This window comes from Halichoerus grypus, chromosome 5, assembly GCF_964656455.1.
Source record: "Halichoerus grypus chromosome 5, mHalGry1.hap1.1, whole genome shotgun sequence".
Taxonomy (NCBI): Eukaryota; Metazoa; Chordata; class Mammalia; order Carnivora; family Phocidae; genus Halichoerus; species Halichoerus grypus.
Window position 1 is genome coordinate 123,291,856 of NC_135716.1, and position 144,179 is coordinate 123,436,034.

The 144,179-nt window shown below is 35.6% G+C and overlaps 1 protein-coding gene across 1 annotated transcript; it reads left to right on the forward strand.

The window, feature by feature from the left end:
- The first annotated feature begins 3,551 nt into the window (after window positions 1-3,551).
- On the forward strand, window positions 3,552-110,916 carry ADGRL4 (adhesion G protein-coupled receptor L4). The gene is made up of 16 exons (XM_036113414.2): window positions 3,552-3,873; window positions 5,248-5,397; window positions 60,364-60,516; window positions 67,141-67,290; window positions 68,191-68,261; window positions 69,071-69,250; window positions 69,360-69,543; window positions 70,614-70,730; window positions 75,277-75,479; window positions 77,690-77,863; window positions 79,292-79,495; window positions 81,529-81,749; window positions 81,873-81,939; window positions 107,515-107,606; window positions 108,945-109,113; window positions 109,499-110,916. The coding sequence occupies exons 1-16, from the start codon at window positions 3,852-3,854 to the stop codon at window positions 109,559-109,561; spliced, it is 2,220 nt and encodes a 739-aa protein (XP_035969307.1). The 5' UTR covers window positions 3,552-3,851; the 3' UTR covers window positions 109,562-110,916.
- The last annotated feature ends 33,263 nt before the right edge of the window (window positions 110,917-144,179 follow it).

The window sequence follows — 144,179 nt, forward strand, 5'->3', positions numbered from 1 at the left end:
TCATCAGTTTAACAGTAGACAAAAAGCCATAGTTCCCTACTGTTTGAGAACCATTAATTACTCTACAAATAACTAAGGGATTTCCTGGCCTTTCTTTAAATATAAATTCAAGATATTTAGATTATATTGCAATAATGTGAAATGTACCTGGAAACCTAAAAGACTTTTGAGGTAAACAATTTCTAGCTGATGCCCAAAAATAAAGATTTCCCTTTGTGATACATTTTATTGTGCATTGCTCTAGACATTTATGAATTTATTCATTCATTTAATGAGCACATACTTTTATTACATACTTATCATTCTCAAGTCACCTTGTGAGGTGTCATGGAGGGAAAATAAAAAGAAGCAAAACTATGTTTCTTACCTTCAAGTTCTAAGATACCAGCTTAAGAACCCTTATCAGAGAAGTCCACCTTATGGAAATTCAATCCTTACCCATTTGTGGAAGCTCCCTTACAGTGGGGGGCTGATGTCCCATTTTGGTAAAGCTTTTCTTGGTTTCAACACTGCATATGTTGCCATTGGATTTCTCTTCCCAACCTTATGCATAACTCAATTTTCCTTTTTTTTTCCTTTTTATAGTCCTTTTGCCAAGTATATGTTGTTAATGCTGGGATTGACTAAAAAGTAACATGTGGTGGAAAATTCTGGTAAATTGTAATCCTATTGAGAATCCTGTAGGAACAGAGATAACATGAAAGAATGAGGAACTACCTAAATTAACAAATTGGTGGCAAAATCTCCTTAAGGTGAGAAGAGTCCAATGACATTTAATGACAATATTTAGAGTATCGTCACAGAGCTGATCAAACACTTAGCATCCAATCATGCTGTTAACACTTAGGGGAAGGATTAGAGAATGTCAGAGACCTCATGAGGGAGGTCTAGAAGCAACACACATTCTTCCTTTCAGTCTCTGTGGGCATCATAAATACATCTTTGGAGAAGGTTTTTATTTCAATTATGCACTAATTTCCTGTATTTTGATGTGTTAAGTATTAAAAAGTATGGAATTCCTGACAGTTCTGACACATATATGAATGATCTTAGCAACTGTGATCTAATGTGGCATGCATTGTTATTTCCATGTTATAATGGGTGAGCTGTTCCCCAAAGAGGTTAAAAGAATCTATTGATGATCAAAGTTAGAGCTAAACCCAGGTCTTCATAGTGAATACTTTTCAATGCAAACTTTAACCTGACCAAGAACCTTTCAAGGAAATCCTGTTAAATTTGGCACCTTATGGACAAACCCAAGACAGAACTAATCATGAATTTGCAGAATGAGGGTTCACACTAATTAATGTATTAAAACCAATTGGGTAAGCAGCTTAAAATGACCTAACTTCCATGTGTTATACTTAGGCCAAAATCAAACTATGAGTAATTGCTATATTTTTAAAAGTTAGACATGTCTCAGTGGTATCCAAGTGAAGATGAATGATAAAATTTTAAACTTAAAGTCTATATTTCCTTAAGAATACGTCTTTAAAAGATGCTTTTCTCTCACAATTAAAATATTTGTTTGGATTGAAAATCATAAATGTTTCTTTTTCAGTAATGTAAAGACAATGAGTCCAAAATTACTCAATTGTCTTCCTTAAGAAAATAGACTATTTCCAATAAATTTTTAAGTAATTTTGATTTTTACAAAGAACAATCTTAAACTGTATCATTAAACATTTCATGCTCCCCCTTATGCTCTCCTATATTTTTTATAGAAATATATGAATAAAATTTTGCTTTTTATAAAAATATACAAGCAAAAGGGAAGTTTGGAAAATATTTTTTAAATTGAATTTTAACTCACTTTTGTTAATTTTAAAACAATATATAGAGAAGAATGATAAATACATACGTATATATATATATATTTTTTTAATTGTCTGTTCCTATTATCCTAAGCATAAAGAGAAAGCATGTGTGACTGATACATGATGTAAACTATTTTAAGGTAATGATTTTAAAAGTAGATACTGTGTTTCAATTTATAATTTGTCTCAGAAAATAATGTATTTTTACTATTTTTGCAGTGATGCCTTTTGAATGCGGAGTATGTTCAATGACTCCATATGATGAATATATGCCATGACTATGGGAAAACTAGTTTCATAAATGGAATCAGGTCATTGGAACACCTCAAGTTTTATAAGACTGAGCTCATTACTTTTTTCTCTTCAAAGCCACCCCTCATCCTATGTTTCCTATTTTTGTGAATGGTTCCAACCTTCCTCTTCTCATACAAGTTGAAAACCTTCACACTCTGTCTCAAACATGTCTCTCAACCTGAGCAAGTCAATCAGACATCAATTTGTCTTTAATCCTTTTTTGGACTCTGTCCCCCTTTTTTTTTTCATCCAAATACCCCTACCTTTGTTCAAACATTTGTAGTCTATTTCCTGAACTATTCAGGCTTCCCTGTCTTTGATGTCTCCTTAATATCCTTCATTCCGACTGCTGCCAGTTTTTTCACTGAATCACTGTCTAGTTCAAAAAAAAAAAAAAAAAGGTAATCTTTCAAAGAAAACCAATTAACAACAGAATAAAATCCCAAACTTACTTTTCATGGCACTTAGGGCATTTAAATCACCTTTACAGACTCCCTCCCTGAACAGCAATAGCTGGGTAACTGATGAGTCCTCATTTTTGCAACACCCTTCTGAGCAGGGAGCCCCAAAGAGCAATGACTGAGGAGCAAAATAGACTGAGATTGAATCAGTCCAGTCACTAGACTAGCTGTGTGACTCTGGGCAAGTCACACACTACCTCTGTTCATTTCCCTCATGGATTGAGGTACCACTCTCACGAGCTTAGAAAGCCTCTAGGAAAATGCAGTGGAGAGCCAGGGAACTATGTCTATACCAAAGTCTGATATCATTGTGACTTGTATCATTGTGACCAGATTTAGTTACTGCCCCAATGAGGGCTGTGGCCTGTTCATCTTTGTGAGCACACTCTCTATACAAAGTAGATTCTCAGTAGATGTTTGTCCAACTAAACAGAACGTAAATGAAGCATAAAAAAGGTGTGCCCCATTGTTTAAAGGGAAGATAACTTGTCTTGATGGCATAAGCATCAGTCATTCCTTTTCTTTAAATCAACTTAATTGAGGCTGAATCAACTTTATTTCTACACCATAAAATGCACCCATCTGATGAGTTCTGACAAATGCATGTACTTTTGAAACTTGGCTTTTTTGTTTGCTCGTTTTTCACTCAGTCATTTGAAGCGCAATCTGACCCTGTAGACAAGATAGATAGAGTGTACCCTTATTCTGCACTTCGAAACCCTAAGCCCCCCACAAGGTGAGGACTCCATACTGGCAAGGAATGTCCCATTTTTGGGAGCCAGGGCTCAGCCTACCTGTGGGCCCTGGGTTTTTTATGGAAACGTATTAGTAAATAAAAGAACGCTGTGTCCTGGAATTTAGGCTCCAGGAAGTACCCCTAAGACTTCTGCAATTGTGGATGCTCTCTCCGGCGGGACAGTCAGTCCATGGGCCTCTGCCTTGTTGTGGCTACGCAGCCCAAGGCTGGAGGGCAGCACCCCCGGACGCTGCTGCCTGGGGGCAAAGTGATCCTTCAAAGGGTCAGCCAGAGTGCTGGGGTGGCCCAGAGGCAGGGGACGAGGTCAGAGGGGCGTGGAGGAACCGGGCGGCGGACGTGACCGGCACACTCAGGACTTGACCCTCACGCTGACAACAAAAGAGGCCGGAAAGTGTCCGGAGGAAGCGGCGCGTCACGGGGGCCGGAGCCGGGACCCTGGCGCGGCGGCCCAGCTGCGTCCCGGCTACACGGCCCGCACCGCCAGCCGCACTCCCTCCACCGCCAGCTCCGCGGCCGCCGCCAATGAGACTCCTCCCGCTCCTAGGTGAGTGCGCGGCGGGCGCGGGCGCGGACGGGCCGCTCGCCTGCAGGGCATGGGATTGCTCCGAGGTGGAACTCGCCTGCCCAGGGCAGGAGGCCAGGTTTCTGAGAACTGACGCAGGACTTCTCAGGATGTTTTTCTCTTTGGCCTTTCAACTCTGGAATTCGGTATTCAGGGCCCAGGGACTAAGTCACCTTTTTATTCCTGAACACAAAGCCTCCGAAGTCCCCAAAGGCTCAGACTGTGCCCCTTTTTTTTTTTTTTGCCTGATCTCCCCTCAAGGAATTTGGGAAAGCCAAACCAGTAACACCTGTGGGAGGTTTCCTGGCATTTTAAGGGGACTGCCAGCCCAGACTTTGGGTTCGTTTAAAATACCATTTTGAGGATGTTGTGCAGAAAGATAAATCACATCTTTGAAGTGGAATTAATTCTGGTTTAGACAGTTTATACAGCCCTATGCGAGGCTGGGATTTAGAATCGAACGTTTAACACTCTCTGGTTACCAGATAAGGACAGTGTATCTCAGATGAGTGTTTTTACAAACAATTAACTTGCATGATTCCTGACAGTCCATCCCCAAGCAGGCTTGTCTTGAGAAGACCCGGGACAACACTATAAAAAAGGATTGGCCCAGGCTTTTCCTGATCTTTTCCTAACAGCCCACAGAATACCATTTCCAACTTTGTTTTCAGTAACTCTGGAACAAAGTCTAGTTCTCTTTTATGCTTCATTTTGTTGGTTGTGTTAGTATGGTGTTGGTTTCCGAAAGATCAATCTTTGACCAATATACTGAGTTTATCTTAAATTCCCCTAATGGGAGAAGATGTAGCATAAATTTTATGATGCGAAAGGCAGAATTTAAAAGGAACATTGGAATACAGAAAAAAAACAATAATTACATTTGTCCTCCTGGATGTTATGATATGTTGCTCTTCATCTTAGAATTATACCGATTTGAATTTGAAAAGACCCAAGCAATCAATTCATCTTGACTTCTTCACAGAATCTTTCCCAGAGGAGGCAAATTGCTTTACAATCACGCAGTTCCCTTTAAAAAGATCTCACCTCAGAGTGAAGAGGCCAGTGATCTAGGAATGGTGTTTTCTTTATAGAGCTGGGTTGTTTACTACATTATAGCTTTGTTGAGATTTACTTGATAAACACAGATTGAAGAAAGTGCTAATCTTTTTGCCTACTTGTTCTTGTGCTGTTATTTAGCTAAATACTCCCTTGGGAAATTCTCATAGACCATTTATCTAGATGGAAAGAAAGAAGGGTTTTTGTGTTTATTGCAGTCTAACTCAACAATGTGAAGGGGGAACTTTTTCTTTTTTTTTTTTTTTTTTTTGAAAAAGTATATTTCTCTGTTTTCCTTAGTGGGTTTTTCCACTTTGCTGAATTCTTCCTACACTCAAAATTGCACCAAGACACCTTGCCTTCCAAATGCAAAATGTGAAATACGGAATGGAGTTGAAGCCTGTTATTGTAACATGGGATTTTCAGGAAATGGTGTCACAATTTGTGAAGGTAAACAATCTTTATTGTTTTCCTCTTTTGGATTTTTTGAAAGAGTAAATTCTGATGTGATTGCTTCTCCCTTGTCCAGAAATTAACTGTTTTACATTCAACTATTTGATTTCATGCTATTGATTTAAAAAAAAAAAAAAAGCTTAAATAACTCAACAGTAAGTTTGAACTTCCCACTTAAAAATTTATACTTGATTATTGATTTTTGAGGAGTCCATGTATATCTTATTTTTGTGTAACTATTAAAGATGGTCCTTGAACTTAAGCTGGAAAATTAAGTTGCAGAGAGCAGAGTCAATACTTTTGGGAACAGAAGAACAGAGAGTTCATGAAGTCCAGGCTAACTGCTATGTGTTGCCTTCAGGTACCTGCTTTAGTATTTGACTTCCTAAATTTGAGGACAATATTAACAGATTCAAGGGTTTTGCTTGTATACCCTGCATGACACCCTGGAGAGAGAGAGAGAAAGGGAATTTTGAAAATATATTCTTTTCCGAAAAAGTAGATCTCATTTATAGAACTTAAGGCTACAATCCAGAGCAGTAACATTGGAAAACGTCCTGGCAGGGTTCAGTTCGGCCCACTGATTTGATAAACAGAACCCTATCTGATAATCGTATTTCAGTGATTTCTTATCTGCGGTTTCCACCACCACTCTTCCTCTTCCCTCAAACTTCACTCTGTCCTTATTCTTTCATTTTTAGTAGACTCTAGTCTTAACTGGGTCAATGGAAAAACATTCTGTGTAGCAGAGAGAGAGGAGGAAAAAAAAAAGAAAGAAAACAGCTCCAAGTCATATAAATTAGTTTTAAAATATAATTAAATGACAAATTCAAATTAGAACTGTGTGGTTTTATACTCCTAAATGTATTTAAGATAACATGGACTTTTTCTAATTAAACCAGGATATTGTACATTGTTAATATTGCATGTGTTTGCTTATAGCGTAAACAAGTTGTATCTCGTGATTCAATTTGATAGGCTCTTAAAAAAGATTAAATATGCAGTACATAGTAAGACCAAACCTCATCATAATTAGTTTAATGTTTAAAAAATGTAGAGCACAGCTACAGTTGCTAATGGTGCATTAGATCAGGCGCTTCTGCTTGTACATACAGCCGGGATTTGTAATATACTATTCTACAAGCATTACAAAATTCTTTCTATAAATAATCTTAGATTTTTATTGTGTATTTAATTGAATGGCATTATGGCAAGTTGATAGTCGAGTGACCTTCAAAGTATTGCATCAAACATATTAGTGTGCTTTTCCGCTGATCATTACAAATTGTACCATAATACTTCTAAAATGGTGTTGCCTTTTTGTTATTTAGATACTTTTCAACTGTCATGATTACCGTCATTAACATCAATAATTTTTCACAATTTGGACCTTCAGCAGCTAACCAGATTATAATCATCTTTTTAATGATTTTTTTTTTTTTTAAACACATCTTCCATTATCCAGTGCACTTGTTTTTTTCCCCTGCTGCCTAAGTCAATAGTCAGCTGAAGGGCAGAAAATACTTTCTGTTGAAAAAAAAAATACTCCAGGGCGCCGGGGTGGCTCAGATGGTTAAGCGTCTGCCTTCGGCTCAGGTCATGATCCCAGGGTCCTGGGATCGAGCCCCGCATCGAGCTCCCTGCTTGGCGGGGAGCCTGCTTCTCCCTCTCCCTTTACTGTTCCCCCTGCTTGTGCTCTCTCACTCTCTCTATCAAATAAATAAATAAAATCTTTAAAAAGAAAAAAAAAGAAAAAAAAATACTTCAAGATCTTTTGGCCTGTGATTTCTTCTCACACAGAACACAATTTGTAATGGCACTTTTTTTTTTTCAAGTTCTTTTTAACTTAAACCCCTTATTTAAAGAATGTTATAAATTCACTTGTTTTAATATTCACTATATGAGGTTTATAATGTCCTCTTAAAACTGTTCAGTCGTTTCCACCTTTTTCATCTTTTATTAATTCACTGATAGACTTTTGACATTTTTCTCCATAAGTATATTTAATATGCTTTTTAGAGTTAAAACATTGTGTTCTCAGCTGCTGACTAGTCTAGGTTATATATTGGGTTTGAAGAGTCTGGGCTCTCTTCATCTCTAATGAGATTTCCCACTTTTCCTACCTTTTTCTAAAATTGGTATTAGGTCAGTAATAACCGGACAGCAGTTTTGTTACAGAGGATGCCCACTTCTTAAGGAATAAAAGTTGGTTTATTTTTTATCTCATTCCCATCATCTTCCTCATCTCCGTCAAATTTGGCTCCCTCAGAAACCTGCCAGATAAATGCTATGGTAATAACCAGACCTCACTAAATGTACTCTGTTCCAAGAGCTAGTTTTGAACAAGTCATCTAGAATTTGGATAGCCTGGTCCCATAGAAACAAGTTTTAATAGTAGTGACTTTATTTCATTATTGTCATCATCATCATCATCACCCTCACATCAGGATAGCTAATACCTACCGTGCACTGAGTCTAAGATATTAATTAGCACAGCTCCTTCATCTATTATTATTCTAAGACATAGAGTCTTAGAAAGCCCAAGTAAATATCACAAGTGATGCAACAAATAAGTGATAGAGATAAGATTTGAGCCAAAGTCTGTTTCCAGAGTCTGTACTCAACTCAATATGTTTGACCATAAGACCTCTGCCTAGCGGATTCTGCTATGCCCCTGGATTAAAGTAATAAATAAGAAATTGGCCTTGCTTTCCAGGATATCTAGGGACAGCTACAGAACAATATTAACAACTTGATGCAGTGTTATAAAATGTATAAATACAGGTAAATTTGAGATGTGTAACCAACTGCAGGGAAACTTTCCAAGCGGAGGTGATATTTAGGCTGAGAATTGAAGAATATATAGGATTGATTAAGATTGACAAAGTGACAAAGTCAGGCAAAATGAACCAGCAATAACAAAGGCCCAGAAGTTGAACGTGTGTGGTGTGTTTGAAGGAGCCCCAAGTATTTCATGCTGGATATGTATCACAGGGCATATTAGCTGGGGGGTCATTGGGAATTGAGTTAGGATGTCAAGATATGGACTGTATTCTCTTAATAAAGAAGAGCCATTGGCAAGTATTACGTAGCTGAGTTACATGACAAATTGTGTGTCTTAGAAAGATGACCCCATTAGGTAGAATAAGAATAAATGAACAAGGGTCAACGTAACCTATAAAAACAATTGTACTTTGTATAATTCATTATAGATTATGTCACTTCTATCCAAGATATCTTAATTTTCTTAATAATCTTTTGAAATAAAAAGTATGGATGCTGTCTTTTATTTACAAACACCATTTTGACTGGTTATAACTAGCTCTGTTGAGCTCCGCCTTATAGCTTTTTGCATGTGAGAGAAGCAGGACTATGAAAGTTTAAGTGAGTTTCCCAGTCTCCCAAGGCTAAGGTGACAAAGCTAGGACTCAAACCCTCAGGATCTCAACCTTCTCTAGAATACCAAAAATGTCACTATATTACTAACCACCTGACATAATTAGTGTACTACAGGTTTTTAAACCAAATTGGTAAAACAGGATCATTTTAACAGGAATGTATTTATTATTTTCAACAACTTTATTGAGGTGTTAACAGGAATTTATTTACACACTTATCTTTATGCTGACCATGAGGGTATTTTAAGACAGAAGACAGAGAAGTGTTTGTGTAGAAATTTGGGGGTACATTTAAAGGCTTCTGAAATTGTTGATGAGATCTTCCTAAAATTTAGGTTATTTTAGTCTTTTAAACATATATTATTGTGGCTATACCTTATGCTTCTCAGCACAGTGTTGGTTACTCTCTGGGGCACAGTTATAAATCTAGAGAGTGAGACGTCCCAAGTGCCCTGGGTAATTAGGAAAGTTTTAAAAAAGGGAAGGGAGGTTGAAAGAATTGAAAGAATCTTTATGTACATATGAAACATAATATTGCTTGAGTTGAAATAAACTGAGCTGGGAGAGGTGAGAAGCGAGAACAAGGGGAAGGGTGCGGTACAGTGTGGCTGTGAGAGTGGGGGGAAGACACAGACTATCTCTCTCTACTCTCATACAAGCTCATTAAGTGGTGCTGTGTTTTGGGAAGTTTCATGGAGTCAGAATGGGCAGGAGAAAAACAGTTGCCCCAGGCGAGGCTAGGAAAGACCAGAAAAGCTGTAATTGACAGCTTGTATGCATGTATAAAAATCTTTCATGGTTTGGGACATGCCTAATATGAACAACATCATAAGCACTTTATAAGAAATAATGAAGTTTCAGTGCCTGCACTCAGGGAGACATACTCTGCACTTAAAAAACAGTTTTTCATCATTATCTAATAACCATATATATGCCTGTAAAATTCGACTGGAAGGATATCATAATAAACTAGAGAGCATTGTGACACTGGTAAATGCAGAGAGAACAATGTCACAATGGCTATCTAAGAGTTACAAAGAAGAAATAGTCTATGGGTTCAGAATATGGGAGAAACACTGATTAAAATAATCCACTAGCATGATTCTGCCCAGGCTACAAGATAAGCACTGAGGACATGCGATTTTTTTCCATAACAGTTTGTTTTTTAGTAAGAAAGAGGATGCTCATCAAAATGGGCACATCAAAAGTCATCAGAACAAATGCAAAGCATACAAAATGTGTGTGTGTGTGTGTGTGTGTGTACGTCGTGTATCATCAGTTAACACAGTTAGATATACTATCTAAACTATGTCCTACAAAAAATAACTGCAGTTTTAAATATTTAACAAAATGACAATGTGGTAATTTCCATAATAGAAATGGGATCAGCAAAACTTAAATGATACACATCATTTTTTCCTTCTCCTTTTAAAAATAGAATAATAGCTTAAGGGAAGTTTTTATAATGGTTTCTTCTTTTATTTTTCTCTTCCTATATGTTGAAGGAATTTGTCATCTTATGGAATGAATATTTTTGAGGAAATCCCACCTAATTATTATGGTAGAGTTTGTTCTCTCTACTGTGTAGCCCCTCTTGTCAACAGACGAAAGAGGTCATACCTCTAGTACAAGGAAAAGGATTTCTGGAATTGGCAAAGGTATTTTATTTATTTGGAGGAAGTTCATGGAAATCATGCATCCTGGAATGTAAGCCTTGGGTTAATTTAGACTGTCATTTCTTAGACTGGTTACATTTTCCATTCAGTATAAGAAATCCCAAGGAAATATGTACCCCACTTTAAACAAATCTGATACATGATTATCTAGAAGCACATCAGAGTTCATACTTTTTCAAGTTTGTATCAGTATTCATTTACCTAAGAAGATATTTGGAGTATGCAAAAATGCATTTGTTTTACAAAAAAAATTTGCTTCCTCAAGAATTTTTATTAGCATATCACATATGAAGGAAGATGAAACTGTAATGTTATTTACCTTTCTTCCATCTAGCACCTGCAGATGTTCAAATATTCTTTATTTTTTTTTTTTTTTTAAGATTTTACTTATTTATTTGACAGAGAGAGACACAGAGAGAGAGGGAACACAAGCAGGGGGAGTGGGAGAGGGAGAAGCAGGCTTCCCACTGAGCAGGGGGACCCAGGGCTCGGACTCGATCCCAGGACGCTGGGATCATGACCTGAGCCGAAGGCAGATGCTTAACGACTGAGTCACCCAGGCGCCCCTCAGATATTCTTTAAATATTACTTAAAAATCAGGAGCCACCTCCTTCTGAGGATTGCAATAAGAAGGAGAGAAAGAGGGAGTGGGAGGGAAATGAAAGAAGGCACAAATAAAAGAAAATGCTGGTCCCACTTGCTCCTTGTGTCATTTGAGTTTTGCTGATCAGCTGCATGGGTTTTTGTTGTTGTTGTTGTTGTTGTTGTTTTAAGATTTTATTTATTCACAGAGAAAGAGAGAAAGAAAACATGCCTGCAAGCAGGGGTTGGTGGAGTGGACAGAGGGAGAGAGAGAATCTCAAGACAACTCCCCCCGCTCAGTGCAGAGCCAGATGCACAGGGCTTGATCTCACAATTCTGAGATCAGGACAGCAGCGAAACCAAGAGTCTGATGCTCAATCTACTGAGCCACCCAGGCACTTCAATCCGCTGCACAGTTTTATAAATAAACACTTACCTGATCTGACTTGACAATGTCATTTTTGCAGACTGTTTCAGAAATCATTTTTTTAAATCCTTCTGTTTCATGTTTATTGTACATGATAATTATGAGAATTAATGAGATAACAAAGTAAGAAATAATTTGAGATCTTAAAGGAAGGCTTAATATGAACATATGATTTGGGGTTTCCCCAAGTAATCTGTAACGAATATCATGAAAAGTTTTCTTCATGTAAAAGTCTCACTTATTTTTAATCATTTTTAAATCAGCATTATCTAGGTGGATTCATTGCATATTTAGAATCAGAGAAGTAGTATCAGCATAGAGAATTGAAAATAAACACATTGCTTTTGAGTTCTAATTTCAACAATCAAAAAGAGTTGTTCAAAATTCTGTGTTAAATCAATTCTAAATAAGACTTACCATCGGATTTCACATTATTAGAGTGCTGATTTTTTTCTAAATGAAGACTACCATTTTTGGTTTTGACTTCAGGCTAAAACATCAGTTCATAAAGTGTATGTGTATATATATATGTATATATGTATGGTTTTGTATATATATATATATGTATATATACACATATATATATGCCATATAATGTGTGCTGATGATAAGCCATCAATAAAAAATGGGTATTGTTTTTCTAGAATTAGTTTTCATCTTGTATGCAAAGTGAACATGGCAGCTGTACCATCTTATACTTTCTGTTCAGCCATATCTTTAGGAGTTGCTAGGAAATTAAAATTAAATGGAAATTGTGCTCTAAATGTGGAATTTTCATACATTTTAATCCTCTGTTGCTTTTCAAGAAAAATACTGGTAGAAATAAAAGCAAAGGGATAATAAAGCTCCTTCAATACCACAAAATCAGTCACTGAGTCCCAATTTTTCTGCTGTGTTTATTCTACCTCTGATCTTTCGTCAATATTTTAAGATTGCAAACTTTATGTTGCAAAATCGAGGATATTTCCTTTGTTCTGGGATAGCCCCATTTTCACAGGACTTCATACTCCTGCTTATTTCAGAAGCAAATTATCTAGTCTCTTGCTTACCACTTTTCCATTATTTCTCTTCTTCCTTATTTAGTCTTCTTTCATGCTTAAATAAATAATTTTCATGTTTACAGTTTATTCACAAGGAAGAGTAATAATATTGATGTTGATTTTAGTGCTTTTTGTGAGCTACACACTCTAAGCACTTTACATGAATTTATAAATTTAATCCTCATAACAACTCTCTGAAATAAGGGTTAGCTAGTGTTATCCTCAATTTATAGATTAAATAATTTTCCAGTGAAAACACATTCAAACTATTGCTTTATATAATTCTCAAACTACTCTGTGAAGTAAGTCTGCAGATAAGGAAACTGAATCTCACAGAGACAAAAATGAATTATTTCGGTTGTAGCCCCCCACCTTGAATCTGCTTTTTTCCCACTACCTTATCAAAGCAATTGATTAAAAAGAAAAAAGTATGAGGTGTGTATGCTTAAAATACCTTAGGAGTAAGTGCAGGGAAGTTAAAACAATTTATAAGTTTCAATATCTTGATGAAACTCATAGATCATCTACAATTGCTGAACTCCTGTTCACCCACCTCCTTAAAGCCCAGCGTACTGACGATAAAACCAGTGACACAGGGGCAAGGGAGTTGGGCATGAGAACTCCATAAATTAAGAGTGAACTTCTCAAAGCCGAAGCCAGTGCTACAAAAGCACGTAGTCCAGTGTACACAGAGAAGGCTTTCCGTGAAATGGCTGCTTTTCCGTGTGGTGATATCCTATTCCCTTCCCAGAAAAGGAGTGGCAATCTAGGTGACTGGTTTAGACATTATTTCCCAAAGGTTGTGCTGACTGGGCTCTTTATTCCCCATTGGTGTTTAATCCCAAATAAAGCCAAGAAAAATATTCTCAAAGGAAACTGGCATCTGCCTGGAAGGAATGCGTGAGAGTAAAAATTGATGTTAGCTTTCTGCCTACTCCCCATCTGTGCCACCTGGAGGAACGCTTGGACATTGTTCTCTCCCCTCCCTCCCCCCCATACAGGGAATTCCGAGCTCTCTTGCACTAAAGAGATAGTAATGGCTGGCAGGCGGAACCTCGGCCAAGCTACCTGTGATAATCAACATTGTTCTTTAATTAAAAACATGAGGGTCATGCAAGGATAAGCAGTCATTGGAGAAAAGCCAATAATACAAACACAAAGATGAATAAATAGAACAATTGGCCTGGAAAATGATACTTTTAGGAAGAAAAAAAAAAAAAAGAAGTTGAAGGGAAAAGTCTAGCTTGTATCCTCAAAGTGATTCTGGAAAAGTTTGCATTCAAACAAACAAAACAACCAAAATAGGCTTCTGTGTACAAAAGAACTATCATACCACAAAATACTTTCTTCTTCGATGTATCTTAAAACCTCTTTGCTGCTCAATTCCTCGAACCTTTTTTCTCCTCTTGTTCTTCTCATTTTGTAGCAAGAGGCATCAAGACAATAAGCTGGTAAGGTTGTCAGTAATGCAAACCAATGCTTACAAATCACCCAAAGATTGAGACTAAAGTCTCCATGCCTGGGTTTCCTCTCCCACCAGGATGATCACACGTGGAACAGGGAAGTTAAAAATATGAAATTTATTAACACATCAGGACTCCTTCACCAAGATATTCTGAGCTGATCAGCTGAGCACTGTCAACCCTTTTTATAATGCAACTTCACCCTTTTGTCATCTTTTCCTTTATCTGTGCCAAGACCTCTCCCAAATTCTTTCCATGCTTTATCTCAAAAGTGAAACAAGGTAGCTAATGTGTTTTCCAATCCTAATTGCGTGATTTATCTATGGTTTTCACATTATAATGTCATTAATATGGAGCCCATAACAGTCTCCCCATGTTGTCTGTTTTCCCAAGTGATTTTCTGAAATCTCTGGCTAATACTTTTGATGGTTCCTGCCAGGCACACCTAATGTATTTTTCCAATAAAATATAGTTATCATTCGATCAATATTATTCCCAAATTGAGTTGATAATATACAGTAGAAGGGCTGAAAAATAATATCCAATGACTTGCAGAACTAAAAAGCTCAGATGAAAAATATGAGAACAAAACTAAGAAACAGGACTAGACACAGAGAACCTGATATCCATTTAATAGAAGTCTTACTGAAGAAAGGATCAGACAAGATTTAGCAGAGGAAATAATAAAAGATCTGACAGTTTCCCAGAGCTTAAGAAAGACATGAATCTTCAATTAAAAGAGCTCTCTAATTCCCTCCTATCTTCTACTAAAGATGTTTGTGCCTTCACTTCTCAGCTTATGCTCGAGGAATACCTATTGATTGATTCCCTGCTATAAAAGGGGAATATAGTTTACTTCATAACCTGTCACTTTTATTTATATATTCAGTTGTTTATTACCTTTACGCCCTTAAATAATAATGGGATATACTGACTGCCTTACTATCAGGCTGCTCTGTTCCTGGAGCCTAGGGTGAAAACCTATTCAAATCATAGGGACAGAGTGAGAGAAAGGACATTGGGTGGCTGTTGTTATCAGGAGAGTGAATGATGCCTAAAAACATAGATGCCCACCGCTGGAAACATTTTTGTCAATCCTTTGAGCCTCATTTCTACATTCATCTACTTTCATTTAACTTCTGCTTCATTTAATTCCTTTTCTGAGACTAAGGAAGGGAGGGGGAGTGTATTTTAGAAATCCTGTGATATTAATTATCATCTTAAAAATAATTTCCAAACCAAAGTCTTATTTTTCAAGTTCTCATTATTAGATCCATCCCTTATATCCTTATATTCCAGTAGCTAAGACCCAGCCCTATAAATTGGGGCCTTCCTAGTATGCCATGCCCTGGTAACTAGATTCTCTGATCTAAATTCTTATATTGCTGTGCCAGGGTCTCCAAACTTGTTATAAATATTCTAGTCCTGTTCAACTGGGATTCTCATGATAAGTCCCAAAGTGCATCTGAGCCTGTTTCTCTGTGAAATGAGCAGATTTCACTAGGAGCACTATTAATATCTCTTCTGGTTTTAAACCGGAAGACATGTGAGACATGTATTTGAATTGTAGTTAATTTTCAGTTCAGTCAATTTGGGGGTAAATAGCCTGGATTTGGGGCTTTATTTGAAACCTGAAAGTGAAACAGGGATAGATTTTGGTCTCTTGCCTCTAAACTCAACACACTTTTCATTGTTCCACTCTGCTTCTTTTTTAACTCTGATCTCTGGGACTGGCATGACCAATGCAAACAATGCTTTCGTCTACTCCTTCTGCTCCCTTCCCTCCTACTTATGGCCATGACACATCCTGAAACTCTCTCCTGCTGAGCCAGGATGGGACCTCAAAGTTCTTCTCTAGGCAGATGCTACAAATGAACAGAGGTTGGCGCACAGATGAAACTTATTTTCCATGTTTTCTCTGGTGGCTTCCACCCTTGGAAGGAATTCTGGACCAATCTTCCATGAGCCCCCCTTTATTGCAGTGCTGAAAAGTAAGCTATTAAATATAATGTAATCAGCAAGATCAGTACTGTATCAGAGTCATTTGAACCATTAAAAACGAACAAGAAGGCTATAAAATCTTGATTTGTATATTTGCTTTCCTATTGGAGAGGTTTAGTTACTGTTATATGCTATTGAGAGTAATCCCTTTGAATAAGATGGTGTACACATCCATTTTGTGGGGAAGAGGGTTGTGATTCATGTGCTTTTATGATCACCATTTAACTAACATCTGGAACAAAATGCTACAAATGGAACTTATCCTTGTGTTGCAGTTCCAAAAGAACATTGATGATTGTGTGTTTATGAATATGTGATGAGCCAGGGATGGTGAGAATGGAAGTGACCAGAGGGCCAGTCCTCTCAGCTGGAAACCTGGAGCCAAATGTCTCCCTTCTGAGGGTTACCTGTATTTACAGGCATCAATATGGCTTTGTGTCAGGCTCAGTTAATGGGACAGGATAATCAATGATGGGTGCGCTCAGGGGAGAAATTGGGCACTTTCCATGTTGGAAATATGAGCTGAGACTCATTGTGTAAGAGACACAGTACATGTTGCTCTCTTTGCGAGGTTTCTTCATTTCTATCTATTAAGAATAATTGCTTATTTTTTCATGTTCTGTTTATAATTTCATTTTATTTTTGCATTAATATATAACGTTGGAGTAAGTTTGGATGGGGCCTACCTGCTTTTCAGTAGTCCCTGGGGGAATCCCAATAATATTGGCTGTTTGGGGATAGTGACTAATTCTTATTCTTGATTGTATCCTTGGAAACTACCCAAATTCCTTGGATTCAATCTATAAAATATTATGGATTGTTTTTCAGTGGCTATTCTGACAGGTTGGTTCACTATTTTTGTTGTTCCTTGCCTGTGCTGAATATATTAAGATATCACAGATGATATTCCTACCGGCACAAATCAGCACTCAGATTTGGCTGAATTTTATACATTGTAAAAGGCCAATATAGCAAGATTACCCTGGGTATGATCCCATCACCAATTTTGCTATAAATATTTTCCTATAAATAATGAGACTCCATTATAGCCAGATGGAAAATTTGCACGGATGATCAGTGAGCATCATAAACTTCATACACTTTTTTCCATACTATCTTTGTTGAGTGATCATCTATCACTCAAAGACTGAATACTCATTAACTTATTTATTGCTCTTTTAAGCATTTTCATGAATTAAGAAGTAGCATGTGTTAAGGCAGAGTCAGTTGCAATATTGGCACTAATCCTTTGTGATGGTCCCCTAGTTTTAGGCCCCCTGGTCTTCATCTTTAGAGTCCCAGGAGTTATGTTGACTATGGTATTTCCTTTTGCGTCTTATGTATCAAAAATGCCTTTTTCAAAAAAAATCTTAGGAAGTGTAAAATTACTGGCACTTTAAAAATGTTATTTTTACTTTTAAGCATATTAGTACTTTGATAATTCTTTCTTTAATTGCAAAGAGACATTTTAGTCTATGTGTTATTAAAAACACCTGTCTCAAATTTATTGCTCCTTCTAATGAAGTGACCTTTTTAAATACAACTTTACATGATATTGTATTATTTTTAGCTAAATATTTAAGATGAGGTTTTACCTTTTCTGCATTAAGGTGTACAAAGTGAAGGACTATTGTTTCATTTTGTTTTTTATCAAGCTCTAAATTTGATTAAAATAGAATAAATGATCACATAAAATGGGAAGAAATAAAATGCTCTTACTTTCTATAACTTTAAATCATTTCATTAGAATTTTGATACTTCTAAAATATAAATATTACAAAAAAAATATTGTCTCCATCTACAAAAATGTTTTAATAAAAAAAAATTTACTTTAACCCTTCCCAATAGTTACTCACTTTCTTGCTCTAGGAAAGATTCTTTTTTTTTTTCTAGGAAAGATTCTTTTCATTCTATTTAGCAGTGCTGAAATCAACTAAAAAAATTACATGTTTAGGAGGCTGTGGGGAAAATGATTTGAACAACTCTAAATGTATTATCTCAGATAATTTTCTATTTCCGGTCTGCTTGAGATACAATTTCATATCCTGTGTTTTTCAACCATCAAACATCATCTTGGTCCCAAGGATCTGAATTTACAATAGATTTGTATAATTTGTTAGTCAGCTGTAGGAGAGAACACCACTGTGGAATGTATACAGCATTTATATAAATGTCTCAGACATTTGCAATGTTAAAAAACATAGAACACAGCATATTTATCTGGCATGAAAATTGTAATTTTCTGAATATTAAGATATTAAGGCAAGGCTATTGAACTATTTCAGTTCCTTTAACTAGTTTGGTCCGTTGTCATTGAATATAGATAAAAGGTACTAACACTTAAATTACTATAGTTTCATGTGTAGTTGTGAGGAAGGTGAGAATGAGAATATTAGGAGAAAAAAAAGATTCAGTTTAAGAAATTGGAATATAGAGAAAGAATTTCAACACCCAAATGTAACAGATGATGGTATTTTATATTCAAGTCAAAGAGTTTTCATTAAAAATGTGATTATCTTGAGTGTCATTGGTCAGACAAGCTCAATTCCTAGCTCAGGTCCCTTTATGTGGATTAACTGCGGAGTGCTGCTGTTTTCTATATTAACATGATTTTCCCCACAATTTTATGTTTAGATCATTTGTTTCTATTACCAAGAAGTCTGGTTAGTATACGGTTTTGGAGATTCTCTTTATAATTGTTTAAAAGTTCCCAAATAAATTGCTGGAAGATAGAATGTCAGAACTGTTCAAACCTAGTACTTACTTTAAGAAGGAAATTAACACTTTGGTCCTTTATTTGCCATGGAAAGAGATAATGACTTCTCTAGGAAGATTAGAATCTAAGCAAACATTGTAGGCTATATATAGCATACAAAGCCTTGTGCCATTTGTGAAAATGCTATCAGGGAGAAAACCCAATGACTGAGTTTCTGTACTGTATTTTTTAGGTACACAGATTTAATTTAGAGATTATGGTTTGAAAATAAAATTTACTGTATGAGTGTTTTTGGCTGATAAGAAATTGATTTTGTGACCTTGCTACACATTAATTGAAATATCTGGCCATGTGTCTTGACTGGATTTAAGAAACCACACATACGTGGAACCAAATTATTCCTTCACATTGAACTGGCAAATTAATCACTTTGTTACCCATATAAGGAAGAAACTACTTTTTTTCTAGTGTGGTGTCTGAATAATCCCCCTGTATTGCATAACAAGTGGGTTTTATGTAACTGACATTATATTTAGTTGGTTTACTATATTGAAGGTGGAGCGCTTTAAGTTATTTAAGAGTGATATTTATAAATTAAATACAGTAATTTAAATTTCCTAGTATTTTAAAGGCTATATTTACAAAATCAAAAATAAGAAAGCATGTGCACAGGAGCCCATTAAAACATAAATATAGGTTGTTATTGATATTATTCACAAATTTTAGAATGTAGTTTTTAAGAAGTTAAAATAGAATGGAGGTAGTTACATTGTCAGTGTCTTTTATGTGTCTTAAATAACAGCTTACTTAACAAGTATTGACTCAGGGTGTGCTCACACAGGAAAAAATGGATTGCAGACAAGAGTTAAAACAGATTGTGCAATATGGTAAATCTTCCCAAAAGAATACCCAAATACATTATCTCCATGAGATTCTTTAAACTGAACTAAGCAGATCACTTATCTACACAGAATTATCCAGCCAAGGGGACATCTCTACTTTATTTCTCTTTGGTGGATTTAACATAAGAACCAAAATTTGGGTCATGTTTATTCAGAACCTCCATGCTGTTGGCCCTCTGCTAAACAAGAATACATCCTAAGTCTTAAATAATTTACTATTCAAAATATAATTAAGTTGTGTTTAACATTCAGAACTTGAGGGAAGAAATGTGCTGATCTTTGTGCATTTTTGAGAATCAAAGTTAACGTATACAGACAACGAAATCAGTTTTGATGAGATTAAACAGAGGCGGAGGTGGTTGTCATGCTTGTTTGATAGTTTTGTATTTATGGCAATTTTTTGATATTTTGAAATAAAAGAATTGTATATCCTTTGTGTCAGAAAGGTTCTTATGCCTCATTTCCTGGTGCCATATGGAGGATAAGTTCTGAAGATAATACCTGGACCTGTATAAACACAAACCTATTGAGAATAAAAAAAGAAAAAACTACAACAAATCTCCGCTGTATATGCAATGCAGGAAGGCAAGCAGATGCTTGATTATCGTGTCATGTCTGTTCAACTAATGTTATGTTCATTGCTGCAGTTTCATAATGGAATACCATGTGGAGAAGAGTGGTTTTTTAAATGTGCTTTGGACTTTGAATTTCAGTTTATTAGTAGACAAATATGTCAGAAAATTTTCAGTAGGGGCATTAATTGTTGTTTTAGAGTCAATGATCTCTTTATACTTATCCTTTGAAAAAAATCAGATGTTGCTTTAAGAATAAGTATAGAGTTAATCTGACTTTAAGCAAGGCTTTAGATTATAGCCCATAGTACAATTTCATTATTATGATAAGAAAACTTAAGTCTTGCTAATTATTGGTGATACAGTTTTAACAAAAGATTACAGTGATTCATAAATTGTGATCCAAGGACTTATTACTACTAATGCCTTAATATTTGTAGATCGATTCCTCTATTAATGGAAAAGAAATTATCCTTATAACAACACTTGAAACTGAATGGAAGTATGACACATTTAGAGAGTAGAATTTAAAATAAAATTTTGACATATGGTAAGTATTCAAAACTAGGATATCAAGTACAGATAATAAATATAGAAAAGGAATGGCTATAATTTATTTTGAAGTTGGTTTCAGAAGATGAAACATTATAATGGAGACCTACTTACAAAACATGGGCCTCAATTTTTTAGATTCAGACACTACTGACGATTTCAACCAAGACTGCTCAAAAGTAGAATTATGGCTTATTATGGGCAGCAGGGCTGTGAAAGAAGGGGAGCCCTCTGAGGAAGCCATCATTGGCTTAAATCCTGGTTCTGTCATTTGCACCCTATCAGATTTGGACCAGTTTCTACATTTTCGCCATATAAGTAGTTTTATCAGCGTCAAAATACTTTTGAGGATTATAGAAGGTGATACAAATACAGCACTTAGTTATGACTTAGTTATAGAAAGACCTCCAAAAGTGATACCTGTGATTAATACAAAGCTGTCAGTCACTTTCTGCCAAATTGTTTTTGGTAGGTTCATTCTCTTTCTACTTCCCCAAACTATTCAGGAAACCAGATTAAGATCACCTAGGCGGCTAGGTTCTGTGCTGACATTACACATATAATAACAAAACGCTCTTCTGCTTTTCTCAGACTCCGTGAACAGCGACACAGACGTGCACTTCAGCACATACCTACAATAAGGGCATATTAGTCCCTACTTGTTAACAGTTTATTAATCCTTAACTTATATCTTAGGCTTGCTTTGTCTTTGTCTGAAGAAAAACATTAAAAAAAAAAAACAACACACACACACACCCCAATAAAGGAAATTATTTTTAAATGTTTAGCTTTGGAGGCATGGTAACTAATAACTGATATAAATATAGAAAGAAACATTTAAAAAGTATGAATTCTCAAAAAATAAAAAAATAAAAAAATAAAAAATAAATAAAAAAATAAAATAAATAAAATAAAAAAATAAAAAGTATGAATTCTCAGTAAAGTTTATTTTGTTTACCATGACTATTTATCATTATTGATTAATAAATATATTAATATCCATCACATTTTTTACTGCTTGAAAACAGTAGGGTTTACATAAAAATGTGAATGAAGCTATTATCAAATTCTATATCTCAAAATTTCTAACTAAAATTAGGTATTTCAAAGTATATGAAGACAGACACAGAAAAATAGATGAAAGATATTTCTATATATGTAGTTGCTTTTAAATATTATTATGCAATTTTTAAAAAGACTTGCAGGATACTTTGTTATAACCTTATTAGACTAGAGGTATATATATATATATATATATATATATATATATATATTATATATATGTGTGTACATATATAATAACATATATAATAAGATCACCAAATATGTAATAAGATCATTAAATATAATAATAAGATTTATTTTTCATTGAATAAGATCATTCTGAGAAAAATACCAGGGAAAGTAATATTGCAGAGCAGAAGGATTGAATATTTGGCACAACTTTGTTTCAAAGGTAGGAATTTGCTGTCTTACCTTTCAATATAATCTCCAAGTAGATTCTTAAATTCTGAGGGAAATCACAGATCCACAGAGGAACCTCACAGGACAGTACTTACCAGGATTTTCAGTGCCTGGGAGAAGTGATGTGTGTTCACTGACAGGAACTTGTTGAAAGGAATGATTGGAATTACTCTATCATGATTCTTCTCTTCCATGGTTGTCCAAGCATTCATCAGTGTAATATATCTCATCCTGAATAAGGATAGATTTGAATGGAAATATGTCAAGACATCTTTATTCAGTTCTATATTTCTGAATTACAGCTTAACTTATGTCAACCCAAGATGACCAAATATTTATTCATTGCATTTGAACCCTCTGTAAGGAGAAATACAAATTCAATTGATTAAGAATGAAAAGGCATCCTTTTGAAACTTAATCTCAACTAAATTTTTTTTTTAAAATGTCAAAACAGACTTCTTAGCACTTGACCAGTGGTGAAAATTCCCAATAGCTCTCCTAAGTCTAAATTTACTCCTCTCACTTTTTTTAAACCTGTCATTTCAAAATTATTATCAAGGAGCTGATGATCAATACAACTTTTAAAAAATGTCCTGAAATCGAATATTTAAATCCTTGATATAATAACATTTGTTTGTTTTCCATTTTATAATTTGTCAAGAAAGTACTAGGTTATATCTTAAATTTCTTCACTTTTAAATTTGTTATTTTTAATTCTAATCATTTTGCAACTTTCATTCTAATTTGTCAACATTCCTGAATTACAGACATCAAAAAAAAAATACAGTTGCCATTTATAAAGCTATTTTAAATATGATAAATAGTACCTAACAATAAATCTAAATCTAAAATTGCATTTGATAAGTATACTTTTAATAGAGCAGTAAGACTGAATCAATTGGATGTTCTTTTGTATAATTTACTATTCATTAATTCATGCATTCATTCACTCAAAATATACAGTTGAGCACCTCTGATTTATTAGACACCTTTTAGGGTTAACTATAAAGCAGTGAGCAAGCATATGTGACCCTCATGAATTCTAGAAGGATAAAGAAACATTAAAAACAAAATTATACAAATGATTACTTAATCCTTTGACCTGAGTGATCATGGAAACTCCATGAGGAGACAATGTCTAACTAAGCTGAGGGTTGAGCTGGGAATTAGCTTGATGCAGTGTGTGCTTGAGGCTGGGAATGAGAGCAGGAATGATCATTACATGCACTTATGAAAGCTGTAATAAATGATAAAAAGATGCAAATGCCAAGAGTAAAAATAAATTACAGGTTAGTAAAGTGCTGGAATTATAGAAGATGTATCTAAAAAGTTGGTCAGTGTCCATATGGAGTAGGGTCCTGATGTTATCCATAGAAAAAGTTGGATTCTATTTTTAGATACTTGCATTTCTGAAGATCACATTAATTTTGACAAAGGAAATGGATTGGAAGCCAGCAAAGTGTGGAATGCAGGCTCATAAGGTAGGACTATTGTATTGGTTGGGAGACAGAATATTGGCTTTGTCAAGATTAATAACAAAAAGATTGAAAGAAAGCAGGAGTCATATATACAATGTAGAGATATACAGGTCTTGATGAATTGGATGCTCTCAGTGAAAGAGAGGTGTGAAGGAAATCTCTTAGATTTGTAGTATGAACATTTGGGTAGATGTTGATGAATTTGATGATAAAAGGAAATATATATGGAGAAAAGTGATTAGTTCTGCTTTGGACACGGTGTGACTGACATGCTGTTCATCTACCTAAGTGCAGACAATAGTACATATTGGTCTGAAACTTAGAAAAGTCTTAAATAGAAAATTTTTGGAGTCCTTAGCAGAATGTTGGTTTTAATGGAGGCCATGGAAACAAATATGATTACCTATAGAGACCACATAAGAGAGATCATAGAATGAAATTAAAGAGGAAATAAGCATAAGTCCTAAGAGATTCAAATCTTTAATCAGTCAGGAAATAAAAATTGGCATAGAGTATTTAGAAATATGGCCTTAAAGGTAGAGAGAGCTTGTGTGTTACCCTTAATGCTAAGGGAATGGGTATTTCAGGAGAGAGGGAGTTCACAATTTCAAATGCTACTGAGAGGCCCAGTGAAAGTTGAAAAACACCCAGTAACTCTTTTAATATAGAGATCAGTGATGACATTAGCAAGAACCACTTTGGTGAAATTTTGGTGATTGAATCCAATCTAGAATGGGCTGAGCAGTGCCTGAGAAGTAAAGACATTCTTTTAGGTAGTTTGGCTATGAGGGTAAACAGAGAGGCCAATATGGAAATTGACCAAATGTAAAGGTTATTGGAAAGAATTGAGTAGAGAAAAAGTAGAATATGAAAGAAAAGACTAGAAGAAAGAGTAGCTTCAATTAAGACAAAAATGGATGGAATCTCAAGCTCAGGAAAGGGAGCCCCCCCCCCCAGGCTAAGTGCAGGGAATTGAGCAGGAGAAGATTCTGCCTTACTTGTAGGCACAGGCAAAGGTTTGGCCATGTAGAGCATCTTACGTTATTTTGAATTCTTCAGTGGTAAGGAGAAAAGAGTGAAAAAATTGGTGGTTTGTCTAGGAAAATAACAGGAGTCTTGCAATATTGAAAAGGATAGCAGCAGAGAAATTATCCATATAAAATAACCAAGCGTTATTTGCCATGCCTAGGGCAGCGTGCCAGATGATAGTTCCAGGGATGCCATGTTTCCTATGTTCTCCCGTAGATAATTATCATCATTTCTGTCTTAATCAGTCTAAGGTACTGTAACAAATACCGTAGAGTGGATGGATTACAAACAACAAACATTTCTGTCACACAGTTCTAAAGGATGGGAGGTCCAAGGTCAAGGCGCCTGCAAACTAAGTGTCTAATGGGAACACTTCTCTTTGTACCCTCCCAGGGCAGAGAGGGAATACTCTAGCCCCTTCATCCTCTTAAAAGGGCACTAATCCCATTCATTAGGGTTCCACCCTCACAACCTAATTACCTCTCAAAAGCCCCACCTTCACACTGGGGACTAGAGCTTTAACATATGCATTTTGTGGGGACACAAATATTCAATCCAGAGTAGTATCCCTAATCAACACTGCTTGAACATTGCCTTAGAATTGTCTCAGAACAGTGTATTATGCAGTAATTACCAAATAACTGGAACTGGCAGGGAATGAATCCCATTTAGATCGATGAGAGTGAATTTTATTTTATTTTATTTTGGATCCTGCATTTATGCTGTAAATTAGAATTTTGCAGACTGAACATCCAATATATGTACATTCTTTAATTATATTTACACTACTATACATCATGAAAGACCCCAAAATGGAGTTGTAAAAAGGAAAAGATATAAATAAATGAAGAAATGTTAATATTTTTCCTCTGTATCAATGGATCATTTTGTATACATTTTGGGGTGCATTTCCCCCATGGTAATTTGGAAACAGCTGGTACTGATGAGGTCCTCTTTGACAAGTATACCATGGCAGCCTGTCATATGTATACTGTGTGGCTGTCTCAAATCATGCATGCAAAATATAATTATTGTGCTTTCTATTTAGATATTGAGATGTGCAGCTACTTTTAACTAATGTTCTTGGTGGTGAAAAAAAAATTCATCTGAAATTGAAAATTTACTATTAAAAATAGCACTGACAACTCCTTCCAAATATAATTTTAAATGATACCATCATGCCATAATTTATCTAATTTTGTTTCATGACACATGTATTGAGATTAAAGTTCCTTCAAAGCATCTTATTGCTACAGAACACCTCCCTTATGGTCAAATTCATTTTTAGACTCTTTATCCAATCTCTTTGCCAAGATACATTTTTTCCACTCTCGATAATCTTTTGAGGTGTTAACTTAGATTGTTTGCAGTCATGTTGAATAGGACACCAGCTGCTTTTAGTTATGATGAGTCAACAACTTGGAAAATATTTGAATTTGAGTAGAAACATAGTTTGCATTTGGATCTCAATTTTATTTTATTAGTTACAAAATATTATTTTATCTCTCTTTTGAAAGTTTGAATGAGAGGAAAAAATAACGCGTACTGCTTTTTAAAAAATTAACATTTTTGTTGTAGATTTCATTGCCAAAAAACAAAGTCAATTAGTCATTATTCTGCTGTATAAAAACTTAAATGTCAATCATATTTTTCATATATTGCTTAAGTTTTGCCATTCATATATTCCACAATCTAAGAGGATGTTCTTATGTGTAATTTTTATCTTTTGTCTTCATTTAGATACGAAATGAGAGATTATGTAATAGCTATCAACAAATCTGAAATTACCATTGGAGGAAGTATATTGTGTTAGTTGTGCAAAACAACTAAAAAGTCAAAATTAAGATACTACTGTTAAATTTATCAAATAAGGAATAAACTGTACTATTTTATTAATATTTGTTTATAAATATTATTTTAGAGTAATATTTTTATTTTTATGTGTGATATATATTCATAATAAAAATTCCAAGCCATTTGAAAAGCACAAAGGACAGAGCAAAGCATCACTCAAATCTCCATACCCCAGCTTTTGTGTATTTAATGAACATTATTCTGTGGATATTTTATAGGCACCTGTAAAAGGATATTATAGATAAGGGAAATAGTTGATAAATTAGATAGATGGATACATAGATATGTAGAGATGATAGATTATTATAACAGTAAGATTATTATTTTACTGAAAGCTGCCCACTCTCATTTTACTGGAAGTTAACAGAAGAAAAAGAAATTGAAATGAAACTGAAAGAATTGCTGATTGCAGATTTCTATTTTTAGGCACAAGAGAAAAACTTTAAAGGAACTGTAAAGAAAAAAATGTATAAATAGAATCAGAGTGCTGAGATAATTTTTTAACCATTCATTTTAATTTCAGACAGTACTGATTTGCTCGTTGCTATAAAAGATGAACCGCCATCATAGTAACACTTCTCCCTTCCCTTCCCTTTTTACCTTTTTTTTTTTTTTTTTGCTTATTCTATTTTTACTTTGCCAAAGCTCATACTATGGATATTCTGTTCTACCACAATTCCAATGGAAGTTTAGTCTTGATTTTATGTTTAAAAGTTTTTAGTGCTTCCCTTGAGTAATTTTCACTATTGATTCTCTATTTCTGGGGATTTAAAAATATCTTTAATTAGCTGAGTTTTATCATTGAAGATGCTTTTTCAAGAAGGATTTCTGGCCACAGCGTTTCCAGTGTTCCTCTACATTTGAAAGTGTCTAACAGCTCCTTTTAGACTTGAAAATTCTGCATGAACATACTATTTTTAAGTTAAACTGTCTCTTCATTAGAACTCTGTACACCACTTTCTGTGTCTTCTGATCCTGACTGCTGGCATGCCAAAGATTCAGGCTCGCCTGTTACCTCGCATGGATGACATTCCTTTCCTGCCTCAATGGCTACATTCAAAATTTATTCAGATGGTCCTAGCAGACATTTTCCTTTTCTGTTTCTTTTCTTTTAGTAGTATCCTTAATTTTTAGCTTGCATAATTAACAAGCCAAAACATAAGAACTTATATATTTCAATACCAGTCACCCATCTCTTGTCTGAATTGTTTTTATAGTCCAGTATTTTAGTTGGGTATTATTTTTGTTCCTCGTAGTAGTCATTCTTATTTTGTAGTGAAAGTAGTAATACTAGAAACAATAGGAGCTATAACATGTGTACTTTGTGCCAGGAACTGTTTTAGGGTCTTGGCTTATACTAACTCATATAATCCTCATAACACCCGTCTTTCAGATGTGGAAACTGATATATTGCCAGGCATCGGCCAGCTAATGACTGGGATTTAAAACAGGGGCAGCCCAGCTCCAAAAAACATGGTCTAAGCCACTAGTGTACTGTCTCTTTGAGTGCACTGTTTATGTAGTAATGTTGTCTTAGATTTATCTGGTTATTTATCCATCTCTTTTTCACCATTCTTTCCTGTCTACCATTCCTGACTTCTGGGGTCAATATTCTTTGCCCCGAGGTTCACTGTTGGTGGTAAATTTTACAGCGTATATTTATCTGCAGATTTTTTTTTCTTGTTCTTTAATTTATGTAACATTCTGAGTTAGCAGATAATTTTCCCTAAGATCTTTGAAGGTATATGATATATTACTTTGTAGTTGTCACTGTTTAAAAAGTCTGTTGTCATCCATCTTTGTAGGTCACCTATCTTTTCTGTATAGCTGTATGTACTAGTTAGCTTGGGCTTCCAGAACAAAATACCATAGACTGGGTGGCTAAACACAGGAATTTATTTTCTCATAGTTTTGGAGGCTAGAAGTCTGAGGTCAGGGTGTCAGCATGGTTGAGTTCTGATGACAACTGTCTCCCTGGCTTGAAGACAGTCACCTTCTTGCTTTGTCCTTACATGGCAGAAAGAGAGAGAGAGGGACAACAAGCTCTATGATGTCTCTTCTTAGAGGGAACTGATCCCATCAGACCAGAAGCCCACCCTCATGACCTCATCTAACCCTAATAACTCCCAAGAGCCCCATCTTCAGATATCATCCCATTAGAGTTAGGACTTCAACATATGAATTTTGTGGGATGCAAACATTTAGTCCATGTGGGATGCAAACATTTAGTCCATAATACTGTATATAATCTGTTTATAAGATCGTCTCTATAATTTCACTGTGATGTGTCCAGGCTTAAATATTCTTTGCTTCATTTTTCTTCCTTAGAATTGTTATTTCCCAAATTGAAATATTCTTGTCTTCAATTCTGTAAAATTTTTATCTATTAGCTCTTAAAATGATGACTCTCCCTCATTAATGCTCTTTGGAATTCCAGTGAAATGTTCTCTTTTTGGCCTTCATGACTCAAACTTTGCTTTCATTTTCCATCTCTTTGTTTATGTATGATACATGTTAGGTAATTTCTTCAGACATATCTCATATATCAACACTTTCTTTACAAATGTTATCTACCCTGTTGTGTAACAGTCCACTAAGTTATTAACTTCAACTATTTTTTTTAATTCTAGAACTTCTATTTGGTTCTTTAAACTCCCTTGAGTACTTCTTAATAGAACCCTGTTCGTTGCTGTCACATATGTTAAATTCCATCTCATCTCTTTAATGTTTTAAACATAGCTATTTTAGGGGCGCCTGGGTGACTCAGTCGTTAAGCATCTGCCTTCAGCTCAGGTCATGATCCCCAGGGTCCTGGGATCAAGCCCCACATCAGGCTCCCTGCTCAGCAGGAAGCCTGCTTCTCCCTCTCCACCTCTCTCACTGTCTCTCTGTCAAGTAAATAAAAATAAAATCTTAGAAAAAAAAACATAGCTATTTTATATATTGCATCCAATAATTCCATTTGTAAAAGATCCTAAATTTGCTATTTACTGTTTTTGCGGGTCCTCACTAATGGTGGGGTTTTGTTTGTGTTTGTGTGTGTTTACTATTATTAGTTGTATAATTTATTTTAGACAGTCTTTATGGGGGGGGAATCCTGCACTGCCTGTGTCGAGGATCTTTCTGTGAAGGAGGAGTATTCATTTACTTCTCCCAGCTGCCACACCCTCTTCAATACCGCCTCAGAATCACTTTCTACTAATTTTTCAGCCGGGGGTTTCTGTAGCCACGGACAGGTAGTCATGAATTCTGAAATGATTTCTTCCCCCCACATATCGCATAAGCCAGAGCATACAGTTTTTTGTGTTAACCTCCTTTTCCTGGTGAAGACCTTTTTAAAGTCCATCCTATCATAGCTGAGTTTGTGACCCTGATGGTAAGCAATTATTTCAGTCCTGGCCCCATCTTGCACAGGCTTACTCCTGTCTCCTCTCCCAGAGAAGCCATTAAAGATCATCAGTCCCAAAAAGTTGTTTGAGACTCGGCTTTACACCCCAGTTTTTGTCTTTCTCTTTATTTTTGCCCCCAGGGGATTTCTCTTACCCTGTGGTATGCTCAGTGGTAGCTTTAACAGTATGTTTGTTTTCATTGTCATATTATATCTGACATTTCTAGGTATCTTCTTGGAGAACGATGTTGAAATTACCTAGTCTTACATAATTAGAATTAAAAATCAAAATTTATTGTCAGTCATCTTATGACTGTGAAGAAAGCTAGCACAAGGGAAAAGCATCAATCCTGTGGATGACAGAGCAGAAGGATGAAAGAACCTTGATGACATGGTTGTGCTACTAGATTAATCAACCCTGTAGTCAACTCAACTGCAGCACTTTTTCTTTTTTGAGATAATTAATTACCTTATGGTTTAAGTCACTTTGAAATAGGTTTTCTGTTACTCAAAGCTAAAGCACCTTCCATGATCTATAATCAGTTTGTTTGCTTTGATTTCTCAAATGTTCCCGCCTGTGCCTTGATTGTAAGACCAGGCTGGTGTGAGTCGTTGGCCAGCCTTTCACAGGAGAATGTTAAAGCAAGGGGTTGTCTGACGTTAACATATTTTGGACTGGTGTTGGCAAGTATGGGAAATATACGTGAGATTTCCAAATTAGAAAATCTCTTAAGATTATGCAATTATTCAGGAAAAAATTTCAAAAAAATAATATTTAGTTAAAATATATGAACACAAAAATTATGTAAAACTCAAAGAAGAAAATTATAGCGTGATATTTCTTAGATGATCCTCAAGTTTGAACTCAAGGGAAAGTGAAATAGAGAGGTAAGACAGATTGCAAAGAAGACTGAAAAAAAGGAGGTAAAAAGTGAAAGTTGGGGGCACCTGGGTGGCTCAGTTGGTTAAGCATCTGCCTTCGGCTCGGGTCGTGATCTCAGGGTCCTGGAATCGAGCCCCACATCAGGCTCCCTGCTCGGCGGGCAGCCTGCTTCTCCCTCTTCCACTCCCCCCGCTTGTGTTCCCTCTCTCGCTGTCTCTCTCTCTGTGTCAAATAAATTAAAAAAAAAAAAAAAGTGAAAGTTGAAAATTAATTAGAATATCTATGGAACATAAAGAAAAAATAGTAAAATGTTCTATAATCATATTAAGACATTTAGGAACATAAGAGAATGATTATTTACAAATTTAAATAATTTCAGTTTGTATTTAAGTTTGTTCTATGTTAGTTATTATTTAAACTTAATTCATACCACAAAAAATAGATATTTCCATGATTCTTAGAAGCCACTTTTATAAAACCAAGGAAAACCAGGATATCATATAGACTTATTTGTTTCTTTAAAACCATATTCCTAGTCATTTCAGAGCTTTTTGAGAATTACAATTATATAATATGATTCATGTGTTTAAAAAGAGTGAAAGATCATCAGTGCTACTAGAAATACTACTACTTACAACAGCTATCATTAACTGAGCACCTACTCAATGCAATAACTTTTAATTCACTCATATTTTCCTATCAATCGTATGAAGTAGGTGTTTTAATGTAACCATTTTTTGGTTAAAAAAGTAGTTACAATTTAACTTTCATATCTGAATCAGCAGTGGGATAAATTGACACAAAACAATTGGAAACCTCATGAAGGGAATGGGAATAATATAATCATGGCTCCATTACAACCAATTTGTAGTCACTTCATATTAATTAATCTATTTTACTTTCGACAGATGTTTTTTTATTCCATCCTCTTTGAAGTTTGCACGATAAGGCGACCGCTTTCGGAGGAAGGGCTTGTTGAGGGACAGGAGTGAAAATTAGAAGGCTGTTGTAGAGAGAGTCTGGTGCCTTCGGCAAGAATTGCGAGAGTTGTCGCAAAGATTAACACGGTTTTGGAAAATGACTATTCAACCTGAGACAAAAGAAGTACTCAGGGCTCCAGTAATAGACAGTACTGTTCAAGCTGCTGCTCACATGATGGAGATTAACCTGCTATTCTTAGGCTTGAACAGTGATGGTACAAGAAGAAATGGGTTTAAACTCTAGCAATAGAAATTTAGGTTACATTTAGGGAGAGATTTTTAGGGTGAAAGGTGTTAAGTACTGGAATGAGTACACAGAGAAGTTGTCATATCTACTTTTACAAATAGTATAGCTTTTTATTTCTCCGGGATGATTTAAACATGAGAGATGAACTCAGTGACCTTTCTGGTTCATTCCTAGCCTTGTAATTGTGTGAAGAAATAAAATATTTCTTCAGAACTGCTCATAAATTTCATTAGGCTGCAGTTAGTATTCTCAATGGTAAACCAGTTACCAAAGATTCCTTCTAAGTTTTCTGGCCTTACTATATAAATAAAGCTTTAACTCCTCAGTGGCTGTAAAATTTTCTGTTTTAAGAATATTAAGTAAAATTCTTTTAATTGTAAAAGTCAGCACTGTTTTTCAATGAAACACTCAAGTGGACCTGATTTATGGGTCTCTACTGAAAACAATGTTATATTGTAAGAAGCAGTGTTTGGTTTTGTTTTTTTTTTTTAGCTAAATATTTATTGTGTCTGTTCTTAGCAGGAAAAGTATTAAGTACTGGAAAGAAACAAAGATCTCCTTACTCTTCAGAAGAAATGCCAAATGAAAAAGTCCGTACAGTAAATAAAAAAGGTTGGAACTCAGGGTGAATAAGCGCAAAGAGAAGAAGTAGCCCATCAGGGCAGGGAATGCCTTCCAGTTGGTGCACTTGTGCTCCCCGGTGCATGCGCAGATGAGATAGTAGGAAGACTGCCGGAAAAGGATGAAATCTGAGCTGTGTCCTAATATTAGTCTTCTTTATTAAAGTGAGGTTAAGAAAGAATAATATGTCAGCAATATGTTTAATGGCTCTGAAAATGAGAGCATGAGTTGTTTGAAAATCTTCGAGCACCTCGTGGATCTGAAATATTGGCCACAAGGGTGGGGTAAGAAGGGAGATAACAGCTTGTGAAGGAACTTCAGTACCAAGCGTTGGGAGGTGGACTTAAATAGCAAACTATAGGATTTGAAGTGAATTTGGAAAACAAGGCTTTTTAAGTTGTAAAAGGAAATGACATGTTTTTGGGTCTGTATCTGTCATGACTGCGAACAATGTTTATTATTTTTGAGGGTCAGGTTAACCATTTACAAATTATCAGGAAAATTTGTTTTTACTTTCTTAGAAAGGCTAGCCCCATTGGAGAGATAATTATGCAAGGTCTAGAGAAGGCTGTGATGTTTTCTTGAATTGAGTGAGGCATATTTGGAGATGTGTTTTCATTAAATTTAACTCATAACTAATTCTAAATACCGCTGAGGCTTGTGGTAGATGGTAAGTATTAACAGTCCAAAAATATTCAAACGTAGAACATCACATTAGTTATCAATCTAATCTATATGCTATGCTATACTAAACTATACTATACTAATACTGTACTATTATATAGATGTTAGAAGGAAAAAAAGGGTAAAATCTTTGGCATTAGATGAACTTGTATTTTAGTCCTGACTACGAGTTTTACAGCTTGGTAAACATAGAAAAATCAACCTCTTTGACTCTAATTTTCTAACTGGTGAAATAGAACTAATAAAATCCAACCCACAGGAATTTTTGTAAGGATCAATTGAAACAACACATGTAAAGCAATTACAAATTTCAGCACTTGGAAAGTACTTGATAAATGTTAGTCTGGTCTTGTGCGTATTTGTAAAATACAGTAAGGTTTCTCAGGGAATCCTCTTCAAAGGCAAATATATATCATACATGCTGAAGAGTAAGGTTATGAGAAAAAAATGATAATAAAAATAGAAATATCAGGCAACAATGGCCTAAGGAATTACATGAGAGGGGAATTGAAACATTGATTATTCAGGCAATTTTCTACTTAGAAATTGTAGCTTTTCATCTTCCATGTTCTTATGGGCAAAGATACTGCCTCTCACTTTTAGAATATTAGTGTAGGCAGTACATTTTTAATGCAAAAATAGTTGTATGGATAAAAGGCTCAGTTATGCCAACAGATGGTCTATCTAGATCCTTTGTCGGGAGCAAGAAAATCCACCAAGAGTCCCCAAGTTCCAGAAATCTGGGAGCTGACAGTAGACACAGAGATTAGAGTCAGGAATGTAGATCATAATGGGTACTCTTAAACTGGAAGAAAATTGGAATGCTGATGATTTGACACATGAGTGAGGGTCCAAGAGCCAAGTAGAAGTCCTGTTATTTTGGATGCCAAAGAAGCTGAACCCCAGACCTTTTTCTACATAGCCAAGGTAAATGAAGAGATAGAGCAGAAAGTGGAAGGGTTATGGAAATATACATGATTGCAAAATTTGATGGGGAGAATACTATTAATTTGAGTATTAATTTTAAATTTTTAAATTATTTGTTGAATTCTTGTTTATTTAATGGATTTCTTTTCTGGCCTAGTGCCCTATATTTCTTTGCTAGCATTTTCTACCACAAAGAAATAATGGGTTAGTCTTTGTTAATTAATTCCAGGTAAAGTTCACACCTGTGTATACACTGTATTCATAGTCTATAGCTAGGTTCTAGGAGTGTCAGATGAAAAATAGCACTTATTCTCCAAACTACTCACCAATATACACACATACTAGTCCTACTATTATAACTACTGCTTCTACACACACATATTTGCACATGGATCTGTCTGAGTTCTGTGTTCTATTTCATTGATCCCTATATCCTTGCATCAGCACAACATTGGTCTTAATCTTTTTTTTCTTTTTTTTTAAGATTTTATTTATTTGACAGAGAGATACACAGCGAGAGGGGAACACAAGCAGGGGAAGTGGGAGAGGGAGAAGCAGGCTTCCCGTGGAACAGGGAGCCCGATGTGGGGCTCGATCCCAGGATCCTGGGATCAGGACCTGAGCCGAAGGCAGACACTTAACGACTGAGCCACCCAGGCGCCCCAGCACAACATTGGTCTTAAATACTGTAACTTTATATTGTCTTTACTGGTAGACTCATCCCACCTTATTTTCTTCTCTTGAAGAGTATCTTAGCAGTATTTAGCTATTTGCGTTTTTAATCAACTTTATTGTGGTGTAATTTACATACAACAATATTCATCCATTTTAAATGTATCTGATGAGTTTTGATAAATTTATAAAGCCATGTAACCAATGCCACAATCAATATATTGAACATTTCCATCACTCCAAGTAATCCATATAGTCAATCTTGTCCCTAGCCCCAAGCCAGATCTGAGGCAACCCCAGATCAAATTTCTGTCTTCATAGACTAGATTTGTCTTAAATACATGCAAACATTAAATAGATACTTTTTTGAATATGGCTTCTTTTTCTCAGCATAATAATTTTGAGATTCATCCATGTTGTGAAATGTATCAGTAGTTTATTCCTTTTATTCTGAGCAATATTCACAATTTACTAATTTTTTACTGTTGATGGATATTTGGGTTGTTTATTGTTTGGGGCTATTATGAACAAAACTGCTATGAACATTCATATATAAGTCTTAGTGTGGATAATTTCTCTTGAATAAATGCCTAGAAATAGAACTGCTAGTTCATTTGGTAAGTGTATGTTTAACTATATAAGAAACTGACAAAATGTTTTGCAAAATGGTTGAACCACTTTACTTTCCCAGAGATAGTGTAGAGAGATCTAGTTCCTCTACATCCTCATCATCATTTGGAATGGGCCATCATTTTATTTTATTTTTTTTTTAAAGATTTTTTTATTTATTTGACAGAGAGAGACACAGCGAGAGAGGGAACACAGGCAGGGAGAGTGGGAGCGGGAGAAGCAGGCTTCCCACAGAGCAGGGAGCCCGATGCAGGGCTCGATCCCAGGACCCTGGGATCATGACCTGAGCCGAAGGCAGATGCTTAACAACTGAGCTACCCAGGCGCCCCTGGGCCATCATTTTAATTTTAGTTTTTCTATTAGATGTTTAATGGTATCTCATTGTGGCTTTAATTTGCATTTCCCAAGTTACTGATGATGTTGAACATCTTTTCATGTGCTTCTTTGCATTCCCTATTTTGGTGTAGTGTCTGTTCAAATCTTTTTCCCAATATTATTGAGTTGTTTTCTTATTAGTGAATTTTTAGTGTTTTTTTAAATATATTATGGGTATGTCTTTCGTGAGATATATGCTTTGCAAAAATTTTCTCCTAGTCTATGACTTTATATTTTTAAATCTCGATAAAGTTTAGTTTATCAATTTGATCTCTTATGGATTCTGCTTTTTGTGCTATATCTAAAAACTGTTTTTATAACACAAATCAACAGATTCATCCTATGTTTGTTTTTACATTGTGGTCTATGATCCATTTGGTTAATATTTATACATGGTGTAAGGTATGGATTAAAGTGTTTTTGGTTTTTTAATATATGAATATCCAAGTATTTTATAACTATTGGCTAAAAAGACTATTCTTTCCAAATAGATGATTGTATCACTTGCCAATAAAGACAGTTTCTTCCTTTCCAACCTAAATGCCTTTTATTTATTTGTCCTGCCTTATTTCACTAGCTAAAATCTCTAGCACAATGACAGCAGATAACTTCATTTTGTTATTCATTCTAAAGAAAAGCTCTCAGTCTTTGCCATCAATATGATTTTAGACAATTTTTTTTTTTGGTAGACATTCTTAATGAGGTCAAGAAAGTTTCCTTCTATTTCCAGTTCACAGAAAGTTGTTTTATCAGAAATAGATGTTGCATTTCTGTCAAATTCTTTTTCTGCATTGTTAGAGATAATCAGATATGTTTTCTTTTTTAGTTGACAGTTATTATATTGATTGATTTATATTGGTTGATTTTCAGAAGTTAAAACATTCTCCCACTCCTGGGATAAACCCAAGTTGGCCATGATATACTATATTTTGTATGTATAGTTGCAATTAAATTTGCCACAGTTGTGTTTAGAATTTTTGCATCTATTCACAAGGGATATTGGTCTTAGTTTTCTTGTAATGTTTTTTTCTGATTTTGGTATCAGGGTAATGGTGGCCTAATAGAATGAAATGGAAAGGATTTTCTTCTCTTGGATTTTCTGGGAAAGTTTATGTAGAATTGGTTTGGAAGAATTCACCCTTGAAGCCATGTGGGCCTGGAGGTTTTGTTTGTTTGTTTTTTCATTTGTTTTTCTGGAAAGGGTTTTAATTAAAAATTTGACTTCTTCAGTAGATATAGGGCTCTTCAGATGATCTATTTCTTCTTCAGGGAATGTTGATAGTTTGTGTTTTCCAAGGAATTTTTCCATTTCATCTAAGTCAAGGATTGGCAAACTTTTCCATAAAGACCCAGAAGGTAAATATTTTAAGCTGTGCAGGGCAAAATCATGTTCTTATATACATATTTATATAATCATTTAGCATGTAACCATTTTAGATTATACAAACCATCTTTAGCTCTTGGGCCATGAAAACAAAACTAAATTAAATTAAAACAAAAACAGACATGCAGGATATTTTTCACATCAGACATTAAAGATTTTATCTCTGGATTTTTTTTAATATTCCATGTCTATGTAATTTTTGAACATGTGGGAGAAACTGCTGAAACTTAACCCTATTAAAAAATTTTACCTAATGTCTTGCTTTCCATCTAGCACGTGGGAACAGAAACTGCTGCTGTGTGAGCAAGGGGTATTGTGCTCTTAGTCCTTTCAGATGGTTCTTTCTTCACATGCAGCACTAGTCAGTACTTAGCTGAATCCTCAAGGTGAACCTTTGCAGTCATCTAGGACTTGGTCTCTCTGCAGCTTTTCTTCCTTCCTTCGTTCCTTCTTTCCTTCCATCCTTTCCTTCCTTCCTTCCTTCTTTCCTTCCTTCCTTCCTTCCCTCTCTCATTCTCTTGCTCTTTCTTTCTTTTTTCCTGTCCTGTGACCCCTAGATACCGTGGTCTTCTGGGGCTATTAGCTCCATCTGCTCAACTCAGAGAATTCATTAGGCTCCATCTGGGTCATAGGCAAGAAATTCTCTCAAAGCAGTAAGCTTCCCTCATTTTTTTTTATTCATCTCACAGGGAATACTGTCTTTTGCTATCTGTTGTCCAATGTCTTGAAAACCATTGCTTCAAGACATTTTGTTAAGCCTGCTTTACAATAATTCAACATTTCTCAATAGTGGTTAATCATCTTTGTAGAAACTTTGCACAGTTTTTTAGGTTATTTGTAGGCATCTGTGACTTTTTGGTATTTTAACTGATATTTTAATTTTATTGCTTATTTCTTATTATTAAAAAGCTTACTGATTTTATTGCTGTTTAAAGGTATGCAATTGATTTTTTTATTTTGACTTTGTATCTCATGAGCTTACTACATTTATTTGTATTTCTGATAATTTATCAAATCATCTACAACTTCATTTTTCTTTTCCTTTTAATACTTATCCCCTTTATTTCTTTTTATTGCCTCACTGTACCTCTGATACAATGACAAATAGAGATAGTAAAAGCAGACATTCTTATCTCATTTCTAACCTCAAAGAAAAAATTTTATTTTATCATTAAATATTGTGTTTATTGTATTATCTCTTCTATTTCTAACTTACAAAAATTTTCATCAAGGATAGATGTTAAGTTTTATAAAGTCTTTGTTCTTTAGCTATTAAGATGATGCCATTTTTTTCTTTATACTACAGTTGTGGTAAATTTAATTGATTTTCAGTTGTTAATCTTTATATTGCTCATATAAATAAAAGTTAGCAATCATGTATTACCCATTTTTGTATTTTATTAGATTAGACTTGCTGCAATTTGTTTAGATATTTTGCATCATTGTTTATGAATGAAGTTGAACTGTAATTCTTCTTTTTCATAATGTCCTTGTAAGGCTTTTAGATTTTTAGATTTTTCTGGCTTCTTATAATTAGACAGAATTCCATCTTTTCTGTTCTTTGAACAAATTTTTGAAATGGCGTTATTTCTCTGTATCATCCAGATGGTACACCATACAAGGCCTGGTGTTTTGTTTACGTGGAAATATTTAATTATAGATTCAATTTCTTTAATAGTTAATTTTATATTTCTTTTCCACGTTTATTTTTATTTACAATAAGAGAGGTACTGCAGACACTGGAGAAAGAATGGTCTTTTCAGCAAATGGTGATAAAATAATCATATATCCATGTAGAAAAATGAAAAGCATGCCCTCTATTTACAGCATATATAACAGTTTCAGTTGAATTATACATCTTTATAGGAAATTAAAATCAGAACAGCTTGTAGAAGATTAGGAGGAGGTTAAGAAATGATTTCTTATACAGGAAAGAATAGTAGTAACTATAAAAGTAAATATAAATGAAACTAGATTAAGATTTTTTTATCAAATGATGTCATTAATAAAAAGGCAAGCCGTACATAAAGGCAATACATGTAATCTATCAATGACTTTTATATAGAATAGATCAAAAAAATTTCCGCAAAATAATAATAAGGCAAAAAATCCAATAGAAAATGGGCAACAGACTTGAGTAAGCAGTTCATGAAAGAAGATATCCAACACCCTGAAAACATAAGAAAAAGTGCTCACACTTATTAATAATCACAGAGATTAAAAGTAAACAACAGTGAATCAATACTGCATACCTACCGGATAGGTAAAATTTTAAAAGATTGTCAATATCAAATGTTAATGAAATTTGGGGACAGTGGAATACAGCTACTATGAATATAGGTTGATATAACCACCTTGGAAACCAGCTTAGCATTATCTAGTATATTTGAAGATTAAGCATGCCCTATAACCCATCAATTCTACTACATAGACATCAAAAGACATAAAAAGAGTTGTAGCAGCAATATTTCTAATATTCAAAAACACAAACAATTCAATTGACCATCATCAGTAGAATGTATAAATCAACTGTCATATAATGGAATAATTATTAAGTGGAATCATATAATGGGATAATTATTAAATAGAATCAGAAAAATAAATAGGACAAAGCTGCAGTTAAAACCATATAAGGGAATTTCACAAATACAATTTGGAGTAAAAATAGATAAACAAAAATTCAGACCTTATAGAATATATATTGCATTATAAACTCCAGGCCCTGGCAAATGTGTATAGTGTTTAGGTAACCACACTTGTGCAATGAAATTATAAAGACAAGCAGCGATGTGATTTCATAAAAGTCAAGATAGTTGTTACCTCTAGCAGGGAATTTGAACAGTGATTAGGAATAGGTACAGGGGGTATCTTATGAGATGCTGCTAATGTTCTATTTTTCAACCTGAGTATTTATTACGTAGATATTTCCTATATGAAAAACCACTGACCTATGCATCTTTATTTTGTTCACTTTTCTATATGTGTGTATAATAAAAGACTTTTTGTACCAAAAAAAGTTTTAAAAGTTTATATTTCTACAAACATATTCTTTTTGCACTCAAACATCACGTTGCTCTGATTCATTATCTACATCTAGGCTTTTCTCACTATCCATCTGGGTGACATAAGGCATATCAGATTTTTTATTTGTAAAACAAGAACGTGATATTAGTGTAGGATTATCTTCTTTCTGCTCTGAAACTTGACAACTTTATTTGCTCATTATTTTCTTATTTTAACTATAGATTTTCACCATCATTGTTTCTGTGTTATAATTGTCACATCATTAATTTATCATGAGATATTTATTCTAAGCAATAATTAACATTTCCTCCAACAGAGTTACAACTCAGAAACCATTTCAGTTCTACTTCTCAAAGTTATAGCCAGAAACAAATGGTGGTCAAGACTGAAGATTGCTTAAAAATTACATAAATTCCCAATTTTAATTTTGTGCTAGAAAAAAGTTAATTAATTTATTTTTTCTCTCTGTGATTGTAATAGGATCTGAAAAACAAATGTTATCACCTGCCCACTGCAGTCTATTTGCTAGTTTTGTTAGTGTTTCTTCACCATATGAAATAGGTGCTAGGCAGAATAATGGCCCCCAAGGATACCAATGACCTAATTATCAGAACCTGTGAATATGTCGTGTTACATGGCAAAAAGAAACTAAGTTTGCAGATGGAATTAAGGCTGCTCATCATGTGACCTTAAAATAGGGCAGTTATCCTAGATTGTCTGGGTGGGCCCATAGTAATCTCTCAAGTGTTCTAAGATGTGGAAGAAGGAGGCAGAAGTATTAGCTTCAGAGTGAAGAGATACGACATTCAACTAGCCATTTCTGGCTTTGATAATGGAAGTGTTGCATGAGCCAAGGAATACTGGATGCCTTTAGAAGGCAGAAAAGCAAAAAAATGGATTCTCCCCTAGAGCTTTGTGGAGAAAACTCAGTCCCACTGACACATTTTAGCCCACAGTTAGCCACATTTTAGCCCACTGAACCCATTTCAGCCTCCAACCTCTAAAACTGTAAAATAATAAATTTGTGTTGTTTATAGCCACCAAGTTTATGGTAATTTGTTGTAGCAGCAAAAGGAAACTAATACAGTAATACTGTTTCCCTGGGTATAATATTGTATAAAAGTGAAAGCATCATGGATGTATTTCCATTCTTCTCATTATTATTATTATTATTATTATTATTATTATTATTTTTACGTCCTAAAATTTTGGAGTCATATTTTTAAAAGAGACACCATAAAAGAGACACCAAATGGCATAATTGAGTAACCAATAAATACCTGAAAAAGTAGAAAATAAATCATAATACTAAAATTCACCCATTTCCACAAGAAAACATAATACAAGGTTGTGATTTCCTCCCCAATTTTATAGGTAATTGTTAAATAATAACTTAAAATCAGAGTAGTTACTCCAAAAGTAGAAATCAAGTAGAAGACTTTTTTAGGAACAATGAACTGGCATATAATAAAGATACTTGTGTGTGTGTATGTATATTCGAGAGAATAATAGGACAGGTAGAATCACAGGGAGGGGAGGTCTGTGGTTTTGCATGCTAGATAAAAGAGTATATTTTTCTTCAAAGATTATTGTCAATACAGTCTCAACAGTTCAATAATGAAATCGACATTAAAACTCATGAATAACCAAAGATTTTGTCAGTTGCCCTAATCTTAATTTGTTTGTTAAATTAGTCAAAACTCTTCTTAGAGTTATTGAAAAGGAAAATTATAGAATATGAACATATGTGAAAAAATAGCATAAAACAAAAACCCTTTAGCAGTAATGGATATTTTGGCACAGTTTACGAGTGGAGAAGGGTAACAAAGAGGTCAATTCATCATAAAGATTTTCGGTGGCAAAATTCATTGAAAAATGTGTTTTATGTGTTTAAGTTAACATTGTATAAATAGACTTCCTTCTTACTTCTCTTGACACCGAACTGTTTTCATGTATGCTACGCCCCACATCACTTAGGAGAAACTGATATGTGTTACATTTTATTCAAATTGTATCTTTCAATATATTGTACTTGCTCAAAAAATATCCCTTATTTGAAACTTGAAGTATAACCATATGAATATCTTTTAAAATCATATATGTTTATGAGAAGGGTTTTTAAATCATATTTTTCATTATAAGCAGAACAGTCGCTCCGAATCCTTCATTTCCTTGTTAATGAAGGTAATCTCTCTATCTACAACTTATGTATAATGCTTATGCAAATATGAAAAGAAGTCACTGGATATTTACTCCATTACATGGAGCAAAACTAAACTCACTTTAAAAAGATATAAATCGGATGATAAAAGGAGTTCTTGGTTTAACTCTTAAAGTCTGAACCAAAACTAAGAACCTGTTTTTCAAAATGCTCGGAAACTAGCTCAAAGGAAAAAAAAGAAAAAAAGAAGAAGACTAAATCTGGAGTAAAGTGGAGAAAACTTGATATTTGAGAGAAAACGCAAATGCTAACAACCTAAGGGTGCCACCTGTCTGGCTTCCTTTAAAACCACAGAAATATGTGCTTTGCGACTGAATTCAGTGATGTTCAGAGCTGCGAGGCCCACACCTGGTGGGAGCGGGGTCCACTGGCAGGCTTATTTCTCAGCCAGACTTCCCACACTTTTGGTGCCGAACGGGCAAGACAGCAACAACAGATGGAGTATCACTGCGGTACAAAAAACATTTGAGGGGAAACATGTGCAGATGTATTCTGGCCATAAAACTATGTGAAAGGTCTTATAATTTGAGAAATTAATTAGAAAACAGAACTGCTGTGTAGAATTTGAGAAAGTTTTGACAGTAGCAAGTACATTTGTAAAACCAAATAGCCAACGCCTTTCTCCTCCTCTGTCAAATAATACATTTTATTTCCAACGTGTTCCCTTTCTAATTTAACAAATTCCTATCAGTGTACTGGTGAAGAATGGATACAGTCCCTAGTGAGAAAGCTTGGCTATGGGAATGAAACTTTTTTTAATGTAAATTCCTCATGTTTTGGATTTTATTCTTTTTAACATATTTGTAATTTCCATTTGTTCTAAATATGCTAGGCTAGAAAATTTATAGGTCAACAAGATTTATAGTGAAATCGATTAATTCTATTTGTAGAATTAGGTGGTAATTAATAAGTTTTTATTTACTGTCTTAATGAAGACTTGACCATAAATATTAGATCTAAAAATTCATACTGATAGAGAATTCAGACTTTTTCATCATGACGAGGCAGTATGGTGATAAAAACGGGCTTTACATAGCAGAGGTAGGATCCTACAACGTAAGCAGTGGGTTAAAAATAATTGTTCACTTTCCTACATATTTATTCAAAAGTCAGCATGCTTTATCATTCATATTTGTATAACACCTCCAGTGTGCCGAGTACTACCTGGATATATTTAACATGTTTTTTTTTTTCCTTTGTGTCTTTATTTTTTAAAACAATATTAGGTTCACAGCGAATTGAGAGGAAGGTACAGAAATGTCCCTACACCCCCTAAGCCCACACTTGCACAGCCACCCCGCTATCAACAACACTCCCACCAGAGTGGTACATTGGTTACAATTGCTGAACCTAAGTGGACACATTATCACCCAGAGTCCACAGTTTACATTAGGGTTCACTCTTGGTGTACATTCTACAGGTTAGGAAAAAATGTGTAATGAAAAACATCCACCATTACAGTATCATACAGACCATTTATACTGCCCTAGAAATCCTCTTTGTTCTGCCTATTCATCCCTCTCTCTCCTCTTTAATGGATTTTTAATCTCCACAATAACCGTACAGTGGACATCCTGAATTCCATTTTGCTGATGGGGGAATTAAAATTTGGAGGTGTCATGTAAGATTCAGACTTTGTTCTATATGACTATTCAGTCTGTGTTTTTCCCAGTTTCATGATGGCTCTTTTCAACCAAGATTCCAAATAACAGCTCTTTTTTTTTTTTTTTTCTGTGCTGTCATCACTGTCAGACTGAAATAAACTTTCCTTTCTCATTGGACAATAGTTGTTTTGGCGGCTCCATGTTCATTGGAGATAATATAAGACTTTCCTAATATTTTACAGTGTCAGCTCAGCTGTCAGATTTAAAACCCAGCTCTGACACTTGGATGCTGTGTCCTGCTGTATGCTGCCTTGTGTCTCTCTGCCTTCAGGGTTTTCATCTCTCAAATGGGGGCAATATTATTTCAAAGATTTGTTTTAATATTTAAGTGACACAGTAATGCAACTGCCTAGCACATAATAAATGCTCAATCAGTGTTAGCAATTACTTTCTTATTTTAAGAGGGAGATGTAAATGGGTCCAGTAGTTTTAATACTTATAATCTCTTGTTCTTTCCGTCTATTGGTCTTTGGAGTGAGTTATTTAAAAGAAGATTCTAGTTACACTTCTCTTGGTAGATTATTTTATTGTTTGCTACAAAACTGTTGGGATGTGAGACCAGGAAATGCTCCATTTTTTCCCTTAAATTAACACACTATTGTTTGGGTATCTCTAGGAGTACTATAAAAACTGAAATGTTGGTGTGTTGCTCTATATTATTTCTATTTGTATGTTCGCCTGCAGGGTTTGCCTGCTATAAACAAGCAAGTACAAGGAGTAAGGGCTTCAAAGGAGTATTCCTTTTCTAGTGCAGCTAAAAGTGAATCATCAGTTAATTTTTCACTTAAATTTTATTCTCAGAACAAAGTATTATACAGATTATGGTTTTTTTGAGTCATATTTAAGAGTGATGATTATAAAGATTTTAAAAAATACAACAATTTTAGCTTTTACGTTAAAAAAAGGAATCTCCCAAAATATATACTTAGATTTTATCAGAACTCTGGACTAAGTAATCATAAGCCTCAATTATATTTTTATATTATGACTTAGGCAAATTCCTATTTTTAAAGATTAAAATAGGAATAAAATAGCTTCACAGTTTCACTTATTTAAGTCCATTTGCATTCACTCTCTCATTTATTGCTGAAAACGCTTCTACAGAAATTTAGAAAATACAGTATTAATATCACCACATCGTAGGTGAGAAAACAGAGACACAAAATAGAACTGTGTGACTTGTCTGAAATAATACAACTGGCTGTAAATAAATCCAGGGCTGGGGCTTATCTTCCCGATTTAAAGTCTTTGTAAAATTTCTTAACACACCATTAAGCAGAATTCTACTCTGATTACATGTCCTTCTGCTCCCAAAATATCTAGTATGAGTCGTTTAGCCAGAACCAAGATGTTCCCACTTTCAGTAAGTCTGCACAACAAAGTCATTAGGCATAACTAACTGCTGTCACAGCCATCTGTAAATGGGCTTTGAAAGAAACAACTTTGATACTGTAACAGAAAACATCACATAGGCAGAAAACAGTATTTTATTTGATGAGTTTAACAATATCTCAACTAATAAATTGCCTGTCATCCCTGCCCAGTGTAGAGATAAGGGGGATGAGAACATGTAGATGCCCTTTTTGGCTTGCCAATTTGCAATTACCCGATGACAGAACACAGTTTTACTATGATTGATGAAACATTTTAGGAAAAAAAAGGGACTTAAATGGAAGAATTTTATTAGGTTTTAAAATGACAGTGCTAACAATAGTACTGGGGAAACATAAACATGAAAACATTTTAAGTAGATAGCAAGAACGCAACCTAATCCAAACTGCCTAGAATGTCCTTGCTGTTTTCACTTACTTTTGCATCATATATGGGGATATAAACAACTTAATTCTAAGGTTATTGTTGCAACCTTTTCTGCTTTGTACTTTGATCAGAAATAGTGTCTGAAATAAAAAGGAGATACCTCTAAGACTTCAGTGGCTTGTCATAAAGGGATGTTATTAAACATAAAAAAAAATCCAGTAACTGCATACTCTGAGCTAGAAAAAGCACTAGAGTGATAAGGGAATGTACATTATACAGTAATATCAGGATCACTCTGATCTTGAACATTCATTTTCAAGTTGGACAAAGTTTTTGAATCAGCCTCCCTTGCTCTTAAGTATTCGTATCTCAAGTTATATAATCAGTTTTACCATCCCATATTGGGTCAGATCACTGGTCCAGAAAATAAGGCATCAGGTCTTTTCCCAGAGTCTGTACTATTAGCTAAATCATCTTCACACTGCTCAGTGTACCTAACCAGTGGGTAAGGCTACAAAACTGATGGAGGAGAGCAATTTCTAACTGACCCTTAAGGCAATTATTTTAGGGTTGGAAGCGTGATATTTGATTACACCTCGTATCATTTTCAATTTAAAGAGCTATAAATTACTCACACCTTTTTTTGAATGGCAACAAGTTTTAAATCAATGAACTCTTCTGAGAATTGAAGAAATGTCCATATGTTTATTATATGCCCCATAAAACAGTGTTTCTTTACATGTTTTAATTATTTCTTGGGGCCATGATTTTATTATGTATAAACTTTATTTTTATTTTTTTATTAAGAAATCCTATAAAACAGTCAAGTGACTGATAATTTGAGACCAGCCAGACATAAATGATAAAATAATAGTTTTGGGACATGCTTTATGATAAAAGCAGACTTATCTTAAAATATAAACAAACGTCGTATTTAATCCTGCTAGTATGAAAACTAGGAATACAAGATTCATTTTTCACAGTCCCAAAGTAGATCTCAAATATCTAAATCCAATTAGAGGTTTCTGTCTCACTAAAGACACTTCAAAAGGCAGAGAAAGAGAATCTTGGCAGCCTTCTGGAAGTGAACATACCCCTAAATAGGCAGGGTCAGAGGAGTTTGGGAACAGGTAGGAAGAGCACACAGGTGCACAAAGGAGCAAAGTGGGGTCGGGGCAAAGGAAATATGAAGTATGAATTGTCTACGGAACGGCACAGTCTCTGTTGCAGTTTACTGAACAGCACAGTCTGTTGCACTTTGACTGCTAGTATGATTTATACCTCTTACAAACCGCATACCGAGTGATAAACATACCAAGCATACCAAACAAACCGCATACCAAGTTGATAAAAGTGGTATGACCTACTCAGATCTGGGTGCAAATGAGAAGACTCAGTATTATGATCTCCTCATTGGACAAGCATTTATTGTGCTTCTACTATGTAGCAGATACATACAAATGTCTGAAAATACAAATATCAATAATTTATGGTGTTTTTCCTTGATAACCTCGGTTTAAAATCGAGGACATATCTGTAGGGAGTTCATCAACTTATAATAATAAAATATGGGAAACTTGTTTTAATAGTAATAAAATATGAAAACAAGTTTTTATGTATACCATACTTTTGCATATCAAGTTTACTTAAGAAAAGGTAAGCTTTCATGGCCATTTTTTCTCAAGCAAATTGGCACTATATTTTGTATTAATCAAAATTTATTTGATTAGCTTTATATAGCCACAGATTTTTGAATATGTCCTCACCATTATTGTACTTTATCTTGTACATTTTGAGATATCTGACAGATTTGAAAGGATATGTCACCAAAATGATGGAAAAACCATTGAAATTAAATTTCTGTGTTTTTTCTTTTAATGAATAAAAACTATGTATGTTATATTTACACAGATATATATATACATATATATATTAGTTATAAAACAAAATACATAAATGACATTTCACTATAATTTTTGAAGAATGTATGATATGATTTATGGCAAATATCTAAAGAAAAAATGTCATCCTGACATTGTCAAGATAAAGTTTATGCTTGGATGGAGAAGACAGGGAGAGAAAGGAATCAAAGATGTCTTCAACACGGGTCTGCACAAGGACTCACGAAATAATGGTGTGGATAAAAAGAACTTGAGGGAGGCAAAATGGCTGTCATCTTTGAAGAGGAAGATAATAAATTAAAAGTTTCCATAGTTAATTTAGGGAATTGTTGAAAGAGATAAGTAGGAATATCTAGTAGCTATTGAATTAAAATGCAGAGAGAGATCAAGATGTAGGAAAAAAAAAAAAAAACCTAGGAATGTCCCCAGGGGTAATAGTTGAATACAGAGAGTGAATGTAATCTCTAAGGACAAAGGGCTGCTAACTGAGGCGTATTAAGGATGCATTAAATGTTGATTGCAGATAGCCTGAAATCCTGCCCATGCTTTGCTCTCTGGGCCCTGTACTATAATTAAAGGATTTGAAAAATGAGTGTTAGGCTTTTGCCCTACCAAAAATTAAAATATAACATAGATTTGAACATTTAAATTCTATTTTTAAATATTAATCAGTCTGATATCAAGATGCACCTATTGACTGATAGAGAAATAAGTTGTGTTTTTTGCCATTTCTTTCTCAGAAATTAACACAGTCATCGGGAAGAATATCACTCAGACACGGGACAAGCAAAATCCTAGTTTAATTAAAAAAAAATACAGACAAAATTAATAGTTTTTGAATTTCAACACCATCTCTCACACCCAAATGTAGTAAATATGGAGGTAAAAGTTGTAGTCACAAGTTATGGAAGGCAGCATGTCATCATTATACTATGTACAGTTGGGTGACAGAGGTAATCCCAAATAATATTAGAATGGAATGTGAAAGATGATTAGAGTCAATTTTATGATACAGTAAAGAGAGTACTATGTAGTCGTATGGATAAATGTTTAAACTTTTAGTAAGTGTAGATTGGATATAGGGTTTTTTTTTTTTCAAAACATTTTATCACATTGCTCAAGTGTCATAAAATTAATGGCATTTTAAAATCAAGGAAACAAGGTCTCATTAATTGTTAAATCAGGCTGCCAGTGATATAAGTATATACTTTGATAGTAAATGTGTCATCCCTATTTTCTTGGTTCATTGATTTATTTTCAAGTTTGCTTTAAACTTTAGGTACATTTATTATTAACAAAATATAGCTGAATTTCATCTGTAATCTAATCTAATAAAATGTGTCTTATAATGGGAAATATAGGTTTTTTGCATTTAGTGTAACAGTTGGTAAATTTGATAGATATTTTTATCCCAGCAAAATTATTTCATGTTAGGTATTTTATTTTACTTAGTTATAGTTTCATTTATTTCCTCTTAATTTTAACTTTGCAATTTACTAGTCACCCCTCTTTGTTTTTTTGAAAATTCAGTTGTGAATTTTCAGTCCATTTCCTATGTAGGGGCCAAGGGCAGAACGCCCCAAGATGGGGCCACTTTAGCGTGAAGATTCTTTTGAGTTAAAAAGCAATCAAAACCAAGTAGATTCAGGAAAAACTCTTTACCTCCCCCTTAAAGTCCTAAAAAGAATTTAGATAAAGGACATGCTCTAGGAAGAGAGCTGTCACCAAAGATAACTATGTTATACTACAAACTAGGTATAGTAGACAGGAAAGAATCTATCAAGGCCTGTTCGATCAAAGTCCTCTATGACCCACTGATTCTGAGTGGCCCAACAAACATTTATCAAGCATTTACCCTTGTTGTGATGAGCACTGTGTAGTATAGGAAAGTGATGAATCACTAAATTCTACATCTGAAACCAATTTTACCATATATGTTAACTAACTATAATTTAAATAAAAACTTGAAATCTAAAAGCAAACAAACAAAAAATTTACTCTTTTTCATCATCCTGTGAATTGCGTTCTTTCCCTGTGAAGTCCCAGACCCTAACCTCTTTCTCCTTAGTTCAGAATGACATAAATACCTCATTTTGCCTGACTGTCTTTGGCATTTCCATGTCTGGGTGGATTCCCTCATACATACACTATTAAATTTGATTTTCTCCTGTTCATCTGCCTCATGTCAATCTCATTCTTAATCCAGCTAGAAAGCCCTTGAATGGGATAGGAAATTCTTGCTCCCCAACATCTATTCCTGGTACTCAGAATCAAATCCATATTTTTATACTTTACTAAAATTAGGTAACAACACTTCCTTTCTGCAATGTGCTTTGCTTGCCCACTGTACCCTATTTTCACCTTGACAAAAGTGATATCAACTCTATGAACTCAACTATGTCCCTACTATTAGTTTTTCCTCTCAGTAAATATAAGAATCCCAATTATCTCTTATTTTGCACATTCCTAATCCTACAATCATCATTCATTTGAATTTATATATTGTAGGGTTGCTCATATCTACCATTATTACACCTCAATCTAATCTTCCTCTGTGTTGAGGCCTGTCTACTAAATTACATTATTATTTGATTAAAACACTATCTTGAATGTTTACCACACACAGAGTACATGGGTGGATGACCTACTCTCTGAATCCATGCATTTCTACAAATATTTTTCACTCTATTGAGTGAAAGATTTCTTTAGCTGGTTAGAGAACTATAGGATCAGTTATTTTATCCCAGTGACTCACACATGCTATCCCATTGCCCCTCAGTTATGTTAGTGAGAATCTGATACTATTCTAATCATTTTTCCTTTGTTAACTGGCAACTTTTTTTGGTAACTGAGAGCTGGTAAGATTTTTCTCTCTATCATTGATTTGATTTTCCCCTTGAATATGTATTGCTTTAATGATTAGAAACAAAAATCAATAAAACTAGTTTCTCAAAACCTATTTTATAACCATCATTGAAGTACCAGAAAGACTATAAGAGTGTTATTCATCTTTACTATTATAGTTAATAGATACAACAGAATGAAAAAAAAAATTAGAGTCATTGATTCATAATTTGAAATACATGTATGAGGATTTTTATCCTACCTTCTGCAGCCAAGGAGCAAGAGAAGTGGCTTCCAGTGTCTAGAGAAATAAGATGGCTTGTTTTCTTTTTTTGCCTACTCTACTTATACTTAGTTTTGCTTGTTTGCTCTAAAATGTGTTTTAATAGTTCTGACAAAGAGAGGACCAAAAAATGATCATAACATAAAATGGGAACATCTTCTTAAGTGTTACATTTCCTTCAGAAAATAAATAAATGCAAAAACAGCCAGAGACCATTCTATACATTGGGCGGGGGTAAGGGGGCCATATATATATATCCTTGGAAAAATCTGATCCATAATCAAAGGCACACTTTTCCTTTCAAAAAACTTGAAATGATATTTATTGTTTCAAACAGTTTAAAAAACACATTTTCACTGAAGAAATTCTTTAAAATAATGAATACCCAGTGGAAAAACTTGATTCTTGTGTAATCCAACTTTTCTTACCATGATAATTCTGACATTTTGCATTTAATATATCAGACTTTTCTGTACTAAATTGGACTTATTAAATCAGTGGTCATGGGAAACATGAGTTTATACTGTGTGTGGTATAATCAACAATGGAAAAATATCTTCAATACTGGATTTACTTATTTTTTATCTGTCTTCCTAATAATTCTGCAAATGTGAGTCTGTGTATGTGGAAGGGTGGGTTATGTGTGTATCATATTCTGGCCTGCACTTAAAGATTCAGGTGCTGAAGAAATTCCTAGAGCGGAAGAAAAATGTAACTCTGTCTTTCTTTTCCTTGTCTTAGATAGAGGATGTAATGACATCATTTCAGTGTGGAAACAATAACTCCAGTTCTTTTCTTGGCTGGCTGAACCCATTCTAATTCCATTGTAGTTCTTTTATCTTTCCCTTCTCCTGACCTCTTTTCCCCCTTATCTATATGTTTACCTTAATATTCCCAAGAAAAGTACAAACCGCAGAAAGTCCATAATTGAGGAGGCTAATAATGATGATTTTTCTAAGTTCATTAGAGTGTTGGGCATGAGAAGGGAATTGCCCATGCTACTGGAAACAAATGAGCCCAGCAGGCTGCCTTGGGGAGAAAAATAGAAGAAAAAAAAATAAAAATAAAGCTTTGGCATTGCTCCACCTTTGACATAGAGGGCCTGTTTCACAAGGAGTCACATAATAGTTATAGTCATTTTAGTGTTCAAATTTACGGAGCAATACTGGCAATCATGTCCAGAGGGAGAATGTGTGTAGAAGCGATGCTGCTGTTAAGGTTCTGTGGCTTTCAAGTTGTTATAATCCATTTGAGCCCCTCCAATAATATCTCAAGGGCTTGGAAAAGAGAGGATAATATTTTCTCTTTTTTAATTATTTTTCCCTGACTGAGGTCAATGGATTAACAAAAATGGAACACAAACTCAAATATTGTATTCAGCTTCTGGAATGCCAGTGTCTTATAAAACCGCAAAAAACTTATAAAATTCTACTTTATTCTACTGAAAGTCATATAATTATATGGTTTGTTGCCAAAAACGTGTCATTACTTGGGTAGTTGATATTACTCTTGAATTTAGAGAATTAGATGCCCATTAATTGAGCCTTGTTTAGAAGACCACTTTATGACCAAGTACACCTCACTCTACAATGCAGAGATATAAGGTAGAGCCAGCTAGTCTTAAGTACAGAAACTGTGTACAATAGATTTTCTCTCTAAAATGCATGATTTAGCCCATCTGAGGTTTCGTTTTGTCATAAGTAAACTAGAGATAATACCAATCATTGTGTTATTGTAACAATTAAATAAAATGAGCCATCTAGCAGAATGTCTGAGAAATGTTTTCTCTCTTCTTTCAGATTATTAGGTATAAATCACACTGATACAGTTTTTTATATAAGCCCACAATAACAAAATGAGTAGCTAACCACCAACCACAGGAACAAGTTGCCCAGAAGTATGTTGAGAGAGGATGTTTCTAGCATTTACATCTGTTTATTACTTACACTCCTGTGTGGTCTTCTGGTAAGCTGGACTGAACCATGTGGAACCCCAAAGATTTTTCTGGCCAACACTGGGAACGAAAATAAGCTAAGGGGCTTTCTTGGTACCTGTTCTCGACTCTCACATCCTAACCTCTGGACTGTATTACTCAGTTGGTTGGAAGAGCCAAACCTAAGTAAAAACATAGGAAGAACAACAACAGCAACAACAACGCAAGGAATGTGCAACAATCCACCACCACATTCATTAAAACTACTGAGATCAAAGTAGATGGAGTCAGGAGACAGGGTCCACCTAGAGATAAGTGTAAAGAAAGACAGCAAGCTTGCTCCTTGCACTAGAGCTGAGTAAATGCCAGGCTCTTGATTCTGATGAATCCTCTGGAAGAGGAGGGAGCCTTGAGTGTTACCTCGTGATTAAATAATTTACGGCTATATGATTGACTGTCCAATTGTTAATACTATCTTAATGTCCTAAAGGCACCTCAATCTTTCCTTGTCCAAAAGCAAACTCCCTCCTTAGCCCGAAAGGAAGCTCCTCTTCTGTTTCTCCCTGTCCTGGTAAGTGGATCAATTTATCAGCCAAATTCCTCCCAGTAGGAACCTGGGAGTCATCCCTGCCTTCTCCCTCTCCAACTAACTCATATCCAATTAGTCTGTAATCCCCACTGATATTTTAAAAATTATTTTATTATCAAAAATCCAAACACACAAGAGTAAAAAAAATAATAATAATATAAAGATCCACATGTAGCCATTATCCAGTTGATACAATTTTCAATTCATGCCTAATCTCGTTTAATCTTAACCACTTTCCTTTCTCTCCCCACATCCCTGATTTTTAACCCCTAAATATTTCTGAAATATAACCTACCCCACTTTCTCCTTGATTCTGCTTTGGTTGGTTCTTCTTGTCTTGTGTTCTGCCCGGTCTACCGGGATCTTAGCTAATTTTCCTTATCTTTCCAAACCTGTTTTGAAATTCAAATCTAATCAGATTTCTCCACTACATAAATCTGATGATGGTCGTTTTTTTACCCACTGAATATAGTCCCAAATTCTTAGCAAGTGTTTTTCTGAGTTTAGGCCATGCCTACCTGCACAGAGTCTTGCCCTTCACCCTCTACCCTCATACCCAGTGTTCAACAACATAGCTCTGTTGTAAAGTATGCTGCTGGTGCAGGCCTCCAGGCCTTCGGGTAAGCCCTTTCCTTTGAAAGGATTACTGGGGACCCCTTTAGTTTGTCTAAGTTCTTATACTTCAGTGACTGGCTCCAGCATCCCCTCCTCTTCTAAACCTTTCCTGTAAATAACCTTCACCCTTCTATCCTGAAAACTTGCCCAGGGAAACGTTCTCCTCTCTGAGTTACCACTGTACTGCTAAATACCCCTTGTGTTTGTTACACACACCGCAATAATTTGGGCCTTTGTCCATCTTCTCCAATAGCCATGGATCCTGTTGGGTTACAGGATGAGGATGCTTTTGTTCTTGCAGTGCTCAACTCCGTGTGTTCGACATGAACCATGAAAAATTTTTGCTGAAGGAATGTTAATATTTCTCTTAACAGTTTTTGATAAATTTTAAAAAATTTATCTCCAACTTAATGGTGTCATGATGAATTTTTCAAGTGATATTCTAATCTAAATGTTTATTTTATAATCCTACAAGAAGGATTAAATATAGAGTTACAGAGAGTGGGTAGCATAACTGGTCAATTGATTTGAACAATGGAAATTAGAGCACAAAAGAAGCAGGCTTCTATTTTCCTATATTATATCCATCCAAAGAAACTTTCTCCTTGAAAATTAATTATTATGAATTTGGACACTGGAAAGTTTAAGGCTATTTAAATACTTGAAATTTATATATTACTTCACGAAGATAATTTCTTGCCTATCTCCACTATCTTGGGGGAAGAGAGGAGGTTACTTTCAGATAAGTGCTATTTTATGAAACAAGATTTGACTCAGACCATTAGGGAATTAGTCCTTATTGTATATCCAGTCCAGAAGATTGGGAGAGAGATAACAAAATACTTTTATTTCGCAATTCTTGATAAGAAAGCTAAGAGGTCAAGTGCTCAAAACCACACAGTAGAGAAAGACACAAAAATCATTGTTAATCTCCTCTTTCTGCCTATTAATAATCTTACCCAAGACTTTAAAAAATGTGTTGGGAGTCCAGTAACTTATTGCCACGTTAATTTATTTTTAGAAACATAATCAGTTGATATAAAGTGTCTCATTTTCTTGGACTCTGACCAATACCTCAGACCTAGTGAGTTCTTTTTCTCTGTATTTTTGCATATCATTTTTCAGCTATAGACCACAAGGGATACAATCTTCCTCGTTCTCTATATTACCAATAACTGATCTGAGAGCACAATTTCTTTTAAAGTTAATATAAACTTCTTCTCCCAGTATGCTGTAAAAGGAGTCAAATTTTGAGATAAAAATTGAAACTTTTATTTTAATAAGAACTCAATTATATGCTCCCGTGTTAACTTGCTTTAGAATGTGAACTCTGACAGCAGGGCACATATCCTGACTTTTTGATTAATTTTTACTTATTTCCCAGTATAGACCATATTCACATTTGGGAACTAGGAGACTCCATAAATATTTGAGTAACTAAATGACTGAATCAAACCCCGTGTTATGAAATATTTTTCTTTTACTTGATTTAGATGATTGTGTTCAATTTGTGAGCTACTCTCAGTTAATTTTAATAGTTTTTTGTGTATACATACATAAACATATATGCTTGCTCTGAGTATATATGTATATATTGTCATTAGAGTTATAGAATATATCTTGTATACAGAATAAATTAATAATTAAATACACACATGTTAATAAAGTATTACCTCTTAATGAAGTATTAACTTTCAGCACAGTTTATATAAAGCCATTCAAAATTTATCTTACTTGGGGTGCCAGGGTGGCTCAGTCAGTTAAAAATCTGCCTTCAGCTCAGGTCATGATCTCAGGGTCTGTGGATCGAACCCCTGTGTCAGTCTCCCTGCTCAGGAGGGAGTCTTCCTCTCTTTCTCCCCCTCCCCCTGCTCATGCTTGCTCTCTCCTCTGTCTCAAATAAATAAAATCTTGAAAAATAATAAAATAAATTACTGAAATTTTAAAAATTGAACTATGGGAGGGACGCCTGGGTGGCTCAGTCGTTAAGCGTCTGCCTTCGGCTCAGGTCATGATCTCCAGGTCCTGGGATCGAGCCCCGCATCAGGCTCCCTGCTCAGCGGGGAGTCTGCTTCTCCCTCTCCCTCTGCCTCTCCCTACTGCTCCTACCCTCTCTCTCTCTCTCTCTCTGTATCTCTCTGTCTCAAATGAATAAATAAAAAAAAAAATTCTTTAAAAAAAAATAGAACTATGGGAAAACTAATTGTAAGATCTTACATTATAAAGTTTTTACAAATATCTTTATTATTATACCTGTGTAAAGATAAGTGTTTTAAACTGGCTCCCAGATTTCAGAAGCTCCCTTCCACATAGAGAAGAGATAACATTACACACTAAGGCCAGGTAGCTGTTAAGAATTTTAAGCAGGGTGTTAACAGGACCAGATTTCTAGCAATTTAAATAGCAATAGTAATATTTTTTAAATAAGGAGATTAACATTCTGTACATAGTGCTTACTACATGCTAGACACCACTCTAAGAATTGTCTGAACATCAATTTCTTTAGTCCTCTTGACAATTTTCTGAGGTAGTCATAACGTATTTTCCATTTTACAGTAATCTCTCTATCACAGTGACTAGCACATAATAAACACTCAATAAATGGTAGCTATTACCACTATGAACTCTTTTGTAATGTAGTATTTAAGAAAAATGAGATCACTTTGACATTCAGAAAGCTCCAGGCTTGAATCAGACTTTGCCACTTATTAGTTGTGTGCCTTTGGGCAAGGTAATCCAACTTTTTATATTTCAGTTTTATTTGTAAAATAGGAATCATGTCTGCATCATTAGGTTTATATGAGGATTAAAAACGAGTGTCAGATAATGTATATGAAGTGCTTAGTACAATGCCTGGTTCATCGGGAGCCTTCAGTGAATGGTAGTAATCATGTCAGACAACCACGTCTTAAAACGTGCTCCCACGGACGCCGCAAGTTAGGAAACTACCCTGTAGTCAGGTGGGAGGTGAAAAGACATCAACTACATTATTTCCTTCTCCTTCCATAACATTTTTTAATAGTTCCATAATATGTAAAATCATGTCCAAATAGAATTATATAAAAATGTAATGCATGAAAACCTCATCCTTTCAGACTCCATAAATCTCTTCTGCCCTCTTTCCCCACTCGAGCAAAAGGAATAAGGCCATCATTTACTCTTGCAGAGTCTTCTTTCACCACATATGCATTCCTGTGTTCTCTGCTTACCCCTCCCCTCTTGTCAAGATGCCCAGATTCTGAAGGGCAGAGGCAGGGCCATGGTTCTTCTTTTAGCCTCCATAAGAGGCACAATATCAAAATATCAAAACAAATTGAAAACATACAAAATAAATGATTGGCCAAGGGAAGAGTAAAAGCTATTAATGCAATGGATATGCCTAATTTAAATGATATTTATTGATTAAGGAAATTACAGTAACTTCAAAAATATAATGTTATCTTCCCTTTTGTGTTCCAGTCAATTAATTTATGTATGTTTGGTATTAACTAGATTTTCTTATATTTGGTAAATTTTTTTGGTATTCATATATGTCTGCTTTCATTATTCAAATGTCATTGTATTCATGAAAGAATAAATACGGCGGAAAGCTCTGACTATTCAAAATCTTTTCTTTCTTCTTCCTGGCCTACGGCCACCAGCCTCCCTTATAGTCAAGTGTGGCCATTTGAATGAATTCTGGTGAATAGAATGTGGACCAAAGTGATGGATGACTCTTTTATGCCCTATTCTACCCTAACTCCCTACCTGGATCAATACAGAGAGCCTGGAGGCCCTATGGGGTGGTGGAGCCGTTAGATGGAACAAGCCTGTGTCCCTGAACCATTGTGAAAGAATGACCAGAACACTAACCTTGCTCTCTGACTAGAGCAGTAAATAATCTTTTTATTGTACTGAGCCATTACATGTTTGGATACATTTATAGCACTTAGCCTATATAATTAATATAATAAGGCAAAGTGATAAAGCATATAAATATTAAAATAAAACTATGGAATAGGACTATATAGGTTGAATATCTTGAAAGGATAGGATTTGCAAATCTTACCTGACCTGTCCATAGTAGTCATTTTTGAAAAAAGAGAGGAATTCACCCCTAGTTTCTACCATATGTTAACATCTATGCATATATCCTTACTGTTTGAAAATGAGTAAGTGGAAATAAAATTTAAGTTAAAAATAGAATGCAAGGGTGCCTGGGTGGTTCAGTTGGTTAAGCTCAAATCATGATCTCAGGGTCCTGGGATCAAGCCCCGCTTGCAGGGAGGCTGCTTGTCCCTCTCCTTCTGCCCCTCCCCCCACGAATGCTCTCTCTGTCTCTCTCTCAAATTAAAAAAAAAAAAAATAGCATGCAAATAAAGTCTCCATTTTCCTTCGGAAATCACTACCTCAGTCTCTTTCCATCTCTCAAAAATAGACCCATAATTCATTTGATAAATTCTTATTATACATTTTGGCATTTTAAAATAATTCTCACAGAAGCAGCAGGATGCAACATTTAAGAGAACAGGCTTTGGAACCAAACTACCTGGCTCTGCAACTGAATAGCTGTGTGATGTTGGCAAGTTAATGTTTCTCTCTATTCCTTCTTTTCTTCAGCAGTTAGAGGGAGGGGATAACAATGGTACCTTCTCCTAGACCTTACATAAGGATTCAATGAATTCATATTTATAAAACATTTGGAAAAATCTCCAACTCTTAGTTATCACTGTATGTGTGCAATAGCCTGTGTACAAATTAAATGTCATACAGTTCATTCTTAAAGAAAAATTAAACTTGGTTTGATAAAAATGGGGGATAAAAATTAAAGATATTTTTCAAACTTGTTTTTACAGCGATTCCCCTATGGTTTCTCTCTGTGCTCCCCAATTTGGCTTCCCCCTACCTTCAGAAGTGTTTCAGTTACCTAATGCTTGCTTCTTTGCCCAACATTCTGTCTTCCTTTTCATGACCTGTCTTCTCTCTAACCAGTACTTACCTACCCTGGATTGGCCAGTTCGGGTCCATTTGTTTCCAAAGGCTGCCTTGAAAACTAGCACCAACTTGGAGGCTCAAAACAACACAAACGTAGCGTCCCCAGTTCTGGAAGCTAGAAGTCTGAAATCAAGGTGTTGGAAGGGTCATGTTCCCTCCAAAGGGTCTAGGGAAGAATCCTTTCTTGTCTCTTTCTAGCTCCTAGTGGTTGCCAGCTATTCTGTTCTTGGCATCCCTTGGCTTGCAGCTGCATCACTTCAAGCTCTTCCTCTGTTTCCACATAGCCTTCTCCTCTGTGTCTTCATATCCAAATTTCTCATATATTTAATTATAAGGATACCAGCCACTGGATTAGGGCCCACCTAATTCTGTGTAACCTCGTCTTAACTTGGTTACATCTGCAAAGGTCCTGTTTCTAAAGTCATACTCACAAGACACAGGATTAGGACTTGAACATATCTTTTTGTGAGACATAATTCAACCCACAAGATTTAATGTCACCTGAAGATATTCTCTTTCTCCTCCAGCCTATTATGATCACTTCTGAAAAGCACTTATTTTCTGTTTTATTTACTTGACAGGTAGTATAAATTTGCTTTCTGATTTTTACAAAGGCTTATGAACCTATATATTTTCTGATAAATTGTATTAAATTCTAGAAGGTAGGGACCATGGACTATGATATGTTTTTTTGTATGCTCTTCTATAGGACAATAAAATGCACATAGTATTTAATGAATAAATTCATTAATAAGTAAAGAGATGTCAACTTAGTAATGCAAAATTCTTCTAGGGAATAAGTAATAAAAATAAATGGTACATGATTAGAGCATGTCAATTTGTAATATCTGATGTTTTAACTTATGGTATGCTTTTGACTAATTATAGAGAGTATTGTAAATTTACAAAGGAGTATAATGTATTGACATTATTATTATTAAATTACATATAAAATTTGGAACATGTTCCGATATATTTTCAATAACTATGTTCAGTGTTTTCAGAAGAGATTCTATTTGCTTTGCAACTACAAAGGAAGTGTCACATTATAAATAAAAATAAGTGTGGAATGTGTACTGTTAACCTTTCCTAAATATTGACATCGCATTACATTAAACTATTTAACAGTCACAGTTCCCAAATACTGGTGGAAAATATTAGAAATTAATTTCAATTATATAAAAATAATGTTTTAAATTGATATTTCCACAGATGATAATGAGTGTGGAAATTTGACCCAGCCCTGTGGTGAAAATGCCAACTGCACTAACACAGAGGGAAGTTACTACTGTATGTGTGCCCCTGGTTTCAGATCCAGCAGTAACCAGGACAGGTTTATCACTAATGATGGAACCATCTGCATAGGTAAGTTTGACTACCTAACTTAAATTTGTACCTATCTCTTACCGCTTATTACCTCCAGAGGTTAGATATTATCTGGACCAAATTCTACCAGTCCCTGAGTGCACCCTAGTTGTGTAATACTTTTAGAAACTTCATCAATTCCTTTAGTTCTCTAATGCTATATAATCAGATACTATGGAATATTTATCTAAGGATGTAAGGAAAATATTTTGGGGGAGAAAATCAAGCAGTTTACGAGAAAAAAATCATGAAAGTATGAGATCTAGCATGGTGACAAACAACAGAGTAGATATTTACACTTAAATATGTTGACTCAAGAAAATTATCATTTCCATGGCAAGATATTGATGCTTTTATAAATATGCACTCTGAGATGGGCTCCACATTTTCTCAGAAAATATTCAGAAAGGCATTAGTTATAAAAGAATTGTTCTAGTGCTTTTAGTATTGTCTGCTGAAAGGTAGTTATACTTAAGACCTGCATGAAGTGTAACTATTAATGTTCAGAAAAACTAAGGTTTTAATTTCTAAATAGAGTCCTATTTAGAAAATCATTTCAGGCTTACTAAAATGTCCTCTGGAATGATAATAATTTCAACTAAATCCCTATGTGAAATTATTCTGAGTCTGAAGAGGGTATCTAGAAGTTTTTAAATGTCCTTCTATTATAATTTGGTCATGCATTTGATATACCAGATCCTACAATATTTGGATTACAGTCTGAGAAAAAAAGATTGTTTAGTAAATTCAAAAAGATGAACAATTTTCAGAGGCAAATTCTCTGGAGCCAAAGACTTAAACTTTGAAAACAAGTTATAAACCATCTTTGTCATGGTTTATACAAAACTGTCCAGTTTACCAACAACTAGTTTAATTTATTATGGCCGATAGTAATCTGCAAAATTAATACATGAACTGAGGCCCTGAGAGTGAAGTCATTGGCCAGGAGAAGAAATTAGACTAGAAACCAAGACTCTATGTGCAACATGGACAAGGGTAATATGCTGCTTCTACTTTACATAGTTAGATAAAAGAGAGATATTGAAGTTAATCTAGATCACGTCGAAGGCTTTGATTAGTTCCCTACTGAGATTCTCGTCAGTAAGCTAAGGAGAAATCTCACAATGTTATTATTAACACATGATAAGTTAGGAGACAATGTTCAAAGAAACTTTATCAGTGAAATGTCTATATCAAAGAAATTATCTTGTCTCACGTACCTGTGGTTTCACAATATTTACTCTGCTAAATAAACAGAAAACAATGTATTCTCATTTGATACCCAAGGGATGTGGAGGCTACTCCAGATTCACATGTTTAGGATAAAGGGAGGATTAGAATCACAGTCTTTTATCTGGAAAGGCATGGGAGGCAAAAATGGGTGGCCATCTAAATCTTATGCATTGATCTGAATCATGCAAATGCAGTGGATCATGTTTTTGCAAGGGCATAAAGGATTTAAAATACGAGAAAATAGGACAATTTCTGTTGAACGTTTTTTTTTTAGTATTTTATTTATTCATTTGAGAGAGAGCATGAGCTGGGGGAGGGGCAGAGGGAAGGGAGAAGCAGACTCCCCGCTGAGTAGGGAGCCCGATGTGGGGCTAGATTCCAGGACCCTGAGATCATGACCTGAGCCAAAGGCAGACCCTTAACTGACTGAGCCACCCAGACACCTTGTGTTGAAGGATAAATTTTATCTTTAGTGTTTTCAGCAAAAAGTTTTATAGTATATAACTTCACAGTATATTCAGGAAGTAATCTATGAAGCTCTGTCCAGAAAACTTGTAATATCTCACTATTTGTTCTCAAGCCCCTACTCTAGTTGTTGGTCTTCTTAGAATGTTATGTGTGTATGTTATGCATTTTACCTTTAGTTGTTAAGTTCTAATTATAGAGCTCTGTAAGCTTTACTAGAATTTTCCAGTTAGTGAAGAAATAGAACTTACAACATCTTAATCACTGGAATTTAATACAATTTTAACTATGCTCTCCATTCCCTCTTGTCTCTTGAAGACATCTGTCTTTTCATCTGAGCGTGTTTACTTTTAATATGCCTCAATTCACAAAAGGCTGTATTTCTCTGTCTGTGTTCCCTACAAGTAGAGAATTCCTGTATTAGAAAAAAATTGAATCACAGACACAGAGACAACACACACACAAAGAGATGATTGAATGCCAACGTTTTATGGAAGTATAACAGATTTATAATTTCAGACTCTTTCTCCCAATACTCATTTATTATTGAGATACTGTGGAATGGGCCTAAGTTTTGGCTAATTCCCTTTTTAGTATTTTAAGTAATCAGTAAACACAAGAACTATATTAAAACCCAGTACCCAACACTGAGTCCTTCAGCTTCTACCTGTTTTGTTTGATGGATTATTCACTGAAAAATTCATTCTCTGGAAAATGGTTATTTCTCACCAATTTTGTTGTCCTTAAGGATTAAGCTTTTTTGAGCAGCAGAACAGCTATATCTTTTTTTTCCCCTCTCTAGTCCTATAGTAATTTTCATTATGCACTATGATAATCTTCAGGGAATTTGAACAGAGAACTATAATTCTGTTTCCTTTTACGTTAGTATATCGCCTTGTACTGTATCACGTCTGATTTGAAAGTTCAGTTTATCCTTAAATTTAACATGTCTGGTAATTATACTCATTAAGAACCTCTATAAATAGATAATGAAAAACCCCAATTCAGGGCAAGAAATGACCCAAGCAAAATTCTCTACCTTTAGTCTATATTCAAATACTGTTGTCCACAGAGAAGGTAATTTTGTTGCAGAAGGCTTTGAGGGAAATTTAGCATCCTGAACATTTGCTTTCCCTTGGAATTACAGTAAAACAGAATTTCAGATCCCTAGCTCCCGAGAGACCTGGTTCCAGACTCATATTTCACAAATGGGAAAACCGAGGCAATCCAATAAGACAGTGAATTCTCCCAAGGCCAAATGAGTACAACCCAAGAACTCCTTCACATTTACCACGTGCTGAAGAGCAGTGTTTACTGCTTATAATTTTGTATGTCTTATTGCCTTGGGTACGCTGATAATTTCAGATTTTTTTTCTGGCTTTGGATAATATTAACATGCAGTTTTGTCTTTGCAAATTACTTTCAGTAAATTGAATGTGTTATCTTTTTTCACAGTCTGTGAGTTAAACATCAGACAAATCAGTTATTGATGAAAATGATAAGAATCAAAACAATCATAGGATCATGTTTTGAAAGAAGATTACGATAAACTGCTGCTGGGTTGGCTCATTGTAAACATGAGAAACAAGCATAACTTTACTAATGAAAAAGGAGCAAAGTGAATTTTTTGATGTGCAAAACAAGCAAATGATTGTTATGATGTGCTTACGTTTGGCAAAATCAAGTTATTAGTATTAAGCTGAGCGTTAGGTTGGTGGTAGAAAAAGTGGATCAGTTATTAAATATGGTATGTCAATTCTAGCCTGACTGAAATAATTACATAATAGCAATTTAACTTTTATTAAGATGAGGTGGGGGTTCTTTTCCTCTTTTACATATCTGGGGAATACTAAGACATGGCAGTCTAATGAGACACTCATTATCGATCTGTTTTCTCCAAACCTACATATTCACAGGGCTCCTGCTATTAAGAAAACACACAATATGAATAGAATCACTGGGCCTATTATATCTTGGGCACAACTTCAAAACACCTTTACATACATTTCCTCATTTGTTAGAAAAAAGAATTCTTTTAAGGTAAAAGGTATTTTTTTATAGTATTACCTAAAGTCACAAGGCTAATGAGTATTATAACTAGGATTTGAATTAAAATCTTCTACAGGGCCTTTACCTGTAGGAAGAAGGATACATAGTGTTTTTATTAGATTGCAGCTAATGAGGCCCTGCAAGAGATTGCCAGAGAAGTGGCTGTAGATCTTGCTGCAAAATAGCAGTCATGTTCATTTTGGCATGACATACTCTTTCAATATTTTATGATTCTCTCTATATTACTAGGTAGCAAGGGGCATAGAGTGATATGCTAACAAGTAGAGGCAGAACCAGTTACTAGGTTAGATTCAATAAACAGAGTGAGAGGGACATCAAATTCAGCAAACCTCACTTCCACATTTGAGTAAAAAGTTATAAAATCAAAAAGTATAAGCAAGAAAAGTCCAAACAATTTGGAAAACATGACTTTGATGGGATGATTAAGATTTGAAAAGCATTACTTTGGTAGGTTAATTAATATTCTATATAACATTTGGAGTCAGAATATTAAAATTTGCATAATCCTAATTTTGAATGCTGGTCTCCCAGGAGACTACCTCCTTATTTTTTTTTTACAGATTACCATTTTGTTGCTTGGTGAATTCAGAGGTTGAAATACCCTACTTGGTCCAAGGCTGACATTTTGGGATAATAACTAGCTAAGTGAGCGGTGGTAGGAAGGCTTGAACTAGAGCAGAAACCCAACAAGCACCACGGATGTGGAGGATGCACAGAGAAAAACTAAAACACAGTTGGTTCTGAGCAACAAGATTATATACCCCTGTGTCCAGAATACAAGAGAGAGGATGGACGTTGAGTTTGCCAAGATTTGTATGTTGCTGGGGCACCTGGGTGGCTCAGTCGTTAAGCGTCTGCCTTCGGCTCAGGTCATGATCCCAGGGTCCTGGGATGGAGCTCTGTGTCGGGCTCCCTGTTAAGCAGAGAGTCTGCTTCTCCCTCTTCCACTCTCCCTGCTTGTGTTCCCTCTCTCTCTGTCAAATAAATAAATAAAAATCTTTAAAAAAAATATTTGTATGTTGCTTAGAGATGGGTTTGGGACAACATTCCCAAGACAATTTACACTTTAAATAATTTTAAAATTGAGAGAAATCAACACCTCATTTCCTGTTAGCCATATAAGACATCTAAAAATAGGAAATGTGGGCATTCAGAAAACATAAGTTTCTTATTCATAAAATAAATTGTTCTGTTTATGATACCGCATAGGTCTGTTCACATCTTCATTGGGGTGTTATCCCCATTTGGGTATAGTACATGCTACTTCTTCAGCCCTGCTCCAGAAAAGACTAGTCTTTTGTTTTCTTATATATTTTTTCTCACCTCATGGATTTCATGAAAAATAATAACCCCAGTCTGCGCTTCCACATGGCTTCTTTTTTTTACCCTTACCTGGAATGCTCTCCTTGACGGTTCACTATATCTTAAGAATCAACCTGCTATTGCTTATGCCCTACTTTATTTTCTGTGTGTATGTGTGTGTGTGTGTGTGTGTGTGTGTGTGTGTGTGGAGTGGTGGTCTCTAAACACACACATACAGAAATGAGAGGAAGAGGATGAGGGTGCTAGGATAGTATTCCTGTTTCTTGAAAAGTAGTATACTTGGATCTCTGGGGAGTGCAGATTATGAATATATAGGTTTGGCAGAAGAACAAGGAGTTTTCTACCCCTTTCTTGGGCCTATGACTTGTCTTCTTAAATCTAATACCATTGCCTTTCTAGCTAATGGACATTTCTTTAAGAACTACCAAGAGGCTACTGTCAGTTTCAGTTTTTCAGTGGTTTGAGTTTTAATGTTATTCTGTGCCTTCATTGCATTTTTGAAGTGAAAAATTAGGATCAACTACTTTTAAGATAACTAGCTAGATGACCTTTTAAGTTGGACTTTGATTACTCCCCTTTTTTTATGGCAAACAGTATTGTGGCACTCTATTAGTTTTTTTAAAAAATCAAATTTTATACTTAAGATTACAGGTTTATTCATTAATCTAACATAGAGTATCTCTAAGATGTCAGAGCCAGGCTGGGAACACAAAAATCTTTGCATTAGCTTAAGGTAATGATCTGGACTCTTCCGTTCCTTGGAATCATTCCCTATTGGAACTCTGCCTACTGGCAGAGTATTTATACTCTATTTATAACTTTAAGACATATTTCACTGCAGTATGTAAAATTTTAAATTAAGAATATAAATTATATGAGCTTAAAACCTAACATTTTTACTGTGACTTTGATATATGACTCCTGAAAATATAAGACTTAATTCTGTACAATTTGTTACTTTATCTATGATGACTGTGTATTCAGAACCATAGTAAAATATAACCTGCACAAAAGTAATAAGTTGTGGTAAATTTTAAGGGAGTTGAATCACACATTTGCTAATTTTTAGAATAACTTACGTGCAAAAATCAAGCTTTGGAAAGAAAATGGGCTATTCTTTTTTATCCTCCAGATTAAACTGAGCTGTTACAATCGATTTAGTTTAATAGTAGAAAACAAAGAATTTTAGATGTATTTTAAAAATTGGGTCTTTATTCAATTAGGACTAAATGTTAAATTGTCAATGATGGAAATTATTTTAATGACTTTGTGGATGAATCATTCTACTTAGAAAATAATTCAAGAGTTTGATCCATGAATGACATTTTTTAATATGCTTTCAAAATGGATTGACCAAATCAGGGTTTAAAAAAAATATATGCAGCTAAGTTTGCTCTGTTGTTTCCCAAATGATGGAATTTTCCTTGCTTTCTTCTAAAATTTGATGAAATCATTAACCATATATAACTGTATCAGCAAGGTAGCAATTGTATAAGTACTAAATAAAAAATTTAATTTTTCAAATATTTTCAGATATAGATGAGTGCAGTGAATCAGCTGCCTGTGGAGATCATGCAGTGTGTGAAAACGTGGATGGTGGGTATAATTGCTCCTGCAAGGAAGGTTATCAGACATCCACAGGAAAATCACAGTTCACACCTAATGATGGCACTTACTGCCAAGGTAAGTCATATGATTATATTTTATGTATTATCGAAGAACTATATAAAATATAATGCTACACAGTAGTAAAGCATACAAAGAACTACATCTTCTAAGAAATGTGCCAGTATTTTTTTTAATTTTATTTATTTATTTGAGAGAGAGAGAAAGAGATCATGAGCAGGGGGAAGGGTAGAGGGAGAAGCAGACTCCCAGCTGAGCAGGGAGCCCGACGTAGGACTCGATCCCAGGACCCTGGGATCATGACCTAAGCTGAAGGCAGACGCTTAACCAACTGAGCCACCCAGGTGCCCAGAAATGTGCCAGTATTCCATTATTATCTATATAATGAAATAAGAAGAGGTATCGTTTTTATTTAATGGAAGAAGTAGACCATATGTTTTATGTATTAACATATGTAGTTAACATGCAGGGTAATTACAGTCTTCCATTTTCCATAAAATATTGTGTATCCTAATGAATAAAAACAAATAACAAATGAAAATAAATAAGGAAAAATAAATGAATAAAATGAAAATAAACATGTATTTCATTATGAATAATTTTTTTAAATAATTAAAAAGTCAAATGTTAACGAGTAAAACAAAAAATAAAACTCAAGTGTTAAGAATGTGTTTTTAAGATTTAAATAAGGGAGTAAAATTATTGGAATCAATATAATCATCTTAGGAAAAAATATTTCATTTATTTATGTTATTTATTTATTTGAGAGACAAGAGAGCATGAGCAGGGTGAGGGGCAGAAGGAGAAGCAGGGAGCCCGATGCGGGGGCTAGATCCCAGGACTCCTGGATCATGACCTGAGCAGAAAGGCAGATGCTTAACTGGCTGAGTCACTCAGGCACCCCAGGAAAAAATATTTTAAAAAACTTACTACAGAATCTATTTTCTTTTTCTACAGAAAATGTGAGTGCAAACTGCCATCTAGATAATGCCTGTATTGCTGCAAATATTGATAGAATGTTAACAAAAGTAAGTAAACTAGTTAGATTAAGAATTTATTATATTTTGACATTTTTGGTTTCCATTAAAATCCTTCCTACGTCACATTTTAAATAGAATAGCAACCAGTTGATCTTCATGTAGATTTGAAACTATTTACATATAGAGATTTAAGTAGTTTGAGTCACAGAAAGGATCAATTTGAAAATCCCCAAAGTATTGAGGAAGACTTTGAGATATTTAATGTATATTACTTTTTCACTGTTTAGTATACCGGAAATTTTGTTTTCAATATATAAAGAAAGTTGATGAATAAAATAATAAAAACACACTTTGACCCCAGGCCCGTTCCCACATTCTAAGAAGACATAATGAATGCAAGGACATTTTGTACTTCAAAGGAAATATTTCAAAGAGTAAATAAAGTAGGACATTCACAGAATTGTCATGTGATTGAAAGTGTGACTCTCAACATGATGAACAGTGAGCTAAAAGCAAATTTCCAATATATCACATTGTAAAGAATTTTCTCTGGTTGATTAAAATCTAATTCAAAATACATTATCATATATTATAACTTTTAAAAGCTAGTTTTTAAAAGTTATTAATTCAAACATTCTGTTTCTTTTCTAATTTCTGTACTTTTTATTTGCTAACCTTTTATAAATAATTTCAAGTTTCAGTGCTGCATGTTATGGTTTATGTGTAGTCTGATAACTTATTAACAATTAGCTCAAGAAAACCAAACTTAGAATAAATTTAACATACAGCCTTTATTCTTAAAAAGATCCAGTAGTACTCTAAATTGGTTTCTTTTTTCTGGACTCATTTTTGTACAGTTTAGACACATAAAGGAACCTGTGGCTTTGCTACAAGAAATCTATAGAGATTCTGTGAAAGATCTTTCACCAATGGATATAATTACATATATAGAAATATTATCTAAATCATCCCCATTACTGGGTGACATGAATATCACTAATTCAGCCAAGGACACCCTTTCTAATTCAACTCTTACTGTAAGTATGTTCAGCTTTAACTCAATATAACTGAGCTTTAAACTTTTCCTTACATCTGTGATTCATGGATTCCAACATTTTTAAAAGACACACTTTTTTTTTTCAACAGGAATTTGTAAAAACTGTGAATAATTTTGTTCAAAAGGACGTATTTATAGTTTGGGACAAGTTATCTATGAATCGTAGAAGAACTCATCTCACAAAACTGATGCATGCTGCTGAACAGGCTACCTTAAGGATATCTCAGAACTTCCAAAAGACCACTCAGTTCAATACTAATTCAAGTGATATAGGTAAGGAGCCAAGGTCAATTTCAAAACAATAGTGTTTGCCGAACAGGCCATTCTCAAAAGGGAAAGAAAGTATTTAAAATACCGTTAATTAAATTGTCACCTGTTTCATCAATGCAGAAATGAATGGCAATGTACATTACAAGAGTAATATGAATGAAGTATGAGTAAAAAGGATGAATACATAATATTGCCTCCTTCCTACAATCTTCATCTTGTCCTATTCCTGAGCTGTCTAGCATTTAAATGCTCAGAGTACATTACTCCCTTGTCATTTTGAGTTAGTCATCTTATGACTTGTTAGGATCTACCTTGGCCAAAGATAGTTCTAGACAGATTTTCTGATATGAAGCAATCAACTTAGCAAACTAGAATGTTTCCTGCTTCATGCAATCTCCTATTTAAAACATTCAGAATCTTGAATCAAATTAAAGATGCCTATAAAGTTGCTCTGAGGAAACAAGGAACTTTTTCTGATAATCATTGCATACATCTACATTATATTGTGTGGGTGACATCTTGCTATGCAGCAATAAGTATGCAAGAATCACTATCTCATATCATGATTCACCACTTATCAAATTTAAAGTAGCAAGCATTATGACTAATATATAGGATCCCTGCATTTCTGTGATATTCTTGAATAAAAAAGGTAAACTATCCCATGTAAGGAAATTATCACTCAAGAATTTAATTCAATCACTCTCCATATAGTAAATTTTATTATAGATACCACCTTCTAAGACATTGTGGTTGCTTGTCTTTGATTTAGTAATTATAATTTATGGCTCCCTTGTGTACATATGTATTTTGTCTTTTACTTAATCCAACAAAGATTAAACCATGAGTGTTATAGTGCAATCAAAAAAGTTAAAACTTGAATCAGATTTTTAAGATATAAATTATAATGTCTAAGCATGTTCAAAATATGCTCATTCTACTTGCCAAAAAATGTTGAAATACAATAATGATGGATAAAATACAATAATGATGGATAAAATTATCCCTCATTAAACAAATACATTGATTAAACTAACTTCAGAGAATTTATGATTTTCATGGTTTTATTTCAGCTCTCAAAACTTTCTTTTTTGATTCATATCACATCAAACATACTCATCCTTATATGAATGTGGATGGAGATTATATAAAGGTATTTCCAAAGAGAAACGCTGCATATGATTCACATGGTAAGACTTTGATAGTTTTATATTCAATATGTCAGTAATTTGCAGTAAATACTTATCATGCCTTTGATCATATCAGATGTACACAGAACGTGTGGTTTCCTATAGAAAATATTTGATGTTTATACACATAATTTCTGACTTTGTACTCAAGATTTTCGGTCTGATGTCAATACATGGTGAGAATTTTAGCTGACAATATCTATATCCTTCTTGTCTTGTGCCCAATCGCTGAAGCTGTTTGATATTGTTGAGATTCTAATGAAATATATAAAGGAGCTGTGATTTTATTCCTTCTTTTGCAGCAACTATAGGTGCTATAATTTGCATAGGATTCTTTTACTATTTCTTCTTCAGTAATCCTTCATATTCCTTATTTGGAGGCTGAATTTATAATTGTGTGAGGAAGACAAATGATGTTCCCAAAGACGGAAAGTTAGTGTTTTAGGTTTGGATTTCTTTTCCACTTGCCATTTCTTAGTCTTTGTACCGTAAACTTCTCAACTAAAGGCAGGATTTCTTGGGAAATGGAATGCCAGTACTAGCAGGCAACTTGATGATTACCTACCCTAATTTCCTCACTTTATGGATAATGGAACTAAGGCACAATGAAGTTAATGGATTTTTCTCCGTGCACATCAACAAATAATACAGAGCCAGTACTAGAAGGGAGGAAGTTAACAAAGAAATCAATCCTGACCAGCTTTTCCTTGTCACCTAATCAAGGGCAAGGAAGCAGCTATTTTAACCATGTATCTGCTGTCTTAATGCAATGCACTTAGGAAAAAAAAAATCTCTGCCAACAGAAGAATTGTTATCATTCTCAAATAGGTCAAAATAGACTACCTAAGTGAAACGTGAATTATAATAGATTCTCAAAGAATATGTGGGTGATCATAAATATAAGTGAAAAGTATATATAATAATACAGTATGGTCTCTAGTATAGACATCATTTCATAAATGGATATTGTGTCTTTATTTTTTTAATATTCCGCACATTCATTCTCAAGAACATCCTTTTAAAAAATTTTGTACAACACTAATGTGGGATTTTTTTCCTAACCCATTGATATTATCCTCTTCATTTTTTCTTGTTATTTTTATACAGTGGTAAGAAACAGATGGCCATAAAACAAAGAAAAAATAACTAAGCCATACTACCACTGAATCCAAGGCTTTTACCCTATTACATCATATTCTAATTAACCAAGCACACATATAATATTTAGGAGCAAATCCAAAGATTGTGTTAAACTGTTGAAATTTCAAAGACAATTTGAGTAGTGTTTAGAAGCTGAGAATAGAGCCCTTGAAAATACTTATTATAGTGACAGATGATGAAATTGTCATGGAATTAATTTCTCAAAGATACCCTGTCTGAATGTATGATAGCTTTGTTATATTTGAAGATCACGCATGCAAACTCTGACACTTGAAAGAGACCATAATGTCAGTTCTCAAGAAAACACAGAGAGAATATTTGATTTCCTTAAGGTTGTATCTTAAAAATAAGGGCAAGTCTAACAAACTGATAAAATCTGCTTTATGGCGTCTACATGTGATTATTTATTTGCCAATAAAAATTCATTAATAAAACACAGGCTTCAAGTTAAAATCTGCATAGTGTCATTATTAGGAAAATAAGGGAGGTTCATGGAAGAACAGGTGGATTTTTAATCTTTTTTTTTATAGACTGAATTTTACTTCCTGTCATTAGCAAATAAACCCCTCATTTACTGAATGAAGGTACATATCTGATAAGAGAGTTAAAAGCTAAATCAAGCCGAGAATTAATGAGAAATCATGGAAATTAGAAGAGGTTCAAATGATGAGAATGGACAAATACTGAAACAATACTCAGAACGGAGCTAAGAAGGGATTTTGGAGCATTCTATGCAGCAAGAATCACATTTTACCCAAACTCAAAATTTGATGTTAAATATTTTCCTTGAGAAAAGACAGGAGTGATTAATAGATTTAAAAGATCCATCTTATCTTTTCGGGGCTTCATTTGATTTTGGACCAGCTCCTACTGCAACTTCTGAGAAGTCACTGTGATATGAACTGGTTCATCCACTGGACTGAGTCAAGTTGACCTAAAAGGTTTTCAGATCCTGCTTCAGGCCCTGGTCTGTCCACGGCAAAGGCTGGGCTAGTTGTCATCACATGGAGTCTTCATAATGTCACTAGCCCAGCCATGTTAGACTAACTTCATTTCTTTCTTCGATATAAATTTTCTTAAGCTGGCAGTTGAGGAAAATGCTTTTATCTAATATACATAGATTTCAGCAATCTCTTAGCGATGTTTCTTGTGATACCTTTTTAGATAAGATAAGAAAACATGAATCATGATGTATTTTGGCAATTTCTAGTTCACATAACCATAGATAGCAATATCCAAAAATATTATTTATTACTGTGACGTTGTGTGTCATGTGGAAGGACTCAGATTTGTATACAGTTGTTTTAGTTTTTTTTTTTCTTTTTCATTAACCTTGTTTCAAACTTTATTCCCAGGCTTCTTCAGCTTAATTAGCTGCAAAGAACAAATTGTGTCTAAGCAAACACTGAAAAGAGTTGCAGTGTCCAAGGGGCTTGGGCTTAAAAATATTAGAGATCTAGATTTTATCAGAGACGTGAACAGAATTTTTTAAAAAGCTGTCCTAATATACAGTAGCAGCTCCCAGTAACTTCTTCAAGTTTTATCTTCTTCAGAAGTTGACTCAATTCAGTTTGCTTCATTCTTGGAAGCTTCATCAAAATTCTCCACAAGATCTGGAACTTCATCCTCCTCCTCCTCTCCAGTGGCAAGTGGTGCTTCTCCATCCACAGATCATGTGGGCAGAGCTTTAACGGGTCTTCTTTAAACTGGTCAGACTCTGCACCAAGTTCGTTTCACATACTGGGTAGCATTTCTGTCAGCAGCTTTGTCTCAGCCTGGCCTGTGATGGTGAAAGTGTTCGCCCCCAGGGATGCCTGCACTTGAGGCTTGTTAAAGTGGATCACTGTTCCTTAGTGTGGGAACATACGTCTTCAATACCACAGATACTGCTTACCCCTAACTTCCTTAAGGAGAACTGAGGTTTTTTATCATCTCCCGGCGCCATTCTCTGGACCACCCTCTTCTTTTGGCGAGCAGTTTCTCTCCCACCAATGCGCACTTGAGCAGTTTGACGAGTTTCTCCCGGTTCATGGTAGTTTCTTTCACCTTGTTGGAGCGGAAATGAGACCGCGCTGGGGACTGGGGTTGGCGCTCAGGGGTTCTGGGCCGACCTGCTGAGATTAGGTGCACACTCGCAGTGACGCAAGATGGCGCTAGAGGGCACAGTTCTTCGTATTTTATGATACAATCAACGTTTGTATTTATGGTTTTGATGACTTTATGCCTTTCACATTATTCTGGTGTCACAAATTTGAGGAAACAAATATAAAAGAGTTCTTTGTAAGTTGTCCTAGCAAATAAAGCAAATATATAATGTTTCTAGTTTAAAAATGTAACAATAATCACATTAATATAGAACCTTAAGTTTTACAGAAGACTCGTGTATTATTTAATTTGGTCTCCACCTTAGCCTAGTAAGTAGCTAGAGTATTACTATTATCATTTTCTAAATGAAGAAGCTGAAGTTCAAAACAGTTTATCCATGGCCACGCAAGTAGGAGCGATGACTGAAACCAGAACAAATTCTGAAAGCAAAGTCGTTTAAATTTTGTGTCCATAATTCTGTACAACAGATAGAGGAAGTGTATGACCTAAGTGGCAACAGCAATTTTAAAAAGACAATAGATCTAGATTTTAAGTTGTTCACATACTTAATATCAGTAATAATGAGCTGCTTCAAAAATCAAGACAATTTGAGATCCACTAATATAGGTGTAATGTCTAGGCTAAGGGAAAATAGTCACATGATAATCTGTACTGATCAGGTTGCATTTCTAGTACTGGTTGTATGCTGATTTACTGCATTTGGGGAGTGTCAAGGGGCAGAGATAAATAGCTGTCTGGCAAGGCAGTAAATTTCTTACCTGGAGACTGCATAACCGTATGTCATCAATATTAAATAGGAAACATTTCAGTGGGCATGAGGTGGAACTCAGTGGTGTCTGACAACTTGTTTAATTCTCAACTTCCTTAATACTCCAAGTCAGTGATAATTTTCTTCCAACATCTTTCTAATTGCTATCTTTGCATAGCGAAGTAGTAACTCCAAATTTTAATCTTTTAAGTGAATACATTGCATACCTTGGTTCTTAGTCAGGAGTTGGCTATATATTTATCTAGGACTATTTTTCTCCTAAATATAGCCTGTGCAAAGGGAATGCTACCGTCCATGATCAGTTTCAGAGTCATGGAGGTCAGGGAATATGTCTTAATATGATTTGATTATATAGACATGCACTTATTATGATCCACATTTTAGTGTCTAGGTATTCTTATGACTGGCCTTAGAGTAAAAAACTTTGTTAAATTTTTATGTTTATTTTGAGAGCCTAAATATATTTTTGTTTTATAAGAATTTCACTAAATACACTTATTTGATTGATAGGCAATGTTGCAGTCGCATTTTTATATTATAAGAGTATCGGTCCCTTGTTTTCATCATCTGACAACTTACTGGAACCTCAAAGTTCTGATAATTCTGAAGAGGAAGAAAGAGTCATTTCTTCAGTGATTTCAGTCTCAATTAGCTCGAACCCACCCACGTTGTATGAACTTGAAAAAATAACATTTACGTTAAGTCACATGAAGGTAAGCTGTTTTTCTGGTTACTATTGGTTATGAGTGTGAAACATTTAGAGAAGAGAACATTTTTTTATTGTCACTTTAATTGTATGTGAATTCTTGAGTTTAAAAATTAAGAGTAGTTTCAACTAATTTTTCTATAAAACATTTTTGTACTTTCAGTGCTCTGTAATCTTTCTAATAAATATCAAGGAATTTTACACATTTGATTCTCTGAAATTGTTTAATTTTATTTTTAATTACATTGTTCATTTTGGAACTCTCCATACCTTTTAGGAATGAGTTATAAAAATGTATCAGAGCCAAAGAGATAAATGTCATTTGTGTAATGACAGAGTTGTTTGATTACTAATTGCCATTTAAAATAATATTTGCAGGGATTTAAATTTTGATTAAAATAAAATCACAGAGAAGTTTACATTATTTCATAAAGAAATTAGCAGAAACCATTTTATTCCTTTATTGTTATTTCAGATCTTTTTCAAGCTCATATGTAATTAAAACTCCATCATAATAAACACTAGAAAGAACTAAGTATTCGTTTTTTTTATATACCTAAAAATGAATGAGGAAACTAAAGATCATAGATTATTTGCTGCTTTTTTACAGTTGATGGTTTCTTGGACTTTCGATAGAGTTTCAGTCCTAGTACGTGGTTAAAGTACCCCTGATGCTCCATTTGGAGACCCTTGAAGCTGGACAATTGTATTTGCATGTTTATGGGGGGAGGGAGGGGACTAAAAGAACATATATGCTTACACACAATACAAATGTGTCACTGTAAATAAAGATATCTAATGTAGAGAGAAACTAAATGTATAGAAGATAAAGAAAATAGTAGCTCAAACCTAAACATTGGTAGGCATTATGTTCAGAAGAGGGTGTGAAATGTTTTAAGAATGGAAACGAAACTTAGATATTTTTAGATGCTAACTGACCTTTTGACACTAGAATCAAAACATTGTTCTTTCACATGATCTGATGGGTTTTTCTGCAATTTTTACTTGTGGATTGTTTTGGCAGCTAAAGAGATGCCAAGGACAACCCACTTCACCAATCTCTGACACAATCACAAAACAAAACACAACACACATTTAAATAAAAATTCTTCACCAAAATTCATGGGAAAACTTGGTTATTCTTAATCTTCCTCTCTGTCCAAATCTTGTTCCCATTCAAATGAATGACCCCTATGAATTTTTATCATTTTCTTTTGATGACAGACCTACATAATTCATGGTTTCCCTCTTTCTGAGAATAAAATTTGGATTCCATTGTTTTCCTAAAAAAATAGAAGCTATCTCATATATAACACCCTCAGTTTCCTGATTCCCTGATAATTTATTTGCAATTTCACCAGTTAGTACATACTTCTCCATTACCTCAAAGGAATATTAAAAGTAACTGTCATAATATTATGTTATGATCACTTAATATAAATATGTGATAAAGAGAACTCTATTTATTAAACAACCATCCTGTAGTCTATGCAATCAGACCTTATCTCTGATCTTGTCTTCACCTGCTCTTTATCTCATTCACTGTACCCTAACTATAGTGGCTTCCAGTGTTTCTGGAAGATTCCTATCCAGTCTCAACTCAGAACTTTTCCATTTTCCACTTCATCCGGAACCTTCTGTTCCCAAGTCTTAGGGTTTACTCTCTCTGTCTAACTTCATTGAGGTATTTGCTTTAATATCATCTCCTAAGAAAGGCCTCCTCCAACCAATCTCAACTACTTTCTCTCTCCTTCCCCTGGTTTATTTTTCTTGTTTAATAATTTCTCATCTTATGAGAACCTAAAATCAGCGGTGCAAATGCTTTTTCTGTTTTGTTCAGTATTGTATTTTTAGTACTTGGGTCAATGACTAATACCCAGTATATTCTGGGTACCCCTGAATATTTATCAAACATTTATCAAATAAAGATCATATGATAATTATGTGTTGTGCACTATTCTAAATGATCTCATTTGATAATACATAATTCTCACAACTTTTGTGACACAGGAATTGATAAAATATAGCATTGTTGCAGTAACTTCAGTTCTTCCACAGAATGCCAGCACTCATTTATTAGCATTGATTTTGTGCTTTACTTTTTAGGCATGGTTGTAATTATATTGATACGTGAAATGGTATTTTAAATATGAGAAGTGTGATGCTATATATATAATTCTTTCTCTTTTTTCCATCAGTAAAATGTCTCTTTTTCAGACCACAGATAATTATAGGAGTCAGTGTGCATTTTGGAGCTACTCGTCTGACACGATGAATGGCAGCTGGTCTTTGGAGGGCTGCGAGCTGCTGTCCTCAAATGAGACCCACACCTCATGCCGCTGTAACCACCTGACACATTTTGCAATTCTGATGTCTTCTGGTTCTTCCATTGTAAGACAATTTTCCATCATTTCGTATTTATAAACCTGCCTGTTTTCTTTTTTTTTTTCTTGTTTACATACATCAGGCAAGAGAATTAATTTTTTATGTTTCTTTGGGTGCAAATATATTTAGTTAACTGATAAAACCCCAAAACTATCTTTTTTAGTCTTTGTTTTCTTACCTGCCTTGTATGACATATTTAGACTGGATTTTAGGTTATTTTTTTTGTCTAGGACCTACCTAGTCTATGATAGCTAGTAGGTTGTGCATTAAATATCTATCCATTGACTCTTAATTTTTAATGTTGCTTTATTTTTATTTTTTTTTTAAGATTTTATTTATTGGACAGAGAGAGATACAGCGAGAGAGGGAACACAAGCAGGGGGAGTGGGAGAGGGAGAAGCAGGCTTCCCGCCAAGCAGGGAGCCTGATGCGGGGCTCGATACCAGGACCCTGGGATCATGACCTGAGCTGAAGGCAGATGCTGCTTTTAAAAACCACTTACATTTTAATGTATCATGGTCTTTAAGGGCCTTTGCCTTTGTATTGAAAGTTTATTTTTACCAGTTACAAATTAGCTAAAAATATTTGAAACCAGGTCAGTAAGTACTAGCGCATTTATAACTATTACAATGTTTTAATAATGTAGAAATGTACAAGATTTTTAAACATGAAAGGTCTCTCTACAGCGAGTAGGTTTTGTTTTTCGTATCTGTAATATCTTTCTTTTACACTATACAGTTTCTTATTTTATATCACTGTATCATAATCTTCGTTAAATTAGAGGTTCATTTCCATGTCTACTGAGAATCCATCAAATATATAATGTGGCCAAATAAATCTGCCTAACTGTAATGTCAGTCATAAAGACTTTTTTCCTGAATGTTAAGTAAGCAAAGAAGCCTCTACTCTCTATATAAGATATAAATATTCATCTGGTTAGAATAAAACCAACTTTTCCCATTTCAAAGTCTCACAACTTTACTGTTTTGATATTCTATATATTCAGCATTTCTGATACCGTTGTCTAATGTGTTTTAGATGAATTGCTGCATAGAAATAAGACTTGTTATTACCACTGATAAATCTGTTTTAATTAACCATTTTCACATTACAATAATGAATTGCCTTTCTAATATCATGAAACTGATGACGATAACATTGTTAAACCATACACTAATATATACTATGCCCAGGAAAAAAAAGCACTAATTACAGAACTTTTAAAGTGCTACATGATTTATATCAGATTTCCCTGAATATTGAGCATTTTCAAAGGTACAAAATTTTTCTCATCTAAATGCACATTTGTATTTTTACATTTTATGAACATTTTGATTAATGTTTCACCAAAAAAGGAAGTTCATTATATGTTGTAGTTCCTTTGACAAGTTACTGAGTTATTCTCTTAACAGCTTTATTATTATTTTCCCTTAGGGTATTAAAGATTATAATATTCTTACAAGGATCACTCAACTAGGAATAATTATTTCACTGATTTGCCTTTCCATATGCATTTTTACCTTCTGGTTCTTCAGTGAAATTCAAAGCACCAGAACAACAATTCACAAAAATCTCTGCTGTAACCTATTCCTTGCTGAACTAGTTTTTCTTGTTGGGATCAATACAAATACTAATAAGGTACGTAGATCTCTCTTACTCTCTATTTTGTTTTCTAAATTTGTACTTTCCTAAATATATATGTCATAGAATCACGAATTATAATTAAGAGCTTAATGGGCAAACATACCATATACTTTGTTCCTAAGTCTTTTCTAAGTTTGCTAATGCTAACATATCTAAAACCTGCCTGTCAATTTCATTAAGCACAATGTCCCTTGTTATGACGAATCATTGGGACAAATGAAAACTTAGCAACATACTGAAGAAATAGCCTTTTTTTTGCTTTGTTTTTTACATGGGCATTAAACAAAGGCAGAAGGGACAAAGAGAGAATTAGAAATAAAAATTTTATCTTAACACAGGGACTGAATAGAAAAGCAGTGAGTTCACAGGTTGAAATATGACAAATTGGCTCCACCTAGTCACTGCACTTTCCTAACTACCTATTTCCCCCCGTTACTGATGGAGGGCCTTACAGAACAATTTCTATATTGTGTTAGTCTGGGTCCTCCTAGAAGCAGACATTAAAATGGAATTCAACGTGCAATAAGTTAATTAGGCAAAATGACTGAGAGATAATGGGAAGAGAGAGACTTGGAGAGCCGTCCGACCGAGATGCAGGTCTGACCCCAAGTAAAGGAGAGAAGGAAGAAAGGACAAGTAGTAGGTGGAAGCATTTTACACAGCACTGCCGTTCTCAGGAAAGCTCAGCGTGGTTGCAAGGAGTCCTTTGAGAAGACCTTGAGCCAGAGTCACGTGGCAGAGGACTCCTCTGTGTAGCAGCCTGTGGAAAAGAAGAACACAGCAGCTAGAGCTCTAGGTCAGCTGCCCTCCATGCAGGTAGAGACTGGAGAAGTGCATCCTCGGGGCCACAAGACATTAAATTGCCTCCATATTTCCATCCCTGTTAGAGATCTTTCAAATACTGACACTAATGCCTAATTATCAAGTTCTTCTTCTGAAGTAGATGCCACCAAACATCTATTTTAAATAGTATACTCTAGACTATAAACTTCATTTTTTTTTTTTATTTTGCAGGGCTAGTCCTGACACCTGCCAGTTTTGTATAGCACCCACTATCCTCCAATGCCTATTTCCTCCTTCAGTTTCATCTCCCCGTTACCCTTACCCCAAAGTATTCCTTAGGATGTTTATTTTCAATTCCGTTTCACCTCTCAAGTTCTTCCCATTTTCAAGCCATATGTCAGTCTTACTTCCTCACTAAAGTAGTTCCCAAATTTTGATCACTAGTGACCTCTCTGTTCCCAACCTTATATAGTACTCCCCAATATATTTTAGTATATAATCTCATTATGCTTGGATTGTACTCTTTTTTATTAAGTGCAATAGGTATGTAAGTTTGTATTATGTTCTCTTTCCAGCAATAGATATTGTTAGTTCTATTAGTACAGAAGTGTGTAACTGTACTTCTTCTTCTGTTCTTTCTTATAAGCCTAACTCCAATTCTATGTGTGAAGTAAGTACTAATAAATAATATTTAACTGAAATCCATCTCAAATTTACCTGACAATCTTATAACTTAAAGTGATTCCATAATGGATATTTTTGTAAAATATATCATCGTTTGTTTTGTAAACTTAATGTTTGCCACAATAATCAAGACACTTACTATATTTCATTTACCATAGTATTAGCAATAATTTTCATTCTTTGAGCATGAATAAAATTAAGGAGAGTAAAGGCGTCTCCAAAACAGAAATTAACTTAAATCATAACACATTCACTAAGATATCATGGTTTACATGTGACAAATCCACAACTTCTCACATGATATAAATGTATAAAAGCATAACTCTCTGGACAAGAACAGTAACTTAGTTCTATCATGAGATTTCTTCACAATTGAGGCTTCACATTGATGAAGCTCAGCTGGAAGTGGGACATCTTAAAAAACTGGCACTTGAGAGGGTATTTTAACGTGATCAGGCATTATATCAAGTGGCATAATTTGAGGAGAAAGTCGGGATTTTGTGTTATGCTAATGTGAAAGCAAACAGTGCTTATGGTTTCTTTCTTTCCTTGATTTCTAGCTCTTCTGTTCAATCATTGCCGGGCTGCTGCATTATTTCTTTTTAGCTGCCTTTGCATGGATGTGCATTGAAGGCATCCACCTCTATCTCATTGTTGTGGGCGTCATCTACAACAAGGGCTTTCTGCACAAGAATTTTTATATCTTTGGCTATCTCAGCCCGGCTGTGGTAGTTGGATTTTCAGCATCATTGGGATATAGATATTATGGCACCACCAAAGTGTAAGTTAAGATGATCTCATAAGTATTTGAAATGCAATTCTGAATATGCTTCATGTATCATTGAAAATGTTGCTTTGCGAAGTACATACAAACATATTTATAGATTTATTATTTACTTTTCAGATGTTGGCTTAGCACAGAAAACAACTTTATTTGGAGTTTTATAGGACCAGCATGTCTAATCATTCTTGTACGTATATTTAACATTGGTTGGAATTCCGAAAAGTGATGATTAAAATTCACAGCAATCAGGCATTACTCTGAGGGAAAACAATAATTCTGAGCACATTACAGTATGTCATTTATTAACATTTTATATATATTCATCACGATTGAGAAAAACATATATATATACATCTTAAATTCAGAGGTATTACAATTCATCTGCCCCTCCTTGAGGAGGAGGAGATATTTCTGCATAACATATAGGAAAAGCATTTCTCACTTATCAGTAATGTCTGAGCATACTTCAATACTGAGAGTTTGCCAAGCAGGTGATAATCTGGCATTTCGGGTGTTTACGTTATTTAATCTTTTATCAATGATCAGTGATCTTTGAAGATTAGACTGTCATCTTTATAATTTTATCATCCTCATGTACCCTGTCATCATGAAAGTGATTTTAAACTAAATTGCGACATCAGAGACAAGAACCCACTATTTCTCATGAGCAGACAAGTCATATATTGATAGTCCCATTTCAGTGAGGAAGAGGGCCTTTTAATTCTTATTGGAAGTGGTTTCAAACCTACAAATTTGGCAGGTGTTATATGTTCCTTTCTAAATAAAGACATTTTTAGATGTCTCAAGAGCATTTCTAAGTGCTGTAAGTTTTCAAAGCCATTCTGAATATAATAGTCCGTCAATGAACCTGGGAGGTCTGACAAGGCTCTAGAATGGAATGAATTGTCAGCAAAGGAGCTGTGACAATATTTTGGACAACTTTGTCCCAGATCTTTTGACCATAAGCTAGCTATCTTTTTTGAATTGTTTTTTCCCTCACTCTTTCCCCTTGTGTTTTTGTGGTTGTAAGGAAGCTGCTAAATGGAGAAAGACTTGAAAGGTAAAGCAGAGAATTTTCACCAAGGCTTAGTTTTTAATGGTATGGGTGAAATAAAGTGAATTCAGAGGCTATATTTCCTAATCATCACAGAAAATGGCTTGTAATTCTCCCAATGAATCCAGTAATATAAAAAGAAACCATTGGCTAGATTTCAGCTAAAACAATTTCAGAGTTAGTTTATTATACTTCCAAAATTTTCAACCCACATGAGAATATAGACTGAATGTTGTCCTTCCACATACTTTCATGGGTTGCCCTGATAGGAGTATTTTGTGTAAACACACTTTCTATATATTCTAATTTTCCTGGTTCCATCTCTACAGAATGGACCATCTCTGATATTGTTTGGTACAAGTGAAAGTTCTTTGAATCAGTAATTCTTATAATTAAGATGAAAAGTAGTGGGCCAGAAATTATAGTCAAAACAAGAAAAATAGGAGTATTTTTCTCTTAAGTAAGAAATGGAAAGTGTTCCCTGAAATTGTTTTTTACTTTTGCTTATGTAAGGGAAAAGATAACTTTGGATTATCTTATAGTGAAGTCTACAGACTTTAGATGGGCTTATCTAAAAATGAGTCCTGCTAACTTTCCTAGAAGCCTAAATGAATAACGTCACACTGTCCTCGTCTGGAATTAATGGACCTATTTATCTTCCATAGTTTCAGTATGATAATCATTCCGTTTAACCTGAGGGTCAGGCTACTTAAGAAATGGATGAGGCCCCTCAGTTTTACTCTAAAACTGAATAACGTTTATCTTCTTTAGTATCTTTAAAAGCAGCAGAAATTCCTTAATTACTGAATTGAAGTGAATCCATTTATTCTAGTTATTCCTGGTTTTCTGGGCTAATCGTGGCTAATTATTATTATTGTCGCTGTTATTACTGTTTTTTCTTGTTATTATTCAGCTATATGTTGTTGTCAATGTTATTATTCAGCTGTATGAGACAGTGTTAGGTGAGATACATCCTGTTGTCCCAGAATAGTATACATCTTTAGTTCAGAAATGAAGTAAAAGAAATATTGGGCACCAAACATTTGAAAAAGGGCCACTAACAGTTTGGGTCTGACACTTCCGCGGGTCTGATAAAGAGACAGTAGGACCAGCTGTAGCCCCGTAAGAGGAGTGGAGATGGAAGCCCCTGGCCAGGGATAGTGGTTTAGAACTAGGAGTCCTGGGCGCACCTGAGTGGCTCAGTCAGGTAAGCGTCTGACTTCAGCTCAGGTCATGATCTTGGGGTCCTGGGATTGAGCCCCACGTCGAGCTCTCTGCTCAGCAGGGAGCGTGCTTGTCCCTCTCCCTCTGTGCTCTCTCCCTCTGTGTTCTCTCTCGCTTTCTCTCACATAAATAAATAAATAATCTTAAAAAAAAAAAAGAGTCCTTGACCTTTGGAGGAGAGCAGTGTTCTTTCTGAAAAGCTTTTCTTTTAGCTGCCAGTGAAAAACAGGCAGGGGCTCCCCTATCTTTTGGAAGACAAGGTGTGGACAAGTACTCTGAAAGGTTTGTAGGTAATGGGAGCAGAAATATAGTAAGAGTAAAATTATCGTTCTGATCCCAGATCAAATGCCAGTGTGACTGGATTTTCACATCTCGTCGATATATAAGAGCAGAGCATAATGAGCCAATTTTTATGCTTGACATATGTCCCCTGACTTTGGGCCAAATCTGAATATAGAGACTAGACCTATTTTTGTTTGGAGTTTCCTGCAAACTGCATGCCTACTGGAGTATTTTTTGACAGCAGGGAAGGAAAGGATTATTAGATACCATGCCTAGGAATAAAGTGAGGAAGGAACACACAAAACTTCAGGAAAGTTAGAGAAGTGGACAAAAGTTGTAGGGTTGCCCAGAAGGTTGCCAGGTCAAAACAAAATCATACACAACTAAAAGAATGGGTTGAATAAAGGTGAGGTTAAATGGCGACATGACTGTCCTTCTCTGAAGAATAGAAGGGGCCAAGATGGAAAGGAAATTCTATAAACACCAAGAAAATCACATATACTATCTAAGTGGAGGCCATCACATAAGCCAAGATTACCAGCAATAGTAGGAACCAAACTAAACCAAAGTGATGTCATGAAGCTCCATCAGCGAGAGATAATCAGGCCAGTCTAGCCTCCAACAACAGAGGAGTTGAGCTTTATCAATGAAGGGACAGCATCTGAGAACCAACTATGCTGCCCCACGCTCATCTACATAGATCTACTGAATTGAAAGTCATTATCCCAGGGCGCCAGGGTGGTTTAGTCAGTTAAGCCTCTAACTCTTGATTTCAGCTCAGGTCTGGATCTCAGGGTTGTGAGATGGAGCACTGTGTTGGGCTCTGCACTGGGCATGAAGCCTGCTTAAGAGTCTCATTCTCCCTCTCCCCCTCTGCCTCTCTCTCTCTCTCTCAAAAAAAAAAAAAAATCATTATCCTATGTCTGGGTGTACTCTGGTAGGTAAGGATGCCAAGCCATGTAATTAAGTTTGCCAGGTTAACTGGGTGTTATGGGCATGATCGGAGAACAAAGGAAATATCAGAATTATCCCCTGCCCACTATAGTATCAATGAGGATAAAGCAAGACAAAACAAATAACAAAGAACAACATATAATAAAATATAAGTGATATTGATAAGATGTGGGAGAGATCAATATGAGCATGACAATCATTCAACAAGTCTTCATTGAGATAGATGAACTTGCTTGTAGATGGGGCAAGAAGTAAATTTGGCTTTACAGCAGATTCTTAATGTGAATTTAAGTGTCTACCAAGAAGCCCCAAAAACTTATCAAATTTCCCTTGAAGGTAAACAAAGGGCACAGACAAAATGGCCACCATTGTGCATAAGACAATGCCAGAAATAACAAAATTATCATCATCTGTCTGTTATTAAGAATAGTCAAGAATCTGAGGTGCCTGGGCAGCTCAGTCAGTTGAACATCTGACTCTTGACTTTGGTTCAGTTCATGATCTCAGGTCCTGGGATCCAGCCCCGCAGGTTCGGCTTATGCTCAGTGGGGAGTCTGCTTCTCTCCTTCCCTGTCTCCCTCTGCCCCTCCCCCCAGTCATCTGTGCATGCCCTCTCTCTCAAATAAATAAATAAATAAATAATCCAAAAAAAAAAAGAATAGTCAAGAATCATCATTTCATGGATTCATCACATCCTAGGCTAGATGCCACAAATTATTTACAAGTTTTTCTTCCATAAACTTATCCATTTCTTCTCCACTTTCAGGATCAAACTATTGCTATCCCTTCCTCATATTCTAGTATTAATAACAGGAATTTTTTTAATTTACAATTTATTAAACAGCTACTACTCACAAATCACCCACATTGTTATTATCTATTCCATTTTATAGTTAACAAAAAATAGGATTTGATTCAAAATGTTAAGAGATTGGCTCAAGGCTTTAGGTCTACTAGAACTTGAAACTAGAGCCACCTTTTCATTTTACCTTGCCTCTTTTGCAATTTCCTTATTGACCTATCTTTCTGCTGCCATTCTCTCCAATTCTGTTTTAACCTGTCCATAATAAACAGCCCCAAACTCAGCTCAAACAATGGCAACTATTAATAAAAAATAACATTAATGTTAAATCCTATTATGTTCCTGACACTAAAATAAACATTCTCTTTTCCATGTGTTGTTAGCACATTTAATCTAATTCTTTAAACAATTCAAAAATGGCTGCATGTGTTGTGTGTGTGCGCGTGTGCATAATTATTTTATTTTGAAGGTGGAAAAATTGAGGCGTAAAGTGATTGCACAGCTTGATTAACAGCTAGTAAGTATCTGAGCTGAAACTTATATTCATGAAGTTGCCATGGCCTGCTTTCTTAATTCCAGGGCTGATATTCCCCTTTGCCTATAGGCCAAATTCTATACACTGGAATGTCAAGGTCTCAGTGATTTAGCTGAACCCAGCCTATTTTTAGCTTTTTTTTCACACTGCTTAACCCCACAAAACAGCTTCTCCAAAAATTTCATCCTTCTTAGAATACTTGCTTTTCTTGAATATCTTCTTGGTCCTTTGCACTCAGTAATCCTACCACCCTGTGCACAGTTCTGCCTGAAATCTTATCATTAATTAATACAGGACTTGATGAAAACTTTTCCAGATTTGTAACTAATCTCTTTCTCCAATGTATTTCCATAGACTTTTTATTCAAATCCTCCATAGTGCTTTCAGTGCTCTGTTTTGTTGCACACGGTAATTTTCTGTGTGCATTACACTACGCATCCCCTACCTCCAAACACCCAAACAGAGTTTCTTCATTTACTGACCATATCTTGCTCAATAATCAGTGTCATTGTGGTGCACAACCTTACTGGCCTCGACTCAGTAAATTGCAGTTATTCTCTACAGAGCAGCATTCACATTGCATTCTCTATGAACCCTAGACTATAAAACTGACTCCTTTTGGTCACCCCAGAATATAGAAGTATTTAGTAAGTCTTTAATAATTATCTCTGTATTTTAATTAATCTGTTAATAAAAACCATAGTAATAAATGAGGCAGGAAGAAACACCGTGAGATCCTTAAGCAATGTGACTGCTCTGCGTCCTGGGTTTCTAATACATAAAATAAAGATACCAAGGCCAGCCCTACACACAACAAGGCTATGGTAAAAGCAAAACCAAATGTTTTAGAAAAAACATCCATTCTTTAAACTTAAAAGAGGAAAACGCACAATCATTTGGAGGACAATTTTTGGCTCTCTCATTTATGCTTTTTGTATTAAAAAATAAAGACGAATTTTATTTTTTTATTTTTTTTTTAAGATTTTATTTATTGACAGGGAGAGACACAGTGAGAGAGGGAACACAAGCAGGGGGAGTGGGAGGGGGAGAAGCAGGCTTCCCGAGGAGCAGGGAGCCGGATGCGGGGCTCGATCCCAGGACCCCAGGATTATGACCTGAGCCAAAGGCAGCCTCTTAATGACTGAGCCACCAAGGTGCCCCAAAAAATAAAGACGAACTTTAAAGCCATGGTTTGCACAGCAAAAAAATTGTATGCAAGGGAATGTATGTTTGGCCAATATAGTGTGTATATGTGTGTGTGTGCATACATACATATGTATATACATATACATATACATATATATATATATTTAAGCATAGATCCTAATTTTTAAAATATTGGTGAAGATATGACAGCGTTTGTTTAACCATAGCAAGATATGATTATAATATACGTACTTGTTACTTCCTGGAATTTGTTAAAAAGTCTCTAGTACACTCTGCCAGAGAAAGTTTAACCGAAATTAACACAAAGTGTAAAATATCTTAAGAAAAGCAATAAAAATTTAATAGAAGAAAAAGACGGGATAAAGACAAAATGTAAGTGAACGTTCAAATATAAATAGATGATTAGTGGTGATTTCGTTATGCCTAGCCTTCAGTGAGGGATTAGATTGGTTTCGTGACTTTCTCTGAACAAATCTGGGAAGACCCATACTCCAGGGCACATATCTCTATAGAACAATGGCCATACCTGTCATTCATCCATGGAATCTTTGCATTTCTTCCACAGAGTAGGGACTAGGTCCTGCAAATGATATTTGCTTGTTTTTATGAATGGAAACCCTGGAGCATGTCTGTGTTGGAGATTATGATGTAAAATGCCTTTAAGACAATATGTAAATGAGTAAGAACTGAATGAGATCAGCACTGGTGGCTTTTTCTACCCCTAGGTGTGTTGTTTCAAAGGAATACTCATGCTTTTAATCTACTCTGATAAGTGTTAGCGATTTAGGTATTTGAGCAGCAACATTCCCTGCATTGATCAAGTGAAAGTATTTCCTCAGGTGTTGACTCATTAATATTAAGGATCTCTTGGAATTCTGAAGTATGAACCAGTGACCCCGTGGATTCTATGAATCACTACATTTAGAATGTTAAGATTGTAACTATACATAAAAATCCCTAGCCATGCTTTTGAAAGATTGAGCTCTACAAAAAAGAGGCTTCTAAATCTTTGTAAAGCAAGCTGCAAACTGAAGATAATTTCCATAATTCATTTCTTTCTTCAATATTTTTAATCTTTAATCCTGAATCCTTTCAACTAAAACTGCACAAGTGATTAGATTCAAGTACACAAATATAAAAAAGAGTTGGTGAAAATAATTTAACTTTTAAGTAGAAATTGAAGTTTCCTATAGACATGTTCAGTATTGAAGAATAGAATTTGCTTGATTGAGGCAAATACTAATTACACTATGTCCAAATAAGGCATTTTCTTTTAAAAAAATGTGAGCTTTCATTTGAATTTAAATCACAACCCTTATAATTGAGTGTTTCTATATTACTACTCCTACCCCCTTCTTTTTAGGTTTGCCCAGAATTCCACTCAGTTCTTTGTAGTGGCCTCCTCTAATTGTTCTTCCTATGCCTGCAATCTCTTAATTCCCTTTCACCAGGAAATGCCTATTAAAACCTCCTCAAAAGTGAATTCCTCACATAACCTTACACAACGGACAGTGTCTATGTATATTTATTATTATGTGAGCTATTCTTATTGCATTTTTTAATTTCACAAATTGCCCAAGCTTGAAAGAAATGCAAATATTACAAGACTAGGCAAGGTAACAAGTGGATATTTTATTCCACACTCATATTTTTCATGACTAACTACTCTTTTTCTTAATATTCGCTCTTCATCCTTCCAGACTTTTGGTAGGTGCACACACATGCGCACACACACACACATACACATTTATATAAATTTAGGCAAAGAAATTGATTATAAATTCAAAAAACCTGAATCATTTATAACCTGAAATAAATATCACATTCACCCTTCTTTGTTATAATATACAACTCTACCATTTTTATCATTGCATATTATCCATATTATGCTCTAATTTATTTTACCACTTCCTATTGATGAACATCTAATTGGTTTCTAATACTTCCTTACTATAAATAATACTGCATGCCCAGAGAATTCCTGTTCCAATATAGTTACATATATCCATTATATAAAATTGTTAAGAAATGCTTCTTAAAAGTAGAAATGCAAGTAGAGACAGATTTTTAAATTTACAAACTGCCTCCAAAACATTTACTTCAATAGATACTTATACCAATAATATTTGAGAATGTCCCTTTTCTGACATTTTTGTCAACACTAGATATTATTGTCTACTATAGTGTCTAAATAGCTGAACTGGAATACATAAACCCAAGGGAAGGATTATGATAGACCAGGGTTCCACAATCATGGCACCATTGACACTTTGGACCAAATCTCTGTTGGAGGACCCATCCTGTGCATTATAGGGAGCCTAGCAGCATCTCTGGCTTCTACTCACCAGATGCCTATAATAACACCACTACCACCACTACCTAGACATGACAATCAAAGAAGTCTCCAGTACAACCACATATCCCATGCAAGATGATATCCCGGATTCTTTCTATTAGAAAATACTAGTCTAGACTTGGATATTAAGCAGCTTATATAGGAGTGCATTTTGCAGCTTTCTTTAAACAGCAAAAATATAAGAAAAAGAATTAAAATCATAGTTTGGGCAATGTCCTTCAGATAACCCTATTGAAGCTATATTAGAAACACTAACCATTGTAAATTTTACATGTTGTGGATAACAGCATCAACATTTTAATTACATCTTTTAATTTAATGGCACCATATTTGTTAGATGCATCTTTTAGTGACCTCTGTGATTCAAGACATTTTAAAATTCTAACCGTTTCTTCATATTATATATTAATAAGCATTTCAGTGCCTGTAACATTTTGTTACATTTTTGTATTATTCCAACCTTCTTGAAACAATAGGTAGCTAGAATTTTAAAAAGAACGAGTTAAAAAAAACTTAACATAAATAATACATTTGTAGTTTCCAATGTACTCTCATATATGGGAGTCATATTCTTAATTGGAAATCCCTTCACAGAAAATCTCCTTGGGATTTGTACTAAAAAAATTTCATAAAAATTGAATAATTTTATAGAAATTAGAGATCCAAAAAAATATATTGAAAAAATCCCTTAGGTCTCTCAAGTCCAATTAGAAAAAACTGGCCAAGGTGAAGTTCATCACTGGTATTTTTTTAATAAATATAGCTTTACAGTGAAGGATGTTACATCATGATATGGTGCAAGTGAGTTGGTAGTGCAAGATATCATTAGAATCATTATTCACTTCACATTTGTATAGTCTTTTAATCTTTACAAAACCCTTTTAACACCTCAGTTAATCCTCACAAAAAGCTTTGGTAGTACAACAAAATAAAAATAGTAATAGCAGTTACTAAGAGATAATGTTTTACTAGATTTTCAGTAGATCTAGTAACTATAAACTTATCTATTTATAAATATCTATGGGGGTTTTGCTATTTATCACTTTTTAAAGAAGTACACCAATTCCTTGAGAAGAACTTGTTACGCTAAAGCAAATTATGTGCATTCTTATGTAAGCAACAGATAAAACTTTAAGCTTCTACTTACTAAGAATTCATAAAAATCCTTAAACTTGGCTAAAAGCTCAGTACATGTTCTGATCGTTGTGATACCTCTGATCTTCCTCCAAGCGTAAAACACTTCCTGAAGCTGGTCTGCAAAAAAAGTGAGCCCTTTGAATCAGTCTTTATGAGCATGTGCAGAGATCTTATTCTACACATGAGAAAATATTTAATCTTCCCTCTAAGTATTTATTATATCCCTTGGTCTCCTTCAGTATTCTCTGCAAAATACAAATGACTTATTCTGAGAGAATGGACTATCTGTGTGGCTCTGTCTTGATTTCTGTTTCTCATAGGAAAATGTTGTCATATCTAGTTTCAGAGTTTCCCAAGAAAGGAACATTTAAAATTCCTTCTGATAAAACAAAACAAAACATGGCTCCCAATGATATCTGATCAAAAAGAGAGCTCAAGTTGTTCACTGTTAGGGCACAGCCTTTAGTCATTAGAGCTAATTTCACACTTATTTGGGTAACAGCCACCATTTTGCCTGTATTTTAAACAAGTGAAAACTTAGGCTTAGTGCAGCCTTAGTGAAGCAATTTACTCAGGATCACCCAGCTACTGAGTGGTGGAAGCAAGTTCATGCTTTCCAGAGTCACATTCTGCAGTTTTCACTACTACATATCCTTTCCTTTTGAACGGAGCAGATTTTGTTAGGCGCATGAAGAATGTGTCCGCATCTTCCAGATTCCACAAATGGTTTTAGGGTGAGTTGTGAAAGACCCTAGCAACTACAGACCTTCTAGAAATTATTCATAAAATTTCAATTCTTTTTTTTACTTAGTGAAGGTATCAAAATAAATTACTTTCCATCTTGTTGAAAATGAGGGAAATCTTGTCCACTATAAATATCTCTCCCCCCATTTTATTTTATCTCTAAATCTTGCCAAGAATATCCAACAGCTAACCAAAATGCCCTACCTAAAATCATGACTGTATCAGACTATAGATCAATATGCAGAATACAGAGAGTCTGGAGGCTTACTGTTCTATTAATTGATATTCATCAACAAGTAATTCCAATGCCCTGTTTGACATCTAATTGTTCAAATTCCTTCTTTTCATTTTCTCTCATCAAGAAAAAGCTGAAAGCTAAGTATAATGCTTCACCCATTTTTAATTGTCCTTAATTTCATATTTCTAATTAGAAGATTAATTTTTTTAGAAAAAAAAGTCTTTGGGGTTCTTTTAAAAATCTTTATGATTTTATTTTACTAATATTTATCAATATAAGTAGTATTAAGTCAAAATAAAAGTACAGATAATATGAAAAGAAAAAACCTGGGAAAAATAGGGACAACACTTTGAATATTTCAGAATAGGTCAAAACTTTATCAAGTATTAAAGACCAGATAAGGCTGTGCTAGTAACCGAGGGGATATAAATGGAGAGGAGACACAAAAAGTGTATCAAGAAGACATGTGTAAACAAACAACTCTAAGACAACACATTAGTGTGCTTGAGGTAATATTTTGGAAAAGTAAATCTGAACATTTCTTTACCCCTTAATTACATCTTTCTTGGCTTTATTGCTCTTGGGGTCAAATCTAAAACTTTTAACAAAGCCTTCCATAAGGTGACCATATTCATTTATCAATCACCAAAATCTGGACCTTTTTAGGAATGAAAGTAGGTAATAAAAATCACTCAAGTTGGTTTCGTTTTATTGATGGACCTATAAAACAGCTCTATTCAAAAATCTATTTTCAAAAGTAATTTTTTTTCTACACAACACCAGTGATTTGGAATAGAGCACCATGTGCCTGGACAATGTGGCCATTTTGAATCTTTCTGCCACTACCCCCTGATGATGAAGAAGGTAGCTGTCCCTAACCACTCACGTATTTGAGTGGAAGTTGATGCTTACACCGTATCTGGATAGGGTCTAGAAAGAGAGGGGGGATATTGCTGGTTGTCTTCCATATTTGAGCCCCTGTGAAGGTCAGAATGGTCACTGCGCATGTGACTCTCACACAGCGCCCCAAGAGACATGTCCCAGTGGAAGTAGAGCTTACCAAACTTCCCCAGGCTTATCTTAATAAGATGTAAATCAAAAATTCAGATAAATGCTAAATTGAACAGAACACTGGGCAACCGACATTAAAAATACTGTGGCCCGCAAATGGGGATAAAGTGGACACTTTACTTAGGAGGCAGTGCATGTTCTGGCCCCTGTCTGCTGATCAGCCTCATCTCCCACGACCCTCCCATGGGCTTTTGTGTTGTAATCACATTGCTTTACAGTTTCTGAGAGGTTCTATGTACCTTCCCATCTCAGCACCTCTGCACTAAAACACTCCCTATCACTGCCCTCTGCCATCCCTTCGTCTAGGTAATTCCTGTTTGTCTTTCAGTTATCAATTCAAGCAACACTTTCTGAGGAAAGTCCTCCCTGACTCACGGATCTATAATGTATTTTGTTGTTGTTAGATGCCTTCAGAGAAGTCCACTTTTTTAAAAAAAATACTTTCCCCAATTTATAATTACACATGTATTGATGTGAATAACTGATTAACAACTGATTCATATCTGTCTCCTCCAGGAGACTATAAGCTCTTTGAGAGAAAAGCTTTATGGATTTTCTCTCACTATATTATCCTTGAGGTTTACAGGTAGTAATTACTCAGGTAATTCTGCTGGGTAAATAAATAAATGATGCATGAAGCACAGTATTTAGTCAAAAATATTCATTCGTTTCCCCCAAAGAAATTTAAAGAAATCATCACCATCATGGAAATGGGATTATTTTGAGAATTCTTCTCAGAAGAGATAATACGTAAAGCATTCATTATAGCACATCACTTTTCCCTCATTTCTTTTCTCCTTAGAAATGATTGCTGTATGTGTCTGTCTACATCGATCTATCTATTTATGACATGCTTTCACTCAGAATTTTAACATTGGCATATTACGTTTAACTGAATAAAATGAGGTCCTGGCCAAATAATGTGAAAGGTTTTCAAAAGCAATCTGACTGGTAAAAAGTGTACACCGTGGGTTCTTTCTGTGCCCTGGATTTCTAACATGTGCACAAGGATAATGATGCCAACCCTATATACAGTGCTACTATCAAAAAAGAAATGAAATTATAAGAATAAAAGCATCCTTCAAAATTTAAAAAAAGGAAAATTTTTAATAATTGGAGGACAATCTTATGTCTCTTCTATCTTTACCTTCAAAATTGGCAATAACTTGGGGCACCTGGATGGCTCAGTCGTTAAGCATCTGCCTTCGGCTCAGGTCATGATCCCAGGGTCCTGGGATCCAGCCCCGCATTAGGCTCCCTGCTACGCAGGAAGCCTGCTTCTCCCTCTCCCACTCCCCCTGCTTCTGTTCCCTCTCTCGCTGTGCCTCTCTCTGTCAAATAAATAGATAAAATCTTTAAATAAATAAATAAATAAATAAATAAAAATAAAATTGGCAATAACTTTGTTTTTTTTTAGATTTTATCTATCTATTTGAGAGAGAGAGACCGTGTGCGCACACTCATGAGCAGAGGGAGGGGAAGAGGCAGAGGGAGAGGGAGAAGCAGACTCCCCACTGAGCAGGGAGCCCAATGCAGGGCTTGATCCCAGGACCCTGAGATCATGACCTGAGCCAAAGGCAGATGCTTAACTGACTGAGCCACTCAGGTGCGCACTGTGAATTGTGTAAGACTGATGAATCACAGACCTGTACCTCTGAAACAAATAATACATTATATGTTAAAAAAAAAAAAAAAAAAGATAATAGGAAGGGAAAAATGAAGGGGGGGAATTGGAGGGGGAGACGAACCAGGAGAGACTATGGACTCTGAGAAACAAACTGAGGGTTCTAGAGGGAGGGGGTGGGAGGAGGGGTTAACCTGGTGCTGGGTATTAAAGAGGGCACATATTGAATGGAGCACTGGGTGTTATATGCAAACAATGAATCATGGAACACTACATCAAAAACTAATGATGTAATGTATGGTGATTAACATAACATAATAAAAAAAAGAAATGTATAGATGAAAACAAAAATAAATAAATGAAAATAAATGGGAAGTAACAGTCAAATGACCTGTGTGTGTGTGTGTGTGTGTGTGTGTATTTTTTACTAACCTCTATCCTCTCTTTCTACAGTAAGTATACACAAGGAACACGTTTCCTTGCTTATATCTTAACAAAGGAGATTTTATCACTGGGTTTTCATTGTCACATTAAATGGAACAACTGTTGTAACTGTTCTTCATATGTAGTTTTTCTCATTCACCTTTGTTCCTTTTCTAATATCTCGCTATGACTTATAACCATCTACGGTTAAAACCAGCTACAAAAATAAGCCCATGGAATTCACTTACACCCATGGAATCACTTTATCCTTCATGCTTATACATTTCTAATTCTCTCCACCTTTTGCTTCTATTTTAGAGACAGTAAATTACTCTTCCAAAAACTGAAAAAAAAAATTCAGCTATTGAAATATTCCTAATGGAAACATGTTAAAAATATGAAGTGTGAATTTTTTAATGCCTAAGGTAATTATATATTGGGATGGGATTCCTAGCCATAATAAAATAGAGCAATTATTTAGCTATTACTTGAAGGGATGTGGGAAGATATTTTCCTAATGAGGCAGTATTCTGCCTACTTGTGATTAAGACATTTGTTGTGACCTACCTGTGTGCTCAAGACTGTGTTTAACAAATGCACATCATAAAATCCATGGGTCTGTAGTTTCTGTTAGATGCAAAATATTGCATATGCCCAAGGTACCCACCCATAAAATAAAGGAGGTGTAACTTCATCCTTTCCCTTTATGCAAAATTATTCCTGGAGGGTCATTACATTTTGATAATGTATAATATATCCCTCAGTTACTATTGCTATGTCTATCTATGGATAATAGATTTCTAATAAGATACTGTTTTGTCAAAATCTGCAAGATGTGAGACAAAAAAAATATATAATTTTTTTAAATGATTGATCAAATTAGTGGATGAATGCTCTTTTACATAGGCCTTAAAGAATGGTATAGGTATATTAGGTATAACATCCTTCATCCTTTTATTCATTCAACAAATGTTTATTGAGCATTTTCTATGTATCAGACATTGTTTTAGGCCTTGGGAATATGTCAGTGAATAAAATAGAAAAAAGTCCTTACCCTTATGGATCTTGAATTCTAGACCAAGAGTCATCAATGGCCATAGTCTGTTTTTATAAATAATTTTTTACTGGGAAACAGTCACATTCACTTGTTTGTGTATTGTATTTAATGGTATGGCAAAATTCAGTGGTTGTAATAGAGACCATATGGCCCTCAAAACCTAAGCTATTTACAACCTGTCCCTTTACAGAAAAATATTCCTGACCTCTGTTCTGCACTAGAGTGATTTAAGAAAAGATAACTATCCTCTCCCATAAAATATCCTAGAATATCATATTGGATTCATGAAGAATTTGTTTCTTATATTTAAGGTATCTGGTAACTTTATCTATGGATTGCCCTTTGAAATACTCCTACCTCTTCTATAAAATTCTTGAAGATATCCAGATTTTTGACCTGGAAATTTCAGTTCTAGCCTAGAGGAGTTTCAACAAAAAATGAGAAGTTGTTTATATGAACAATAAATGTTTGACTTATTGTTGAATGATATTACATTCATACATTGATTACATTATTATTACTGACTACCTTATTTTGCTGACATTATTTTAAAGGAAAGTCCTGAAAGTAGAAAGAGATCATCTGTTTTCTATTGAGATCATATTGCCCAAAATAAAGACTGAAAGACCTAAGTTCTGATATAAGGTGCTATTTATACGTCCAATGAGACTACATCACAAAATCATTTTTATCCAACTGTGAAGTGAATATGTTATATTCACCATTGGGCATGTCAAATATTGAGACAATTCGGAAGAACATATTTCCATATAAACATAATAGCCATTAGTGATAATAATTGATGCTTGTTGAGAACTTATATACTGAGCACTAATCTAAGTGCTTTATATTATTTAATACATACAACCAACCCTAGATATTAATATTTTATCCATATTTTACATAGAAAGAAAAATGCAAAGAGTTAAATAAATTGACCAGTCAGTATCGGAGCTAAAATTTGAATTCATGAAGTGTGGCTCTGAGTCCATTTATTCTATTTATTTTGAGGAAGCATCTGTTGTTTTTTTGAAACTGCCAAATTATATAAGGCAATGATCTCCAAATTTTTTTGACTAAAGAGCCCTCAGTAAAAAATATGTAACTTAATAAATGTTTACATCTTGAAAAATGGTATACACTTACTAGTTTACTAATATGTGAATTATATAATATATATACAAAGTATATTATTAAACAATCTGAAAATATAGATTCAAAATATTAAAGATAACAATACTTCAATTTAATAATTCTCACTAAAATATTATTAGTTTTTTAAATGAAACATTGCTTATACTTTACAGCAATCCAAAGGTCTGGATCTAAGTTCATCTTAACACTTGGTTTTAATGGCTATCAGAGCTGATACCTCACAAAGAGGCATTAAATCTGTACTTTAGTGAGACTATGTAATAGATCACACTGAATGCTCTAACATTCATTTCTTCAAATCTTCAGTAATGCTTTCTAATTGCATTTTGCAATAATATTACTAAGAGGGATGTGTATTTAAATTTATAAACGGAATGCATTTAAATTTGTGCCATATTATTTTCCAGATATTATTTCAGTTAACTTATTTCATCATGAAGAACAAAGCTGTTTTCCAATGGTACATGACTTTTTAAAACTCTAAGTAGAAAACATTAAAAGAGACTGCTAAAAATGTATTACTGACTTTAGAGAAATGATGTGTTGTCTTGATTATGAATGACTTTAAATATGATTGAAACTGTGGATCTAAATGCATACTTCAAATAGTCCTCTTAATAATTTGAATTTTTAAATAACATTTTATCAAATCTGATTAGATCTTCATGTATTTTTAACTTCGTTGACTTACATGTAAGGGCTTACAGCTTGGCTAGCTGATAACTTACTCTAGGGGTAGGGAAAATGTCAGTTCTGTCATTGTCTCATTTGTATATTCTTTATCAGGATTAATTTTAGCACGCAATGTAGTTAACATTTGAGGTCTTGATTTTTTACTTAGTTAGGGTTACTTTATTAAAACTACATAATGTGACCTGAAAATCCACTTAACAGGCACATATATAGTATGTTGCAGTAGGCCATAAGGTAACAAAAGGGGGCGAACCTCTCTACCTTTAGGAACAAATACTCATCCCACTGAATGGCTCGTATCTGACATGTGGCTTTATATGACATTGAAAAAGTGAGACCAGTATCATATTTTAAAGATTAAACCAGTATTTTAAAGAGTAAACCTTAATTTTTCCTTGGAAAAAAGATCAATGGGAATTCTAATGTGTCCCCCCTGTGCCCCAGTATATTATTTTAAGGCATTCTACTTGACCACTAACATGAACCCAGTGACCATACCTGAACTCAAAAGGATAAAGCTTTGTTGTTCACCAGCACAGGAAGACTAGCACATTCTTAGATGCTTTGACCACAGAGAACAGTGAAGACAGTTGTCTCTATTAGGGGATCACTGGCATCACACACTAAATCCTACTGGTGTTTACAAGGCCTTCACCACCGGTGTCTTGACTAAGTTCAATGAACACATTAATGCCAAACAGCTAACCGTATCACTACTCATTAAGGTTTTACTCTCCTACTTTTAACCATTTCTAAAACGAACTGTTAGCAGATAATATAATAAATGTCTCAGCAGTTAAGTTCATGGAATTTTAGATGTCAATCTAGCTTTTCTTTACTGGCCCTTCATTTATCGTTTGGTAGTTTTATAAAGTGCTTAAGAGCATATCCTCTAGAACCTGTCTACTAGGTATGAATCTTTGCTCTGATACTTCCTGTGTCACCTTGGGCACATTGTATAACCTCTCTATGCCTCTGTTGCCGTAAATGTGAAAAAAATGATGGTGATGATGATGATAAGAAGAAGAAGAATTACCCCATAAAGTTGGTGTGAGGATGAAATGAATTAAAAATAAAGAACACTTACAATAATGTCTGACACATAGAAAAATGCTCAATAAATGTTTTTGTCATTGACTCACATCTCAATGTTACACTAGTTTGTAACTACCTGCAAAATGCTACTTTATTCCAGAACAACCATTCATCCAATTGTATACCCCAGCAGTCAGTGCTTGGTGGGAGAGCATTGCTATCTTCTAAAGTATAAACCTCAAGGTATTAGTACCATGAATGCTGTTAATACCTCAGATGTTCTATGAAGGATACTGTCCTCTGATAATATTTAGAACCTGTTTAGGTTATTTATTTATGTTTTTATTTTTATTTATATTCATTATGTTTTCAGATTGTTTCAGATGTTTCAGTATGTTTCAGATTACTCTTAATATTTCTCCCCTAGAATTGTAGACTGCACTCCCATGTCTCTCTGTTCTCCTCTCTCCCGAGCCAAGTGTGGATAACCTGAGCTGAGGAGTATCTCTTAGGTCTGTAGATATTCCCCAGGCTTCTCAATCCTGAGCCTCAGGAATGTGAAATAAGATGAGGCTCGTGATGTTCGGAGAGAGATGCTTCCTAGCAGCATCATGTTGGGGGGGAAGTTACTCCACTACATGATTCTGACAAGAGGTCAACAAATATTGTGGCATCATAATTTCTGAGAGTTTTCACTAAATTTATACTAATGCAATTTCACATCTAAGCTTTGGAAATTTTATTTCTAGCCATTAGTTTATTAACAAAAGGTTTTTTTTAACAGGTGCTGGTCTAATCCATTGCCTCCCAGAACAGCTTCACGATGCACACCGAGGGGTTTTAAGGGGAAGGAGTCCTGCCTAGCCTGGGTGTATTCTTCACTGAGCTCAAACCTTTTATATGAGCTTTCATCCACTACATACTTCAAGGACATTTTATCAGTCTTTGCACATACACACATGTCCAGGTTCCACAACAATTGCAGCATCTGAAAATTTACCCCTCTTTCTTTGAGCTCTCTTTTCAAACTGTCATATGCGGAGAGGGTGATGTCCTTGGGGCTTTCTACTAAGAAGCTAGTGTCCTCAGATTACAAAAAGGATCAGATGTGAAAATAATTTTAAAGCTATGAAGTTATGGTTGCCATACAAAACACAGGATGCCCAAGGAATCTGAATTTCAGATAAATAGTAAATTAGTTTTAAGTGTGCCCCACATATTGTATGGGAGATACTTACACTAAAAAAATTTTTGTTGTATATCTGAACTCAAATTTAACTGGTATCCTGTATTTTTACTCATTAATGAAGCAACCCTACAAAAAGGACCTATAAAGGTGTGCATTATACAGAAGAAGATGTGACAGGTACTTGAAAGTACAAACTGTATTTACGACTTGCTGAAGAGGAAGTCCTATACTAGTTATAATTTGTGATCTCTTTAAGGAACACAGAAACAGAATCCACAAATAAGATTTTATATAATCAATTACTCACCAACTATCTAGAACATCAATAATAAATATGAGTTATTGATAAATTAGTATTTCTTTTAAACTGGATTTTAAGTTTTTATTTAAAATATAGGAAACACTAATTATAGGGTATTTCATATATATATGTATATACACACAATTTATATCTTATATTTACATGTCTTTTACTTTGCGTTAGTTTTCTGTTGCTGTCATAACAAATTACCACAAATTTGGTGGCTTATAACAACAAATCTATTATTTCACAGTTCTGGAGGTCAGAAGTCTGGCACAGTGTGGCTCAGCTGTTTCTTCTGCTTCGAGTCTCACTAGGCTAAAATTAAGGCATTGGCCATTCTGGAGGCGCTGGGGGAGAATTTGTTTCCATGCTTATAAGTTCGTTGACCAAATTTAGTGTCATGCGATTGATTTCCTTGCTGGCTGTTGGACAGGGGTCAGTCTCGATTTGTAGGGGCCTCCCGTATTTCCTGCCTGACCTGCCGACCCCCTTTGTCTTCAGTTCTCTCTGACCTCCCCTTCTGCTTCCTCTGATGTAGCACCTCGCTGCTGAATCTCTTCTGCCTTCCTCTTTCATTTCTAAGGGCTCACATCTCACATGAGGCCCAACAGGATAATCCAGGATAACTTCTTTATCTTCAAGTCCATAACCTTATTCTATCTGCACCATCCCTTTTGGTGTATTCACAGGTTCCACATGTTAGTTGGGCCTGTTTTCTCGGAAGGGGGGACATTTTTTTTGCTCAGTACATACCCCACTTTTTCTGATACTCTTTGGGATTAGCATTGTAAGTAAGGCATTTAAAGATGTGATTCCAACTGATAACAAAAGAAAATCAGAATGAAGACAAAACTTGATTCCAATGTCGCTAGTAGATATTTTTCTTTAAGAGATGATATCTTTTCATTTTAAAAGCTTCAACTGAAAACTACTGAGCCATCTCTGCAGTGATCTAGGGATTGAGAATGGGTCACTGTTTTGGGGGGCTGGGTTGTTTTTAATGCCCTCTTGGTAGGCTAGTAGAAATCCTCCCTTTGTCCATGGCAGAAGGGAATTAACTAGGCCAGTTAATCTAAAGGTAATAAAACTACTTGAAAGGACATAGTAGTTGTGATCATGACACATTCTTAAATGAACCAGACTCTGTTTGATATATGTGAAAAATTAAAGTTGGGTCTAAAAGTGCTGTAAGAGAAATTTTCTCATTCTTTTTGGTGAGATCTGACATCAGCATATAGATGGCTTCATCAATTATTGAGAAAAAGACTAAGAAAAGAAAAATGACTGATTGGGATGCTTCATTTTGAAGCCTGAATTTGAAGCCCTTGGGTCGAATGTACCTGTAGGTCTAAATCTTTCAGAATTAGCTCCTGCTCTCTCTCCAGCTTATCTATTTAAATTTCTTGTTTAAAAAAATAAGGCACTTAAAAATTTTTCATGCCCTCTGTCAAACATCAGCACCTGTGTGCCAGACTTTGAAGCAACTGCATCTATCAATGAAGGTAAGAAACAGATCTCTGTATAGATAAATATTTCTTAAGATGAAGCCAGGGGAATGATTTTAAATTTAAAATACTAGTTTCTCTCAAGGGTTAAGTTTTCATGACTTGAATGATTTTTTTTCTTCACAGCTGTTCTCATTCTCTATATACTCAAGTGCCGCAGTGAATTTCAGAGTTCTTAGGTTTGCCCCTAACATTCTTGTCTTGCTTATTCCTAGAAAAGTATTAAGGACTCCTAATCTACAAGCTAAAACTGTTTTTTTAAAAATTGAACCAAAAACGATAACGAATGACTTTGTTCATTTGCAAGTCATTAATTAGCCCCTGTGCTTTTGTGGCACTAATATCTAGAGATAAATAATAAGGGAACCACAGCTGATAAAGTTGGCACACATAGGTAAATACTAATGAGCAAAAGTGTGAGTCATTTTAAAGGCACCATTTCCTTAATTAAGGTTCATATTAATGAGTTGTCTTGTATTTGAAAGAATCGCTCAAGTATTCAAGTCAGTTATCATCGAGGTAGCCTTGTCAGTAAACACAATGCTAGTAGTACCCTTCCAATAATTTAGCCTAAAATGCACATATTTCTCTAGCCTCAACATCATGACTTCTGGGATATTTGCAAACATTTATCATCAGAAATACTTAATTCTATATAATCTTGTTTTGAGCTTTTGTTTTTAACTTATCTCAGACTATTTGTACTTAGTTCATAAAACATCCCCTCCAGAAAATACTTTTCCATACCATATAAAATGCAGAGTTTCAACTTAATTCCCACCGCTAAGTAAATAAAGTCATGTGCCTTTGGGTGATACCAATTATTTATAGTTTTTCACTCTATTTAAAAAAGGCTTTAAAGTAGCTTGTATATTTATAGATAAAGAGAGAATACAGGCAGTGTAAAAGCTGCAAATAAAAGTTTTTCCAGTTACCCCAAATTTGCTGAATATTATGATGTTGCATTTGGCTCTGAGTTTTGTTAAAGAAAAGAACTATTCTGACACTTGTTAAAATGGTAAGACAGACTTTTTTCAGGACTACTGTGATAGGTGTCAAAACTATTGCAATAGGGGAGAGAGATTCAGCTCAGCTCTGACTACAACAAAACCAGCTGGGAATTTATAGCCAAGGATCAGTTTGTGTGATGTGGGGAGGGGAGTGCATGGAAAATTACTAAGAGTGGATGGCAAGGGTGGGGAGAATCCTTGGTAAATTTACTTTAACAGGACTCTTGCTGAAAGGCAGGCCAGTGTGATCAGATATCAAGGGTGGCGGATGAGGAATTTAATTTGATATTGAAAGTGACCAGATAATCAAGAGTGGTAGGATTCTCTCTAAGCTGACTTAGCAGGATTCTTGCTAAAACTGAATTCTTCAAAGATGGACACTGAAGCCCGAGGTTGAACTATAGTTTGGTCAAGGAGAATTTTTTTTTTTCAGTGTTCCAATGACTCAGCCAAGGGAAGAACATGTTTGCATACAGAATTTGCATTGTCCAAAACAGTAAAGAATACCATCATCGTCTGTATTTCCATAGAATTGAACTCAGGTCTGATTTTATCATTTGGGTTTCAGTTTTTAATAAACAGTGGGAGGCAGTATGTAGATAAGGTGGCATTTAAACAGAGGTGGTGAGGGAATTTGCCTTGGGAATAGCTGAGAGCCCAACAAGTACAGCCCCCCTAAGGCATGCTGGTGGGCTGGAAAAAGGACAGAGAATCCAATGTGAACATAGTAGACATGATCAAAGGAGAGAGAAGTAGGACTGGAGAGAAGAGGTATAGTGAGAACCAAATCATTTCAAACCCAGAGGCCATTGTGAGATCTTTAGGTTTAACTCTGAGTACTATGGGAAGCCATCGGAGGGTTCTGAATAGGGACATGGTCTGACTTAAATTTTAAAGGGATCCATCTGACTGCTGTAATGAGAACAGATTGTAGGAGGGCAAGGATGGAAGCAGAGAGACCAATTAGGGGCTTTGGCGATAGCCCAGGTGAGGCACAATGTGGTCTCTCCCAGGATAGGCGCTGTGAAGACAGTAAGTGGTAGTCCTCTTCTGAGTATATTTTAAAGGTGGAGGTGAAGGGCTTGCTGATGAATAAGGCTGATCTGCTAGAAGGATGAGTTGGTTTTTTTTTTTTTGAGGTGAGGAAGGTTGAAGCAAAAATAGGTTTCTTTGGGGAGAAGAACAGTAGCTTGATTTTTGACATGTTCAACTCCTGATGCCTATTAGACATAGTGAAACAATCAGGGTGTAAGGATAATATTTTGAGCCATTGGGTCTGATCACCTAAGAAGTGAGTGTGCAGAGATAGGTCTGCACTGATATACTGAGTAATCACTTACTTTCTCTGGGTTGCTCTCCTTTGGCTTTACTGGTCATTCGAGGCTGGCTTAGAAATCACGTGTGAGGGTGTCATTACCGGTATTCTTTTACCCTTCTTTTAAACAATCACTGGGCACGTAGTGAATGGTGTTTGACTTGCCTATTGACTGGTCATCTCTTCCATTATACTGCAAGTTAAGGAAAAGCCTAAAGTATATAAGTGTTCTTGAGTGAAAGAATACATTAAAATCCTTTGCATTTAAGATAAAATCCAAGTAATATTCCCATCCCTGTCTACTTCACTCACCTCTTCTCATACTTCCCTTCCGTTTGTTGACTCCACCCCAGCTACCTTTGCTAATTCCTTCAAGATCTGCAATGTCCTCAACTCTCTCAAGCCTCATGGATTCTTTGATCTGCTAATGCATTATAATTTATTGGGTCTTGGTCTAAATACGAAATCCTAAGAGAAGTACCTCCTGAGCCTTTATCCTAATCTGTCTATCTTAATGATCCAAATTTGTGACTTGATAGCATTTATCAGTTTGTAGATTTCTAAGTACTTATGTCATTATTTACTATATATTTTCTTAATAAGTTTATGAGAACAGAAGACAATGCCTGTTGTGTTCATTAATCTGTACCCACTCCTCACCACCATGCCAGAGACTTGGACCCTTTATAAAATGTTTAGAATACATATAAGAAGCTTAAAAAACCAGCAGCACCTGGTTTTTACAAGTATGTAAACATTTCCCTATTGTACAGAAAAATGTACTTTCCAGAACTGTATCACCCGTAGGGAATGTTCCGTGGCCGCTCTTCGCTATTTTAGCTGATGATGTGGAACAGCATTCCAAACATATATGGACTTCTGAGAAGACACAGCAGTATGAGCAACTATTTTTCAAACCAGTTTTATTGAAAAGAGTTTAGGAAATTTTAATATTACAATCAGTCACGTGGAAAAATTATGCATCTAGAGAACAATTTTTTTTGGTTAAAGTTATCTCATAATTCTTTGTTGGGATAAAAAATTCAATATAAATACCTCATTAAAATTATTTGCAAATATTCAAACCAATAATAGTTTGACATATTTATACTAACCAACTTTTAATACTTTTTATTATTTAAAAAATATATACTATTTACAAAATTAAGTACAATTGCTGTTTCCAAATTCATTTAAAGAAGCTATAGCTATAAAAACCTAGAAGATACTATGTATCCCTCTTTCATAAGTAAAGACTCCTTACAAAATTAACTATTATTAAATTATCATTTCAGTTAGTTATTTGAACCTAAGATGGGGGGGACTATCAATTCAATCACTTTTAATATGCTTTCTCTCCCCCCCTGCAATTGCTGAAGTCTTTCCTGTGTATGGAAGAATTACTGTAGTTAGAATTAATTAATCATATAATTAGAAGTGATGGACACTTGGAAGCAGGAAGAAGGGAATAGACCCTTATTCCTTTAAGATTTTCTCTCAAGGACCTCTCCATGGAGAAGTGACAAAATGAAATTATCTGACCCGTTCTTTCATACTGCTTTTTGTAATAGCAATTAATAAATTTTGAGAAGCTATATGAAACTCCTTAGACTACAGAAGGAAAAAACCAACTTTTTTTGTAACTATAAGCTTTTGAAATACTAGTGTAAGAATTAGGTAAAAATTAAATTATTACACTTTGCTATTATAACAAAATGGCTTTGGAAAAAATCTGTTTGGATTAATAAAATAAATTCAATAAAGGCTCAATCTACAAATTATTTTTATAATACTTAATATTTTTAATTGTTAGTATTCTCATATTAAAGTAGATATACATTCAAAATATACCCTTGATTTAATCTTCTGGCACTACAAATATGACTTTAAGTTTTCCAAAAATATAGGAAAAGGGGAAACTTTTCATAATGCCGTCACTTTTTTTTTTTTTTTTTTAAAGATTTTATTTATTTATTTGACAGAGAGAGACACAGCGAGAGAGGGAACACAAGCAGGCGGAGTGGGAGAGGGAGAAGCAGGCTTCCCTCCGAGCAGAGAGCCTGATGCAGGGCTCGATCCCAGGACACTGGGATCATGACCTGAGTTGAAGGCAGACGCTTAACGACTGAGCCACCCAGGCACCCCATAATGCAGTCACTTTAAAAGGAGTGAAAATTGTATTACTCTACTTAGCCCATAATGGGAAATATAAATAATAGAATGATAAATGTTTATTAATAAAAAGTATATACCTTCAAACAAACATTTATTTCATTAATATTTTGAAAATTTCCAAGGTTAAATATAGGGAAAGGAAATCTGAGCATAAATATTAGGAGACAGAAAGTACATTCATAACATTTTCTAGCAATAGAAATTGAAGGTGTTTTGTTGGGTTTTCTAATTCCTCTGAATATCTTTTTTCCAGTTTAATTTTTTAAAGGTTGACAGAATTATCACTAACACTTCTCCTCAAAACAGCATATAATTTAATGAACAAAAATTTGATTTCTCAAATGTTCACAAAGTTTTTCAAACCAAAATTTAACTTAATATGTGTATGAATCCTATAGTTGGCAGCAGATGATACTCATCAATCTGTAGACGTGATCATACATCTGAAGAAGTTTCTTGAACAGGGTGTTTAATACGATCTGGCAAATTGTACTACCATTTGTACTAACAATTTTCAGTGCTATCGTAAAGATCAGCCACAGATTTGCTTCCTTAAATCTACCAGAGGGTTTGTACTTGGTAATATGCATAAAAATCCCACCATTTTCTAGTTTCTATCTTATTTGAAATCTTTAGTATTTATTTACTTCCTTCATATGTATCTAATTGACTATGAAAATTATCTCTGCTTTGAAATTCATTTATTTTCTCAGGTTAATCTCTTGGCTTTTGGATTTATCATATACAAAGTTTTTCGTCACACTGCAGGGTTGAAACCAGAAGTTAGTTGCTATGAGAACATAAGGTAAATGTCTCTTTAACTCTATTTCTTTAGTAGTTAAAAGCTTTAGTAACTTAAGGCACAAATAATTCTTGAAAGGACTATTTTTTAAATTATTTTTTGTACTTTCTTCTGCCATATTTAAGATACTTACTGTTAAATAGCATTTAATATGTTTAATAAGATTATAATCACCACATATTAAATGGTAAGTAAAACAATCTTTTCCAACATAATCCCCTTTGAAAGAAAAGATGATGGTTGTGTTTTAGGGCAAAAATAGACCTTCGTGATTTTCTTTGGAAAACATTCCTCGGAGCTTAGTAACTGTTTCTTTCTTGTGACTCCTAGTTTGCATGCTGCCATGATTTTTCTTTCAACCCTCTCTTTAAAACTGATTTATTGAGACCTTGAAAATGGTTTGTTCAGGAAAAACTGAAGTGTGCTATAGGGAACATTAGAAACGACTAACGTTTGTGTTGCTTGGAAACACCCCTGTAGTTTCAATACCTTGCACAAGATTTATAGTTCGGATTTAGCAAATGTTTGATCGATTACTTTCTTTTACCCCTCACCATTCATAGCTTCATGTAGTGTGCTGGTTTTAATAAAGTTGAAAATGACTCATTTTCTGAGGTATACTGCTAAAACATCTTCTGCAGTATGGAATGATTGGACAAAGAATGAGTGAGAAAATAATTAGTTGCCTCATTTTCAAAGCAATGTCCTCAGTGAGCAGGACCGAATATTGCTTGACCAAAGTCATAGGCAATAAATTGAAAATACGTTAAGAGTGGTTTTTTTTTTATTTTTAAGAAATCAGTATTCTGACATGAATTTATTTTGAGATAACTGTATTGCAACAGTGAAAAAAAAAATCTAGTTTTATCTCTTGTCCTTTCTTGACTATACCTGAAAGGAAAGCAGAAGCTTCCTTTGATGTCATGCACACCTACTGACCCAAGTCCACGCAGTATAGTTTACAAGGTTTCTTAGGGAAAATACCGCCTAACAGATATATGTCTTACCTTCAGAAATTATTGCAACATTTGATTTGAAATCAAAGCACATACACTACAGTACACTAGATAAAAATATTTTAAGATTAAGGAAATTCCTTGAAAAATACCATATTTTAATAATGTTGCCTTCATTTTGGAAGCACATCCCTGCCCCGGAGCAGTAACATACCCAGAAGGCTATCCTGTGAAGCTAGAGTAATTTGTCAGTTTCAAAATCCCTTGTGGTCTTTGTAGATTTCTTCATTGTACCACAAACTCTTTTCCCACATAATTGGAGGAGTTTAGGGGTGGGTTGAGGATATGTAGTTTTCTTAACTGAAACATTTCAAATATGTTCTAGGTCTTGTGCCAGGGGAGCCCTTGCTCTCCTATTCCTCCTTGGCACCACCTGGATCTTTGGGGTCCTCCATGTTGTGCACGCATCAGTGGTAACAGCTTACCTCTTCACCGTCAGCAATGCCTTCCAGGGGATGTTCATTTTCTTATTCCTGTGTGTCTTATCTAGAAAAGTAAGCAATTTTATTTTATTTTTGCCCATTTGTTTGTTTTTTAATTTTGGCCAACCCTACAGCATATTCATGTAGCCTCAGTTACCAAATTGATAAAAATTCTTATTCTCATAGATTTATGTTGAGTCTTTATAGCCTCAATACAGTACACTTTAGTATCAAAGTAATCAGAACACCTAGCTGTTCATATGGAAATAGACTTTCAAACAAACTTGTTCTTAGGAATGTAAACATAGCTTCTATTAATTTGAGCATATTCTGACAGATGATGAGAAAACAATACTTTTGAAAACCAAATATAATAATTTAATGTGATTTGAAAATAATTCGATGTGATTGTTGCAATTATGTTTACCATTTCTTTGTTTTTCTTTTTATTTTTTAGATCCAAGAAGAATATTATAGATTGTTCAAAAATGTCCCTTGTTGTTTTGGATGTTTAAGATAAAAATAGAGAACTATGGATAACAGTTGCTACACATAAAAAAGCCAAGCTATGGATAGCCAATGTATAAAAATGACTTGAACCAATTATCCAGTTATTAATTGCTAGATAATCAACTATTTTAAATCAGTTTTTCTGTTTACAGTGTAGAAACTGTAGATAAGATACCATAATTATGTACCATATAACTATAGTTTGCTTTCCTACACGACATAGTTAGTTATGTCAAAATAGTATTGCAGATATGTGAAAAGTAATTGGTTTCTCAGGAGTGATATCACTGCGCCCAAGGAAAGGTTTTCCTTCTAACACAAGAAATATATGAATGTCCTGAAGGAAACGACTGGATTGCTATTTTTGTGACATGTTGCCTTTGAAACTAGTCCCCTATCACCTTGGTAATGAGCTCTGTTACAGAAAGTGGAATATGAGAGAATGAAGGGGCAGAATGTAAAGCAGGAAAAAGGAAATGGCTATTATAACAATGAGTTATATTTTGAGTAAACTTGGTTTTTTTGTAAACTAAATGAGAAATTATAGATAAAATATGAATGAACATATTTTGCCATTGTGTGAATTGTTCTGAACTTAAACTTCTACTAAAACAACTTACTTATGTTTGTTATATCCATTTTCTTCCCTAATATTCTAAAAAAGATAAAAAACTTCACAAATAAAATGACAAACAATTATATTGTTTTTTAGGTTAACATCATAATGAGGTATATGCTGTTTCTATACTTATTTCATAGATTATAACTTCAAATGCTTAATTAGTAATACATAAATGTGCCAAATTATAATATTGTTCATGGCTGTAAATGTAAAAATAGTGTATATATAAAGCTCAGGTATTCTATTCTATAACCTTTCAGTTAGTGAAAAATATTGTTATCTCATTAGGCTAGTATATTTGAGTTATTTCTTTTAAATTTAGAAATGCTATAGTTCACATCACAATAGTCCCTTTTACTATTTTTAAAAGGGCATTGTAAATATGAAAGTATTCAGAAAGTGAATTGCTATTTTTTTCTGTTCAGAAAAGTACACATTTAAAAATGTTATTTATAACAAAGAAATCACTGAGAACTATAGAAACGTTCACAGTGGATCTATTTTCTGACAGTTTTCTACTATCTATTAAAACATATCTGCTTAAATGTATGGCTTCTGTCTATCCTCAAATCTTCTCATTAAAAGGTAGAAGCAGTGATTTTATTTCAAAAATATGTAATGGTCTGCACCTACCTATAGGGTATGCCAATACACTAAATGCTGTGATTTTAATTTCTCCAGCTATTAAAATGAAGTCTGCCAAAATTTGCTCTAACAAATAAAATGTTATCTAAATGAATGCAGCTATTGCTTTGGCGAGTCGTTTTCTCAAGAAAGATGAGCTACCTGCCAATATGCCTATACATTTTTAGAGAATCCATGATAAATTTTCATTATATCTTCTGATCTCTTATATGCTAAGCCTATGGCCCATTATTATCATTGTCATTATAGAACAGCATCGTAAGAATGTGATATTGAAAACAAATCTGCTCAATCGATATATACAAATGATGTATGGTATGCAGAATAATAGCCCTCCCAACACTTCCATGCCCTGATCTTCAGCATCTGTGACTGCTACCATTAGGTTAGGTTACATGGAGAGGAGAATTAAGGTTGCTAATCAGCTGACCTTGACATGGGGAGATTATCCTGGATTATCTGGGCAGGTCCAATGTCACCACAAGGGGCCTTATAGATGAAGGAGGGAGGGAGGGAGAAAAGGGAACATGTCAGGGTGATACAGCCTGAGACATCTGGACCAGCCATTGCTGGCTTTGAAGACAGAAGCAGTCCACAAGCCAAGGAATGCCGGAAGCATCTAGAAGCTGAGAAAGGCAAGGAAACGGATTCTTCCCTAGAGCCTCTAGAAGGAAGTCAGCCATGCTGATACCTTTATTTTAGCCTGGGAAGACCCATTTTGGACTTCTTAACTTCCAGAACTGTGAGATAATAAATGTATATTATCTTAAGCCACCAAGTTTGTTGATCATTTTTCATAGGTTTATTGATAATTTTTTTGTAATTATAGCTACCATAGGGAATATTATGGAATTATGTAATAGCATCTTTAGAGACAAGGAACTATTCATACATTAGGACAGACCTTAACTTTGGATCTTCTTTTTATCAACCGTCCTATAGATATCATTGGATAAAGCTTGTATTCTTTCGCATGCTGTTTGCAACCTCCTTGGGAGCTGCCTGGGTAATATTCTGAAACCAGGCCCCATATGTGGAGGACAGGGAGAGACCGAAGAAAGAGGCAGGCCACTCCAGATTGGGAGGTGGCAGTTTCAATAAGCAAGAAGACTTGTCTTAGGAGATTTGTCTTAGATGGCCACAAATGAGTAGATCTCCACACCCACCCACCAAATCTTAAAAGTTTATGTAGAGGCCCTACCTGGATTCAGTCACATGTACCATCCAGATAGTCTCAACACCACATTCCCATCTCAAGGCTGCAATGTTCAGGCAGCTTCTGGGAGCAGTGAAGACAAGCAGAACGCACATTCCAAGGACTGTGAAGGGGTAATGAGCCTCCAGTTGCCCACGTCTAGCTTGCAGGTCAATCAGATGTCAAGTCTTCTTGATGACCTCCTCCAACAATGAGATTTCAGACCTTCTCATATCAGCTTACCACCCCAGTTTTCACCTTTTCCCTATAAAAATGTCTTCCGTCACACCAAACTGTTTCTCTTTCCCAAAACTTACCATGGTTTACCAAATTTCCAATTCCTGGAATTTCCTCCTTGTTACCATCATTTCCCTGAAAAACATTTAGTTATCCCTAATGTGTCTTTCTCTATGAAGCCTTCCTGGACTCACACGAGGAATTAATCACTTCCATGTTTGTGTCACCACTTTATCTAGCACTTAACCTATTTTAACATTCATCACAATGAATTGCAATTATTTAGGCCATGCTCAGGACATTCATTATACCTAGTTTTGTTCTTCATTAATGGCAGTTACCTTTTCTCTTTTTTGCTTCCTGAATCAATGTTACAGCCTTCTGCTGCCTTATGATAACACGACTGATAGGAGGGTCTGGACCCTCTGAACAGTCTGGCTTTTGCTTTAGGTATTCCACACTGGAAACCCATTCAGTGAACTGGCTTTCTCAGGTAAAGCTCTCTGTGCTTGTCTCTAACTGTTAAGGAGTTCAGTGGAAGAGATGGCCCAGCAACCTCAATTTGATGAAGTACAGCAGACAGAGGAATTAGGCTACCAAGGTAGCCTGTGCTACAACTCAGTTTTTCCAGGAAAGACCTTTGGAGATTTGTAAGAAGCTTACAAAACCACAAATAAGTAGTGATTTATTTTCCATTTGGCTGTTATTCCTCATGTACCACTCACTTCCCTGTTTGATAGTGAGACAAATATTAGGATTTTAGACTCAATCTCCTCAATCCATAAAACAAATCACAAATTCTGTTATATTAATTTACAAACTCATCTTTTCTTGATAAATAAATGGGGCTGAAAGGAAATTATAGGATCTCAAGAGATCCAATCAAAGAATTCAATACTTTGAATTCTATTAATGATTTGAACATTGAGCAAATACTCCACATCTACATGCTAGGCATAACCAACAACGATATTTACTCATTTGATAACATCATTTCTTCAGTCCCTTTCAATTCAATGCCACTCCCCTAAAATTAGACAATAACTCTGCATTTCTTAATTTTCTACATATTCAATTTAACTTATCATACCTATCTTTGATGCCTTACACAGTAGGAGTCTTTTCTATATATCAACATTATTCTCTAATTTCTCCAACATGAAATCTTTGAAGAAAACACAAATTATGGATCCAGAAAGAGTACCCATTGTCCAGGTGTTTCCTTTACTTGGAATGTCTTCTCCCATGCAAATTCTACCCATGATTCAAAAACCTCCCTCTATGAAGCCTCTCTGATCAATCTGGTCCTTATTATTTCCCCAATCTACTACAGCTATAGCACAGAGAGAGTATACAAGATAACATAGCACTTAGTAGGAGTCATTGTGAAATTGTCATGAACTTAAAACTTCTAGGTTTTAGATTACAGATATGAGAGAAATAACTTAGAGAAGGCATTTAAGGGCGGGGGCGGGGGAGATTACTTCCTGAAAGTTGATACAGATTACATTGATCCATTATTACATTACATGATCTCATTTAATTCTCACAGTAACATATGCAATTCTATCCTCATTTTTCAATGTGAAAAGTACTCAATGTCACATAGCTAGAATATTGCAAAGTCAGTCTTCAAAGTGAAAGCCCCAGCTCCTTCTGCTCCCCTATGGGAACTCAGGAACTGGCTCACACTCTCAGATAAGAAGTTCCACCGTTCTGTGGCCATAAACTCATATAGTAGGAGGGCAGTATCCTGTTTATAATTATGTTCTCTTGGGGATGACATGTTTTTTTAACATGGGATGTTGACATGTCTTTTCTACATGCATATGCAATGTGAAATACATGCATATCACATGTTTTAAGGTACAATGTTTGTCTTCTTTTCTCTTGGCTTGGTTGCCATTTCCTTGCACATTTATTTCTGTTGTCCTGATTCACATCCTCAGCTAGGCAATTCATTTTAATTACCTGTTATATATTCTTCATATTCTTCCTGTTTATATCATCATGTTCAAATCATTAATAGAAGATTACATTATAAAAACCTCTCTCCTACCTGTTTTTTTTCTCACTTTGGAAAACTAATGGGTATAGATCACTCATTCTTTTTAGTGACTGAGTAATATTCCATATTGAGGATGGACCATAAATTGCATAGCTGATATGCAATTTGGATTAATGCAGTAATAGAGTAGAAGACTTTAGTATCTTTCAGAAGGAATGTTCTCTATGCCATATAGCTCGATTTTATTGTCAGAAATACCCAATGCTATCTTTTTTCCTATGTTCCTATGATAGACGTGGGCTCATGTTGATAAGACAAAATGCTATAACCCTTTCTTTGATGTAGAGGTTCCTTGTTATTTCTTGTAAGTATTCAGTGAAACCATACCATGGATTGGAGATCCACAAATCTCCTTGAGCATTTTAAGTGAAAAGGATTTGAATCATATACCCTAGACTGAAGGCTAGAGCAAGCATTAAGATCAGTAGGCAATCTGAAAGTACAGACATTTTACTTGGTCTTTCATTCAGACGTTACACATCACAGGTTTGGATGGTAGTTACGCTTAATATAAAATGAGAGGGTTGGTTTAGCTGCAATGGATCTCTACCGGTGCCCAAGTACCATGATTCTAATTCCGACCCCCCACTTGGGGGCACGGTAAATAATAAAATCTATAATGTATGTTACAGTTTTATTCCCTTAAAAATAAGGGATAAAATAATAGCTTTCTTTCCAAATTGTCCTTAAGAAATGTGGTTTCATTTCCTTTTGCACTACGATTTGCCATATATCAGAATCTAAGGGCCGGGCTGTTCAACCTGAAAATTATTATTTTCTTTCTTTTCCTTAATGTATCCGAAGTGGATCTAAAAGAACCTCCAGTATGCAGGGGGGCTAATTATCCTGGCAGTCAGTTAAGCTTTGGAAGTTTTAGGTGATAAGAACAGAGCCCTAAAAAGGACCCCCCGCTACTGCAGCATGCTGCAAAGAAAGAAAACGTGTGCTGCCATCCCTGCAAATATTGTTCAAATTACCCCCGAATCCTTCCGGTTTTCCGTGCATCCTGGCTCCTGGAGTGCGGCACTGTTCTCGTGAGGTCATTTACTCTGTCACTTCGACCCGCTCGGCAATCCTGCCAACTACAGCTTCCCCTCAACCTTATGCAGGAGGCTTTTCTGCCAGACCGCATGGGACCTGAGTGGGGAAAGTAATTATTCAAAACAACATGGTTGTGTGTTCCTCAAGTGCCTCCAGCTTCTCTGCAGAACCACCAAAATGCTCCCCAATCTCATCTTCCCACTCAGATCAATTTCCCAGACGCTCCTAAAGGAATGTGTCAGTAAACAGCCACCTCTCACATCTCAGGACTTAGCTCTCACAGAGGCAGGACGGTGCTTAGTTTCTCATCGAGGAAACAGAGATAACAGCCATGCCTGCCTTACGATGTTTCTGTGAGAATCACATCACTTAATATATGGACGATCATTCCTCTGGTGCTTAGCATACAGCAAGTGACATTGAAGGACTGGCTCTTCTTATTCTAACCTGGGGGAACAATATGTGCATTGTGCACCTACTGGCTGCCGGCAACAGTTCTAGGTAGGTGGTAACATTCACAGTAAAACCAAACTGATCAAAAAAGACCCAGATCTCTTGTACAGAACGAGGACGTCCATAGTATTGATTTATCAGCAAGTTATTTCTGAAACAGCAAGGAAACAATAAAAAAAAAAAATCAGTAATGATGAAGCCAAATTGAAGGTTTACCGTCTCTATTTTCTACCCCCTTCCAGTTTGCCTTCCCAGCTCCCACCCTGACCCATTCACAACCCCTAACCTCAAAGGTCACTGCCATGCACCATGAAGCTGGTAGGATGGCAGAGAGAATTTCAAGTGCTTCACATTGTTGATATGTTCTTTGGGGCAGGGGTGCAGCCCAGGCCCCACACTGCTCAGTACGTGGAAAATCTCTGCCCCAGTAGGGCTAATGTCCTACAATTTGATGAAAATAGCTTTCCTGTGCAAAGGTACATCAATATATTTTTATCTAAATATAAATAGTATTAGCATTTACATGAACTTGAAAAATAGAATCTCTTCTATAAACAGTGCACAGAAGCAAAGATAATTTGGTATTCTCAGCTTTCCATATATTCTTCTAAATGAGAGAGAAATTTTTATTGGCATTATTTAGGCCCTTCATGTTCCTTGTTCAGGACACTTTGCTCCTGCTGAATATAAAACCATAGAAACCATGCTCCTTAAAACACAGTCTTGATTTCTTTAGAGGTAAAAGCAAATGAGCTATTTTAATACTTGAGAAAAAAAATAATACAGGAATCTTCAGTAGGAAAGGAGAAATATTCTTTAATAAATGCCTGTTACTCTCAGGTAAAATGAATTTGGTTTTACCTATTACTTATACTATTTCAATGTTCACCATTGTTTCCTAAAAAGAATAAGATGTTTCTGTTATTCTATAAAGGTGATTTCTAGTTTCCATATTTAGTAAACTAGATACTGAAAATTTTTGAGATAAATGAATTAGGAATTCTATTAGTAATTTAGGAATTCAGACATTTTGTTCTATCTGTCACCCTCATCTGCATACCTCATCATTCTGATAAAGAATGCCTTAGAGGTCAGAAACATAGTTCTTTATTCTTCTATGTGCTAAAGTATAGGACATGTTTAGCATGATTTTTTTTTACCAAGTAGATTTGCATGCAGAGCTTGAATAAGCTGAATACATAGTCAAACATTTTTTCTACTTGTAGAGACAAATAGAATATGAAGCTCTCTTTTGCTCACCAAATCTCGATTTCCTTGAGACTAGGAGTATAATGTTGTTTCTTAGCATGCTTCTGCTTTCTTTATAAAATACAAAAAAACAAGCAAGTGGATTAATATATATAATTTCTGACTTGGACATGATGCGAATTTTACACACAAAGAATTGTGTACAAACTTCTTACAAATGAATTTCAGGCACTTTACAAAGATGGATAAAATAGAAACTAGATAGTATAAATGCAAAGCACATACTAGAGTCATGTCAAAGGAAAAACAAAGTTACAGTCATAAAATGGAGGTAAAAACTTTAAACAGGAGTGTTTTATTCATTCAAGTTCTGTCCTATTACCCGTTGCCATGCAACACCACCACTCCAAAACGTGCCTTTAAAAAACTGATTTATTCTTGTTTCTCACATTTCTGTTGGTTGATTGGGCTCAGTAAGGTAGCTCCCACCCAGGGTTTCTCATAAAACTACAGTCAAATGCTCACTGGGGGGCTGCAGCCATCTGACAAGGCTAGCCGCTAAAATATCAAAAGGGGCCTTAGGCCAAGCACTCATTCATGGTCTCTCCAAGTCATTTGGGTTTCACACGACGTGGGTTCTGGGGTCCTTGAGGGAGCATCCCAAAAGCAAGTGTTCCAACAGACCCTGGTAGAGACTGAAAGGCTTCTTACCACCCAACCTCTGAAGTCATACAGTTTACTTGTACCAAAGCAGTCAGTCACCAAGCCCACCCAGATTTAAGGGGTTGAAGAAATGGATCCGTGTCTTAATGGAGTGACAAGGTCACATTGCATAAGAGTATATGGAAATGGAAAATATTATTGAGGTCATTCTGGCAATCTGTCATAAGTTTTATGCTCTTGCCAATATCTATATATCATAATAATATCCTTACATTAGACAAAGCAAAGAATTTCATAGGACTGGTTCCTCAAGTGTCCTTGAGTATAAGCCAGTGAAAAATCACACCAAAGAACAATTCAGTAAAAGCAATAAAAGCCATAAAAGTTCCAGGTATATAACCCAGGTAACTATTTTTTGCTATTATATCTTAATCCAGGGGTAGATTTAAAAATCCATGTCTATATCAGTACTTCCCATACTATATCCTACTATTCTGATTAATGGTAATAGGGCCTTCTTGAAAAAATAAAATAATAAAGGCATTCCATAAGTAAAAATTTTTGAAAAACCCTGCATATTTTACCCATACCATTACCCAACTCCACCACTGACCCTGAATCAGCCTGTCGATTCTTTTAATATATAAAATGTTTTCAGAAGTACTGTTGTTAAAAAAAAAAAAAAAAAGCATACACACAAACCAAAATGCTGATGTTAGTCTAACATAGCTTCACCGTACATTTTAAACTGTTTCAGAAAACACCAATTAAGATCTGGGAGACCTCACGGAGCATAGACTACAGAGTATGGAAGTGATACACTACAGTTTTCACATCTTTCTACTGTCACTCATCCACAATTATTGACTCTGTCCCTTGAGCTGTTCAGAAATACTGAGTAGTACTCTACCTGAGAATAAACTTTAAGTACCTATTATATATAAAATAATATCCCTTTGCATTCAGTCAATCCAGGAATACAATTAGTGCTCTTCTGTAAAAACAACAACATAAGAGGACTCAGGAGCTTCATTAAGAGGCAAACCAAGGGAATATGTTACCACAGAACATAAACAAATGATTGGGTGACTGAGAGCCCAGAGTTCTACCCCATAAATTTATCATGGTGGGAATAGTTTAGTTAAAATCCTCACTGGTCAATATACAGCCAATATCAAACAAAATGAACTTTTACAGATAAAGTGATCCTAATATTAAATTCCAGGTTGTAGTATAAAATGTAAAGTCAGTGTAAAAATCTACGAATGTCTTTCTTTCACTTACTTGATAACTTTCAATATTTCTTGTAGGGCTGGTTTCGTGTTTGCAAATTCCTTTAGTTTTTGTTTGTCCTGGAAGCTTTTTATCTCTCCTTCAATTTTCAATGACAGCCTAGCTGGATATAGTATTCTTGGCTGCATATTTTTCTCATTTAGTGCTCTGAATATGTCCTGCCAGTCCTTTCTGGCCTGCCAGGTCTCTGTGGATAAGTCTGTTGCCAATCTAATGTTTCTACCATTGTAGGTTACATATCTCTTCTCCCGAGCTGCTTTCAGGATTTTCTCTTTGTCTCTGAGACTCGTAAGTTTTACTATTAGATGTCGGGGTGTTGACCTATTTTTATTGATTTTGAGAGGGGTTCTCTGTGCTTCCTGGATTTTGATGCCTGTTTCCTTCCCCAAATTAGGGAAGTTCTCTGCTATAATTTGCTCCATTATACCTTCTGCCCCTCTCTCTCTTTACCCCAAAGATACAAAAGTAGGGACCCGAAAGGCTACGTGCACCCCGATGTTTATAGCAGCAATGTCCACAATAGCCAAACTGTGGAAAGAGCCAAGATGTCCATCAACAGATGAATGGATAAAGAAGATGTGGTATATATACACAATGGAATATTATGCAGCCATCAAAAGGAATAAGATCTTGCCATTTGCAACGACGTGGATGGAACTGGAGGGTATTATGCTGAGCGAAATAAGTCAAACAGAGAAAGACATGTATCATATGACCTCACTGATATGAGGAATTCTTAATCTCAGGAAACAAACTGAGGGTTGCTGGAGTGGGGGCTGGGGTGGGAGGGATGGGGTGACTGGGTGATGGACACTGGGGAGGGTATGTGTTTTGGTAAGCGCTGTGAATTGTGCAAGACTGTTCAATCTCAGATCTGTACCTCTGAAACAAATAATGCAATATATGTTAAGAAAGAAAAAAAGAAGAAGAAGAATGTAGCAGGAGGGGAAGAATGAAGGGGGGGAAATCGGAGGGGGAGAAGAACCATGAGAGACAATGGACTCTGAAAAACAAACTGAGGGTTCTAGAGGGGAGGGGGGTGGGAGGAGGGGTTAGCCTGGTGATGGGTATTGAGGAGGGCACGTTCTGCATGGAGCACTGGGTGTTATGCACAAACAATGAATCATGGAACACTATATATAAAACTAATGATGTAATGTATGGGGATTAACATAACAATAAAAAAATTAAAAAAAAAAAAAACCAGTTCCAAGTTCAGAACATATTTGCAAATATTTAGTTCTTAAAAAAACTACAATGCTAAATTTGGGTGAACATATTTACCTTTTTATAAAATGGCATATAAATTATCTTGTATTACTCTTAATATTATTTTAAATCTAATCATCATAGGACTAGTAATAATGTAATGTTTTCTAAATTAATGTGAATGAACTAATGTTCGTTAATTCTATGCCCTAAGCAATAGATGCCATTTACAGAATAATATTTCTGACCAGATATAAGGGAAGGCAACTATTGAATACAAGAAATATTAGAAAGGAAAGTTTATAAATATAAGAAATCTATTTCAAGAGTTTGATATATTTAGCAAGACCAAACTTAAACTAGGTCCTATTTTCTCATTCCATGACAACCTGAGTCAGAAGGCTAAGACCTAAAACAGATTGTCCGCTAAGACTAGATTAGATTTCATCTAGCCTAGATCTAGTTGAGGAACTTTTTCAAGACAAAATGATTCAAAAATGAAATGTGTGCTACCCATGAGATTAAAGAACTTTCAGGTCCCTGCTTCACTGTGACAGTGTACAAAAGGGAAAAGGAAATAATGAAGTTGTGCTTAATGAAAAATGAATTTATGAATTAGTGAGGAAATGAAAGAAGCTTTAAATGAGAGCAGCTTGCAGGGATGCCTCCCCTGAAGCTACACAAAATTGAAAAGGCATCTACCGAATCTTAAAACCGCATTCAGTGTTATCTTCTAGTCTACCCTTTTAATGGATGATTTGTATGCAACACTTCCAAGTGAGATGAGAGTATTACAGACTACTGAATCAGACATAATCACCCTATAGACCCAGCAGGGGCAGCCTGAGATAATAGGGGGAGAGTGAAAAATCCTATGTTCAGAAAGTGTTTTTCTCTGAAACCACCCAAGCAACACAATCTGTGAACACCGCACACATCATCATGTGGCCCTTGCTGTAGCTTACGCCTCTCATTGTTCAAGGGAAAAGAGCCACCCCCAAAAATGAGCCTGCTTTCCCGGATTATGACCCCAGTTGGAAGAATACACCCATGAAGAAAAGACCATGTGTGGGGCTCTTCTCTTTCCTACAATGTTAGAGATAAACAAGAGCCTATAAAGACGAGCATGTAATAACATAGAAAGACTTCAACAACGAAAATGCCTAAATACAAAAATTTACCCTCTTAAACATCTTATTTTTTTATTTAATTTTATTTTATTATGTTATGTTAGTCACCATAGAATACATCATTAGTTTTTGGTGTAGTGATCCATGATTCATTGTTTTCGTATAACACCCAGTGTTAAAAAAACGTTTGTGTTACAAAATGCTTAAACAGATTATAACATAATCTACTTAGAAAAGGAAAAATTATAAGTTCTTTAAAAATCTCAAAGTGTGTGTTTTTTCAGCACTGGTAAATACCATCACTACCAGGCATATTTAAATTCTGTTTCATGATATTTAAAATTCATACTTTTTTTTTTTTTATGTGATCTGTAATGAAGAATTAACTTTGCCCAAAGAGAGGTCTGAGCTTTGCCTTCAACTTCTGAAAGGTGAGCTCCAGTTCTCTGGAATGTCCTGCCTGATAGGAGTGCCTTTGTTGGCTCCGAGACTGGCCACCAGATAGCCTAACAGTGCGATTCATCATGAGAGCTTTGAGCCACACCATATTGATTCTGAACCCCTGAGGAACTAGGGACCAACAGTATTAGCTCAATCTCTGGGATGGGCTGGGGACTAAAGGTCAGCTAATAGAGGAAGTATAAAGTCAAGCTCCAATAAAAACTCTGGACATGAAAACTTTGGTGAGCTTCCTTTGCTGACAATACTCTATGTGTATTGTCTCACACTGTGGCCAAGAGGAGGTAATGTTGCCTATGAGTCCACGGGGAGAGGACAACCAGGAGTCCCACATTTGGACCCCTCCTGGACCCTGCCCTGTGCATCTCTTGCCTTGGCTGACTTTTTTAAAGATTTTATTTATTAATTTATTTGAGAGAGAGAGAGAGCACACAGGAGCAGCAGGTAGGTTCAGGGGGAGAGGGAAAAGCAGATTCCCCGCTGAGCAGGGTGCCCAGTGCAGGACTCTATCCCAGGACTCTGGGATCATGACCCAAGCTGAAAGGCAGATGCTCAACCAACTGAGCCACCCAAGCGCCCCTCTTTGGCTGATTTTAATTTCTATTTTTTCACTGTAGTAAAAACTTGAATCATTAGTATAGTCCAGTTCTGAGTTAGTTGTTCTAGTGAATTATCAAACCTGTGAGTGGTCATGGGGACCCCATGAATTTGTAAATGTATTGTATATATTACACCTGTATTATATATATACACGCTGTGCCTCTTGGGACCCCTGACTGATCATTAAGACAGAGAGAGAGAATTTTTTATAAGAAATTGCCTCATGAAATTTCATAGTAGCTGGCAAGTCCAAAATCTGCAGGGCAGACGCAGTTTGGAAACTCAGGCAGAAGTTGATGTTGCAGTCTTGAGGCAGAATTTTTCTTCTCTGGGCAACCTCAGTGTTTACTCTTAAGGACTTGAACTGATTGGATTAGACCCATCCACATTATAGAGAGTGGTTTCCTTTCCTTAAAGTAAATTGATTGCAGATGTCAATGATATATACAAAATATTCTCACAGCAACATCCATACTAGTGTTTGAGTAAACAACACTAGCTGACACATAAGACTAGCAGTAAGAATAGCCAGCTGGTCTGAAGTAAGGGTAGTCCTAGGGACCCCTTGAACTTGTGGCTAGTATCTGAGAGTAGTGTTGTGGGGACTGTGTCCTCTGAATGTATATTTGGCTAAATTCCAAAAATAGACCCATACAAATATAGTCAACTGATTTTTGACAAAGGCACAAAGGTAACTGAATAGAGAAAAAGCAGTATTTTCAATAAACAGTGCTGGAACAATTGGTATCTGTGTTAAAAGAAAAAAAAAAAAAACTAGAAACAGACTTTACATCTTTCACAAAAAGATCACTGAAAGTGGATCATAAGCCTAAATATAAAAATTTTAAACTATGAGGTTTTTGGAAGAAAACAGGGAGAAAAATCTCTATAACCTTGAATTTGGTGATGAGCTGTTAGATATAACAAGAAAAGCACAACTATGAAAGAAAAAAATGATAAACTGGACTTTTTTTTTAAATTAAACACTCTGCTCTGCAAAGAACTGTTAAGAGAATGAAAAGACAAGCTATACACTGGGAGAAAATATTTGCAAATCACACATCTGATAAGTATTTGTATCCAAAATATACAAAGAACTCTAAAACTCAACAATAAAAGCCAAACACAATTTAAAAATGGGCAAAAGATCTGGATACTTCACCAAAGAAGTTATACATATGGCAAATGGGTCTAGGAAAAGATACTCAACATCACTTGGCATTAAATAAATGCAAATTAAAGCAACAATGAGATAGCACTACATGCTGATTCGAATGGCTAACATCCAAAAAGCTGACAATATCCATCTCTGGCAAGAATGCCGAGCAACAGGAACTCTCATTCATTGCTGGTAGGAACACAATGCCACCACTCTGGAAGACAGTTTGGCAGTTTCTTATAAGCTAAACATAGTTTACCATATGATCAGTGATTGTATGCCTAGATATTTACCCAATTCATTTGAAAATTAATGTCTCCATAAACCTGCACATAAATATTATAGAAGACTTGTTCATAGTTACTAAAAAACAAAAATGACCAAATGTTCTTCAATAGGTGAATGGATAAACAAACTGGGGGATATCCATACAATGGAATGCTATTTGGTGATTAAAAGTAATGTACGATGAAGCCATAAAAACATGGATGACCCTTGAATACATATTACTAAGTAAAAGAGGCCAGACTGAAAACTCTATATATTATATAATTCCATGTAAATGATGTTCTGGAAAAGTCAAAATTTTAAAGAAAATAAGCAGATCAGCGGTTTCCAGGGAGAAATAGCAGGTGGGTCTATGGGTAGGGGAAAAGGGGATTTTTTTAGTGCAGTGAAACTGTTACGTGTGATGCTGTAATGACAGTATGCAGTTGTCAAATTCCATAGAAATTTACAGCACTAAGAGTGAAACTTAATGTGTGCGTATTTTTAAAAAAATCATTTAGAAAGTTGGGGGATTCCATGATATAATGCAAAATATGACAAGAGACTATAACTCTATTACAAATTATGATACATCCTCAAATGGGGTGGGGGGAAAGTTTGCCAAGTAAAGGAACTTTGGAAGGGAGTAGTCTGTAAGATGGAGGGGGGAAAAAAAGAAATGTGCATAACACTATATTCTATAAAGTTTTCTGTAGAGTTATGGGTTAACAATTCTTTTTTTTAAGATTTTATTTATTTATTTGTCAGAGACAGAGAGAGAGAGCACAAGCAGGGGGAGCAGCAGGCTCGCTGCTGAGCAAGGAGCCCGATGCAGGGCTCGATCCCAGGACCCTGGGATCATGACCTGAGCCGAAGGCAGACGCTTAATGACTGAGCCACCCAGGCATCCCTGGGTTAACTATTTTGAAATCATTGTATATGTGTACCAGAATTGAACAATTAAGTAAAAATAAGATGGATGGTGTTAGCAAAGTTTCTCACTTTTGGAGTGAGAAGTCACAGTTAAGCAAGGGAAGAAGGCTAGAATGATATATATGGTAATGTGTTAGAAGAGTTGGAGACATCAGTATGAACTGACTAGCTTAATACAGGCACAGAGTTACATACAGAAGTGTGTGTGTGTGTGTGTGTGTTCACATGTATATGTGTGTATACATGGGTTGATAGACACACATCTATTTCATTGCTCCACCATCTAAGAGGGCCTAAAACAATGATAGCCCAGTAACAATGTGCATATCTAATAGTCAGATCTTGGTTTCAAATTCCATTCTCCAATAAAAGGAACCCAGACTCCTTGAAGAAATGGCTGTTCCAGGAATGGGGTAGGAAGTATACTAAATGAGCCTGGAGTATTTGTAGTGCCAGAAGGTAAGGAAGTTCTCAAAAAAAAATTTTTTTTAATGATGGGAATATGTCAAATGGAAAGAGCTCCCACTAGCCAAAGCTGAAACACAACTGATCTTTGATGAAGGAGTAAGGGCAACACATTGGAGAAAAGTCAGTCTTTCCAAAAAGGGTCCTGGAGGGGCACCTGGGTGGCTCAGTTGGTTAAGCATCTGACTTCAGCTCAGGTCATGACCTCAGGGTCCTAGGATCGAGACCTGCATTAGGCTCCTCACTCAGCAGGGACACTGCTTGTCCCTCTGCCCCTCCCCCTGTTCATACTCTTTCTCTCTCTCTCAAATAAAATAAAATCTTTATTTAAAAAATGGTCTTGGAACAACTGTACATCCAAATGTAAAAAAAAAAAAAAAAAAAGACTCTGAACACAGAGCTTACACTCTTCACAAAAATTAAACCAAAATGGAACATAGACCTAAATATAAAGTGCTAAACTATAAAACTCCTAGAAGATAAAATAGGAGAAAATCTAGGGGGCCCTGACTCTGGCAATGACTTTTTAGACTCAATACCAAAGGTATGATCCATGAAAGAAACAACTGATAAGTTGGACTTCATTAAAATTTAAATATTCTGTTCTGTGAAAGACAGTGTCAAGAGAATAAAAAGATAAGGCACAGCCTAGGAGAAATTATTTGCAAAAGACATATCTGACAAAGGACTGTTATCCAAAGTATTCAAAGAACTTGTACAACTCAACAATAAGGAAATGAACAACCTGATATAAAAATGGGCAAAAGGCCTAAACAGACACCTCACCATAAAGATTATACATATGGCAAACAAGCATATGGAAAAAGCTCAACAGCATATGTCATTAAGGAAATGCAAATTAAAATAAGATATCACTATTAGAATGGCCAAAATCCTGAACACTGACAACCACCAAATACTGGCAAGGATGTGCAGCAACAGCAACTCTCATTCATTGCTGTGAGAATGCAAAATACTAGAACCACTTCATAAGACAGTTTGGCAGTTTCTTGCAAACTAAACATACTCTTACCATACGATCCAGCAATCACACTCCCCAGCATTTGCTCAGAGGAGCTGAAAACTTCAATCCACCAAAAAGTTGCACACAGCTGTTTATAATAGCTATATTCTTAATTGCCAAACAACCAAGAAGTCCTTCAGTAGGTGAATGGATTAAGTGTGATACCATACAAACAATGATTATTTAGAACTAGAGAGAAGTGAGCTCTCAATCTGTGAAAACACACAAAGAAAATTTAAATCCATATTACTGAGGGAAAAAAGATAATCTGATGAGGCTACATACCATTTGATTCCAACTATAGGACAGTCTGGAAAAAGCAAAACTATGGAGGCAGTAAAGAGATCAGTGGTTGAGACAGGGATTAGCAGGAGGGTGAGATGAATAAATAGGCAGAGCACAGAGAACTTTTAGGTCAGTTGAACTATTCTATATGATATCATAACGGTGCATACATATTCTAATACAGTTGTCAAAACTCATAGAATTTACAACACCAAAAGTGAACACTAATGTAGAGTATGGACTTTGGGTGATAACCATAAGTCAATTTAGGTTCATTGATTGTAACACATATACCACTCTGGTGTGTGATGTTGATGGGGGAGGGGCTGTGCATGTGTAAGGACCGAGGGTGATGGGAGCTTTCTGAATATGCCACTCAGTTTTGTTATGAACCTGAAACTTCTCTAAAAAAATTAAGTTTATTAAATAAAATATTGAACTGTAGCCCAAAGTATAAGATAAAACCCATGAGTTCATATGGATATTTTAAAAAAAAGATTACATAAATGAATGGAGGAGAGTAAACAAATCTTCCATGCAACAGAATTCAAACAAGTTCATGTAATTATGACTCCTGAAGGAGTTAAATCTTAACTCCCCACATATTAATTGTGGACTGTGCATAGAGACTTCTTTCCAAAGATCACATTATGGAAAAGGGGAAAAAAAGAGTAATTTACAGTGGAGAAACCTGATAAATACAACCTCAGTCAGGTGATCTAGGTTAACACCTACAATGAAGTCATTTTGCTAGACTGTAATCTGGACACAATAAGAATGGTAATTTATCTGTGATCTTCTTCTCCAAAGCCCATAATCCCATCCCAGTCTAACAAAGAGAAAAATATAAACACATCCCAATTGAAGGACAATCTACAAAAATCCTGACCAGTACTCCTCAAAACTGTCAAAGTCATCAAAAACATGGAAAATCTGAGAAATTATCACAATCAACAGAGCCTAAAAAGACCGTGACTAAATGTAGAGTGGTACCGTCAAGGAACTCTGGAATAGAGAAAGGACAGTAGAGGAGAAGTAAGGAAATCTGAATAAATTTCCGACTTCACATCATAATAATGTATCAGTATTTATTCACTCAATGTAACGAATACACTGAGTTTGGGGTATTTAGGAACACTGTACTATCTGCACAATTTTTCTGTAAATCTAGAATTTTCATTCTAAAATAGAAAAGATGATTTTTTAAAATTCAAGGAATTTTTCCTTTAATTTCACCTTGAAATGTAATTCAAATCCCATGCCAGAAATTTAAAAAAATATATATTTGCAAGTGGAAAAGATATGTTTTACATTTTTTATTTATAAACTGTACCCACCACCCAATCTCTGTTTGCTTTCAGATACACAGCATTACTTGGTAATGATGAAATTCTGCTCCATCACTCAAATAACATATGGAAACAGGAGATAACCTGAATGTTTGACCTGAAATATAACTGACCACATTAACACCTACCTAACAGGAGAAGTAATTGCCATAGCTGACTAATCTCTTCAAGGTTTTGACCCTGACAACAGGAACCAAATTAAAATACTTGAGTAGAGCAAGGGTGGCCTGTGGCTCTGGGAGACCTGGAATCAAAAGATGATGGACATTCTCTAGGCTCAAAGGAAGGGTGAAGACCCAAGCTGGTAGAATGAATAATCCAAAGAAGACAGCAAGGTGGTAGAAGGACTTCTGAGGCAACAGGATTGCAAAAGGATAAAGGAAACTGTAGTTGCAGGCTTCGGGATTCCTGATACAAAGTAGAGACTTTATATATGATGTCTATGGTGTCACATGCCCTCATAATTAGAGGGCTCTCTCCGTGATGCTGAGCATGAGCCAACTAGGACAACAGTTTTATATTCCTTAGCTCTCAGAGTCTAAGCTTGAGACATGAACAGGATTCTCTTATTCAAACTGTGAGGTATAGCAATTTTGAGAATTGTAGGAATGAAGAAGATGCAGCTCATAATGAAGTACTAATATTAGAGAATGCCCCCTTGGGCAACCAACCCCTTGGAGAGAAAGCCCCACACCAAGAGGACCAATGGATAGAGCAAATTGGTCATACCACTGTCTCTGACTCTACTACTAACACCCAATGATATCTTTCTGACTTCCTCCAGTCTATCTAAATCTGTTTCTCTGACTGACCTTATTTGATTCCTCATCTCTTACCTTTGGATACCTATACTTTGTTACCTCTGCACCAATTTCTGACTCCTCATCCTATAAAATGGCTCAAGTCTAACCCAACATCCAGTGATGTCCCCCAGCCTTCAGTTTGGGCTAATTCACCCTTCTTGATAACACCACATAGAATCCAGGACACCAACCTAGTATATATACCTCTCAGAGGTTTTATCTCTATAATGTACTCCTTTGATATAACTGAAATATTCTAATTGATTCTTATAAGTCTTCCTAAAATAGTTTCATCTTAAGAATCTTATCTGTATACCACTTGATAGTGTGCAAAAACTTCACATCTATTAATTTATCAGATTCTTCCACAAAAATCAATGAAATAGTCCATTTATAGTTTCCCAATATTAAAACTAAGTTCTAAGAATGTTACTTGCTCTAGATCCCATAGCTAGTGGAGGGATTTCAAAGTCCTAAACTAAAAGTACACTACATCAAATACAACATATTCTGTTAGTTTGGTTTGGAACCATGAATGACAAGACTGGTGTGAAAACCTAAGATCAAAAATACGTCAATGAAAACATCTTTGTTTCCTCTGCTATTTTTAAAAATTATATACTAACCACTAACACTGAAAATTCCCTCAAAATAAGCTTCTTTTCCCAGCTGCCCCTCACCACCAACTGTAGCAATGCTCTGGAATTATTGTGGAGATTAGTCATCTATAGGAAGCAAGAACTTATGATTAACCTCGAATTACAACCAGCCAGACCATGATCTTATTTTCCTTCCACCATGTCTACATGTACTCAACGCTCTTCATATTTTTTGCAGACTCTCTTGTCACTGCATGTTGAGATTGTTACTGATGCTTCTTCTCCTACTCCTCACTCTATGGCTTTTTAACATGGTTACAACAGTCTCTCTTACCGTATTTGGTGTATAACTTTCAAATAGAATACATTTTAACACCCTCCTATTAATCCTTATGTAAATCTAAACTTCTTAGCAGAGCATTCAAGACCCTAATACATTATCTTGTTATGAAATTCATCTCTACTCCCATCCATACGTGTCAATCAAGTCAGCATCTCATTGTTCTCCCAAGTGGGTGTTGATCATTAATCACCCTATCCTGGGTTTTATTTCACATTTCTCTCCATTAATTAGTATCCTTCACTGAATTAAGATCACAAAATTAAGATCTCACTCTTTTAAAAGAATATATCTGATTGTCTCTACTACTATCTGTAAATTCCTCTTTGATAATATTATTTTCAGAATACATGTTTCTCATCTGGAGTAATTGTGTTTCAGATATCAGGAGGGAAATACATTCTCTGTCCTCTGCCAAAACCCATGCTGGCACTTAAAGCATGAAATATGCTCTTCTTCTTTATTCCTTCAGAATAATCCAACCAAACTTAGTGGTATAAAACAACTGCTTTTTAATTAGGCTCACTAATTTGGAGGGTCACAAATTCCACCAGGACACAGTGGTGTAGCTTATCTTCCCCAGACTCTTGTCTGGAGTCTCAGCTGAGAGGAACACAAATGACCAGGACCCGAAAATGTTGGGGCTGAAGGATATACTTCCAAGAGTTATTTCAGTCACATGGGTGGTGCTTGGGCTAGAATCACTCAAAGGTGTTGCTTAGCTAGGACTGTCGATCAGAACATGTACATGGGGCCAAACCATGTGGCTTGGGCTTCTCACAGTATGGATTCTGGGTTCTAAGAAGGAACATTCCAAGCACAAGCATGCCAAGAGACCATGGCAGAAGCCCTGCAGCATCTGTATTGCCCCATTCTATTGCTTATGGTCCAGACTTACGTGGCAGCTGGAAGGAGTTAGACCCCATCTCTTTACTGGGAAGCGGTAAGATCACACTGAAGAAAAGAGGTGGGATGGAAGATTTGTGGTAGTCATCTTTGTAAAATACAATCTTACAAAGTACTGCAAGGCAAAAATAAATCTTGTTAGGGTGGCATTCTATGTCAGAGTGCATCCTGCTTCCCTCATTGTTCTCAATCTGGACAACGTAATCTCCACTATTAGGTCATAATTGTAGACATACGTTGAATGGCCAACATCACTTTTTTTTTTTTTTTGAGAATTCTCCCTTCAACACATGTAATCTTATGGTGCCACTGCACGTGGTGCCCAGCACACCCTGGCCACTGGAGGTGACGGGGTCTTAGGAGAAAGGGACACAGCCAACACTGGACTAATCATAAAACCCAGTGCCTCGGCAATTAGTTCTTAGGAACTTTATGTCTTGCAGGACCAATCAGTCTTTTCTGAAGACAAAGGTTAGAGAAAGAATATCTATTTCCTCTAGTGTTATTAAGCTGGAAACAGATAATTGTGCCCTCTGGTAGCCTCCTTAGCTAACTGCATGGGAAAAGATCATCTGGAGTATAAAAAATTCAAACTGATACACAGCAAGAAGACGAGTTAAGGGATGAAGAGAAAAGCCTGATAACATCATTAGAGTCCTCGATTCTAACCTCGATTTCCAGCTTACGCAAGCCAGTAAGTTCCCTTTTGTGCTTGGTGATTGAAATTGAATTGAAAAAGTCCTGATCTGAGCAAGGTCCGCCTAGTTCTATCACCTATACATAAGAATGCCGAAAGAGAATCTTTAGTAAGAAATAACATTCAATCAGAAAGGTTTATATGAGAAGGAACATATAGAATGACACTCTTATACAGATATCCCAGGCACAATTAATAAATCAGCTTCGAGGACCACAACAGAAGTTATGATGTTACTTTGCTCACTTAGGAACTGGTTAAAAAAAAAAAAAAAAAAAAAATCCTTAGCAATGAACACCAAAAGAAAAGTTTGAGGTTTTTGAATCAACTGAATCTGGATTACTTTTTGCTTATGCATGTCATAGATCCACTGTCACTTTTCCGTAAGCCCAATAGTAATCTCACCCCATAGCATTTGGCACTAGAATCAGGTCCTCTACTTCATTCAAGGGACTTCCTTTCTGGTTTTGGGGTTTTAACAAGATCAAAATTTACCTTTTTGAGGTGCACTAGTGCAGAAGGAAAAAAAAATCCTCTTTCTTTAGTAAAAAGAATCACTCATTGATGGGGATTCATACTGAAAATAATTTTCATGTTGACCAATGAACATGATAGTTTCTGGGTAGTATTACTGATCATCACCCCTGTAGCAGGAATTTGGGCAATTTCCTCTTCAACAATTGCTTATCCTGTTGCACATTGTCTACACAATGGTTCTTTGGGTGCTATGTGTCTAGAACCGGATAGAGCACTATGTTGTACCAGCATAGTAATAAATGGTCCAAATACCCAAGAAGCCCAGTGCAAAGCCAACTTTGCACTGACACACAGAAGCCAACTAGAGAACAAAGTATTATGTAAAAGACACACACCAAATAAAGAACATGAATAATGAGGTATAGGTAATAAGATCGTACCTAGAATGTCCAAAACTAATGAGAAAAGGGAGGCTCAACATGAGACAAAATTCTTGGAGAAGCTCTGTGAAGGTGGTAGGACCAGATTCTTGCATAAAGGGTGAGTTGTGGCTGGAGGAGTAAGGTGTCGATAGCAGGAACTGACTGGTAGAATGCGCATCACGGGCTAGGGTGCAGAGGTGCGAACACGTACAGTGTGTGGAAGCCACTTAAAGAAAACTGGTCTAAGCAGGGCGGTGAGCACTCATTGGAGAGTAGTCAGCAATAAAACTGAAGATTTAGGGAGAGTCATGTTATCAGGGAAACTGAAATCCAGGGGGAGAAAGTTTAAACATTTTATGGCTGTAATAGAGAGTTAGGTTATCGAGCTGGAAAGTTACAGGTGCTCTCATCCAGAGGCTCCTGCTCGGGAAGCAAAGATGGACAGTGCCTCGCATTGAGCTGACAACTGACTGCATCAGGGTGGGTACCCAGGCCAGTAATAAATGAAGGATCCGCCAACATGAACGTTGATGGTTGTTATAAGGTAAGCCAATCACACCAACGGCATGAAGGACTGCTCAGGGGAGAGGAAGAGTTAAAAAGAGGGAACTTGTAGATAGAAGCAGGTCATGAAACCTCGGAAGTCATAAGGAAGACTAAGACAGTAGACAGTTTCTTCCAATAACTGGATATGTAAAGCAGTCAGAGAAAAACTCTGTTCTTTCATTGAAGAAGCCTAAGTAACACATTGACATTATGAAAGTGATACTTTAGGGCATATTTATCAGGCAATGCTGCTGAATCTTACAGCTAGGTAAAAGAAAAGCAAAGGGAACCACTAGGAATATATCGAAACAAGCTAAATTTGGGAGCATGAGGGCTACAGACTATGATAATGGAAATGAGCATGGGAGAAAGAGACAGGACCATGTAATCCTGAGACACAAAGCTTGAGAGGCCTGGGTTACTGAGCTGACCATCATCAGAGTTGATTCCCTAATTGAAGTCATAGATAATAGATATAAATTCTTTGTAAAGGAGATAAGTAATGTCTACGTCCAAAACCTCAACAAAAGAGAGAAAGTGAGAAAAAGAGAGAAAGTTTCCTTCTTTCTTTCTTTTAATATGAACAGTTTGGTTGAACCACCAGCCCCCCAGTCAGGCAATCAGGTTAACTTGGATGACTATGTCTATTTGACCCTGAAGAAAACTACAGTTGGCTTATCAGTGGTCAAAGAAGGACTTTCTCTTTTGGATTTTCTCAAAAGCCGAGCGTTTTTAAAAATAATTAAGTCACAATGGACAATAAAAAAATAATGAAGCTTATCACCGACAGTAATAATTTAGTTTCTAAATACAGGCAACCACAGCATTGGCTTACAAATCTGAAGCGTAGCTTGGGGGCCTGTATTGTTCTATTTTCAGTTCCGAATTTTCAGATCTGTACGCTTTGTGGCAGAATGACCTACCATGCAAATTCCCCTGTGACTCGGGGAAGCTATAAACCTGCTCATTGCAGCTGGTTTTGTGCTCAGCACTCTTACCAGACAGCACTGGAGGAAAGAAAGAATAGATGGCAATCATTCTCAAATTTTAGTGTGGGTAAGAGTCATTAGGAGCAGTGTTATAAAAACAGATTCCTAAGCTCTGTCCCTAGAGATTGTCATTCCGTAGGTCTGGGATGGGCCCAGGAATCTGCATTTTAAGAAGAGCTCCCAAGGTGATTCTGACACAGGCAGTCCATGGACAATACTTCGTGACACTCTGATTTGTGAAAATAATAAGCTTAGGGCTCCATCCGGCATGTCCCCATAGCAGGCGGCGCATTCCCCATTATGTCAGGGAGCACGTCGGATTAATGTGATTTGTTTATATTTTGTCTCGCTAGAGTGTGAGCTTCTTGAGGGCACGTCTTGGTCAATTAATTTTATCTCCCCAGTGCCTGGAACAGTGAGTTTAATGAAAGATAATCTGAAGTTGATGCCATAAGTACAAATAGAATGTTTCTCAATGACTAAAAGAGATAAAAGAGCATTACAATTTAATTAGAATTTACTGTTTGCCGGATTATTCCCTAGCTAATATTTACTGTCCTGAGCCATATCTGGGACCCTACTCTGACTTGTCGGGGAACTGTTCTTTCCCCTCCTATCTCAGTCAATGCTACTAAACTGAATCACCACTTTCTCATATTAACTCACCTGTCTATCCAGAAAGTATTTGGGGTTTTGTTTTTCTTTTCTGAGAAGTAGGCAACTGGCCAAATGTGAACTAACCTTGCTACTTAGGTTTTTGGTCATGGTCATGGGATTTATTCGGAAACAGACAAGAGCCCAAAGCAGAATGGCTCAGTCATTCCAAGGATTTTTTTTTTAAGTAGAGCCAGCATGTTATAGTTTTCCTTTTTTTAATAATCACTCATTTATTTATTCATTCAGCAAAACCATATCATTTCTCTTTAAGTACTGACAGTCAGCCTCAAGTCTCTTGGTGAACTGGCCTCTTCCCTTCCCTCCTCCCTCTGACTTTCTCCCCACTCCACTCAGCCACACTACTGACAACACTCCAATCAAACTCAGCCTCAGAGCCTTTGCACTGGCTATATCCACTGCCAGAAATGCTCTCCCCACCCCCACCTCCGTATCCACAGGGTTCACTCCCTCACCTTAGGTCTTCATGTAGAATTAGCAACAGGCTTCCTAAGCAGCATTCCCAATCTCCTTTTCCCTGCTCTACTTCTTTCCCATTTCATAGAATCTTTCACCTTCAAACAAACTTAAAAATTTACTTTTATAATTATTGTTTCCACTCCCCCAAATCCCTATCTAATGTGAATTGCGCAAAAGCAAGGATCCTTGATGCACTCCAAACATCTAGAATAGTGTTTGGCACGTAGTAAGCACACAAGAGTTCATTCAATTCATCCGACCAATATTTGAATGTTTCTATGTGTCAGGTGGCTAAGCAAACCAATCAATGCTCTGTTCTGGGTGGGGGGGATGGGTGAAATAGGTGATGGGGATTAAGGAGGGCACTTGTTGTGAAGAGCACCAGGTGTACGGAATTGCTGAATCACTATATTGTACATCTGAAACTAATATAACACTGTATATTAACTATACTGGAATTTTTTAAATAATTTTTATTTAAAAAAAGACTGTCCTTATTGAACTTACATGATAGTGGAGAATACCAACAAATATAATGGCCAAATATTGATAAAATGCTTAGAAGAAAATAGATCATGGAAAAAAGATAGAAAGGACCAAGAGTATTATTTCAGATAGGGTGGTCAGGTCTTTGAGGTGGTAATATTTGAGCAGAGTCCTGAAGGAAGTAAAAATGCAAATGTAAAGACACAGACTCTGAAGCCAAGTTTCCCAGGCTCAAATGTGGCTCTGCTACTGATTAACGGTGTGACATTGAGTAAAATACCTTTCTATGAATTAGTTTCCTTCATCTGTATAGTGGAGATAAAATAGTGTCTTTTTCAGAGGTTTGATGCTGGGTATTAAATGAATTTATTTATACATAAAGTGCATAGAACAGTATCTGAACATAATAAATACTCTATAATTGAGCATCACTATTTTTACCCTGGGGCGGAGAATTCCAGTAGAAGGCCAGCAATGGTAGCGTGCTTGGTAGTGTCACAGGACAGAAGGAAACAGTATGGCTGGTGGGAGGAGCCAGAAGAGCAGAAGGAAATAAGATCTGAGCAATATCTATGGGCCAAATCATGGCCTGTCCTCATGAAGGTGGCCTGGGAGAGCCTGAGAAGTCCAAAATATCCTGTTCCCCACTGAATGGGGGGAAACATTCTTCTGTAGGAGAGGACAAATTTCACATGCAGATAGACGTAGGGATGAGAGACCAGCAGAAAAAAGCTTTGATGACACTTGAATCACTGGGATCCACAGGAAGAGTTTCGTTTCTCTCCTTTCCAAGAGTTCCCGATCTTCTTCCCATCTGGGAACCACCTCAGAGCCCTTGCAAGAAGTCCACCTTTCCTATTCAGTGGGATGAGAGGGTGGTTTAAGCCTTTCTGGGTTGGCTATCTACAACCAAGAGGGTCTGGTACAGCGTACCTCCTAGCAGCCATATGAAATAGGTACTGCTATTATTGTACTTATTTTAAAAATGAGAAAAAAAAGGACAAAAAAATTTTCCAAGGTTATGTATCTACTAAATGGACTACCAGAATTGAGCTTACCATGGTCATTCTTTTGTATTTCTCTTAAATATTTATCTGCATTGGGGTTAGGACTATAGACTCTGTGCCAGATTGCCTGGGTTCTTAGATTTTTCACTTAAAATTCTGCTTTGTCACAAAATCATTTCCTCATTTACAAAACTCAGCTAATAATAGTGCACAATTTTTTACAATGTTTAAAAATATTAACAATGTAAAGCCCTTAGAACAGTCCTCAGCATCCTGTAAACTGTCAATCAAATATCGTTGTTGTGTTATTAGTACTGGGCTGCCTGGGCAGAGCTCCAATGTGTATGTCCTATTTTTCTTAGGTTTTTGTTGCTGTGATTGGCCTATGAATCAATGTCACCATTTCTTCCAGAGAGAGCAGCACGAAGCTCACAGCAGAGCTCTAACCATCCCACTTCTAGCTCTCCTCCTATAGAGCTGCCCACTTCCTATTTGCCATTGACTATGTCCTCTTCCCTTGAGTTCCGCCTGAAGACAACTTAAAATTTTCCTGGGGTCAGTATTTAGCCCTCTCATTTCACTTTACATTCCCCCTTGGAACAACCTCGCCCATCCCCCAACTAGCAAGTTGCTTTAGATAAATCTGAAGTCTACCATTACCGCTGTGTCAGTTTCCGATCGCTGCTATAATAAATTACCCCAAACTTAGCACTTAAAACCACAGAAAGTTCTTATCTTGCAGCTCTGGAATCAGAAGTTTAAACTAGGTTGACAGAGCAGTAGTCCTTCTGTAGGGCCTGGGGGAGGATTTGCTTCCCCGCCTTTTCCCACTACAAGAGGCTACTGGCTCTCCTTGGCTCACTACCCATTCGTCCACCTTGAAAGCTGACCAAGCATCTTCCAGTCTTTCTCTAAGACCTCTGCTTTTTTCCATCATCATATCACCTTCTGTCTTCCTCTTAGTTACTTGTGATTACTTTGAACACATTCAGAAAATCCAGGATAATCTTCCACCTCAAGATTTTTATCTTAATCACACCTGCCAAATCCTTTGATGTATAAAATAGCATATTCACAGATTCTGAGGATTAAGATATGGACATCTCGGGGCGGGGGGGGGGGGGGGGGGCATGATTCTTCTACCACACTAGCTTTGACATTTCTCTCAAGCATTGTATAAAACTGCCCAATGTTCTGCTTCCAGCTCTTCCTAAAAATATTTTTAAATATAATAATCTCTCAACACATACTCAAGAAACCTATCCCCTCTTCAACTAATGTTGTATAACCATTATCCAGTTATCCTGACCAGAAAACATGATGAAAGGGTAACATGATATATAAAAATGTTGTCATGAGGGGGAAAATTGTCTAGACATGATCATATCCTGGCTTGAGTATTTGGCTAAGAAATCATCAGCCAAACTCTCTTAACAACACCGTATCTCAGATCCTCACTGAAATCTAGAGATAATAATGGTATCTACTTACTACATTCCTTCTGAGAACTAAATACGATAATTCATGAGCAGCACACATCACATAGTAAGTGCTCCATAAATGTTAGCTAGTTCCCTCATCCCCTATACTAGTCAATGGGAGCTTTGCTACAGTAACAAATAAACCTAAAACTTCAGTGGTTTATAACAAGAGTGGGTTTTTTTGTTTTGTGTTTTGTCATTCATAGAACATGCCTTTCATGGGTCAACAGGCTCTCTGCTCCTTATAGCCACTCAAGGACCAGGCTGAAAGAGAACTCTCCTTCTCAGATATTGCAAGTCACAATGATAGAGGAAAAGAGAGAGCTCTGGAGGGTCACTGGTGATTAAATACACAGGCAAGGAATAATGCACTTCCCTCCCATGTATAACTTATTGTTTCTAATTAACCAGGTGACTCCACCCAGCCACAAAAAGACAGAAAAAGCATTCAATGTGTCTAAAAGGAGAAAGAATTGGGACTCTTTTGCTGATTGCATTAATGACAACTACATCCCCAAATTCAAACTATTTGAGGCCTTGTTAGATTACCTTTGACATACTTTCATGGCCAGGTTCTACTTTTCACTGCCCCTGTCATTTCTATAGCTCTGCCTTAAATGATATTTTCCTTGGACTATTGCAATACTCTTACTGGTTTCATTACTTCCACTGCACCCTTTAAACTGATGATGTGGTTTCAGTCATATCCCTTCCTCCTCCAAAAGCTTTTGATAATAAAGCAGTTTAGTATAATAGTTCCTAGCCCTGCTCTGGAGTCAGACAGATCTAGATTCAGGCAGATATGTGATTAGCCCGATAGGTGACTTTGGGAATATTACTTCAACTCTCTAAGCCTCAGCTTGGTTTTGAGGATTAAGTAAGATAATGTTTGTAAATTGCATATTTACTCACTATAAAACTTGGTATTACCATAGTTCAATAAATAGCCGTGCTCATTTCCTCCGCTGCCTAAAGAATAAAGTACAAAGTTCCTAACATGACATTCCAGGCTTTGTAACCTGAAATCAACTTAATTTCCAGGCTTGTTTTCTGTTTCAGTTTCCCCCATGAACTTCATACTGCAGCTCTTGCATTCTGCATTCCATGGACGGCATTAACTCTTACCGTTACTTCTCCTCACAGACTGACCCCATCTCCAGAAATGTACATTCTCTTTATCCTGTGGAAAGTTTCCCCATCGTCCAAAGCCTATCTCAAACACTGAAGTGCTCCATGAAGGCTTCAATGATAATCCAGTCAGAATGAATCCTTTTAGGGGCGCCTGGGTGGCTCAGTCCATTAAGTGCCTGACTCTTGATTTTGGCTCAGGTCATAATGTCAGGGCCATGAGATGGAGCCCCGCATTGGACTCTATGCTGAGCATGGAGCCTGCTTAAGATTCTCTCTCCCTCTGCTGCTCCCCCAGCTTGCACTCACTCTCCCTCACTCTCTCTCTCTCTCTCACAATAAATAAAATCTTTTTTAAAAAAATGAATCCTTTTCTTCCCTCTTTATCTGTGCATTTATTGTACTGCTTACCTCTTGTTCCTTGGATTGCAGACCTGCCCTTATTTTTGCCTTCCTACTCGATTCTAAGGCCCTAATTCATCACATAAGACCTGAAGTGCTACTATGTACCCAGAACCGGGCAAAGAACTGTGGACATATTAATTAATAAAACAGATGTGGGCCCAGCCCTCTTGGGCTGTGCCTTTCCCACCAGGGTACCCTGCACATGAGTGTTTGTTGAATTGAATTATTTACTTTACACAAGGCAGCCTTCTCTGCATGAGGAATCTTTACATCATTCCTGCTCTCTCCCCTGGATTCTCTCCAGGTTCCACATATCTGTTGAAATGTCTTTGGTCAATGCTAAACATGAGGTTCTTACCAAAGCTTTACAAATGCTAAGGACTGTGAGGATTAACTCATGTTTCCTACAGTTACGCTCCTGTTTATACGTCCCAGAATCAAGCTTTGCTTCATGAACAGCAGGACTATATTGTGGCTGTGTTTTGCTATACATTAAAATGTGTGTTGGGGAAGGACCAGATTCTCAGCCTGTACAACTATAAACATTTTCTCCAAATTGCCTATAATGTGATCCACCCCACAAAGAATATATACAAAAACAAAGCTTTGAAGCAAGGTATTTTTCCAACTTGCAATGGAATAAAATATAAACTACCTAGCAACACTCCAACACTTCTTTTTTAAATTAGCTAATGAGATGTGCCAAGAAAACGTATTCCCCAGTTCCAAGAAAGGCCTTCTCCGTGAAATCTTACCTGTTCACCTCGGTGTTCCTGGCAGAAAGTTTGACTTGATCCTTTCAATTCCCAAGAGAAGGAACAGCAAGGCATGGAGGAAGACCTCAGTCTCAGAAGGCTGACAATCCTGGGTTCGAGTGATGTCTTTGTCACTTAATAAGGAATACCTTAGCCAGGTACTGTAATCTCTCTAAGCCTTAATTGCCTCCCTGGTAAGATGGAGATAATAATATATATTTCATAAGGCTGTTGTGAAGATTAGCAAATGGCGGTATATTAGACGCTTAGCAGGCACATGACATTCAAAATTACTTGGTTCATGGCTATGATTAGGTCCTGTCGTTTCCTCTGTATCAACCTGCCTTCCCAGACCATGAGTCCCGTGGGAACAGCGGCAATTTTTGAGAATAGGGATTTTTTTCGGTCACTGCCCCCACTGCCTTGCACAGTACTCAAAAAACATTTGTTTAATAGATAATTCATAAGCTCTGCTTGTTTATGAGTCATGCAGGCCTGCCTTGACATCCTTTACCTACCTGCCAGCAAGCCCTTCTGATTTCACTGCCTGTAACTTCTCCTTGAATAGTGACCCGAAGCTGGGAAGCTAGTAAGGGCACTGTTATTTGAATTGGTGTTAGAGGATTAAGGATTTAAATATGGTAAATGAGATATGGATTGAGGATCCTGTGCTAAAGAAATATTGTTATATTCGACTTGGAGTAATGACTTCAAATCAAAATTTTTTAGCTGTGACCTCAGAACTCCCCTTAAACATTTATCTTTTGCTTTGAATTTTTCCCTGCATGTGAGCTTGTGCAAGTATTCCTTAGCAACATACCTGCGAAGGAGTAGGATTTTTTTTCCCAGTGAATATGTACACCCTTTTCGAGATCATGAATAGAGTAATAGTAAAAGTAACTGTAATATCAGACTAAATTCAGATTTAAAAGGCACAAGGTCTCCATTTTATAGTCCATAAAATTTAAAGGGACAAAACCCAGTTCGGGTACTTTTGTCTCATAATCAATAAAACGCCTCTTTCCCTTATTGGGCAGTGTCCGTGGCAGTCAACCATTGTCAACAACCAATTTGCTCTATCAGAGAAGCAAATCATTACTAACCACATGGTGCTGGTGTTGTACTTCTCCAGTCCATCTTGAGCATGAAATGGAAAAGAAAAAAAAAAAATTTTTTTCTTTTGCTTTAGAAATTCAAAACCAACAAGATATAAAGGAGAGTGAATTTTCAGGCTAACATAAAAGACTCTTCTTTTTCATCTTTTCCTCAAACCAGAGGGAATTACCTATCTATAGTATACACTGTGTCCAATCATGCATTTTAAAACCCGCTCATTTAACACAGAAGACCAGATAGATATGGGACATCTGTCACCTGGGCAAATACCGCAAGCAGAGGTGGAAATGGTCCACACAGCCAGCCCAGAAGAAGGAAAGGAAAGAAAAGGCTAGTTTACCTCAAAGCCCCAGTTAGTCAGAATCAAGAGGGTTGAGAAAATTGGAAAAGAATGGGGATCTTTTTCCCCAATCCCTCATATAATCGGCCACATTGGTGATACCCAATAAATATTGGCTAATCAACTTATCCAGTGACAGAAAACTGAAGTCTCCGGTGACTGGAAATACATTTTCAAGAACAGAAGGGCTTTTAAGTAGGGCCAGAAAGCCTTTGGGACCAGGGGAGGCAGAGAAGGCAGCTGGATGGAGACCACATAGACTCTTGAAGGGATCCTGCTTCTTAGTCAGCTAGGCAGGCCGAAGCTCAGAAAAGCAGAGCTGGGAAAGACAGTCAGCCGAGGAGAAGACTGGCTGGCTCCTTGCATTCCTGCATGGAAGGGCTTCCTTCTTGGCCCAAGAATCTTCTAGATCTGTAGGGCAGAAGATCTCCCAGCTGTCAAAAGCCCCGCTTCACTTTCCTGGGGAGGTGCCAAAGCGGAAGTGTCGGTCAGGAAGCGCCAGTTGCTATAGTACAGCTGATATTTACTCGCCGTTGCCCGGGCCTGGGCTATTCTGGAAAGAACCTACTTCTACAGGGTCCCTGGGAACCAGCTTCAAACTCAGGTGGTGTTCCAAAGATCCCAGGAACAACAGGTGCCCGGGAGACGGCCCGGCGCAACTGCGGGGGAGGCAGAAGGAGCTGCAGAGATAAGGGTTGGGAGGGAGAAGAAAGCTCTGCTCTTTTTAATGTGCTTGAACTGGCTTCGAAAGGAAGATATTTCTTCTTGGAAGCGAGACGCAGGAGCAACCTCTCTGCTACTATGGGAACAGCTGTGGTAGCTCTTTGGGGATGGCTACATTCCAGAACTCAGGGTTGGCAATCTGAGAAACCTCTCTAGTTTTTGGCTCTGAAGGGATCATCACACTAAAACTGAATGTTTAACTGGAATAAATAACACTTCAAGGTCTGTTGTTTCAGGTGCAACTTATCCCTACCAAGTTGCAAGATAGAACAACTACCGTACTTTTAGTTTCTTCATAACCAAAAGCAATACAAATGCAGATTTTAAAATCCTGACGGAGATTTTCATCTCAATGCGCTGGGACTTAGGGATTTACACATATAATTCCCATTAACACTAATAGGCGTTAGAGTATGTGTACCAATTCCCTCATGTCAAAATGGGAACATAACCATATGGATACTAATAAATACATTTTTAATTCTGATTTTATGCAGATTTGACATAATATTTTATACAACACTTAGCAAACTCTTTGGAGACAAAGATTGTCTCAATTCATTCTCCCCTACAGAGATAAACATATTCATATAAACTCCTACTATTTCTATAAGAATATCGATTTCTTTTGTACAAAAGAGAAGGTCTGACTAAACTATGGGTAGTAGTTTAAATGTATGCAGTGCTAAGATTTTTCAAGTGCAAAATGTTTGTTGTTTGCAAACATACCTTCTTTACATGCAACAACCTCATGACCCAGCAGAGATTTTTTTTTTTTTCCAGGTGACTAAAATTGTGGAGTTGTGACTCTATCTTTTTACAGTGTTTTAGTACCACCTGCTGGAGAAATCCTTAAAAGCAAGAGATTTAGAAATTGAATGAACCTATATTTTCCAACCTAACAAACAATTAGCTGAAAATACCACTAATAGTCACAAAGGAAAAAATAAAAGATTTTAAAAAATGAAGCATAACAAGAAAAAAAAAAGAAGACCTGGTCAAAGAAAAAGCAAGGTTTTTGTTTTTAAGTAAGAATAAAGAGAGAAAAAAATTGGAAGGGATCGACCATAGAAAGAATAAATAGATCTGAGACTGAAGCAAATGGGTTTTGTTTTGTTATACTTAGAATTTAGCTTATTTTTGATGGACACTTTTTTTTTTAAGTAGTCTCCACACCCAACATGGGGCTCTAACTAATGACCCTGAGATCAAGAGTCACATGCTCTACCTACTGAGCCAGCCAGGCACCCCACAGATAGAAACATTTTTTAGAAAATCTTGAGATTAAAAACAGAAACAAAAACACTTCAGTTTATTGTGTATATATGACAATATAATAAACAGAATGAATTACCTCAAAAATCATGGAAATATAAATAGACAAGTCATCCCTTTAGAGTTTACTAAAGAGAGCTCCAATATAAGTAATGGAGAGTTGTAAAATTTAAGTAGATTTAAATAATAGGATTGACTTTTTAGAAATGAAATGTCCTCACAGAAGCACAATCAAAACAGCACATATGGTGTTTAAGAAAGAAAATTAAATTTTAAAAATTTAATTACCTTGAACTCAGTATAGACTAAAATGCAAAGACACAATCCTCAGTAAAAGCCAGTGTTGATTTATCTGAATTTAACAACACAGCTTCTAACAAAGTGCATGGAGTCTCTAAAGACATGATTTCTAAAAGGTCGTGCCTTCTCGGTTAAGTGTTACAAACTATCCAATAAGCAGTTCAGCACTGGGATATGATAGCTTGTAAATCCTTCCAGCCCAGTCCCCACACCCACCACCTCCTTGGAGGGGAAAAGAGGAAGACTTTCCCTTTTATTTAGAGATCTCATTTAAGGAAACCTTCTATTGGAAATACAGTTCTACTTCAAACAAGGAGTGCTTATTGAATTTGAATGTGAGGATCTGGGACAGTCGATTTAAAAAATGTAAGGGAGGCCACTAAGCCTCATCAT

What these genes read in the sequence shown, in the direction of transcription:
- ADGRL4 (XM_036113414.2), top strand. Translation starts at nt 3,852, where the DNA reads ATGAGACTCCTCCCGCTCCTAG. An exon ending in TGTCTTCTGGTTCTTCCATT is followed by an intron (nt 77,864 to 79,291) that starts GTAAGACAATTT and finishes ATTTTCCCTTAG; the next exon opens with GGTATTAAAGATTATAATAT. An exon ending in TCAATACAAATACTAATAAG is followed by an intron (nt 79,496 to 81,528) that starts GTACGTAGATCT and finishes CTTGATTTCTAG; the next exon opens with CTCTTCTGTTCAATCATTGC.